The sequence below is a fragment of the Argentina silus genome (genome assembly GCF_951799395.1).
Source record: "Argentina silus genome assembly, chromosome: 2".
NCBI classification, from domain to species: domain Eukaryota; kingdom Metazoa; phylum Chordata; class Actinopteri; order Argentiniformes; family Argentinidae; genus Argentina; species Argentina silus.
The window spans coordinates 16,251,067-16,388,578 of record NC_139656.1 but is presented as its reverse complement, the minus strand read 5'-3'; the positions used below and the strand labels follow the sequence as shown (position 1 = coordinate 16,388,578).

Below are 137,512 nucleotides of genomic sequence, written 5' to 3'. Positions count from 1 at the left end.
TATGTATTTAAAATACAAAATCTGGTATTCTAAAGTCCTGACTAAACACAACCAGTGCATTATTTTACCATCTAATTCAATTATTAGACTGTTACACTAACGTCAACAAATGGACCCGGGCCCGGAGCTTATAGTGTTAAGCTGATTTTAGGAGAGCCACAGCAAGGAGTGAGTAGAGCTTTGCAAACAGGTCTTCTCTGCTTTAAACTTTTCATAAATTATTGATTTTTTTTCCTTTCACTTTGAAAGTGTCCAGTAGTTTGTGTAGAATTACATTTACATTTTTGACATTTAGCAGATGCTCTTATCCAAAGTGAACAAGTACAATTGTCTTAATTAAGTGAATCATCTATACATCAGTCATCATGGTTGGACCAGGTGCCATTGGCAGTCACAATGCTATTATTTTATTACTATTAACAATAGAGGAACTGTACAGAGGGGTAGTGGGGGTGAAGAGGTCTTTAGGAGGGACAGTCAAGATGTAGCCTGAAGAGATGGGTCTTCAGTCTACACTGGAAGATAGGTAGTGACTCTACAGTCCTGACAGCAGTGGGTGGCTCGTTCCACCACCGGGGCGCCAAGACAGTGAAAAGCTGTGACAGAGCCAGAGATGCTCAGCCAGAGATGGTGGCAATGTGAACTCCAGTTTCATACAAATGATGTAACCGATTGAGAAAAACTGTAGTCGGTAGATTAATCAACTAGTAGGAAAACTAATTTTCCAAAACTATTTTTTTAATCGACTGACAGTCCTACTAAAGATCATTTTCATTTAACGTGTTACTATTCATCCAGCACCTATCCAAAGGTGCATATGCATATGACAAATTGACATTATAAATAATGAAGAAAATGATATTCCTTTCTTGGACCAATTTTGGTGGAATATTTTAAAGAAAATTAGCTCCCATGATTTCACCTGGCATTTTACTCTACATCTTAAAGTAGCTATCAGTGATTTCTGCATGCAGGGTCAACAACAAAATGTGGAAAATGCATTTCAACATGCACTACTGTAAATCTCTATGACTCTTGTGCTCTAAGAATTACATTCACATCCACTAGCGGCAGCCTGTCCTACGGACAGTAAATCATTGGATCTATTCATTTGTTTCAAGTCAGTCCAAGGCCGGCCGGATGCAAAGTTGTCAATAGGCCTATGTACAGTATAGTAAGCACATTTTCATCCTTGAATGCTTTTTGGTTCAGATGATCAAAACACTAGCCTCTGCCCTCTCTTATCCTTCTGAATATTTTCTGTGGATGTATCTTTCCCTCAGTGAGAGTGGCCTGCGTTATAACATGGGTAGTACCTTGGGTACATGTGGTTCTGTAAAAGTGAGTGACTCATGAGAGCTCTATCTCTGTTCAAGTATCTCACATGTTCATGAAAAAAACACTTACCACTACTCTTGTGCCATTGTACTGTAGGTGAAAACACAGCTGGTTTGGCAATGTTCAGGCTGGACAATTCTCTTATTGTCTTTAAAAGTAATTGAAAAAGTAAAATCCATCATGAAGACCATGTTTACTTACACTGCATTACATATCTGATTTGCACGGTTAAAGGGATAGTTGTTCAGAATTAGGTGGCTCTGTGGGTATAACTACTCTTGTGATCAAAGTGATCTCTGTCAATCAGATGATCTGATCTGAGTGATCTCTGCCACTGGTGGTCAGAATAATCTCTGACTATCAGATCTGGTGATCTTGTGAACCTGTTCATTGGTTAAGATTATGTGAAATAACAGAAGGCAATAAGCAATATGATCAATGACTGTACTATACGTTTGGATACATTTGCTAGCAGGTGCCCAGTTAGTATAGTAGTTATTGCAGTAATGAAGGCAATGTTTTTCAATGTTGATAATCATTAGCTATAGTACACAAGGTATTACTTCTACATTTTGATGAGATAAGAATATTTTCCGAAGGCACTGTATATAGTCCCCAGGCTTCTGTCTATAATGCAAGTGATCCTGGTCAGAATATGTCAATTTCTTTATTACAGAACACTGATATTGACCACTAAGCATTGTGATGGATACATAATCTGATTTAAGGAGTACATACTGTAATATTGGAAAAACACTTTTCAAACATTATGTTCAAAGCACTAATACATGTGTGCATGATAGAATACAATATACAGAATCAATGGAAGAGGGAGGTATTTGTTGGTCTCTTGCTTATCATTGAAGCAGCGTTGTCGTCATACTCTAATGAAATGTGGCTTGTATATGTAATTGTACTTCAAAAGGAGAAACTTCAAAACTGGCACACAGGTCAGATGTGGAAAACGGAGGGGTAGGTGTGTTTTTTTTTTTGTGGGTAGCACTAGTTGGGAGAATAACCAACAGCTATGCACCGCTCACTTTGAATGACACTCCTGTTTAGTGAATGAAGGCCAACTTTGGGAAATTGAGTCAACAAGTGAGTAAGTGGTGAATTGCATGTCGTGAGATTGCCAAACATTATTCTTGCCTGGATTGTACAGGAATGCATAATCACAACTATGCCAAAAAGATAACCAGCAAAGAGAACAGACACACTACTGGAAAACAACTTTTATTTATTCTTGCATGGACCATAAGACAACTGGAACAGTAAGAAGCCAAAACTTTAGTCTCAAGTGTCTGCCCCACACCAAGCTCTTCACTGCCAATGAGCCAGTAGGACTTGATAACTAAATTATTAGAGAACAGGATATTAGTGTTTGTCACACACTAATAAGAGAGGGACTGAACCGATTGGTTCATGTTTTGGACATAACTGGAGCGTCTCTCACACGCGCACATACACACATGCACACACTCACACACACACTCCTCTGTCCTCAGGCATAGTACTGCAGGTTGGCCTTCTTCTTGGCCTGCACCTCCAAGATGCCCTCCATGTAGTCCTCATGATTCAGTTCAGTTGCTCCTCGGCGCAGTGCGATCATACCCTGGAACAGATTAAGAAAAGAAAGAGAGAAGTCAGTGAAATCCTCCTATTTGTTAGTCTTTCCTGAGTACTTGATCACATTTACATACTTTGACTATGCTCTGCATAGTCATTATGAATATAATTATCCTCTATACCACCATCAACAGAATATCAGAACATTAAAACTCTCTTTTTGTGGCTTTGTTTGCTCTTTCACCAATTGTTTTTTATGTATTCTGAATGCAGGGTATTACTCACCGCCTCCACACACACTGCTTTGCACTGGGCACCGTTGAAGTCATCAGTGCACCTGGCCAGCTCTTCATAGTTGACATCAGGACTATGGGAAAAAGCAGTGGAGAAGATACCCATTAGATTCAGACCAAATCATGTCGAAAACATTTCTCAGAACACAAAGCTGTTGTACAACTCATAAGAGCTTTCAAGCAAGGGAGGTCCCTCATTTATGCCAATGGCCATGTGAATCATATAAAATTAATATAAATTAATTTATCCATATTGTATAATAGCGGTGAGTAGGGAGGAATGGTCCCTCCATACCTGACGTTCATCTTGCGGGAGTGGATCTGCATGATGCGGGCCCGGGCCTCCTCGTTGGGCATGGGGAACTCAATCTTACGATCTAATCGGCCCGAGCGCAGCAGAGCCGGGTCCAGGATATCAACCCTGTTGGTGGCTGCAATAACCTGGCAGGATGAGATCAGAGAATACGAGTACGCCAACGGGTCTCCTCACATACACCCAGGACAAGTATTGATGAATTCCAAGTGTGTGTGTGTGTGTGTGTGTGTGGGGGGGGGGGGGGGATTTGAGAAAAAAAGGAGGGAGCCATTCATACCTTCACTTGCATATTGGGCTGGAAGCCATCCAACTGGTTGAGAAGCTCAAGCATGGTTCTCTGGACCTCCCTGTCACCAGCTTTCTCACTGTCAAACCTGGGGAAATCAAAAGGATCACATTGTTAACATACACAAACGCAGTAGACAACTACCAACTGCTACTAGTAAGGCTGGTTTTATTAGATGGCTAACAATATCAGTTGCACAGTCCAAATGGACAGACAGCTCACCGTTTGGTACCGATGGCATCCAGTTCATCTATGAAGATGATGGATGGGGCCTTCTCCTTGGCCAGGGCAAAGGCGTCTCGCACCAGCTTGGCACCGTCACCAATGAACATCTGGACCAGCTGCGGACCGGCCAGCTTCAGGAATGTGGCCTGTGGTGGGACAGAGCGACACAGAATAAACCAAAGTCCACTTCTCTTAATCAGGGTTTTTTTTTCCATGCATGGACCCGATTGACAGCTCTGATCACGGAAAAGTGGTGCATATACAATTGTCAGTGGCCTTTATCAAATAGCGCAAGAGAAAGAGAGCAATGTGATGCTAGACGGAGGAGGTGAAGTTTTTTTATTTTTTTTGGCTATTTGTCCCGTTTCCCACAATGATAGATAAGAATTTCCGCATTAAAACATTTCAAAAACCTTCACAACAAAATATTTTCATGTTCATCATCCCATATTCAACAATTTACTCCAACATTATAGGTAAGTGCATAAATGACCTCTTCACGCATCGGAGCGCACGCTCTAGCAAACTGTGGACCGTGCGTAAACTCTTTCAAAGCGTAATCAAAATATTAGTTCAATTCGCCTCTTTCATGAAGGCCTTCTTCAAAGGTAGCAAAAAGTTATGCCTAAATGAAAATGATAAGCCGACCAGCAGGCTTCCTCTTCGGAACTCATGTATTATGAGAGGGAGAAAGTCTGTCCCCCAAAATGTAGACTACAGTCAATCTGTAGGTCTATACCTACTTAAATTAGTCTATATCACTCTGGTCAGGGCTACAAGCGGACCTGTCGGGACTTCAGGTGCCTCACTGGTTTGTTAGGGTTTGGGTCTGACTGTCCGTTCGGGTCTCTTTTCTTATCCCAGACAATTTCGCCTGCAACTATTTTATTTATCTGCTTTTCATTATCTTTATCGGCCAAAAGCCGGCTATTACCGCCTAATGGAAACTCTGGCTTACCTTAGTCTGGGCAGCACAGGCCCTAGCCAGCAGAGTTTTCCCTGTGCCTGGGGGACCATACATCAAAACCCCCTTCGGAGGCTGAATACCCAGGTTCTCAAACTTCTCCTTGTGGTTCATGGGCAGAACGATTGCTTCCACCAGCTGCAAGGCAAGATAACAGTATCAATTTGTTACACAGCCATTACATTCACATGTATGTATATATACACAAGGTCAGATAGTTTGGATAGAAATTATAATATTAGACCTCCTGGATCTGTTTGTCTAATCCACCAATGTCACTGTATTGCTCAGTGGGGCGCTCGTCAACCTCCATGGCCTTCACTCTGGAGTCATACTCTGTAGGCAGGGTCTCCAGGATAAGGTATGAGTCCTTGTTTACACCCTAGCCGTCATAACAGGAAGAGAGAGAACATGTTACGCTCTAAACACAGAATCATTAAGATAATCCCCAGCTTTGTTTAGCAGAGGGAGTTGCTACTCATGGGGACCTCTGTACACAATTAAACACTTACCACAAGATCGCCTGGCTTCAGTTTCTCTGCATCCACCAAGCCAATCACGGGGAGGAAGTATGTCTGAATAGGCACAAAGACAAAGGGATATCAGCTTTGAAATCCAATTTATACAACAATAAATCCTGAAACCAACACCGTTTTAAATAGCCGAGAGGAATATTGGAACAATAACATACAACATCCAACTGAAGGTAAGAGTAGAGGACATATTGCTGTACTACCTGTCTAGTGGATGTTTTGATGACAGCACATTTGCCCTTCCTCTGAGAGTCTAGGTCAATGTTTGCTCCATCCTCCTCCTGATCATTGGGATCCACATCCAGTAACTGCAATGAGAGATGATAAAACATATACCCTGGTGTCTAGCGCCATGTCCATTTACTCCATAAAGACTTCATCACACAAGTGAGCTTTGTAAGAATGATAAGAGACGGGTGTAGAAAACATATTGCAATATTCAGCTATTACAATAGTTCAGGTTCTCTCATACTTGTTTTACCATCAACATGTATGGTAATATATGGGAAGAAAAATAACAAATTTCTTCATACACCATCATACCTCAATGACATTCGAGACCAGGTAAGGCAATGTCTTGTTCACTTTGATCTTCTCTGTGTTCTCTTTGATCTTGTCCTTCATGGCCTGCAGCTCATGGGTCACCCTCAATACCTCACTCTTCATGATCTACAACAATTCAAATGAATGTATTAACACAATGCAATACATCTGAAGCCCTTTTTACAACTTTCATTTAATCTATTACAATTCTCAGCAAGCTTGACAAAACAAAGACTTGAGGACACAACCTGCAGTACAGGGCTGGGGTATGAATCATTTTGTCCTAGTAATAGCATTAGATTAATCAAAGCTTTCAAAGTCGAGTGATAAATAATGTGAGCTTTGAGACACTTTCTAACAGTACAGCAGTGGACATGACCTGGTGCCCGTAGCTACTCTACCTTGATTTCACTGTCCAGAAGACGTGTTCGCTGAACGATCTCTTCAGTAGACATCTTCAGGACCTCTTCCCCGATCCCATCCTGTTGTCAAAAAGAAGTATACATGTTATGTTGAAGGCTAAATACTGGTGAACACTCGAAGTCTGTCCAAATACTGAAATCTAACCGGCACAAATTAGCAATATTTCCCTGGCACGGCTCTGTATCGAACTATTTATTTAGTAGTTTTAGCTAGCAATGAATACTTAACTGAGTCAAAACAAACAAAACATAGCAAGCTAACGGGGCGAGCTAAAAAGCTACTATAGAGTTGCCTCGCAAGCTACTGTAGCTAACAAATTTCCTGTGTCACTGTCCCATCTCTTTCATTGATGAGGCTAACTTAGCTAGGCTAGCTAGCGCTAGGTTCGCCAACAAGACTTCGGTGACTGTTTCGTTGGTTCGCTACTTGTCAATTAATTCAACTGAAAATAACAAAAATGTATTCACATTTCCAATAAACAAACAGCTGAATACGTTTAAATTCTGCAAATTGAAAAAAACAAACCTCCACCTCATCCCAAACGGATCTGTCATTCAACGACGCCATCTTTTCTCTTTTCTTCCTCTACTATCCGAATCTCACTGTTGGTGTTTATAATTGAGGTGCGCTACATACCGCCACCCATCGGAGCGGAATGTGATCACAACAAAGATTGTTCACTTCCCACTGCCGCAAAACGTTATATTTTGTACCAGAAGGGGCGCTTATGAGAGTATGAGAGAATACACGGGGCCCAATGGAGCTTTCCCTAAAAAAATGGATATACTACGGGTTGATGAAACAAGCATTGTGATTGACCGAGAGGCGCTGATTTAATAAATATAATGTCACGGTTAAATCACCTATTATGATATTCCTACACCCGAGTAAATTTGTGAATCACGTTCCCTTGACAACATTTGTAGTTTTGGGAACTATATTTCTCATTGCAGGGCAGAAACCACCACAATCTATCACAAAATATTCACTTTCATTGGGCTACTGAGAAACTTGTGTCCTTGTATACCACAATGCACTCTGATATTAGCCGTTAGCAATGTTACCCCAAAATGCTAACCCTAACCCTAACCCAAAATGTAATAGGGTTGCACCCTATTTGTCCCCCCATGTATTCTCTCCTTACTGTCCTTATGTGATGTGCGCTAAAGATGAAAGATCATCCTCCTATCTCTGTGTGCACCCTGTGCTGCCACTGCAAGAGAAACTGCAAGTTAGTATTCACCACCAGGCATAATGTTCCTGGAATAAAAAGCCATTCAAACTCGAGCCTCATTCTCAGGATATTATAGCAGAGCATGCAACCAAAGGAATGTTAAAGCATACTTACATTATATACTTGGATGACAGTTGATGCCTTTATTTGACTTTTATGTGAATAATGTCTGACTTATAGTATCTGTGTGTGTGTGTGTGTGTGTGTGTGTGTGTGTGTGTGTATGTGTGTGTGTATGTGTGTGTGTGTGTGTGTGTGTGTGTGTGTGTGTGTGTGTGTGTGTTGCAGGATAATTTGAAAATATGTTGTTTACAGAGACAGTGCCATGTGCCTTCATGGGAAACTATGAGATGTATCAGTTCCATGGCTAAAGGATTTCATGAGGAAACATTTTTCCTGCCTTCTACCTCTGTGAATCACATAGCCTCCTGTTATTGATTGGGGTTTGCAATAGCACCACTGTCCTTGATCACAAGATATTCATTTCATAACATAGTATTTGCCCAGACACAGATACTCAATTTAAAATTCATAGTAATTATATTTTAATTAATGTATTACATCTCAGGAAGTTGTTTTTACAATTAAAAAACATGGCTTTGAGCAATAAACACATCAAACAGTAAAGGTCGGCAGCACATATTACAGTATATACATTTTCTCTGTGAGGAATGTACTTTAAGATTTTCTGCCTCAAAGCAATGACAACATTTATCAACCAAAGCACATTCCCAACTGTATGTTTATTTCAGTTTCAATATCTCTTGAGAGGTTAGAGGGAAACAGTGGGGGTTACTCATTTCCCAGCATTTCTTTCTGTTTACTGGTATCCTCCTCACTGTGAATTCAGAATCATCCCTCCCTCCCTCCCTCCCCTCAGACTCTGCCATGCCTCATTTCATCCTGCTCCTCAATTCCATCTAGATTTGAAGTAATGGCAGAGCTCCGGCTTGCCTGCCCCCTATTATCCTCTTTGTCTGCTGCCGCATGACACCCACACCTACCTCTGCACCACACCCACTGTAGCAACGCCCTGCAGTGCTTACGGAAGGCTTCATCACAACTGGCATACAGCAGGGGGTTGAGGCAACTATTGACATACCCTAGACATGTGGCATAAGGGTGAGCAGCCATCAGCGTCCGGTCAAATGGGCAAGAGTAGGGCAGCAACTCTAGCTCCATGAGCATGGACAGTGTCTTGTTGGTGTGGAAGGGAAGCCAGCAGAGGAAGAAGGCTAGAACTAAGGTGACGATGACTCGCAGGAGGCGACGTTGGCGCCGGCGGTCAGGCCTAGGTCCCTGGCCAAAATGACGGCTTAGGAGGCGGCCTAGGGAGCAATAGCAGCCCAATAGGATGGCCAGAGGCAGCAGAAAGCCAACCACAGTAGATTTAAGTCCCAGAGCCGCCATCCACAGTAGCTCGGCCCGCTCTCTGTCATCTTGGTCCAGCTCTGCTGAGATCAGGCCAGTGTAGTCCATCTCACAGGAAGAAATGAACATGGGCACGTGATCATGAACTAAATCTACCTTTTCTCCAACTTCCTGCCAGTCTTCTTCATGCTCCGCCCCCACCTCCACCTCCCTAACAGTCCTCAGTAGCAGAGCAGGCAGAGCAAGGACACCTGCCACCACCCAAACACTACCCACTACCCATGCCGCTCTGCATGCCCCGCTCCCCTGTCCCCTTCTGGATCTCTGTCTGCCTGCAATGACCCAGTAGCGCTCCATACTGAGAACAGTCAGAGAGAACACACTGGCATACATGTTGAGGGCCACTAAATAGCTGCTGATCTGGCAAAGAGGCATGCCAAAGGGCCAGTGGTAGTCCAGTGCTGTGTAGGCTGCCCATAAGGGCAGGGTTACCACAAAAGCCAGGTCAGCTGCTGCTAAACTGGCTATGAGGGAGTCAGTGAGGGAGCGAGATGAGCCAGGTGCCTTGGCCTGGGTGTGCCTTCCAGAATGTTGTAGAGTGCGCTTGGTGCAGGTCCCCACTCCAGGCTTCCCACTATCAGGGCGATCCAAATATGCCCACAGGACAAGCCCATTCCCCAGGGAGCCCAGAACAAAGGCTAGGAGGTAGACAGAGGGTATGATCACCCATGTTGGGCTCCATTCGCTGTAGTCACACTGGTATAGAGGGGGCGGAGAAGGGGATGAGGGCAGCAGCTCAGAGTAAGACATTATTGGTGGTGGAGAAGGGATGAATGAGAGAGTGTGATTTGGATCACAATCAATATTCTAGGATGTGTTGGACAATGTCCTGAGGATGTTTGTCTCTGACACTGATCATCTAGCTGTTTAGTTCATCAATCAGTGGGCAAGCATTCTCTTTCAGATCAACCACTGTTTCTTGTTGCAGTGGGAGGGAAATGTCCCTATCTCTCTTCTGTTTCCTCTTGCTTTCTCTTTTGCCTTATGACAACTTCAGTCATGAGTCTTGAAAATTGGATCTGAAAAAAATAAAGATTTAGATAAAGCAGAGATCCACTCACATAAGCCATTGTGAACAAGAGTAAGGGTGAAGTGGGTATCACATATACTACCAAGAGACAATTCAGCACTTGAGTGAACATCCTCAATGACTTTAATTGTGCTGAACTGGAGACGGTTGATTCACCATCCAAGAATATCATGTAGCATGTGCTTATCAAGAGGACTTACTGTATATATAGCAAATCTATAGGAAGAGATAACAAAATACTCTTAGCATTTCTAAAAGAACACCAATCCATGATTTAAATTACTGTTCAAATTAGCATGATAAACACACCATCTTGTGACATTTTCTAAACTTACCTTAATACCTCATGATAGGGTTTTCCTCCTATGCACTTCTTCAAAACTAGGTAAGAAACATCAGTGATATATGTGTGTTCCCAGTGAACTCTTCCTCTCTTGGGTCCTTATTCTCCAGCTCTGGAGGTGTGTCTCACTAGTAGTGGTCTATGTATTCTCCTCCTGCAGATATAACAGTTCCCCCTATCCCTCAGCCCCTCCCTCTCCCTTGTTTTCTCCTCCAAGATTAGACCACCCCTGTAGAATCTTTGTGAGACCAGCAAATATCACCCCCATTCTCCCTGTTCCATGCTGTACACACTGAGACTCTCCTTTGCATACTTCCTGAACAATGGCAATTACACTGACTGCAAACTGAATTACAATGTGTGGCACTGGCACTGACTCAAGGAGAGTCAGCAAATAGATGCGGCTCATTGGGGCAAATACTTGGAAGAAATGTGTGGTTCTCAGCCTGGGATATCTTTATGATACTCATGGGAGTACTACTACCATAGAAAATCTGTGATATATGTGATATGACCTAGAACAACAGTCTCTGGTAAATCCTAGAACATCAGTCTCTGGTAAAGAAAACAAACTACTAACTCTGCTACTGAGTATACACAAAACAGAATTGATTGTTTTGCATGTCATGCTGCCAAGTTATCACATTAAGATAAGAACACCAGAAAAAAATAAACTAAAAACTAAAACTGGAACCACAAGGACAGCAGAGGAACACCTGGAGATAAGGCACAGATGGGGCAAAAATAGTGATGTGGAAATATCCAGCTGGCATAAAACAACACAAGGCATAACATTTAATAGATCCATGCAGTTATACTGAAACAAAACATGAACTAAAATCTAAAAATACATTTGTCCATACACATTAAATAAATGTTACTGCCTCATATATCATCCTTAACTGTCTCCAGTTATTCCCATAGGTTCACGTCCTCCAGAGTTACTAAGAGTTTTTTCACATTATAATATGTCTCTACGAGCTTGGTTGGGGGTTTCAATTTCACTTGTCTGTTTTGAGGACAGGGCACACATGTCTGTTCCAAAAGCATTCCACATTCTTTTCAATCAGCAGTAAACAATGCAAACCTGGAGGCAACCACATACACATGGGCCCATATGTGTTCTAGAGAGTGAAAAGACAACGCAAATAGAGGGTGAATGCCATTGAGTTAAGACCGTGGTATGTGTTTGCATAACCAATGGGGCAATGGTTTACAAGACATCACTGTGGCACTGTGTAAATGTTTAGTCACCACTTTCTCTCTTAAAATGTATGAAAGGGTTACAGGTGGCCAGATCTTGTCCCTAATATGGCTTCTCAGCACAATGCGGAAAGACTAAGATCAGACAATAACATCATATTTGTCCTCATGTACACAACCTCACATTTTAAAATATTCACTTGGCTCTGGCCAAAGTCTTCACAGCACGTTGTCCTGCTCTGTCTTATGGGTAACTTCATCTAAGGCAATTATGAATGCTATTTTTGTGAGCCAAGTAAAAGCCTACGCTGCTGGACTTAGTTTCAGCTGTCAAACCCACGTTTAACCATTTCCATTCAAGCTATGCTGTGTTGCCTTGTAACTGCCTGAAAACAATGCACCCAAACCTTACTAAGGTTCTGTCAACATGCATCCTGTTTACAACTTTGTTTCCTTCACTCAAAGCTTTCTCCCTCACTTCCTTTTGTACTCCCTGCAATTTGGCTACCCAAGCTGTCTAAACAGACACTTATGAAGGGCACAGGGTCCAACTGTAGTGTACAGGAGAATATTACAGCTAGAGCTCCTCTACTGTGCTTTACAACATGGTAAACCATGTATGTTTATGCTCAAGGTCAAGGTCCTTGGCGTTGGCTCAGACAGTGAGCCAGTGTTAACAGGGAAAGTCAGCTGCTCCAGCTCTTAGAAATGATCAGTACGAGTGTAAAAGGAAATGGGAAACAGCTAAATGGATTACATGCACTCATTTCAGTCTGTTATTTTCCCAGACTACCCTGATCCAAATACTGTAGATGCATCTTGGTAATTCAAATCAATTGTGAGATAATGTAATCCCCTAATTACTTTGAAGATGTTTTGTATCATTTTCTCATTGTTCTATGGAAGGACTGTTTAAACTTTAAAAAATGAAGAGTGGGATTTTAAAATATCATGCATTGAGGGCCTTCAAAACAATTGCTTTGCAAGAATATTGGAATGTATTTTTAGATGTATCCCAGTATTTCTAGTAGTTCAAATCAAACTCCTGAGACAACATACAACTGACCACTAGGCGGCTTGGGTCGTGCTGAGCAGAGATACTATACTGTACATAGTTAGTTTACATATTGGTCAGGTTACGGCTGTAGTACTGAAAAGTGAGATGTACAACTGCAGTAAGATGTTGGTTTACATTGCCAGTCCATATTATAAATTTCCCAGCATCACAATATGAGTGGAAGAAAATAAAGCAGTAATCCAACAAGACAACTGTGATGGTTTAAAGATGATTTATTGGACAGACTGAAAAAAGAAAAGAAAAGAAGACTGCCAACACACAAACACCCACAGCATGAACTATGTAATTCAAAATGGTACATTTTATTTCCTTTCCTGCCAGGTTGGTATAATGATCCGTATCATTGGCAAAGCAATGTTATTTCACAGTAAAAAGAGCAACAAACATAGGGCATCCTGCATTCAGAAGAGATCTCTGTAGATCTGTCTAATGTATCTAAAAAAAACCCAGATATTTTGTTCAAAATTCCATATCATTGAATTATCTAAACAGTTTTAATTCTACAGTATTTCTGTGATAATAAAAGACTATGTCTGTTCACTCAAAAATGGGCACACATTACCAATACCTTACCCCAAATCATATCTTGGGCTCGCAAATACAGCAGCAATGGTCAACAGACAGCATCAACAAGAAAATATAGCAATATTACTAGAACATTCTTAGCAATCCTTTATTTTTTTGGCTCTTAAGTGTCAAAATAAATTTTACAAGCAACAAAATAGGATTGTTTGAATTACACACCCTTTTCCTTTCCACCAGGAATTTGAGACAATATTGTTACCATAATACACTGACCGATCTTTCAAAATAGCCCTTGTGCTGAAGCACATAGCACTGGTAATACACAAATAAATATTCACAATTATAAAGCTTAGAAAAAGCTTAAAAAACGTTTAGTGCAAAGAGCCATGCTCAGTATTATATAGCAAAATACAGTAGTGCAGAAATAGTCTGGATAGTACAGTGGCAGAATATCAGCATGAGCCATTGGCCCAAAACGTCCTGCTTGCCACTCCACCCTTTGCTTCAGCAGAGTCTTTTAGACTTAAAGGAAAATCGATTGTATGGTGTGGGGAGGTTAGTGCATGCACCACCAGATGACTGCCAACGAAAGCAGTAGACCCAGCAGGGGCTTTCCAGCTGTACTGGAGATGGCACCATTGCATAGGTTATTGGTGCAGCAATTGAAGCTAAAGCTACTAGCGACATGTGGGAACATTTGGGCCAGCCTTTTGAAGTCGCAGTCAGAGTACTTGATGCACTGACGATATGTGTCTCCCCCTGCATCGATGAAAAAAGAGAAGAGTCATCACTATGTTAGCAAGAGTCAGTGTCACTGAATAAGAGCTGTATACAGTGCCTATAGAAAGTCTACACTCAAGTGGCACTTGAGTGTAATTTCAAAATGTTCACCTTTTGCTGTCTCAGAGCCATTGAATCAGGATTTCTTTCGCACTGATCTGCCCAGATGGACTGAATTCAACTTATTAAGTGACTTATTAAATAACGTTTTGCATTTGAGCTCATTTTAGGAGAGCCACAACAAGGAGTGTGTAGACTTTGGCAAACAGGTCTTAATTTGTCCAGTTGACTGTGCAGATCAGTGAGATAAAAAAATCCAGTTTTAATGTATTAAGATTCCAGGCTCTTGGAGAACAAAAGGTGAACATTTTGAAAGGGTGTGTAGACTTTCTTTAGGCACTGTTGTTGAAACCATTGTTTGTCAGAGATAAGGCGAAATGCTATAATTTACTTTAGGTTAGATATTCTACTTGAACTTTACCTCTTTCATTCAGTGTCAGGCAGGCATCCTCATAACTGCAGTCCTGTGTTTTTGAGCAGCTCCCGGTGTAATCCTTGCACTTAAAGCAACGGATAGCTGAGCCTGTGAATACAAGGAGAAACTCTGATTAAATAAATGATGAACATGAGCGGTCAATAGCAAAGAGACTAGTTTTGTTCTCTCTCTCCCCCTCAGAAAAAAACCCAACAGTTTATGTTTCTCCCTAAGCACAGAACAAGAATATGTCACTTACCCAGTCCAAATATTGCACAACAGAACACCAAGCATATCCCGAGTGAGGTTTTCATTTTGATTGCTCCCTGTCACGTCTGAAATTAGTAAAAAGGGTTGGGTCACAGTCACACACTGATTCAAGATGATCTTGCTAGCTACTCACCTATTAGTCCAGTATAAAAACTTGAAAAAAAAACGTTTGAAAGTAAGCATGAAAATTTTCGTGCTGAACAAAACCTGATAGTGCCAATTTTGCCTGGCCTTTTTGGATCCTTTAGAAAAACTTGACATACACTTTAAATGTTGATAGCTTAAAAATTAAAAGAAGTTGCATCCATACAATTTAAGTAAGGTCGGATTCAACAACGCCTAATATAGTGCCATTTTAGCCGAGCCTCATGGGAGCTAGTAGGGCCACATACAGGTCAAACCCCATACACTTTGAATGGCCATTGACTTGGACAATGGAATATTTAAAGTACTACTGCTCTTAAACCATATGAGCTAAAAACACCAAATAACATTTAATATGTTCAGGATAGCTTAACTTAATTTGTTTGAAAGCAGCTTTTTTCTGTTATTTGTACGTTTTACGCTACACACATTTGAAGTTGTATGATTTAACATGGGTTTCAAAGGGCCATTGGTTTTCTACGGTAAACTTAAAAATGCTATTGCTCTTTGGGTTTTTAAGCTAGAAACTCCAAACCAACTTTAATATATTGAAGCCGGTCTTACTTAATGTGCATGGATACAGATTCTTGACAACATTTATCATTTTAAAGTTCTAAGCATTTAAAGTTTGTCATTTACCTCTAGGAAGCGCTTACAGGCTCCAAAAAGGCCAGGGTAATTTGGCAGTTCAGTGCGAAAAATCAATGACAGACGGCAATGCTCACTTTCAAAAGTTAACAATATGTATTTTTAGGAGCTTATCTACTGGACTTCTCCTATTGTCCCTGAACCAGAATGAGAACCTAGCAACCACTCCTCAGGGCTAAGACCTACCAGCTAGCGAATGTTGCTAGTGGTTAGCGAGTTCTGAGGCAATGACAAAATTGCACTATTATCAGTTTCGCGACAACTCGCATGCTGTCTCGCGGGTCTCTCGGCAGGTCTCTTGTCGCTAGTGGATGTGTCTACAATAGATGCAGCATGTATGGTTAATATATAATTAATGTATCCATTGTTATTAATATCAATTCTAACTATGGCTATGGTGAAATAAAACAATTCTGAGGTAGCTCACGTAATTGCAACGCCACACCTAGCTAGTGGCTAACTGTTTCTGGCAGAGTTCTCCCTCTGCTCTGCCCGGCGCTGGAAAGCAGAATAGACAATATTTCAATTCCGTTTTGTTGTGTCGAATCGCGGTATCGCTAAGTCGCTGCTTCTTATTGAAAATGACTGATTTTCGGTTGCTTTGTCGCTTGTCGCTAACTCTGGTATGAACGGCCCTTGACTGATTTGCGGCCGCAATTCTGTCAAACTAGCTTGCTAGATAGCGACTTCCAGGGAAATAAGGTATCAGATATTCACTCACCAGCCGGAAAAACAAGAAGTAGGACTGAGATATGAGCCAGCACTTGACTAGAAATGTCAGCCACGACAGGACACTCCCCGTTGAAACGCTCACACGCCCTTTCCTCGGTTCCTCGGTTGGGTTATGACTAGATGGTATACGGCTACCGTAATCCCGTAGTCAACTCACGTTTAGCTACGAGAGTTCAATTTTGCATTCCTGACAGGCTGACAACTGTCTCAGTATCACGTATAGCCCAAGTAGCGTGAACCGATGAAGCATTTTAATGTAAATGTTTATCGTTTATGAAAGTAAACATAGACGGGATTACAACGGTAGATATATACCATCTGGCCATAACCCTTTTCCTCATCTTCTGAAATGCGGCAAACCTACTCGAAACGCACCCTGGGTCAGAAAACCAAACCACACTGGCCTGAACTGAGTCAGACCAATAATAGCTCACACTAGCATGATTCTATGATTCAGGTTCCTTACAATGTTCAAATGAGACCATAACGATTTTGCATAGCAGCTCTTGATAGACGTAAAGGCATATTTGAAATTCAAATAAACTCTTTTTTGCCTACTCAGTTATCATTTCTGTTACAACTGAAGAAAACACCAATTTAATAACATGTTATAAAGATTGAACTAAACTATAGTTCCACTGAGACAGTTTCAAGAAAGACAAACCTATTGCATTAAACAGTAGTATAGGGCATAGATGGGTGAGATGAGGGTTTGTTTTTTTCGATAACATCAGACAGCACAGTTGAACAAAGGGACATTGGTCGGGCCACAACAGAGGCGCCACTTGAGGATGATCTGGCAACATCAACATAAATATCCCACCAAACAAAAGACTGTTGTGGGCCTCTGTTCTTTAATAGTGGGCCATTTGTGTTTTAAGAACAAATGCTATTTCAATCAAAATACACACTTGACGGATTTCATTGTGAATTGTCCATTTAACTTGCCACAATCTAAGTGACAAAGAAAAAGTTGAACTCGGAGGAGCATATATTGAGAAAATCTACATCATAGTGTTACAGTAGCCCCAGACAGTGTCTGACCCACATTAAGACAAAATAAAATAGCTTTCAATGGAGATCCTCTGTTGAACATGGGTTTTAGTACAGTCTAGCACTAGTCTAGTTACAATCTGGGCCAGAGAAACTGACCCATATTGTACACAATGTTTTTTTTCACCAGTTGTGTCAAAAGATTGCATGGATCTAGATGTGTTAAAAGAAATACAATAAACCTGTGTGTCAGTGGCAACAGGTAATGGCTCATCATCAAAAGAAAACAATTAAAATATATCAATTAATCTCAAGTGAAACATGGAAAATAATCAGTGTGCTTAAACATTCAGCATTTAGTGTTTATTTACCCCAAACATAGAAAAACAAAACACACATTTATGAAGTAAAAATAGTGATACTGAGCAAAATGTCTAAATGCAAATCAAATGAGGTTTGAAATTGTCATAGAGAATAGCCAGACACTCTATTGCACAGCTTAGTTAAGTACAAGGGGAGGAAACAGGATTAAAATAATCAGGTAATACCCACATAAAACATTACTTGCCACTATGCAAGTAGAACTGAAGGCAAGCGCCTTCATTCCATCTTTAGAGACATCACTCAAAATAATTTTCAAACAATAAGTGACATACTGCAGCTATGACAGCACACTTGTTGTCCTGGCAAATTGGCAGAGAAAAAGAAAAAATCCTCCGACAACATCATTTGTTCAGCTAAGCCAGGGCGTTTTCATGTCCAGTTGTCCATACATGCTGAGATGAGTGACACAAGTGTGCTCAAAGCTGAGATAATGTTCCTCTTACAACCTGAAATTGCACCAGTAAGCATTATAAACCAGACAAAACCCAAGTTATTCTGTATATCCCATTGTTCACACATTCAAAGTTCTATGAGAAACTACACACTGATTGGTTGCCTTACTAAAACAGTTGTTGGTTTGTTTATGCAGATAAGAGTAATCTTAGTCATGATCACATTGAAAATAATAAGTAGAAGACATGACAACATGACAGAGGAAAGCCCACACTAACTTGCTCATAAATATACATCATTTTGATATATACAGAAAACATCCAAGTGGATGTTAAGCAGGGGTCATGTACAGTTGTACAGGAAGGTCTACATGGTGGAAGGTTAAATATTTCCTACATAGTTATAATTCTATGTTTTTTTACAAAGATATTTCTACACTAGTAGTAGACTAGGGGGGGGGGGACACAATTTGGGCAAGACTCCACTACTGAGGGGACAAATTATATCACCTAAAGAACTGAGGTACAGACAACCAATACCGGCTGGTGGAGTTCAACAGCTCAGCTGTGGAACATAGTGTAGGCTTCCCTCTGTCATTCTTTTTAACATATCAAAAAATTTTTGATTCAACATTTTGTTTTTGTAGGTTTCCATCTTGTTCCTTGGGGGTCTTGATTGTATTGTGAGTGACAGTTCTTGGTTACAACCAGGGGCGGCGGGCAACCATGAGCATTGCCACCACACTCTGCCCTGAGGGAGGGGGCCCAGGCAACATGCCCAAAAAAGGGCCCAGCCAAGCATGGGTGTTAATGTGATCTCAGTGTCTATCTTGCGCCAGAGAAATCCTAGCACCGCTTCTGCTTATAACTGTGACTAACCACTGGCAGTGACCATCTCTGAGTATGTTCATAACTGGCATGAATGTTTAACACTGCTTCAACCACAGATGGCAATGGAAAAATGCCCTTTGCTTGATGGATTTAAGCAATGTACCTACAGTGGGCTTTTTAAAACTTACGAGACGGGATAGCACTGCAAACCTTGCATATTTCCCCATGCCAAGGAACAAAGGGATGTACTGCTCTGGGATTAGGTATTCATGGAGGACCAATCTGCAGTGGGTGAGTCAGGGCTGTTAGAGAATGAACAATGTAACTATAGAAAAAGAGCTGACAGCCCTGCTCTCAATGGTCAATGTCCAGTTCCAGATTTCTCCCTTGTTGAAAAAACCCCAGAGAAAACAAACAATGGAGCAATGTCTGGGCTCTATACGGGAGGGCGTTTTGCAGGGGTTGTGGTGTCTCAGAGCTGGGGTAGAGAAGTTCACATAAGGGCATGCCTATCATCACCCAATGGTAAATACAGCTTTACAAATCATAAAAACAAACTTTACTCTTTTTGTAAATGTTAAAGTCCTTTCCTCCACTCCCTTTTCTTAATTGAGTCCTGTGGTGAGAAAAGTGCATCAGATGTGGCGTGGGCAGCGCCCGCCCGGGGCGCCTATGTTGATGCCTCTGTGCTCGCCCTCATCATAGTCGTCTGTGTCTGACGAGTTGTCGTTGTTGAAGGTGGCACTGACATCATTCGCCGATCCCTGCTGATGAGAGAGGGAAAACACAAGTTTAACCACAGGCTGCATTTACTATAGGTAAATTCACACATCTTGTTTTAAACACTTAACTACCATTGTGTTCACAATAATTGAGGGCCTGATTCACACAGTGTTTGCACTGTGGTGCAAATTGCACCTGTTTTTTTCCAAAGGAAACTAAACACAGAAATCTGATAAACAATGATTAAGAGAGGAAGTAAGTTATCTAGAATCATCTTTGCACTGCCTGAGAAAGACATTTGTTGGCCCAGAATATTTAAATTCCATAGTATACTATTTGCTTATCTGAATGTTGAACCCAATTATTGATTTGTATCAATTTATTGATCAGAATCCATTTGTTACTCATCTAACTTCATCATATACATCTCACTTACCGACCGTACCATTGACTCTCGGAACGGGGGGCAAACCATGTGGAAGCGGGGAATGCAAACGTCAAAGACCTCTTCTTTATTATTGAGACGGTGGAAGGTGTAGTGGCCCTCCATGTACTCAGAGGTAGTGGAGAAGGTGGTGCAGCTGGCGTACTCATGTACCTTCCCTGGGGTCATCACTGGGAACTCTCCTGCACACAATGGACACACACACGATAGACACAGACACAGACACACACACAGACACACAGACAATTGGTAAGCAGCATCTCTCAAATTGGTTATTGATTCAGCAGTTAACTGCTGTGAATCATGCAGGCTGAAAGATTTTGGTTTTGTGGAATGCTACTAAATGGAAAGAATGGAACATGATTAACATGTAGATGATATTTATACAGCCTCCCATCTAACCCAGTCACTTACCGACCACACCTGGCCCTCGCACCTCCTCCACGTTCCCATTGGCGTTGGTGATCTTCCAGTAGCGACTGTCCAGCTGGCAGGCGTTCTCAGGGAGGGCATCCTTTGCCATCTCAATCCTGAGGGTAGCAGTTTACGTGAACAGTTAGGAGGGTTACAAAGGTGTCCCAGGAGATGCATGCCAACCCCAGTTAAAACCTGTCATTGTATTGGCTTACATATCTTTTATATTTTTCATTGAAGTATTCTTGACATAACCAAACACATGCAAGTTGATATACTGATTTAGCTCTATATGCATTATACATTCATTTAGTGAGAAATCCTGAATGTTATTCCTTTTAAGATGATTGACCATGTAACCTTTACTTTACATAGCACCTTTGTCTTGTTAAGTGAGAGTCGCTTAAAACAGGAAGTGTAAGACGTGAGAGCTAGACCACAAGGTTCACATTAGAGCCATGGAGGCAAAGAGAGGGAGTGGTTAACACAAGCCTAGGTAATGATTAGATTGGCATTGATTTATCTGGCAAAAGGCATGAACCTTGCCAGATGTGTGTTAATCTGTACTTTATGAAGTACAATTTAATCCATTCTGTGATCTTTGTGAAGTTAATCAATTTAAATTTTAAATCAAGTTGATTAAACACAGCAGGGTGGGCTAGCGGTACCTGATTCGGTAGGTGAAGAAGAAGTGTGGTGGATGCACTGAGCTGAGTTCCGGTAAGAATGAGGTAGACACAGAAACAGTGATATCTCCCGTGGTGGCAACACACTGCTTATCGTGGACGTACCTGCCAACGATGAGAAAGGCCTACTTCTGAATGTTTGCTAGCAGCAGATATACCATCATGGTACAGAAACAGAAACATCATGGGTCAGGAACTAAGAGCAGAGTTTGCGATTTGTGATTTAAGTACTCCAGAGGGGAGGAGAGATATGGAGATTACCTGAAGATCTGATCCCGGATAATGGGGTACTCTCCTGTTACCACATTGTGGACATATGAGGTAAACCACTCTGTAAAGCTGGACCCTAAAGTGAAATAAGGAGCAAAATAATGACAAAGCATAAGTGCTTGAGACAACATTAGAAGTTCAAATTAACTTTCTGTAATGTGCTCTGTTGAAGAAATCAACTGCCTGTAATTGTTCATACAGTATACAATGTGCAGGGGTCCATTGTACTGGCATGCTACTTACTATATCACATTGTCTCATCAATCTACAGTGCCCTGCCTAAGTAATGGGACAGTGAGGTTAACGCAGAGATTCTCAGCTTTTATTTGAGGGTATTGGTTTCGCCATTTAGAAATGACAACACTTTGTATACATAGTCCCCCTATTTAAGGGCACCAAAAGTAATGGGGCAATTGGCTTGACAGGTGTTTCTGAAAGACATTTCTAAAATGTGTTTTTGCTTTGTCATTATGGGGTATTATGTGTGGAATGATGGCAAACAAATCTAATTTAATCCATTTTATATTGAGTGTATAACACAACATAATGTGGAAAAAGTGAAAGGGCCTAAATACTTTCCGAAGTCACTGTAAGAGAGCTGTCAATACCAGTTTTTTTGACAGCGGTGCCAGTGAGTGCCAAGGCTTCCTAGCGGCCAGCTAGTGAACAAGCACGTTTGAATTTCCACAGTTGGGCTTTCTAGTCCCATCCCGTTTGAGCACCAGTTTGTTTATATTCTTCAGTATGTAAGGTGGCGAACTATGGAGACACTAGGAACACATCAAATTCTCCAGTTTCCCAACAGGTTCAGGTTCTATGACAATTGTACTTGTAAAAAGTGCTACTCAAATCCATTTGATTGTGCAGTTACAGCGAGCTGACGAGCTGCCACCCACCAAGTTAGTAGTATTGATTCGAGGATAAAAAATCTGGAAAAAATTCAGAAACATGGCCAAAACCATAGGCTTGCAAAATCAAGTTTGGAACATCATTAAAAAGAAAAAAAAAACACTGGTGAGCTCAGCAATTGCAAATGGGCTGGTAGGTCAAGGAAGACTACAATGGATGACCGAAGAATGCTCACCATAATTAAGAGAAATCCCAAAACAACTGCCCCATAGATCAGGAACAGTCTCCAGGAAGTAGGTGTGAATGTGTCAGAGACTACCACTTGCAGAATATGTCACCAGCCAAACTACAGAGGCTTCACTGCAAGGTGCAAACCACTAGTTATCCTCAAAAAGGGATGGTCAGGTTACAGTTGGCTAAAAAGTACCTAAAGAAGCCTGCAGAGGTCTAGAAATAAGTATTGTGGACAGATCAGATTAATATAATCATGTGCCAAAGTGACTGCAAGAGGAAAGTTTGCAGAAAAAAGGATCTACCCAAGATTTACATCATACCACCTCATCTGTGAAACATGGTGGAGGGGGTGTTATTGTTTTGGCATGTATACTGTAGCTGCCACTAGAACTGTCTAACTTGTCTTAATTGATGAATTAATTGTAACTGCTGATGGCAGCAAGCAAATTCCTCAAAATTCATTGGATGACACTTCATCATACAGTAAGACAATGATGCAAAACAAGCCTAGCAACTAGGGAGTTTTTCAGGGCCAAAAAGTGGAAAGTTCTTGACTGGCCAAGTCGATCTAAAGATTTAAATCCAATTGAACATTCATTTAACTTCCTGATGGTAAGATTTTCGGCAAAAAGACCTCAAAACAAACAACAACTGAAGATGGCTGCAAGATAGGCCTGGCGCAAAATGTGTACCCTCAAATAAAAGCTGTGAATCTATACGTTAACCTTATAGTAATTGTTTGATTTTAAATCCAAGAAGAAGAAAAAATGCTTCACTGTCCCATTACTTATGCAGGGCACTGTCTAACCCTCTATATTGAAAGGAAGCCTGTTTACTGCTTTATAAGAGCAAAATGACAGAGTGCAGCTTTTGCTAAGATAAATAAGAGTCATGTGATGTGTCATACTTCCTAAACCAGAAATTTCTGAGAATTCGATGGTCCTTATCAATGTTGGCAAACATTCAAACTAAAGTGTTCAGTTGCTTGATATGAGATGCTGAAGTGAAACTACATTGGTATAAAACAAAATACAAAATTAGCTCAACCCACCTGTGATGAACATGTCAATTGCAGATGGATCTTGTGCCATTTGATCCTACAATAGAAAAACACACTTCATTGGTTACTTTCCATTGCTCAAAATGATTTTGAAGGATGAGAAGCTTGTATCTGTATTACAGAAAAGTGGGATGAAGAGAGTCCCCAGTTCCTTGCCTATTGGGACTGTCCTGTGTAAGGCAGTCAGCATTGAAAAGTTGACACCAAGCTACTACTGTAGCTTCTCTCTCTGCAAACATGTACAGTAGAGTGCTGTGTGATCTGTATGCTGTGAGTCGCCTAAAAAAACAACAACGTGTGTGTTGATGCGGCAGTGCCCACCCCCCTCCACCCTCCAGCTCTGTTTCTTATAATATAGCTGGATAAGGGATACCCCTAGTGGTACAGAGTTGTTCCTGCACCCCCAGGGCGAATTAAAAAATACTGTATATTGTTTAATTTCAAACTAAGTAGTAGGCTGCAATATCCAAGTAATGCTATCCACTCTCTAAATGTTCAATCCTAATCAAACTGTGTGTGACACATCTGACAGGCTACCCCCAGCAGAATGATGTTTGTGTTCCTTTGTCTAGCACTGTGTCTTGATTGTGCAATGATTTCCGTTTAACTTACTTTAGATTAATGCACTTGTTTTAAGTCACTCTGGACAAGAGCATAGGCTAAATGACTAAAATGTAAATGATGGGGGGAGGAGGAGCCGGGGTGTCAGGTGAACACTGACCGGGCAGTGGTAGAAGATCTCGCTGCGGCTGCGGCCCTCTGTGCCTTCCAGGGCCATGTACTGGCTGAGCCCTGTGTGGAAGCAAAAGGTGAGGGGCAGGCACTGCCTCATGCCCTTGCGCTGCTGGAAGCCCCCTGCTGCCGTCTCAATGTCCAGCAAGTCCTCTGAGCGGTAGTGGTTGGACAGGGCCATGCTCCCCATTAACCTGATAGGAGGGAGAGAGACAGAGGTCCACAACATTCATTTGGGATTTTGGAAGCATGTCTTTGCACCAAACGTGACATAGGTTGCACAAACTGTGGTCAATTTGTACACATCTTCCTTCTCTTTTCTTCACATCTTCCTTCCTTTTCACATATTTATTTCTATTATAGCCAAAGGTCACATAGATAAATAAAGTTTCAACAAGTGCACTTTTTTCATGATATCAGGGTAGTACAATTGTATGATGTTGTACTACTACGATACCACTGTATGATGATACCAGTGTTAGCACAACATCAAAAATACATACATTTGCTTAGATTCAAAACAATAACAAGTATTTTCATACCCTGGAACCACCAACTTCTGCCCGTTGTGTATCCGGTAGGAGCAACGGTAGTCATTTGGAAGCTTGCAACCAATCTGAGCCTCAATGGCATCCAACTCGTCCTCCTTTGCTCCTTCTGTGCAGAGAAAACAATCAACATCAATTACAATCAAAAAAGCTTTTTGCCTTTTGTGTACACTACAAATTCTTTTTTTTATTATTATTATTATTATTATTATTATTATTTTTTTTTTTTTTTTAAATGTCTTTAGGACATTTCCGCTTTATTGGGATAGAGACGGTAGAGTTTGACAGGAAGGATGGGTGAGAGAGAGGAGAGATGACATGCAAGATATGTCGAGGGTCTGAATCATGGACCTTGTGATTATAGGGTATGCGTATTAGTGTGCTATGCCACTAAGCGCCCCATGACAGTTGCTTTTCAATTCATCCGGCTCATTATGAGGCCTAATGGTGACAGAGCCATTCATTCCACCAAATCACAAAAAGCAACGTCTTCCTGCTTTGGGCTAAGAGGAGTTTTACCTTTGAGAGAGGCAATCATCCTGGGGCATCTCTGGTCAAGGTACCTCTTCAGGTCATCCCAGGCTCTCTTCAGGGTGCCATAGTGATCAATGTAGCGGCCCAAGTCTGCATAGAACTCCCGGAAGAGTTCCTTCCAGGTCTGAACCTTCTGTGTTTTGTCTGACCTGCTCAAAAACAAATAATAGTTTGCAAAGTGAGACAAACACATGAATAAATGATGGCAAGATATCATGGAAGAATGGTTCATACCATTTTACCTTTGCTGACACAATTTTTTTTGTTATTTAATCTTAAAGGAATAGATTTAATCTTAAATGAACATGCCAAAATCAACGTTTTTCTGATATTTTCAGAACCCAAAGGTAGTCTAATGTCAATATGAATACAAGTCCCTTCCAGCTATATGCCTCCACCCAAATGTTTGGAATAGATAAGTACTGTATGATTTCCTGAACTTATTCAGTGCTTAACCTTTCCATTAATTTAGGGTTGAGGCGTTAGCATGGGACATGGACTCACATTGATATTAGACTACCTTTGAAGTCTGTAAGCATCAGATACATTTAGTATTTATGTAATGATGACCCTTTAACTTATTAAAGGCAGTACATTTGACTACTTCATATGTTGAGGAGGACAATAGATTTAGCTATATAATACTATATTTATACCTTTATGTTAAAACTTACTCAGTTAACAGCCAGTGTTTCAGGCAAAGACCTTTCCATAAAGGGTTGTGGCTGGAAAGCTCGTTGAGTCGTCGACTCACAAAACTGCAGCTGAGGAGATTTTTGAAAAGCTGTCAATTCTAAAGGTTCTAATAAACGGACTTCAATACTGAGAGGAACTGAGCAGAGCAGTTATACAAATATCTCTGGAGAAAGAAACACATTTGACGAGGAGAATATATGTAAGGTGTATAATAGTCAATAGACAACTGAAGACATGAGTGACTTTTTCCTACCTACCAGTGGCACTAGTTAAATAACATCACAAAGTAACAACTAGCGCCATTGTTTGTTAAACAGATATAGATAGCTATAGTATATACTAGGCCTACTGTAGTCGAATCTATATTATTAAATCATCTTTCAATACTAGGGAGGATCATTTTAGGCTGACAACAGCTTTCTGTTTCTTGCAACAACAACAAACAAAAAAAGGCCAGAAAGTAAGTGTCGTCAATTCACTGTGAGCTAACTGATAACAACAGCTAACTAGTTAGCTGACGTAATATTGAGTCAGTTAGCTGTTTAAGTAACGCCTAGGTCAAAGTTATTTAATGATACAATTCCATGCAAATACAATTCGTTCAAGACCCACGAGATAACGATTAGAAAAGACATCAACATTTCATGCGCAAGCTAGCTACTAGTAAACAACAAAAGTGGAGTGAGAAAGCTATGAAGCTAACGTTAGCTAGCCAGCTAGTTACCTTATGTTAACAACATAAACACAAAAAAAAATTAGGATCGTTATTTATCTCTGTGTAGCAAATGACAACTTTATACATACCTGATCAAATCTCTGAAGTCAAGAAATGATAAAATCAATAGTAAAGGATCGGAGGGTAAATTGTTCAAGCTAAGCTCCATGGACGCTGCCATTTTGGAACCTGGAGTTTTGCTTCAAGTCCCGCCCCATCTCCTGTGACAAGTGGGCGTTTCCACATGCTTTCTTGTTATCAAATAGTTCGCACATGGGAAATGAGAGAGGGTGAAGATGATATGGATTAGAATGAGGTCAGTTTGTATTCGTCGTCGATTTCTGTAAACAGTTACATCAGATTAACAGAGCAAAGCGTGAATTAAAACAAGATTTACCCGCCACCTGGCAAATGCGGGTAGATTTTGGCATTGGCTAGTAAATCAGTAAATTTAAAAATCAGCTACTTTGTCAGGTAGCCAACAAAAGTTCGCGAATACTATGCTTTATTTTAAAAACGAAACTGGTGCGATGCGCAATTATTGTCACCGTTGATTTAACATTTGTTTCAACACTCCTGCTGCTACTGCCTCCTCCCACTGCTGCGCATCATACTCGCTTCTCCTGACTCCTGACCGCGAGATAGAAAACATGCAGAGGAAAATGTTTAGCGGTATTTTTGATACTGGGATGGGCGCAAAACTTCAAGGCTACATGAAGTTCTTTCTGTGCAGGGAGTAATTTGTGTCAGCAATCATGCTAATTAGTTGTTTTTGTTATATTTGCCTTAATGTTGGTTTGAAAAAACTTTGAGTGGCTGGTAAATGTTCTCATCCACCAGACACCTTGGCTGGTAGATCAAAACGTTAATGTTATGCCCTGCCTGTTAGTGCAGTACAGTTTAGCAGCCAGACAAACTGTGCAAATTTAGCCATTGACCTCTGCACAAGATGTGGCAGTGGCACAGGATGTGTGGAGCAGCTTTGACTCTTGTTCAAGTCCCGATCCGCCTGTTCCCCCCCATTTAAAGTCTATTGTAGTCTCACCTATCCATACCTCCAAATCATGTTGTTCTCACGTCTCTTTTGGAGCTCTAGAGAACATTAAATTAGCCTTCTGGCTCAGATTGAACTGGACAGAGCGATGGGAGAATGTGCTTGCAATTTCATTGGATGTTACATTCCAAAAACCCTCCGAATTAGGAAAGCCTGGTCTCAAGAAGGTTAAATCTATTGTAATATTGTAATTGTTTACTTTCTTTTACATCCTCAAGATGGCATCAAAGATTGTTTTTTTCACACCATATGACTGGCAAGTTGCAACCCCAAATCATGAGGTGTCTCGATAGCACCCCTTGTCATATCAAATTGAAGAACATTTTGCTCTTGCACATTCAATTGACATGATTATTGCCTTTATTAATAGACACTGTCCCTCACACCTTGCCAAATGATTATGATTATCATGTGGTGGATAGCAGATATTGCTGTAGCCTATAAGGATCGACCGGTGGACCTACACTCACCAGCCACTTTATTAGGTACACCTTGCTAGTACTGGGTTGGACCCCCTTTTGTAGCCCATCTGCTTCAAGGTTCGACATGTTGTGCGTTCAGAGATGGTCTTCTGCATACCTTGGTTGTAACAAGTGGTTATTTGAGTTACTGTTGCCTTTCTATCATCTCGAACCAGTCTGGCCATTTTCCTTTGACCTCTGGCATCAACAAGGCATTTTCGCCCAGAGAACTGCCGCTCACTGGATATTTTCTCTTTTTCAGACCATTCTCTGTAAACCCTAGAGATGGTTGTGCGTGAAAATCCCAGTAGATCAGCAGTTTCTGAAATACTCAGACCAGCCTGTCTGGCACCAATAACCATGCCACGTTCAAAGTCATTTAAATCACCTTTCTTCTCCATTCTGATGCTTGATCGTCTGCAGGTCGTCAACTTCAGCAGGTCGTCTTGACCATGTCTACATGCCTAAATGCATTGAGTTGCTGCCATGTGATTGGCTGATTAGATATTTGCGTTACCGAGCAGTTGAACAGGTGTACCTAATAAAGTGGCCGGTGAGTGTATATTAGGCTATAGGGAAGCTGGGAGCAGTCAGTGAGAAAAAGGACACATTATCTATGGTTGATGAAGTAGTCATGTCCAATCACAGGGTAGTCATACCAAATTACAAGTTCAAAAAGACGAGCAGAAATATCAAGATGTGATTCATATAGACATGATGTTCAGGAGGACTCAAGTGTGAAGTCATGACTGATTGTGATGATTACATTCACTGAGTGCATCCATGATTGTTTGCCTCAAGAGGACAGGCCAGCTACTTTCCATACATGATTTCATAGAAAGGCAGCGACATTCTAGCACAGAGAATAATAGGCTACATTGCAGCACCAGAATAAGTTAATATCATTCTCATTTTGTATCCCATGCATAAAGCTAGTGGGGTCAAAGAGTATTCATAACAGATTCAATACCCACTGCATTGTAGCATTTTGTTTTTTCACTTTTGGTATGTTTGGGTGTCTACATGGGTCTGTGATGGATTGGAACTGTTCTTATTATTATTCCAGTTTATAGGTTATTCCAGTTTATAAGTTATGTAGTTTATGGGTTAGCTGCTGTGCAGCCTAGTCTGTTGCACAGTATGAACTTATGAGAAAAGTTCTGCTTCACCCCAAGTTGTTCACAGATTTGGGGTGTGCAGTGTGGGTGATGTTTCCATGGAAACTCTCTGCATATATCATGCAAAAGTTAGAGGGCCAAATATAGAATTTGTGACTAAGGATTTTCCCTATCATGAAAAATGAGTTTTCTTATGTTAATGCAGCAAACTGTAATGTTGACTTTCTAGCCTATAATTTTGTTAAAAGGTTGGTTTAGAGACCCGGATTTTCACTTCTGACGTCATCCAAATGTCATAAGACATGGATGTCTCTAGGGGTGCAACTGGAAAGGGGTCATGGCGAAGAGAGGAGATGGATCAGAGGGATGGAGGGAGGGATAGAGAAAGACAGGGAGCGACTGAAAGATGAGGAGAAAAAGAGAGACAGAAAAGAAAGTCGAAGGAGGCATCAATGAAACATACTCAGTCTGTCTCAGCCAGTCAGCCAGCCTGTGTACTTCCACTCCTTTCTCTCCCTCCCTCTTCCCCCCTCCCTCTCTCCCCCCCTCCTCCTCTCACTGAATTTATGCGATCAGACAAGGCAGGCTGCTTCTCTTGTAGACACAACCATTCTCCCTCTGTCTCTGGATGAGGTATCTGCATACAGAGAGTGCCTAGAACCAGCTGTTAGAACCAGCTGCTGGATGTCACTCGCTCTCCTGTGGACTATCCAGCCAGCATCTCAAATATTTGTTTGCTATGCAGCCTGAAGAGTAACTTGGTCATTATTTTTTCCTTTTTTATTCTTCACGTTATTTTGGCTGTGTAGCCCTCGTCGCCCCAGAATGATTTTTACCACAGCTGCCGTCCTGGGTGCCACCCTGGGCACAGCGTCAGGCATCCTCACCCTCTGTGGGCTCTCTCTGATTTGCAGGTCCTGTAAGAAAGACAAGCTGGAGGGAGGAAAGGACACAGACCCAGAAAAGACCAAACCCAGTGTGCTGCACTCCCCACAGCAGGTACGTAAGCTGCCCTGCTACCTGCAGTAGTGGGGGCATGATTCTCAGATATTAGATAACTCATGCTTCGATGAGAATCATCAGCTCTGTGATTAAGTGACAGAAAGACAGGACTATTGCAAGTGTGACTGCAGAGAATGCCTATGGATATTGAGAGGTAGCAATGTGTAAAAGCTGTTGATCTAAAGCCCAGGGCTGTTTGGTTTTTAGAAACAACAGGCTCCAGCAGGTGCACAGTGAACATACATTATTAATTATTTTATATGGAATCATATAAATTATTTGTATTGATTTTGCACACTTTTATCTGAGTGGCATGCAATCCTGGTAATGCAATTACACTTGGATAATAAGCATGTTTAGTCTGCATTACTTTATCCTCCAAAATAATTATGTTAATGACATCAATTAGATTCGGTCCAGACATGGTCTTTTTCTCTAAGATGTGTATGTGAAAGATGTGTATTCAACAGAGGAGAAATTACTTTGTTCATTTTGTGGGCTTTTCAGGCAGCAGATAGCGGATATTAATTGGCTGTCTTTATGCATTAAATAATTATTTGAGTAGAATAATTTAGAAAATCATAAGTGGTTCAGTGATGCAGTGATACCATATGCCTCACCTCATTTCAGGAGAAGATATGAATGTAGTAATATAGATATTCATCTAGATCTCAGGAAATTCAGGGGTTAAGGGACACCATATTGTAAATAATGACATAATTACAATATACATTTCACATGTCATACTCTGTGATAAGATAGAGACATCCAATTTAGCTGGTTTGCAGGGAGTCATTTATTGCACTTGTCCTCAAGTATTGTGGGCACTTGTGGTCAGCAAGTTAAGTGTCCAGATTCTGCTGTTCCTCTAACAATCTCCACCTCAGTGAGTCTCTTGAGGAACTACATAGCGTTAAATTGAAATACAGTATAACATGAATTCAATGCCATCAGTTACTCTTATGGGTTGTGTCATATCCCTGTACAAGGGATTTGAAGACTGCCCATTCTTTGGACTGCTATCAATGCTTGTGTTTGCTACAGATCATTAATTTAGCAAAAAATATACAGTGTATGGTGTGTTTGTGTGATCACCTCGATACCTGTTCACTCACACACACACACACACACACAGACACACACACAGACACACACACACACACACACACACACACACACACACACACACACACACAAACACACAGACAGACAGACACACACACACACACACACACACACACACACACACACACAGAGGCTACAAAGGTCTATGACAAGATGATGGGGTATAAGTTGAATAATGCAGAGGACTCCCCTAGCAATTCACCCAACCTCTTCTTCTCAGCATGCACAAGACTGTACAAGTGACGCATACATGGTCCAGAGGAACACCACATCCCTGTCTGCTCGCTTATTGCAGTCCTAAATGTGTGCTACTGATGTGGAAAAAAACACTTGCCGGGTAGAGAGAAAAAACCATTATTTTTTTTGTTCTCGCCTCCTATCATGGGAATAAAGTGCAATCTATTCCACAAGCAAAAGTACAATTCTGTATCATAATCTAATAATAGCTTTATTCTGATTCTATATGATAATGATAAATACATCATACAACATGTATGCAGCAGTTCTCCCCCAACCCTAACCCTCATTGGTACTAGTTTTAGAATGACAGAGATTTTGGAGTGAATGATGCAATCCCAGGACAATGGTGAGACACTGAGAATAGATGGAAATTCTCATCAGTGTATCCATAACTCAGCCCCTCCAACTGCCCCGTCTGAAAGGGCCACAATTTGCTGAGTGCCACACAGAGAGAGGTGCATTCACAGTAAATGTGTGTTCAGTGGATGCATGTGGATTGCCTGACTCAGTGCAGTGATCAGGCACTGTTGGTTGTTATAAGACCCTCTCTGGTTGGTTACATACAGCAGGCTTGCTTTCTGAGATGGGTAGGACTATCCGGGTAGGGCTAGCAGAGAGTTGTTGCCTATGCTAGCTTGCAACATTGAAGAAAATGTAAGAAAACTTGAAGGAATAACTGAATTCTGTTTATTTGGAGCAAGGTATTTGATTGCTTTAACGTGTCGCAAGGCGTAACTCATTTCAAATGGGTTTCCACCTCTTTGTAGCTACTTTCTGCAAAGGATTTCCCTAGGCTTTCCGAACTATGGTCTCAACAAGGTTACCCTATCCTATACACAACTAAGATTTCCCCTTCAACATAATTTCTTTCTCCTCTAGTTTAGTGTGGAAAAGTCGACAGAGCCCATCCAACCAAGGACGCTGCTAAAATTCCCCAAAATCTACAAGCCCAAACCATCAGTGACCTCACCTGAGGTCATCAACTACCCAGATGCCCCAGAGGCTGAGCCAGACGCTGGTAACCAAGCAACGGATAGCTCTGATGTCTTTGTGATTCCCAGGCAAGGTAAATTGCAACCAGGAGTGTTAGACTGACGTAGAATACTTTGTCTCTGTCAGCCTGTGCAGTTATCCTTGGTAGTCGAAAACTAATTATGTTGGTAATTAGTTGATCCACCACTACTGTATCGGAGTAAATCAATATATTACAGTTTTTCTCCACAATAGTTTTTTTTATCATTCAAGTCCCATTCATCACAGGAACAAGTATGCTATGCGATGGAGTAGTGATCTGAAATACAATTAGCACACAGCACTGCGCTATTGTAGACTCTAACACTAGTTAAAAGTCTGTTTCCTTAACTACTTCAGTTGATGCACACAGGTGCATGCTTACTGTGAACACTTCCCAATAACAAACCCAGACCTTACCCAGCCTCCTTTACCCAGACTCGAAGGATGAAACCCAGTGTGGCAGGGAGCTCAATAATGGGATGACCACAAGCAGCTCCATCCTCCACCCCAAGCTGCACTTCTCTCTCACCTACCACACCCAGGAGAAGGAGCTCCACATTACCATCATAGAAGGTAAGGCTTTATCAACACTACCCTCTGCCCATCCCCCCCATTATGAGCTAATAATAATGTGAGATCTCTCTACCTCAGTACCTGTGAAAACCACCCACTTCACTTAATGTAAATGATCTAGAGGGTGTATGGTAACAGAGCTATTCCTAAGAGGTTAACAGGTTGTTGACTCCAACAAGAACAAGAAGGAAGAAAGATTTTATTATGTTTCAAGTTTCAAGTTTATTTTTTACATCTCATACACGAGTGCAGGGAGTAAAATTGTTGGGCTCAGTTCCTTGACAATGCAGCATACAAAATACAAATAATACAATAGACATGACACAATTGCAGTATAGTAAAGTGGCTCAGTGGAATGTCATTATTATTGCACTGTGCCGTTGGTGTAAGAGGTGTTGTTAAAGTGACTGTTTGCTAGTCGAGTCCATTTATCATGTCTGTGGTTGACCCTAACCTGCTGCATTAGCCTACACATGAAACATTTTTGCTGGATCTTACAGGACTAGTGCCTATACAATTAAAACATTTGAACGTTAAATTAAATGGTTATCAAAAAAGCCACTGCCACACGCAAACAATCTTGTTATACTTCAATACTCTGCCTTGCTTTAATTTATGTCCTCCATCGACAAATAATTGAAAGCAATCCCCTCCTTCCTTGGACATGCGATGGTGGTGGGTGATAAGTGTCTGAGTGGTGTGGTGGTGTTTGACGTGTGTGTGTTGGCACTCTGGATGGCTGGTTCCTGCACGTGGCCACTCGGTTGGCTGCATTGACAGCCAACTGAGTGGCCACGTGTGGGAACTAGCCATCCAGAGTGCCAACGCACATGCACACACGTCAAACACCACCACACCACTCAGACACTTAAAAGCGTTGTCTAATTAAAAGGTCACCAATGCATCTACAGTACTTGGCCCTGGGCAGGCAAATGGACGGGTGTTGGAGGAGTTGTGTGTGTGTGTGTGTGTGTGTGTGTGTGTGTGTGTGTGTGTGTGTGTTGTTTGTGTGTGTATGTGTGTGTGTGTAAGCTGTCATTGTATTCACACTTGCGTCACACACGCCTAGTTGAGATATGCTAATGCAGGTCACAGGTCCTCTGCAGGCAGGCAGGCTAGCCGTCTGTGGGAGCTGTGCCTGCTTTGGTTTGTTTATCACCTGCAGTGGGCTCAATTAAATCTCATTATTTCTCAGCCCTCAGCTTCACTCATGGCTATTTTTATCCAAGGCACACACACTCTGCTTTGTTATTGGAGAGAGAAAGAGAAGTCCAGAGAAGTCCTCTGTTTTACTCTTTTACTGTTTAGTCACCTGTGGTAAAGTATGCTACTCAATAGCACAAAGGGGTAAATGCTGTGTGGATTTGTTCACGTCTCTTTTGCATTGTTTGTCATAACCACATCTTCGATAGCACAAAGGACATTATCACGACTGGAGTAACTTAAACAAGGACTCAAACGCATGACTTGAATCAAAAATTTAGTCTTGACTTTCACAAGGGTACGGTTCACAGGTAGTCAGTCAGATGAAAGGAATATAATCCAATAAAGGGGTTATATCCAATAAGGAGTGGGCAAAAAGGCAAAGTCAAAATAACACCCGCAGATCAAAAACCAGGAATACTTGGAATACCAGGAACACTAGTAGAACACTGGGACATAAAGACACAAAGGTACAATGACGAACTGGCACAGACATAGGGGAATACACAGACTAAATACACAGGGAAGGAAGATGAGGAACAGGTGAAGTTAATCAGGGCAGGGTCGACAATCACACAGGTGGGAAACACACAAGGGCAGGTGGTGAAGTGTCTGAAACGAGAGACAAGGTGAGGAACACAAAACAAACAGGAAACAAAAAATGAATAACATGAAACAAAGACAAACATAAACTAAAAAACAGGACGAGACGTTACAGACATTAAGACAACAGAGAGTTCTAACACTTGTGTAGTGTATTCTACATATTTTGCATCTTGTGGTAATTGTTGCTTATTTCAGTAATGAGGGAACAGCTATTCAGATTCTTTATTATCAAAACTATATCCGAACCATGCGTTTAGCTTATGCCAAATTTAATGATAAGGATCACATTGAAATCTGAGTAAAAGCTAAGTAACTAGGAATAATTAATTGCATCTTGTCATGTTAGTGATCCATACATCCCTCATCTAGAGTAGGCCTACAGTAAATGTAATGAATGCACAGTGAATGTATCAAGTGTTAGGCCGATATCTGAATTTAATTTCAATTTGGGGCCACTGGCTAAATCACTCCCTCCCCTCCCTGTGTGTCTCTCTCTGTAGCAGAGCATGTGAGTGTGGGGCCAGGCTGTGAGGGTTACGTGGCCGGGGTTCTGAGCTCAGCAGCAGGACAGAGGGTGGCCCAGACCTCGGTACGGAGCCTGACCAGCCATGTGCTCTGGGAGGAAGGCCTGGTCTTCTCTCTGCCAGGTGGGTATGAGGTGGAGGGCGAGGTGGCACTGTCACTGCACAGCTGTGACCGCTTTTCCCAGAACACCAACCTTGGCGTCATGAGGTTCAAGCTGGCGGATGTGGGCATGATGTCCAACGCAGACTGCTGGGTGGACCTCCAACCACCGAAACAGGTACAGCACAGTACTGGTTCCTGCTACTGTAGATATTGGCTTGAAAACAAATGTTCAACTACGAGCTGGAGGCTAGATGGATATAATAGAATTATGTGTAATATATTTTTGTAATATTTGTGTGTAGTATGATTGTGTTTCCAATGTCATTAAGGATTGCTGTAATTGTCTGTAACAGTCAATCTCTTGGGAAACAGAGTGAAACAGAGAATAAAGATTTCTACCCTCCAAGACATAATACTAAATTCCAGATTGATTCGAGATGGATTTTCTGTGTCACTGTGTGATTCACTGTGTTTCCACTCATCTCACTAAGTGGAGAGTCTTATGGCGAACAGTCATGCATGTGGGGCTGGGGAGGACGGGTATCCATCTGGTGAAGTTTACCTGCGACACAGCTATTGCCTAAAAGGATAGGAGGTGGAATTGGAATGGAGGCAGGGATTTCAAAATGTTATTTATATATTTTTTTCTTTCAAAACAGGGAATTAAATGCACACTGCTCACCTTCATACTGAGGGTGTCAAAATAATTTTCTGCTAAATCCATGTTTTCATTTCATTCAATGCGTGCTGAGCATGGGTGGAATGGGTGGGGCATAGCGAGTGGCTCAACTGGAGCTACAGCGAAAATCTGTAGTGGAGAACTTCCAGTGCCCAGTGTTTTTTTCCTGAATCTGGTGAACATTTCCTTCAAGATGCTGTGATTATGTAATAAGTAGTCATTGTAAAGAATATGGATATCCCCTGTCTGTCTTACCTGGGCCAGGTGTCTATCATATTCTTACCAGTTTGGGGAGCATACTGAGACAAAGGTACTTTGCGTGCATTATATAATTAATTCAAGATCAACATTTAGCCTGTTTGCCTGTATGGTACCCTTCTTCAAGCACAATAAGCCTGCTTAAGTGCTCAAGATGTAGAGGGATGATAACCATCCTCTTTTATATTGCATTTAACCTTGAGATGCTCTAGTTAAAGGCCAGCTCAACTCAAACTGCTCTTATTGGCATCTATCTGACGCCTCCGTCAGTAGGATCTGAGTTGTATTCAGGAGTTGAATTAAGAAATGATTTTGTTGGTGGACTTTTTTTCATACAAATCAATTTCATGCATCTATGTTGCTGTGTTTTTCTTTGGATATGAACATGGAGTTTCTTAACTGTAGCAGAACACAGTTGGAGAAGTCAGATGATTCTAGAAACGTATATATCTATGATGATGATGATGATGTATCATGCATTTTAGAGTCCAATTTCTCCTCGTTTCCAGTTTTTTCTCTTGTCAGGTGAGCTCATTCTGCCCACCCAGGCTTCACTTCAATTAAAACTCAGGCTACAGGGGACACCTGAGCTCAGATAGGGAGTTAATGAAACCTGCACTGCCTAGCTCTCCAGTCTCTCCAGTCTTGTCTGGCTGCTGCAGCGTGAGCCTGCAAGGCAAGAGATCACAATCTATGTCATCCTAAAGCCCAGAGGATCTTTTTCCAGGGATGCACAGGAGAGTGTGAAGTCATGCCAGGAATTACAAGCAGGGATGGGGGTCAGAGAGGGAGTGCGATAGGAGGATGAAATTAGATAAAGGATGCCAGATATAAAAAGGGAGTAGAGTAAAAAGGAGAGAGAGAGAGGGCAGGAGGGAGATGGGCGGGTGTGGCTGGGAGAGGGCTAGAAGGGGGGCTGTGGAGGGGAAATTTGTGTGATGTAGGGTGTGACGCAAATGATGCATCACTGCAGAAGAATGGCCATAAATAATTTATCATTCCGCTCAGTGAGAGGATTCTCAACTCTTCATTTAATGATCACAACTGCATAGAGAACACAGGGGCAGATGGGGCTGATAGAGGCCAGAGATGACACACACACACACACACACACACACACACACTATATATATATATACACAAACACACACAAGAAAGTATTTTAGAGAGAGGCTGTTGTAGATGTCCTAACTGTAAGCCAAAATGACTGCTTTTGCTGAACATTGAGATGACAATGATTATCACATCAGAAAAAAAGAAAAAATTATTCCAATAGAAACCATTGAAGGAGAGGAATGAATTAGGTCCAAGGCTACTAAAGCTAGTGACATACAGTATGATGACTCAGTCAGTACTATTTAATAAAACACCCATTTGGCATTGATTACTTGCCACTGCTCTGATCTATTGCTCAGTACAAATCAACGAGTGAGTCAGGCTGCGAATTAAAGTGTTTACTTGCTATCGATATAAGACCCTAAAAGTATACTTAAGCTGTAGAAATTGCATACTGGTCTTAAGCGATTTTACAATGATGCATGGCATTTTTAGATGCTTTTGGGGTACCAGAAAATCAATTAGGAGCCCATCCTGGCTCTGTGTATTGGTTTATGCATAATCCTACTCTCTGTGTCCATTAGCGACAGTAGGTAACCCTATATGTAGGCAAGGTTGGACATTATGGAAACCATTTCCTGTCATGACTCTTGAGCAAGACTATCCATCTCCAAAATGTACCTAAAGAGCAACTACTGTCACTCCTCAACCCTCCACGGTAAATTATGCAGTGAAATACAATATTTACTTAATTTGGAGTCTTAAAAAATACTTATGTCCCTGTCACAGTTTGTAGTATATTACAGTATGTGTATTGGCCTAGTGATTTTCTCATCCTCATTCATGCATACAGCCCATGCTCAAAATTGGTGCAGAATAGCTCAAGGCTTTCAATATCAGAGATTTGCGCATATAATTAGAGCACAAAAACATCTTTTGACATCACAGTCATCATGATCATTTGTGTCAAATGAATCCTAATCTTGCAGAGGAGAGGTGACTCACAGACACTCAGCCAGTCCATCGAATTACCGGTGAATATGGCCTTTGTATCAGTTGATGATGATGTCAAAGTAATAGGCACACAAATTTGGATTTGTAATATAGCTTTTGTACTCTTTGTTACAAGTTATAGAAAAACTACTTTGTATATAATAATTTATGATTGGGGTATAGTAGATGTGTAGGAGAGAAATTTCAGCAGTGCAGTTTGTCATTATAAGAGTTGCAGTGGGAACGTGATTTTAGAGGGAACATGATTTTATCCTCCAAGAGTTGAGATAAGTATGACATGGATACTGTATCTGGAAACTAGGACCAAACAAGCCAATTATTACAATTCAATCCTCATTTTCAAGGTATAATTTTTTTGTTGTGCGTTTCTGACATTTTGTGTAGACACCCTCAAAGTCATCTTTTTTGTGTGCCTTTTTACACTAATAGTCAATTGTTGTGTACTTCTACCCAGCAGGATTTCCAGTCAGCAGGAGAGGTCCTCCTGTCCATCAGTTACCTGCCTGCAGCCAACCGTCTGGGAGTGGTGGTGATGAAGGCTAGAGGGCTGCAGTCTGACAAGCTCAAGGACTCTATAGGTAACCTACTGTACAATGTACACCTACCTCATCCACTATGGCTCTTAGGGGGACTCCACTGCTCCTCAATACATTATACATGCATAAAACCATCCTCCGGTTAGATAATTCAATCATTATGGAAGGACACATTGAATATGCCTATAGTAATATGCAGTTTTTGTTCAGGTTGGCCACCATTCTGAGATGTGTGTTCTGTTTGATTCAAGTTTCCAATCCAGTAGGTTGGACAACTACAGCAACATAAAGAAAGAACAGGACAACGGAGCCACAGGAAATAGCTTATACAATAGGAATTCCGCGAGCTACACCCACTCCTCTAAATATAATTATTGGCATCATAAGTAAATTTATCATGTAATCACTGTTCCCACCTCTCCTTAGACCTGTCTGTGAAACTGGCCCTGAAGCACCAGTCCACCAAGTTAAAGAAGAAGCAGACACGGCGGGTCAAACACAAGATGAATCCTGTGTGGAATGAGATGATGATGTTGGAGGTGCCCAGGGAGCTGCTGGCCAAATCCAGTCTGGACTTGGAGGTGTTGAACCAGGCAGGACCTGGTGAGTTGGAGTCCCTGGGCCGTTGCCAGCTGGGCTTACAGGCCTCCAACACTGGGCTCCAACACTGGCAGCAGATGCTAGACAACCCCCGTAAGCAGATTGCCATGTGGCACCCACTGTATGCCTAAAACAAGCAAACACCTGTCCTCTTTGCCCATCTACGTAAATACCAAAATACCACACATAGAAATCAAACCAATGAGGGCTGGTGTAATTCCTTATCAGGGGCGGCATGGCATCAAATCCTAGACAGTTGAGGTGCCAATTCAAATGCTTTCCTGGATCATCATTTACGACAGCCCTAGTCCATTTTTCAACTAATATTGAAAGGTTACTCTCCTATTATCCACAGAAATACCAATACTCACATAAAGCTTCAGTCAAAAACTATATTAGATCATGTAAAGTATTCTAGAGTGGCTGTGCATTTCAAAACAAGGTACAGTTATTGGACATTTAGAGACTGACTGGACAGAACTGATATACCACTGGATATACAGTATATCACAGGATTTTACAAGATGCACATTTTAAACTAGGTACACATTTGATTTTTAAATTGCGTCGCTGCAGTGTAATACTGCACCTACAGTACCTATATTTAGCGACATCTTCAAAAGAGATGTGACCTATTCTCATACAGTACAGTAGCTGTTTGAACAGTTAAATGAAGCAATGTCTGCCTTTGTGTTGTATAATTCAAAAGCCCTATGAACAATGAAAAGCACCAGTTTTAGTTTTCCTTTGACATCCTGTAACTGTCATGGAATTACAGTGGATGGTATGTTTAGGGATAATTTCCCAGACACAGATAAAGCCTACTCTTTAGACTAACAAGCATTATGCATGGGGAAAATGTGATTTAATCTAGGATTTGTCTTAATCTGTGTCCAGGAAATTTATTTTAATACACAATATGTGTATAAATATGGCAGCTAATGTTATACGCATCATGTAGTGTTGCAGTGAAGTAACATACGGTATTTGTTTGATTCATTCTCATCAATATGTGCAGATTGTATTTATCAATAAAATATGAGGAAATGAGACTGGTGGTCTCATTTGTAAATGCTATAATAGGAATATACCTACTTGTCACACTTGCACCTTGTGCACCTGTTTTAATATAGTTCATTTTGCTTCCAGTTATTGTGCGCAAAGAGAATTTTCCTCCAGTATAATTACTTTTACAAAGCTTTTGTCAAGTGAACTAAACTGCACCAATATACTGTATGCTGTCAAACATGATATAATGACACACGTTAGTCAAAATGTGTGGAAATAACAAAGGAACCGGCATGCTCTTCAACAAATCTGATTCTAGTTGCACTTCTACTGATGATGTACTGAGGTACATTCCATTCCATGCATTACAATGAGCCCGTCCTGCTACCTCCACTAGCCTCCCCTTTGCAGATCACTATGTGTCTGCCTAACATTAGACATTCTGCAGACATTGATCTAATCACAGAGATCATAATAAAATATGATTATTATAATTCTGTGGATATAATATGAAGCTCATTAACAAACCTAACAAACCTTGGGTATGTATGGCTTCCCATAAAAAAAGAAAAAAAAAAGCAAAGCTCTCAGCATCAATATCACTAATCCAATCCAAATGACACAAAAGCAGATTTACAGACAATTACAGCTAACACATATGTTACGGTCATACCATCCACTGGCCTAACTCTTGACATACAGTATCATTATAGTGAATAATGTGGAAAGCAATACTTTTGTCAATTACTTATTACTTAGTTAATCATCCAAGTAATAAGTAATTACAACAAATAAGTAATTCACAAGCATGGAATTGTATTCACTATGATATTGTATGTTGCATCTTTGTCAATCATACAATCAAACATATCGCTTCACATTCATCTTCAACTAGCCTAAATCTGCTCTGCTGTAATAAAATGCTGTTGTTTCTGTGTTTTAATAAATGTTTTTAGATAAAAAATAAATTCAAGAAAATGTCTTCTTTTAACATCAGCACTCTTATCTGCTTTTCTGAAATGTTTTGTAACCAGACCTTCAATTCAAGACTATTTCCATTTTGGACCAGATACAGTATACAGTATGCCTAAGTTACACTAGCCTATTTAAAGGATGTCTGAAATACAACTGGTTGAAAATGTACAGTACACACACTTTACAGCCCTAAACAATAGTTTGTAGATAATTATGCTCTAATGTTGTAATCGGTTACCTAAGAGAATTGCAGTGGATGTGGTTGGATATGAGGTAGTAGGATATACAAGCAAGAATGCATCATCCATGGTTGTTCAGGGCAGTTGTCTTCCGGTCCTGCCTATCTATTACAATCTCCCTGCAGCTGCAGGCATGGCCTCAATTAATAATGAATGTTGCCTCCAATCTGGTTATATATAACAGAACCAATATTATACAATAGTACAGTTCATCACACTGCAGAGAGAAAACATTGCGCATCTATTCAATGGAAAGGATAGTATGTTATCTAAGGTGGTATCTGTGAATCTGTGATTAATGTTGAGGAGAGCAGGATCACTGAGGACAGCCTAAAACAGGTGAAATAACCAACAATTAACATTGTAGAAAATGCTATTTGTGTGTATGCCACAATGTGAAAGGCTTGTATAAAACTGCATTTACTACTTGTAAGTAATGATGTGCTCATCATATGCGTCATAATGCGTGCCTAGCTTTTGTATGAGCTCATTGAGAGAACACAAAAAGAGATCCCTGACACCCTTTCAAAATCCTCAAGTCACACAGCAAACCTGCAGTAAAGTGGTCTATAAGTAAGGTGGAATGGAGACTGACAATCCAAAGCCACTTTGCATCCATAAGAGACAGCATGATGTGTCGATAGCTGCAGCTCGTGTTTCTCTCTTACTGTCTTTGTCACTCAGCCTGAGGAGCTGACGTCAACAACACCTGTTACAAAACCCTACGCTCCTTACTCATCCACATGACCACTAAAGGAATGTATGTATCACGTTGTCACTTTCTTATTGCTCTTCTATGATTGAAACAGAAACATGAAATGAAATGTGTGTACCGTCTTGCCAAATGAAACAATAAACTGAAAAGAGTGCATTTAGTCATTTTCAAAACAGTGGAGAAGCTGTTCCAAACAGCATAGCTCTGTTGTAGATTATCTCCAGCCTTTTAACAACAGAGAAGATGACATTTAAACACAATTTTTGCTGTATAAACAGACCAAAATTCAAAGATATCATCAATCTCAAACCAGGAGGTTTATTTTGACAAATAGGCCACAGAGTCACATATTCTAGCTCAATACAGATTGGGACAGACTTCAACGCACCACCATCCAAAATAACTGAGCGATTCAAACAATGGCATGACAACATGAAATACTTGAGTGGTCTGCCTCTTTTCCCATAACATTTCTGTACATTTCTCTGGCCATAATAAAAAAAGACACTTACTTCATACAAACAGGGCAGGTAACAGTTAACCCTAATAACAACATCAAGAAGACATGAATATTACTTTTCTGACTTGATGGAATTGATCAGTTCTCTCATCAGCGTCATAGTCTCTGTGTGCTGTTGTTGCAGAAGGCTTCTTAGCTGCTCAAAGCGCTCCTCTGCCCTCCTCTCCCTCTCCTCCTGCAATCTTTCGTCCTCTTCTCTGTACCCCTGCAAGATATCTAATACGTCTGTCATCCTCCTCCTCTTCTGCACGCTGGGTCCAACATGGAGGTGGTTTGTTGCATGAGGAGGAGAGGACAAGGACGTAGAGGTGGTAGAGATAGAAGGGGGGTTGACACTGACAGTATCGTTGGGGCTGGCCGGCACTTCCACAATGTTCAACAGAGACTGACTAACACCATCACCCTCAGTGTCTGCCTCTAATTCTGGCTCTTCCATGCCTCCCATGCTTCCCTCAGGCCCGGGGGAGTCTCCCCCAGACAGCTGGAGGCAGAGCTGTTGGCCTATGATGTCCTGGAGGCGTTTGAAGCAAGGCGGAGGCTTCTTCTTTGCTGTGTCGGCTTTCTCTGGATGGAGGACGTAGTCCTTGTATGCTCTGGATAGGTTCCTCCACTTCTGGAAGCAGCGCTGGCCAGCCTGCTCAGGAACGTCGCTAATGGGAAAGCCTTGCTCCCTCAGCCGGCTGGCGATAATCTCAAAGATCCTCTTGGTGCGGGTCTTGTTCTCCCTTATCAGGCTCTGGATCTCTGGGGAGCCATACAGCTCCACCAGCGCTTCTGTCGCCTCAAGGTCTTGTCTGGTTACCTTCCTCTCAGACCACACAGTTGGGACCCTCCCGTTCTCTGCAGCTAGAGAAAGAGAAAAAGAGTGTTCATCAGTTTACTTGGCAGATAATGGCTACCAGAGGATGAGGGCACTGAACACCTTAAAGGGATGTTCCACTCTAATTACATCATATGTCTAGTACTACTATTCAAACTAGTACACCACCCCAAACCGTTTTTATATTCATTGTTCATATATCGAGATTATCTAAATTTCTGTCAGAATATTTCAAAAAAGTCCATAACAACAATCAAACTCAACTCTGAAATACTTTGCCAACGGTAATGTAAAAGGTGTACATTTTAGTTTCAAAATTAAATGTTCTGTTCTGTCTTAATAGTACTCAATACATCAGATTTATTTCCTGACAAAGGCGCAAGTAGACCTCCCACACCTCGAGTCAACACTAATTGGTCCATTGGGTTGCCTCTAGCTCCGATGCGACACTCAGTGTCATCGTAATGGCTTGCCGGAACTTGCGACTTATTTCAACCATGAATGCCCTTACATGTTTCAGCATAACTTATTCCACGTTTGAAAGTATCAACGTACTCTCCATCATCTGAGATTTTCATCGGCCCCACAAAATAAACAACATCTGTAACAAATTAACTTTATACCCGAAGCCACGGTGAAAACTCCAAACATGGCACTCCACATTTCAGCATAGTGTGCAGTTAAACCAAAGGGTGATTGGCTAAACGGCATCATTGTAAATGAAGAAGTGGAAATGAAATTGCGATGCGGAGTGTCATGTTCATCTCAGATGATAGAGTACGTTGATACTTAAAAAACTGTGATAAGTGATGCCGAAACAGGTAAGTTACTATACCAAATCCAAGTGCAAAACAACTATAAGATTTAAGTAGAGTGGAGCATCGCTTTAAGGCACAACAGCTCAACTTAAGCTGAAGAAACTTACCTCTGTCATCCCCGAGCCATGACCTACTCCTCCTCCTCTTCTGCAGATGCTTCTCATCCCTCTCGTCCTTCTCTTCCTTCGCCTGGAGCATCTTGGGATGAGGAGGCCTCTCTCTCCCAGATTTCCTAGCTTGGTTGGTGCCTTCAGGCTCAGTGGTGCCCGCATGGACACAATCCTCAGCCTCTGGGGTCGAGGTGGAGGGGATACTGTGGTTGACCGGGTGGCTGGATGGGACTACGATAGCATAGAGGGGCAGGGTAGGAGGAAGTGCTATGGCTTTAGGCTTCAGCTTGGCCATACCCCTAGCTGGGCAGTCAGCAGCAGCAGCAGCCAGCTTCGAGCTCAGCCTCTGGCCCATGAGTGTGTGGAACTGGTCAAAGAACTCTGGCTGTTTCCTGCGTCCAGCCTCAGGCTTTTTGGACGCCAGAATGTAGTCTTTGTAGGTGCGCTCCATGTTGCGCCACTTTTGGAAGCAGCGTTTGCCAGCCTGCCAGGAGTTCTCACTGATCAAGAAGCCCTGGGCCGCCATGCGGTTGGCGATGATCTCGAAGATCTGCTTGGTTCTGGTGGTGCGGTTGTTCAACAGACCCTGGGTCTCGGGAGAGCCATAGTGCTCGATGAGGGCCTGGGTGGCCTCGCGGTCCCGTGCTGTAACATTCCAGGGACTTGACCACACTGGAGAGTTTTTCTCCACTGTCAGAGGTATAGGAAAGGTAATATATTGGTAAGCACATTGTATTCATACAGTTTAAGAAGCTTGTAATTTATAATCGCATGCCAGGCATGTAGTTATCACTCTTATACAGAGAAAATATGGGGGTTTTACCACTTTGCTGAGTAACTCTTTATGTAGTATTCATTTTTTAAAGGTGACAGATGGTTGTTAATACAATCAATATTGCATTCAGTTGTTTCAGCTTCCACATTTTACAACATTTGAGGTCCCCCTGGTGGTTATGATTAAAATGTGTTGCAAAGTGACAATGATCTTGTTTATATTAATCACTTTCTTAAAACAACTGTTTGAAAGGACTTCCGCGTACAAAATTACACCCACTGTCTTGCATTTTGCAAATCAATCAAAGGAGTGGAGGTAGTTATGAGGGTAGGGGCAAGAGGATCAGGGGAAGGAGTCAGTGTGACCTGTGGTCAAGTTGTCGATGGTGTCCTGGGACATGCTGTGTAATCGGTCCATGTAGTCATCACTGTACCAGACTCGCAGCCTCTCTCCCACTGACAGTTCACGACACACCCGGAAGTAGATGTGTTCTCCGTGCTGGAAGGCTGTCAGATTCCGTTCACTGTCCTCTGCAGAGTTTCGCACATACCTGAGAACAAAACGTGGTGAAAGTTGGTTTAGAGATCGTATTAAAACAATACTAAAAACACAGGTTTGATGCATTTTGCTTATGGAAAACTCATCTTAGAGATACTGACATCTCTTCATACTGACATCTTTTATACTCATTATCAAAAATGATTAAACAACTATGTGTTATGAATTGACCTAAAAAGGTTACATAAAAAATACCTCATCCAGTTGGCTTTGGTTTCATCACTGCCATCAATGGATTTGTACGAGTTGTTTTCATCCACCAGCTAGGGGAAAAATACATATATTAAAATACCTAGAAGCTAGCTAGCACCTTAAAGTTTCACATGGGCATGACATTAGTCAGACAATTTAATTAGGTATAGGCCTATCCTATGTTGCAGTGAGCTACAAGAAAGTAAGGAGTGGTTTCTACTCACCATCCAGGAGAAGAATCCAGAGGACTTGTCCTGTGACACCACCTCACCTTGGTAAGGACCAAACAGTGCCCCCTTGGTAATGTCTTTGTCCACACAGTACACGTCTACCTCGCTACCCTCCTGGATGACCTCAATGCCACTTGGGGCTGTGAGTGCTGCCCGGTTTGGGATGCCCACGGGCACAGGGGTGTCAGGCACAAAGACAGGAGGGCCATGTGTGGGGCATTCATCCACAAAATACTCCTTGCATTCTTCACAAACTGTGGAGGCACACAGAGATGGGTTATACTGTATGTTTAAGGCAACTAGATCTGAAGGCAAAATGTAACCAGTGAATAGTACAATATCAAGTCACATTAATCTCTCATTCTTTAGAAGCAGATAAGATTATACTCACACCAGAAGTCTATTTTTTGGTGTCCATCAATGGTAAAAAGCATGTGGTCGACTTTCAATCTCTGGTCGGGACCTTCTTCCTGTAAAGACTCAATGTCTTGGATGTCACTGTGATAGGAAGATAGTGCATATACAAATAAATATCTCTAAATAAATGTTTTTTTTAGAAAGTAAAGACAACTAGCACATGAGTTACAAGTTGATGAAAGAAAGAAGACCATAGCAGGGTCACTGCTTTCACGAGACCATGAAATCAGTGATACACAGATGTCAAGGCCAAATGAAATTTGGTGGAGTTGCTCTCTTCATCAACACAATGCATATTGTACATAGATCCAAAGAAGGTTTTTACTGTGTGCAGCAGAATTCTGCTTCTGTGGAATAATGATCTTGGTTGGAAATTGACTCTGCCATGGCGCATAGGTCCACACAAGTCCCACCTCAGCATACCATGTCAGGACTGTTGGGGAGGAGGAGGGAGTAAAACATCATAGTTTTACTGGTCCAGACAGCATGATCTATCCCTATTGTATGTATCTCAGATTAAAGCTGCAACGTAAGCAAACACGATATAAGAGCTGTCTCACTGACCATGTACTAGCTAGTCTTACAAATATAATTGGTTATAAGTGTAAAATCAGTATCAAGAGATGACAGACAATCATGTGTTACATTAAGCGAGTCAGCAACCACACACATTAGTTCCACTTGCCTCGAATGAGCTGTTGCAAATAAGCAGTGTACAAGAAACAGCAATGTAAAGGTCTTTGCTTTTGTCATATCATCACACATATTATTATACTATATTTTAAAAAGCCATGCAGCTAAATTAGTTAGCAGTGTTGACCAGATGTTTCCTGTCGGATTGTTTTGACAGAGACTATTTGGACTTCCGGTTGGTGTCCTTGTTGGCTGGAGAACGATGATTTTTCCCGGAGTTTTCAATGGAAAGAATTAATGCTACACAATTGGCCAAGACTCTAAGGATCTTGAGTTAGTATTCCTAAATTATTGTCACTACTCAATCATTCTGCTTTAATGTGACTGATACACTGACTAACCTTAGAACCATGTTAACATTGTCTGCTGGCTAGCAGGTATACCTGCTAGCTAGCTGTAAAAATATGTTGTACAGGGTAAGTTAGCCCTATTATATCAGTTGTAAGCTAATACGAATTAACATATACCAGTATAACACTAATAAGCTATCTAGCTATGTTATAAAGACTAGCTAACTACATCGATTTGTCTTCTCTTGCCATGTTAGGAAATTTGATTTATGAAATTGTCTTGTTTCTGAGTTTGCTGGCTAGCTAGCTAGCTATTTGTGCCTCTCCATATTTATGCTGCAGCAGAACAGCAGCATGTTCCATTAATTTAATTTATTGACAAGCTTACCCGACACAGAACAGACAGGCCGTTGTCGACGTATACTATTTCCAGTTAATCCTGCCAAACTTTGTTATCTGGCATTAGTAACGTTAGCCAGCTAAGTTACACATTTTATTTGAGCAAGCATGAGTTGGCTAGGGTTGACATTAGCGCGGAAATCTGCCCGTCTCAGGGGCGCCGCGCATGCTCACGCATGGGGTTGTCACGATCACTGTCAGTTAGTGGGGCTTGTGCTTTTCCTCACATTTATGATTAATTCTATAACATTTTTGTTATCTACTAGAGAACATTGCTAGCTAGTGATACATGGATGCCACAAAGTTACAAATAGTCGACTACCTAAAAGACTTTGATGTATGTATCCATATCATATTGAGAGATTTACAGCAAGTCAGTTTACTTTTTTTCTTCTTTTTTTTATGTTGTGTGGGCAGACTTATTTGAAATGATATCTAATGTAATGCGTTTTGTGTCTCTAAATTAAGTGAGTACAGAGAGTGGGATGGACCCCCAAGGCATGAGGAGTTCATCCCTAAACCAGGACTTCCTACACAGTGTACTGAAAGCTGTTCCTCGTGGACTGACAGTGGGCCCCTCTCTAGCAAATGATGGCCAGTTGGGGCTCTGGTGTGTGGGGCAGGCTTTGCGGAAAGGGGTGCTACTGGGCTTGGAGGGCCAATGCAAAGCCCAATTAAACCATGGTGAAGATGTGTTTACAGAGAAGGTATGTTTTAGGCTTACATCGCATCCTATTTACTTGTGTTGAGGGGAAAAACAGATCCCTCCCACTAAAATCAGTCTGGGTGTCCTAATCAGCCATCGAAAGGCTGTGTGCATCAAACATGTTTACGGACACTATTGTCTTGTTTCAGACACTTGTGCTGGCCAGTTACACCCATTGTGGTTTGTTTTGATGTTGTCTTGCTGTGCGATCTGACGGATCATATCAGGACAGCCGCCACAGCTCGTAGTATGTTATCTTATGCGAGTATGTTATGATGTGGTGTAACCTGTGACAGCTCACACCAAATTTACAAATTATCTTAGTCTTGATTAACCTCGTTGAGACCAGGCTTTCTAAGTTCGGGAAAGCCTGGGGAAATGCTTTGCAGAAAGTAGCTACTAAGGGTTAGAAACCGAGTGACGCCTCGTAACACTTCAAACAATCAAACACCTTGCTTGGGTGGAGTTCCAAAAAAACAGAATAACATTTTTCCTTCAGCAAAATAGTCCTACCCGATTGGAAAAGACGAGGCACATCATAACAAGCAATCATTCTACAGTGGCATTTGGGGGGAGGGTTCTTGGAATGCAACATCCAATGAGATTGTGAGCGCATTCTCCCATCGCTCCATCCAGTTCAATCCAAGCTAATTTAAAATTCTCCAGACCTCCAAAGGAGGCATGAGAACAACGTGATTTGGAGGTATGGCTATGTGAGACTAGATCTTGTTTAACAGCCAAAACTGTACGTTTATCATCCAGACTTTGTCTGTCGCTTATAGGGTGAATTGCAATGTAAAACAGAGCTGTACGTAATATGCTGTCAGCTGAATGCCTACAGTAATTGATGCACTTTATTGATTAAAGCTGTAGATGTATTACATTTGATCTAATGGTTATTTTCTTCATTCTCATAGAGCTTGTTGGAAGAAGCATATCAACCCATAGCCATGGGGCCTCTATGGGACATTATGTATTGGATTAGGTAGGTCTAACCTTATCTATATCAAACCCTCTAGCAGCAGTCAGGTAGAGGGGCTAATAACCTTGGAGTGGAGTTAGCTTATGCAGAATAATCATTAAACCAATAGGCTATAGTAGGTCACTTAACACCTTCTCTCTTTGTTTCATCTAGATTTGCCTGCAATGCAAAGAGGAGGGAGGAACAGAATGTTACTGTCCATGAGCTGGATGGAAGTCTCTGCCTAAGGGCCTGCAAGGACATCCCCCCAGGGACAGAGATCCTACTTTGGCTTAAAGACTCTGAGGTCCCTGGTGAACCTCTGGAACATGATGTAGACCAAAGAGGGTCAGTGCCCACAACAGGCAAACCTCGCAAGCAAGGCACACCTCGCAAATCAACAGAGGATGTATCCCTAGGTGTACACTCCATGGAGCAGGAGCTACATCTTACAGGTAGCCTGACACACTCATTCAGTAATGTTCTCAATGCACACATGGAATTGGTTGACTGATGTTTGGGGAAGCCAATGTGTGACTGAAAATGAATCCACCAAATTAGGTCTACTGTACCTAACACTTACCAAAGTAGATGCACTGTTCTTTGTACATATTTACTAATGTTTATGCTCATTACTATTGTTAATCTCATGATGATTTCTATGTATTTCTGAAACTATTAGAGTGAATGCAATTTTCTTATCTTACAGAGTCTGAAGAGAGTCATTCAAAGCACACTGTTGATGCAGAAAAGTCAACTTCCTCACTGGAGACAATGGAGCCTAACGTGGAGGCAGAGGAAAGCCAGATTCAAATCAAAAGGAGCAAACCTCATATCTTCAAAATGAAAAAGAGACCCCAGAGAGATTCTCATTCTAGTGGTTTTAAAAGACTACAGCAGAACGGAGATGATGTTGTATGCAAAATAAACAAAACAGAAAGTGTAATTCCAGAAAAAACCAATGTGCTTCCTTTGAGTAACAATACAGTTGTGAGTCATCCAGAAGAGCCTCAAAAGAGTAGGGAAGATAATGTGGTCAGAAAGCCTCAGGAGGAACAAAGGCAACCAGCTCTTCGGGCCAGTTCACGACTCGCTGCTAAACCCAGAAAGGTGCATTCACTCGTCAACCGCATTCACAAGCGTCTTGAAGAGTGCAAAAATAGGTCTTTGAATCAGCAAGTGTCACAAGAGGTTCCATCCAGAGTTTGTGATGAGAATGGACAAGCTCACCAAGAAACTGGTGTAACAAATGGAGAGAATGCCAGTTCAGATGAAATATCCAAGGATAGTGACATAGAGGACAACAAAGCTGGAGATGTCATTCCTAAGTCAGCTCCAGATCTCCTTGACTTTAACGCCAGGGAAAGGAGATATAAATGTAACCAGTGTGACAAGAGCTTCTTTCAGCTGTGCCACTTGAAGAAGCACGCATTCACTCACTCTGACCTGAAGCCTTATTTATGCACTGAGTGTGGAAAGAACTACAGCTCCCAAGAGAACTTCAAGGCCCATGTCCTGATGCATCGGGGGGAGAGGCCATTCAAATGCCAGCAATGTGACAAGAGCTATGGCCTGAAACGGGACCTCAAGGAGCATGAGGTTCTTCATACAGGGGAGAGGCCCTTTGTCTGTGATATATGTGGGAAGGCATTTGCCCGTCGACCCTCGCTACGTATTCACAGGGAGGCCCACCGCAACAAGGAGGAAAATTACCAACCTCCCAAGATCAAGTGCCCCATCTGTGAAAAAGAACTGGCCAACACAGGCTCCCTTAGGAACCACATGCGTCTACACACAGGGGAACGGCCTTACCCCTGCCCCCACTGTGGCAAGACATTCCGACAACGGGGTAACCTTTTGGGTCACCTACGCATCCACACAGGGGAAAAGCCCTACAAGTGCAACTATTGTGATCAGTACTTTTCCCAGGTGCCTGAGCTCCGAAGACACCTCATATCACACACAGGGGAGGTCTACCTTTGCCCCATATGTGGCAAAGCCTTGCGGGACCCCCACACCTTGCGGGCCCACGAACGTTTACACACAGGGGAGAGACCTCACAAGTGTGAGGTGTGTGGGAAAGCCTACACCATGGCCACCAAGCTCCGTCGGCACATGAAGTCCCACCTTGAGGATAAGCCCTATAAGTGTCAGACGTGTGGTGCTGGCTACACACTAATGCAGAGCCTGGTTCGCCACCAGCTCTCCCACATAAAGAGAGAGGAGAGGACGTCTGGGGAGATTGCTGATGCTCTGGCAGCTCTGGACTCTAGCCATCCTGCCCCTACTAGAGGCAGACCTAGAAAGACCTCTCGCAAGCCAGTGGTCAAGACATGGGTTGAAGCCCCCGAGGAGGAGATGGAGAGTCAGACAGTAGTGTACGTTCAAGCCATTGAGGACTTAGCCATGTCTAACTCAGGGGGAGTTATTGTCAGCACCTCAGACTCATACCATGACAGTGCAGTTTCTTCTCTGGAGCGTGTTGTAATAGAAGAAGGGGTGGAACAGGAAGTCGGCCAGATCCATCTTAATGAGGAGGTTATAGAGATCATTGTCTCAGACTCAAATGACAAGTGCATTGTGGTGAGAGACCACAAAGCACATAGCAATCTGGTGTTTCTACAGGGAGAGGATGGACTGAGCTCTGTGGCAGAGACCATTGAGATAGAAACAGGGGTTTAAAAAAATGTCATACCATTTTACTCTTTGTCTGCCTATAGAGTTCTTATTTCATGAGGATGATCTGCTGTATTTTGAATTCTTGTATTGAAATATTAAAGAGCTTGAATAAAACATACAAACATCTAGCTTGTCAGATGTACTGCACTGTACCTGAAGGAAATCAGAACTTGCATTCATTTCATTCACATTGATCTCATAATATGAAAATAAATTGTTCACATCATAGAAAAAAAAATCATGATATTCCATGTAGATACACTGGTAATGTTTGGCGGGTCATATTATGATAGCTGTGACAGAGTTGAGGATTTCAGCAAATATTGACTTTTGTGGTGGACCTTGTCACTATTTGCACCAGATGTTCTTTTCAAGCACAGTACTGAAACTTAACGGCGTGTCAGCAAATGCCAGTGGTTAAACAGAGAAATAAAATCGTTAGGGATGAAAGCTTATAGTTGGCTCCAAGAGAATTTTGCATCAAGAGAATTTTGACCTCTAGAGAACGAAGATGATTACTATCTAAAGTAGATTACATTATTTGAACTCTCACAACCCACTGCTTTAGTTATGGAGCTTCAATGAAATAGTCATTATTGTCAGACTCCTACCGAAAATAAGCACCTATCGTTTTACAAACATTTTATGTTTTTGAAAATTATTTTTTACTCTTAAGCCATGCGTCATTCAATATTTGTCAGCAAATATTTGGATGGTTGGGACAGGAGTCTTTAAGAGTGAATCAATAAACATTCTGGTTTGATGCAACTTTAGTGTGTGGTTCGAGTTCACGTCAGTACGTTTCATAATGGCTTTTGATAGCACTGTTCAAATGAGCAGATGAGAAGTATTTTAAAAGTTAATTGAGCAGTATTGTATCGTTTTATTATTATTTTTAGTATTGGTAATTTTTTTAATGTATTTGAAATGTTCACTTGTTATCTGAACCACTGAACTTTTTTAGATACTGTACACTACCCTGTCACTGTCTTATTTTGAAGAAATAAGTTGTCCCTGAAAAGAAACAATGAAGAAAGCTACGCATGTGACTGCAGTATATGTGATAGCTGAATCTATAACAGAGGTTGAACACAATATTGAACGTGACTCCAATCCAATGGGCGGTGCAGCCTCTGAATTGAGTCATTATTTGAACTCCAGTGGTTCAATATTAACCAAGTGGTTCCATGTAACTAAAAGTGGGGGGATATTCAATGTGCACTGGCTATTGAAGAGGTGATAACGTTTTGTGGTGTCCTAGGTTTTGCTAGGAGCTCTGCATTACCCTCAGAAGCAATGGGTAGAATACCTGCAACTCTCATTTTCACCATTCTATTGTCATCTACTCTTCAGGTCACCCTTTGTGATGACGGTAAGATTTATGTCTGATTTATGAATTGTTACTTCTGTGCTTTACCAGCCCTGGTTTGTAGCATTACAGCTACTTGTCTTGTTGACACTTGTCTTGAACAAAGGAGTAACTGGTGGCTGATTTTATGTCAAAGCAAGCCAACAAAAGTCAATTCAATGTCATTATAGTCACACAGAAAATAACAGTCTGTAGATATTTTTTTACAGTATTTCTTGACAGCAAGAAGGCCTCTCAGGTTTTTATCCGTGCCAAACGGGCAAATTCCCTCTTTGAGGAGATGAAACCTGGGAACTTGGAGCGAGAATGCATTGAGGAGATCTGTGACAATGAGGAAGCCCGTGAGGTTTTTGAAGTGTCTGACAAGACGGTGAGAAAGTAAAGTAAACACATTTGTGTTTCGGACAAAACATGTGTTTACCTTAGCAGTATTAGACATTTAACTGCTTGATAAACTGTATTATTGCTCTTCGTGCCTCTACAGAATAATGTATATGATAATGTGATGATTGGTGGATAATGTTATCAAATAACTTTCTGTCTAATTTAGGAAACGTTTTGGGGCAAATATTTGGGTAAGTATTTGTTATTCCATCAAACCTGTGTTCTTCTATTCTAAACCCTCTTGAATTACATGCAGTCTTCAGACACAACACCCAATGTAAATAGATGGTATTGAACCACGAACAAAGTGCAACTTAGATGTGGCCAGAGATGGGCAGTATGTCTGTTACATGTATTTGAAATACGTATTGAGTGTTTTCTAATTTGCATTTGACTGGCCTGAACAAAAATTCTGAAATACTTTTCAGTAGAGATCTGAGTTTGCTGATAGAACTGGCAAACTGATGAGGATAATGATGATGCAGCTTACTAAATTCTGTTAATTCCAAGACAAAATTGTCTTGCACAAAACTTACTTGTGCCTACTGTACCACATTTGTTGAACATTTCTGGTAATCTTTCGCTGTGATATTGGTATTACATTTAATTGGTATTACAGTGATATATATATATATTTTTTTTTTTTTTTAAAGTCCCTCTACATGCTAGGCTGCCAGTCTTGGAAATGTATTGTCTGTATTTTGCAATTTCTATAAAAGTATTTTGTAGTTTATTTTAATACATTGGTTTTTAGGGTATTTTGTAAAATAATACATTTTGATGCATCTTTGCTCATCTCTGGATGTCACTCATACTAGCCCCTGTGTTGGTGATCTCATACATATTGCATATTTTCATATGTTGTGCACTTGCACAATTCAATTTGAGTCTCATGTTTTCTAGTTCTTAACATATTACTTGTCGTGTTCACAGACTGTAATGGCACTTCTTTGCTGAGGATCCAGGATAATATAAATACATTGAAGAAATGCATTAAAGGTAAATATTATTGTTCTGCAGTTCATTTTATGTGTTTGAAAATGTAGAGCAAAATGTTTTAGACTAAAATAAACCTTTCAGGTTTTGTTTGAAAATACATTTGCATTCTTCTCTGTTGAAAGTATTTATCTGTAAAAACCATTGATTCAGGAAAAATATTTAGTTATTTTCAAAGCAAGAAGTATGGTGTTCTTAATTGGATTATGTGGGCCTGCATTTTACAGGAGAATGCTCAGCCGGCAATGGTGTGAACTACAATGGTATAATCTCCAGCACTTCCTCAAGAAAGCCATGCCAGTACTGGACAAGTAGCTTCCCCCACAGAATAACGTATGTGTTTACCCCATGATTGGAATGAGGTTATTGTTGCACATCCCAAGAGATTGTCCCATTTACTCGCGTGTTGCTGAGTGGTGGTATTTCTTCTCAGGGAATTCAATGTTTCCCTGGATGAAACCTTGAAGGAGAACTTCTGCAGAAACCCAGACAACAGTCCAGGAGGTCCTTGGTGCTTCACTAGAGATCCCACTGTCAGGAGAGAGGCATGCTACGTCCCAAAGTGTGGTATGATATCCCTGCTGAGTTGCTCACTGTACATAACGCAGTTATGGTATGGCAAACACAAGCATTTATGAAGCATTTAGTTACCCATTTCACATTACCCATTTGACTGTTTAGAGCTCATCTTGGCTAGGTCCTACAAAAATTAAGTGACAGGAAATTCCCAAGCCTGTGATCAGGGTAAACATAGTAACGTTTAGTTGCATGTTGATGCTGAGCTACAGTACCTTTGTCACAGTGTGTTTAGTGAGAGTTCCTATAGATTTTGATGTTTTCCTTACCGTTTTCCAGGTGATCCTGATGTTTTGCTTACACAGGGGCCAGGTGATTCAACACTACTCACTGTGAGGCCTGTATACACCAAGAAGGACTGCCTGGCCAACAATGGCATAGACTATACAGGTGATCTATCAGTTACCATGCAAGGCTCCAAGTGTCTGCCGTGGGCATCCCCAAAGGCACTGGCAATTAGCAAAGGAAAGGATTTTGTCCCAGAGGTCAAACTAATAGAGAACCACTGCAGAAATCCTGACGGAGATATGGAGGGACCCTGGTGCTTTGTGGACAATGGTGGAAATACCACTGTGGGCTACTGTGACCTTGAGATGTGTGGTGAGCTGTGTTTGATTATTGTTTCTGGTAGAACTGTTTCACTGAAATGATTAAGACACTTTGAAACTAATTTAATGTGGTTTCTGGTTGGGCACTTGCACATTTGTTTATCCAGGATTCAGCTGACATAAAGCTTTGTTTTGTATTTTTAAAACTGGCCACTGACCCCAGTCAGGTACAATCAGTCACACTGAGTTACTTTGAATTGCTGTAACTTCATAAGAATCATATGCATACACTTTCAGCTAGGGATATTTGTCTTCATTGGACAGATTATATAAGGCTGGTCTGCTCTTATCTTTCAGATGATCCCATAGATAACTATGAGGTTGAAACTGGAGAAAGGGAAAGATCTGTGCTCTCTGGACCCCGGAAAGTCTTTTTCAACCCCCGCAGCTTTGGCAAAGGAGAGATAGGTTAGTATAATATCGGTTTGGCAAGATAATGTAGATTTGTATGACTACTAGGGTTCACAGAGGGGGAGACTATTTTCACTGTAGGATTGCAGCATTATTTAAACTCTTCAAAACCATAAATGATTACTGGTGTCATTGATAACATTGTAAGAATAGTTGAAAATAGACAACATTTTATTGTAATAGATTAACACTTTGAACTTCACCATAGACATTTTATTAAATATTTTTTGTGTTTTACTTCTGCACTTTTCCTTGTAGGCTACTGTTGTTTTTGTTTTGTGTGTATTGTCATTGTTTGTCTGTTTTAGCGTGTGCTGCCTTCTTGACCAGGTCTCATTTCAGAAAGAGGTATTTTGACCTCAATGGGACCTCCTGGATAAATAAAGGTCAAATAAATAAACACTATTGGACAGCCATAAACATGCTGCTTGTATTTTCTCTATTTTGCCATATTTTCAGTGTGTGGAGAGCGACCCCTGTTTGAGAAGATCTCTAAGACAGACAGTAAAGAGAAGGAGCTGCTTGAGTCCTATATGGGAGGCCGCATTGTTAAAGGCATCGATGCTGAAAAAGCCAGTGCACCATGGTAAAAAAAAAAAAAAAGATAATCAAAATATAATGTATTGATTTTACTATTTGATCTCTCTTTATGAGAATGGGAAGTAGAAGTATACGTATTCTGTGTGTTTCTATCCTCAATGGGAGTTTGTCTTTGCAGAAATGAAGAAGGCAGATAGACAGATACAGTACATACAGTTGGTGTTGTTTGGTGTAGAAATCACTGATGGCAGCTGTTGATCACTGTAGGCAGGTGATGTTGTTTAAGAAAAGCCCCCAGGAGCTGCTGTGTGGGGCCAGTCTGATCAGTGATGAGTGGATCCTCACTGCAGCCCACTGCATCCTCTACCCGCCATGGGGAAAGAACTTCACCATCAATGACATCCTGGTCCGCCTTGGAAAACATAACAGACTTAAGTGAGTTCTGAAATCCTGTTTTTCCCTCTGATCTTTAGGAATAGGTTACATATTATAGATGACAGCTCTACAACCATTGAATTTCAACTGAGGAAAAGGCAGGTTTGAATTGTTTAATGTGTACAGTATTTCATACAATTCCCAGGTTCGAAAGGGGCACAGAGAAGATTGTGGCCATTGATGAGATTATTGTCCACCCTAAGTACAACTGGAAGGAGAACTTGAACCGTGACATTGCTCTGTTGCACATGAGGAGACCTATTGACTTCACAGATGAGATCCACCCAATCTGTCTGCCAACTAAGAAGGTTGCTAAAACGTAAGATCTCAATCACGAGTCACGACACAGCCCATTGGCCACCTGGATTTTTCTTGATATATAGCCACTGAGAACGTTTATTGAAATCAAACCTATAAAACATTTCATACTGTGTATCATGTGTCCCTCTAGACTGATGTTTGCTGGCTATAAAGGCCGGGTGACAGGCTGGGGTAACCTCAAGGAGACCTGGAGCTCAGTCCAGAACAATCTCCCCACCGTCCTCCAGCAGGTCCATTTACCCATTGTTGACCAGGACACCTGCAGAGCATCCACCGCTGTCCGCATCACAGACAACATGTTCTGTGCTGGTGAGGAGCTGTAGCTTATAAATCTCTTACTAGTAGCCGCTATTAAACAGCACCTGTTACCTGTAACCCCTTAACCAAACAATCTCATGGACAGTTTGAAAAGTGCTTCATGTACAGTCCATTTTACTGAAGATATCTCAAATATGCTATATGTGTAGACTGACTCTTCTGATCTGCACTGGTATAACCATTCCTTCCTTGTAATTTTCATGTACATTCAGGCTTCACCCCAGATGCTGTGAAAAGTGGTGATGCCTGCGAAGGGGACAGTGGTGGTCCCTTTGTCATGAAGGTAATTACAACTAGAGAAACATGAGACAAGTTTTAGGAAACAAAATCATGTAATTTTTTTTGGGTCACTCCGGGACGGCTACTGAGTTGAAAAACAGAAGTTGTTTTTGTTTGAATTTAATCTATTTGTATAAAGGGCAAAACAGCTAGCACCAAATAGTGTGCATTGATACAGCAGGAAGCCTGACCGAGTGAGTGAGGAAATTATGGTCTTGTGAGGTTGCTTTCAAAGTGATCCAAGAGTAGCCTACACTAATGAAATGACATGCCCGCCCACAGAATCCAGATGACAATCGTTGGTACCAGATTGGTATTGTGTCCTGGGGAGAGGGCTGTGACCGGGATGGGAAATATGGATTCTACACTCATCTTTTCCGCATGAAAAGGTGGATGAGGAAAGTTATTGACAAAGCAGGCGATGATGATTGATGTCTTTCTCAAGTGTTTTTCTTTCCTTTACATGCAAAGTTGAAATGATGTCAAACTGGAAATAACCTTCTGTTCCTGATCTTGATCAATGCTTGTTAATGGTAAAAAGTAAATTTTGCTGCATATTCACTGCATCATGATGACTGAGCCAAAGAGGATGCTGATATGGCTAAACAGGGTTGGGGAGTAAGGGATAACATGTAATCCCTCACTGTAATCTGATTAAAAAAATGTTTTTACTGTAATCTCTAACAATTACTGTAAAAAGAGTTACTTTTAGGGTTTCAAACACGAAACACTTTCAACACACCATATTAGGACATTTGGCCTGTGGGGTTTTACACTTCCAAATACATTGTTTTATGTGACTACACAGTAATTAGTGGCCTATATAGTGTAAACATTTATGAAAACCATGGATCTTGAAAATAAACATTTTAAATTTTCAGGTTTATTTCATTTTTATGCTACTTTTATGGGAAATGTAAGAAGAACGTAAGTGAAATTGCATTACTGCTTTTGAGTAATCAAACAGATAACACATCTGTAAAGGACTACTTTTTTAACCCTGAGCATACACTGCACACTGCATCATCAATGTGAATTCACACACTATAGAAAGGCCAAAGCAGAGATACCCAGAATCTGCTTCTTCACAGTAGCTCCATTCAGCATCCAGTATCCATCTTAATTTTTTAGTTCCCTCTCTATCCGAATTGAAAGGTTTTATGCTCTCATCATAAAGACAATTGGATTTATATCCCTCCACTGGACGAACAACATTCCTATGGGATTTCCTATAGAGTGAAATGTACAAAACATACTTCTTAACACTAAAATCATACGAGGTTTCATGTTGCATATCATTTTAATCAGTAGATACTAGAGAACATTAATATAGCCTATTCTACTTGTAAACTATTGAAACTAGGGATGAAATAACAGCAAAAAACTGTGATTACTTTTCTGTCACATTTCTGCCAACCATTTTAGGGGCAGACATAATTGGCACACTTTTGTCATGTTTGTGTTCTCTACACTCCTGCAAACATTTTTATGTGGCACGATTTCTTCAAAATGTGGCCTGTAGCCGCTCCACTAGCCTATTCCTTTGGGAAAGGTAGAATTTCCACCAAGCACCTCCCCACCTTTGCCTCGCTACCGAGCGGTAGCCAAGGAGAGCCAAGGAGCTTCAAGACTTCATCCGCTGACCAAACCCGGATGTTTGTGCTTTCAGAATAGCAGCACCACTGCAGCTGTCAACAACAGCCAGAAGAACGAACTAACCCGTCAAATCCTTTATTTGGATCGGTTTCACAGATCATACGGTAAATCGTCAACCTATTCCATGTTATCTGTGTTTAAATTCAATTATGTTCTTTGTGTGGTAGTTTAGGACCAAATGAAGATACATTTGATTAATTAGGTTGTAGCAGTAGTGGCTAGTTTGCTAATAGGCGGATTTACGATCAAACTTTGATAGCATGTTTGTGCTAGATTACAACCGCTGCAAGTAATGTACATGTTGGCAATGTACTGAGTAAGTATGTTGATTCAATGAAAATCGCGGTAGGTAAAGCTATCTAGCTAAGCGAGTCCGAATTTAGTTAGGTAGCTAGCTAGTTAACGTTAGCTAGCCAACTAAGTATCTTCTCTCCGAGCTATCAATTTTAAGCTTGATATCTTAGCTAGCATGTACTGGCTACTAATTACTGTTGAGTGCATGCATTCTAGACAACGTTTCCTGGTTAATGAAAATACAAATAAGAAGGCCTATTTGTCTGACAATCCTTGGAAAACGCCTGGTTTGTCTTGTTAGCAATTGTTCTGTAACCTTACAGTTATTCATGTGTGTTTCAAACGGAATGATAATCTATGGTAAAAATGATCTATGGTTTCAAATGAGGAATCTCTCCCCCAAGCTTCCTTCTCCGCCCATGATTGCTGAATTAGCGCTCTAGTCTGGATAGGCTTGACCACACTGCACAGTATTTCCTTAGGCTAAATGAAATGCTGACCTAATTAAGCATTTGTGTTAAAATTAGAGTGACTGTGCCTGAATCCAGTTTTCATCACGTGGACTGCTCATGCAGTAATGTGTTTCTCCAGTTGTGATATTTACAGAAACAAAATGTCAGAACAGATAACATCTCAGAGACGGAGAGAAATGTATTTGAGCCTTGCAGCAAAATGAAGAGAAGAATGGGTTTAGCACAGCTTCACGCCCCCAGGAGTGTTGAGAGAGAGAGTGTACGGTATTATTGGATCATTCCATGCGCGTGGGTATGTGTTTCAAAGATGTTTCCTTCAAAGGATATTTGGATATGGGTATTTTTTATTTTTCACATGGAATGACCTTGCAGTTGTATTCTAGTTTATGCCACCTAGGCCTATGTGGTGAGTATCCACCAACCACCCTACAATTGAGACAAGAGCTCTGCATTATTGTTGCACAGAATTGTACTCTCTTATTTCATTTAACCCTGTTGCAGATGATGTTTGAACAGTGTTTAGTCCATAGTACATATAGCTTGGGACCAGATAATGGTTGTTCTCTCGATTTTTCATGCTTGCATTGTATTATCCATCGGAGTAGCACTTCACACTTGAAGACTTGTTATGACTCATCAGTAGCTTGATGATTGCATGGATTATGCACAGGGTGAGTTGTTTCACAGCAGTGAGATCAAACCACAAAGCAGAGATAAGATTAGGGAATAAGAAAGCACAAGGTATAGTCCAGAGCAAAGGCAGATCTAGTGTTATTATTGTCAACATATGCCTACATCTATCCAGAGTCAGACAATTTACTGGTAGCTGCTTTTTGAAGATTTAGCAGATACTGAAAAAAGATTTTGAAGTGAAACTGTTGATAGATAATGGGCTGCTCCTTTTAATGCATTCAGCACAATCGGAATGTTCTGACTGTTGATTGAAGCCCTTTCTGTATGACAGGAGCCTGGCTGATCACCTGACAAGACTTATATCCGTGTGGTCTCCCACCGCAGCAGCACCATGTCCTCAGACCTTCTGGTTGACCTCCAGGATGACCTTGGGGGAGACGACCCCCCCAGCAATGCCCTAGACCAGCTCAAACTGTCTCCGTTGGAGGACAAGCAGTGGCCCCCAGATGTGTCACCAATAAGCAAGTCTGGTAAGAACCAGTTAAAAGAGGGAGTAGGATCTTCTCTCTCTCTCTCTCTCTCTCTCTCTCTCTCTCTCTCTCTCTCCCTCTCCCTCTCTCTCTCCCTGTTGTCAGATGCAGTAATGTCAATCATTGCAGTATGATATATTACCGCATATATGGCCTATGTTACAATCAGTCTGTTGTAGGTAAAACTAATCACAAAAAAAAATCCAATGTGGATTAGAATAGGATCAATTGAATAATCTAGTGTTCTTGGAGAAGACCTCTGAGGAAAAATGATCTCTCTTCACAGCCTAATACAGTCAGCTTTTATTAGGGTACTCGTGTGTCATATTATTACAACTCGGTTGCTCATAGGCCCTCTGATTCAATGTGCATAAATTAGCTATGCATTCTATATTTATAAGTCAGTGTAGCCACAGCCACAGAGAAGCTTCTGGTTGATTTCTGTTTCATAGCAGATCAAGCCCCTGGCTGATTGGAGTCAGAGGGGGATGGGTGGGAGGGTTGAGGGTGCTGTTGACATCATTTGTGCATAATAGGGTACTAGATGCATTTTACAGTAGCTCGCTTTTTAGAATTTATGATGAGAATTATCATAGGAAATAGACAAGAAGAGAGCTTTAGAGAAGGGAGCTGGGGTTTAAATCAAGACCAAATGAAGCCTACGCTTATGTCTCACCCTGCCTCAGGGCTCAGGCTACTTCTATGTTGGTGACTAACTCTGTGGTAAGGACATTGCTTTACTCAGCCTGTCCCTGCCTGCAGATAGTGGCTGACAGAGCACTACACACTGCAGGTGTCTTTCTCTGAAGTGTGGAGCAGCTCGTAGAATACAATGTCCCATCCATAGCCCTTGATATGCCAATATGCAGTATGCCCCAAAGGAGAGTGAACACAGTCTGCATTATTAATCAAGACCATTTATCATTTTAAGTTTTAACTTTCCATTTTATTTGATAAGGTTGGTGTTATCTTATTTGGTTGATTAGCTTTAATCAGTTTTCATAATATGCAATGGTTTTGCTGTTGCATAATATCAGCTACTATTTCCCTGTAATGACATGAGATATCATGAAGAATATGATTAGAAATACTAGGCTACTCCATCTATCTTCTAGTGTATGAGTGTATACATAAAACATGCTTGAATGTGTTGTCATTCTTGTTCCCACAGAGACAGACATTGCCAGGCGGTTGGGGGAGGGTTCACACCTGACCTGGGACCACCCGTATTATGATATTGCCAGGCATCAGATCGTAGAGGTGGCAGGTAAGGCCCCTGTTCCTGACAAGCAACACACAAATCTGCCTCACACTGTTCATTACAAGGCAAATACATTGTTTTGTGTGAAGCAGGGTTATGGGCAACTGTTTCGTAGTGCAATGTTTATGGAATTGAATACTGTATGAAAGGCTGCATCAAACCAAAAGTTGTGTAGCAACTATGTCGCATCTGTGTGTGCTTATGCAGTCTTGAGTCCAATTGACACTGACTATGTTTACATGCAGCCTAATATTCCATTAATAGTCCAAATAAACTGAATAAAACATAACATTTACATTTAAGTCATTTAGCAGACACTTTTATCCAAAGCTATTTACACTAAGTGCATTTGTCTAAAGTAAGTGAATCAACTATAGATCAGTCATTGAAAGTAAAACCTTCGATAACAACAGGTGCCATCGGCTTCTCAGTGCCAGAGAAAGGAAGAAAACTGATTTGTCCTTTTCTTTTTTTTGGGGGGGGGGGGGTTCAAAAGAAAAACACTGTCATGTAAATACTTCTGAATTAAATGTATTCCTGAATCGAAGGGCTGGGTTATACCTTTGATAATCTGTTTGATAGGACAATATTAGCTAATGTTAGCCATGTAAACGCTCATTCGGCTTACTTGCCCAATCAGAATAACCAAGTTTCTAATGTGCATGTATCGGTACTGGGCGGAGCTTCCAAATTCTCATTTGGCAATTACACTTTCCATAATCATGCACAATTTCGTAACCGACGACTGTGTAGTGGGAAAGTTCTGCTTCCATTCCTCAAGCACAATTCTTCCCACCAGTCTTTACTTGATCTGATCAAGAGTGGGACGATTATGTCGTTGTGTCTGTCTAATTGGCAGAACAAGTTGTCAAGATAACACGATCAGTGCCAATAATGTGAAAAACATTTTGGCCATTTGTGCCATGGGACGCACGGAAAAAAAGTCTACTGCGCAAGTCAGAAACTTTATTCAGTAAACACTTACCTCCAAAAGGCCACTTGAATTTGTGATCATATATACAGTTCTTTCTGAATGTTCATTCAGAATGAATTCCTTCTGAATGGCCAAATATTGTGCATGAAAACATAGTCAGTCTCTCTCTCTCTCTCTCTCTCTCTCTCTCAGGTGACGATAACTTTGGCAGGAAGGTGATAGTCTTCAACGCATGTCGGATGCCCCCTCACCACCAGCTGGACCACTACAAGCTACTGATGTTGGTGGTTAATACATCTTCTTGTGCTAAGTTTCTCTCACTGCTGATATAGCCCTCATAGTATAGTATTGTTACAGTAAGCGATGAAGAGGGACTTGGGTAAGTGATGAGATGAGATGAACTCCTCCTCCTCCTCCTTCATATGCTAACAGGTATCTGAAGCACACCCTGGACCAGTATGTGGAGAGCGACTATACCCTCATCTACTTCCATCATGGCCTCACCGGTGAGAACAAGCCGTCCCTCAGCTGGCTCAGAGACGCATACAGAGAGTTTGACCGCAAGTGAGTCTCTACAACCCTACAACCAGGACAGATATCAGTCTACTTATTAGTTATTTTTTGAGGGAATGAATAACGTTGTGTTGTATTTAATTTAATTGGTGGTCTCTGTCTAGATATGGCCCTTGATAGTGTACTTTTACATATGAATGATAAGATTCCCTCCAATTCAGTTCTGAATTCAATTGGAAAACAGAAAAAAACAGAAGCGTAGAGGAAGTCGATTTTCCTTTAAACCCTGTTAAACATCATAGAATTCTTTTTTCACTTATGGTGTAATCCAATGACAAATGAACCTAATTCAATGCTGTTGCTGGTTTTACTTTCCTCACTTTATGCTCTGTTGCCTTTTAGGTATAAAAAGAACATCAAGGCGCTGTACATCGTCCACCCCACCATGTTCATCAAAACTCTTCTTATCCTCTTCAAGCCACTTATCAGGTTAGCTGATCTCAATGTGATGTTGGATGAGCCTGCAAAATGCACACTGATATACAGTGCCCTCCATAAGTATTGGAATGAGGAAGCATTTTGTCTTCATTTAGCTCTATACTCCAACCAAAGTAGAGATTCTCAGCTTTAATTCAATGTCTTCTTTTTTCAGATTGGTTTCACCATTTAGAAATTACAACCCTTTTTATACACAGTCCCCCTATTTCAGGGCACCAGAAATATTGGAAAATTGGTTTGACAGGTGTTTCTGGTTAGTCAGATGTGTTCTGTCACATTATTTGTGCAGGCATAAGAGAGCTGTCAAAGGCTAATATTGAATCTAGGCTTTGCATTTGCCTTTAGAGTCTGCTATTGGTGTCTGTCAACATGAGGACCAAAGAGATGCCAATGAAAGTCAAGGAAGCTATTATGAGGCTGAAATAGCAGAAAAAAGATAATTCATAGCCAAAATGTTAGGCTTCCCAAAATTAACAGTTTGTAACATCATTAAAAAAGAAAGCAATCACTGGTGAGCTCAGCAATCCCAAACGGGCTGGTAGGTCAAGGAAGACTTCTATGGAAGAGGATGACCAAAAAATGCTCATCATACTTAAGACCAAACAACTGCCAACGACCCACAGATCAGGAACACTCTCCAGGAGGTAGGCGTCAATGTGTCAGAGGGTGCAAAGGTGCAAACCACTACTTATCCTCAAAAAGAATCGTCAAGTTACAGTTTGCTAAAAAAAAGTACCTAAAAAGTCTGCAAATGTCTGGAAAATCCTCTTGTCTTGTGGGACAGATAATATAAATATTAGCATGTACCAGAGAGATTGCAAGTTTGAAGAAAAAAGGGATCTGCCCAAGATTTACAGCATACCACCTCATCTGTGAAAGATGGTGGAGGGGGTGCTACGGTTTGGGCGTTTGCATAGTTGCCACAAGAACTGGCTAACTTGTCTTAATTGATGATGATGTTGCTGCTCATCTTGTCTGCTTGAGTACAAGCAAATGCCTCCAAATTCATTGCATGGCGCTTCATCTTACAATAAGACAATGACCCCAAACATACTGAAATAGCAACTAGGGAGTTTTTCAGGGCCAAAAAGCGGAAAGTTCTGACTTGCCAAATCAATCTTCAGAGTTAAATCCAATTGAACATGCATTTCATTCCCAAGATTTTAGACAAAAAGACCTCAAATGGGGGTCAATAGGTCGCAGACTTCAGGCAGTTATTGCCCAAGTCTGCGGATTGTCGATCAAGTACTAAACATGAGTACTTTATTTGGACGTATGTTTTTTCTTTCCAATATTTTTTCAGCCCTGAAATACGGGAAGTATGTTTAGAAAGTACAGCATTTATTAATGGTGAAACATTTTTTTTTAAAGATTAAATTAAAGCCTGGAATCCATACTTTGACCCCATATAAATTGTTTGATTTCAGATCCAGACGATTGGAGTATATAGCTAAAAGAAGACAAAATGCTTCCTCTTTCCAATATGTATGGAGCGCACTGTATATTTGAGCACAGCTGAGCTGACAAGTTTTTTGCCTTCTCTTCCATTGATGAACTGGAAAATAAATGGCATGTCAAATTGATATCCTCTTCTTGGTTTTCTATGTTATCCTATCCTATGATGAATGCTTTCTTTCCCAGCTTCAAGTTTGGACGAAAGATCAACTACATCAACTACCTGAGTGAATTGGAGGACATAGTGAAGTGTGATCAGCTGGTGATACCCACCTGTGTGCAAGAGTAAGAACATTTCTCACACTTCAAGTGTGACTGTCTAAACACTTGAAGAATGTTGCAGTGGTATGGTAGATTTTTCATGATGTCGTATCTAACCGTTCTAGATTATATTGTGATATAATCTCCAAAGAGTGGTTTGCTCAGTGTTCTCTGTCCCCTTTATCCTCAGCTATGACGACAAGATCAGAGCGTCACTGAAGCCATCCGTTCAGGCCTCGATGTCCCCCCCTCGCAGTCCACCTCTGCCTCATCAACAGTTTGGAATTCCCTTGGCAATGTAGGTTGCTGGGTGGAGTCTAGGGTTTATTGTTTTATCATTAGGGCTATTCCTATATAGGTTTCTTTGTCAATCCGATTGATTGATTGTATTGTTAATAATCTTATTTATTAGTTTTATTTATTGATGTATTTATTAGGTCTATTACGCCATACCTTGTAAGGCATTATTCTCCTGTATATACTGTATAGACTGAGACAGAGGAGTTCTGACCAGGAGCCAGTCCCAGTTGTGATGCGAGATACAGTCACCTTCCTCTTAGAACAGGGTAAGCAGCAGCAGCACTGTTGCATAATAACAATGAGGTATTCATGAAAATAAGGATTGTTCTCCTTCATTCTTCTTCTTTGATCCTGTTTTACATAAGGCTCTGAGCACAACTGCCCACTCTCTGTCCTGCTTTAGGTCTTGAAATCGAAGGTATATTCAGGCGGTCAGCCAATGTGACCCTTGTCAAGGACATTCAACACAAATATAACTCAGGTGAATGATTTGCACCCATTGTTTCTTCATTTCCAAATATAACAGTTGATAATGTTTCCATGATTTATTTACTACTACCATTGTGGATTGGTGTGATCAGAAAATGTAGATAAATGATTGTGTGTGTGTAGGCGAGGAGGTGAGCTTTTCCCAGATGGAGGACATTCACCTGGCAGCTGTAATCCTCAAGACATTCCTGAGAGAACTGCCAGAGCCCCTCCTCACATACCAGCTCTACAATGACATTGTCAACTTCCACAGTAAGTCTGAGACACACATCACTACCGGCTATTCACTGAAATGCCACAATGAAGTCAAAGATATGCTTAATTGTATTTTTGGGAAATCTGTTTTTGTCTTTTTTCTGTATTACCCACAGAAGGTTTAGTTTTTTATTGTTTTAATTTTTTCTTTCATGGCCTTGTAAAAACACATAATTATTAGTATTGTAACGACCCTGTGTAAGGCCCGTTAGCAGCTCCGCCAAGGGAGTTAACTCTCTTGGTGTTGTGGCTAGCGCGGCCGGTTTGTAAGCGGAAGGTTGCGAGTTCGATACCCGCTTAAGGCAAGCTACTCTACCCCGCCGTTCGTTACATTGGTGTCAGGAGTGGGATGGCGCCCGTGAGGCCATCGGAGAGGCGTGTCCACGTGAGAGACTTGTATAGTGAAGCGTGAGGGCACGCTCTCCCGAACGGAGGGGATAGTGTAACGACCCTGTGTAAGGCCCGTTAGCAGCTCCGCCAAGGGAGTTAACTCTCTTGGTGTTGTGGCTAGCGCGGCCGGTTTGTAAGCGGAAGGTTGCGAGTTCGATACCCGCTTAAGGCAAGCTACTCTACCCCGCCGTTCGTTACAGTATGTATGTGTTGTTTATGCTCACTGCAACACTATGTGTGGTCCTCAGATGTTGACAGCAGCTCCCAGGTGCAAGCGATCCGGAACATGCTGGCAACCCTGCCAGAGGAGAACTACGCTTCCCTGAAGTTCCTCATTGAGTTCCTGGGGCAGGTACGGCAGCTGGCATGTTTTAGTACATCATGTATATATCGGGAAGCTAGCCAAACATGCTAATCTATAGTTGTAGAATGCCTGATTTCTATGATTTTGTACAAAATATGCAATCATCTTAGAACTTAGCAGTCATGACATCCAACACCAACTTGTACTTATCGTAAATTCACCAGTGATTTGTTGGTGTCGTTATTGATAACACCACAAACAAGCATGCTTGTCCTTGCAGGTGTCAGCACAGAGCGAGATAAACAAGATGAACAATGCCAACCTGGCTGTGGTATTCGGACCCAACCTGCTATGGGGACAAGACGCTGCCATGACACTCAGCGCCATCGGCCCCATCAATAACTTCACCAGAACCCTGCTGGACCAACACTACATGGTCTTCTCCCCCTAAAAGACACCTCCCTCCCTACAGCTGTCTAAAACAATAGCCCCATTCGGTGTTCAAACCCCATCCTCCTGTCTCTGACCCCGTCTCTGTGTTGGTCTAGTACAGTGTACTTGTAACTGTATCTCTCCCAGTGCTCCCAGTAGTCTTCTTGCCAAATGCATGAGTGTATTGTGACTGTGGACACAGAAAGAAAGAGAGAGATAGGGGAGACAAACCATAGAGGATGCCCAAAAGTCAGGTATGAAGAAGGCTTTAATGTCTCCTCCTGATATCACTCAGGAAAAAAAGTCAACAATAGAGAGTGTACACTATTTGGTACTTAAAAAAAATAATTTGGACAATCTTTAATATACCAGTCCACCTCTGCTGTTGATTTAAATCATATCAAAGTTTCACACAGATTAATTTTGATGGTACCGAACATTTATGTTTGTAAATGTTTGTGGGGTGCAAGATTTTATACTCATTCATAAATTGCTTGCTGGATGTTCAATTTGAATTGAATTCCAAATCATATCTGCATTGGCACAATTCATTTAGGAATTTCAAAAATGAGCGTGGGAGTTGGTGAACCAGTGTATTCTAGTTGACACTTAGAGAGGTCTAAATTCTACCAGGAATTTATATTTTGGCACACAATGTTTTAAAATGATGGTTATGTTTAAAGCTACAGAGACCTATAGCACTAAAATAAAATCGTAAGAGTATGTGTATTATGGTTGTTTATATGTTTGTAACATATCGCCTTACATTTTAAATGTTTACTCAACTTACAGTACATTATCTACCCTTTCAAACTTTCAGTGAGCTTTTGCTTCTATTTTCTGATCTATTAAATCCACATGCTCCTCATTTTAGATCATAGTACAGGTCAGTTATAAAAATCTATTCATGTAACTTCTACATTTCATATTATTATGTCTGATAACCTTTTTCAATACAGGACAGTGATTTCATGATCATATTTATAACTACACTAATAACAGTTCCAATTCAGTTAGTCATTGAAAATCACTGTCCGGCTAGAAAGACCTCATTCAATGGCTAAAGTGACTAGTCTTTTATGAAGCCTTAAAGCCAATAGGGGGCTCCTAAGAACTCCTAATCATGGATTGATTGACATGCTGTGCACTTCCAGACGCAGGGGGCTGTTGGGCCATATTGTATTTCTGTTCCTTCTTTTGTGTAGCTTAACTGTTTAGAGTGTGTTGTTGTTCCTAAGCCTTATTTTGTCCATTTTGTTTGGTGTCTGTCACTTTTGTTTAGTTCCAAGTTCAACTCAACCAAAGAATTAGGGTTGCATTGGAGAACACTTCAAGATATTTCCATCCAATATTTTGTATTATTGATCCAATGATTTATTTGTATTGATGATATTTCCATCCAATGATTTTGGATGGATCCAATCATTTATTGTTATTTGATAACATTTTCATCCAGTTCTTTTTTTTAATTATTATTATTGCAATGGCCAAATGGGGGTTACTCCTGAGCTCTGTAATCCAGAATAACATTGACTTTGTAAAGAACATATCCTGAACAATAGTGCTAAAGTTGAGACTGAATAAGCAAGAGTTATGTTGTACTTGAAAGTGTTTGCCTATTATTCAACTAACTATTGTTTACTGTGTATTGAAACTTCCTAGTCATGTCAATATATTAGTATTGACATGCTGATCAGTGGCTTAGTAGAACCTTTGCGACCCCCCTTGTGTCTGTGTGCCTTATTGAAATGAACAGGCAAATTAATGACCAACTCCTCCACTTGTCATCTGTGTGAAAGGTACAGATGTTTGTCTACCTTTTCTCTGTACTGTATCTGTTTATCTGTATTGTCGTTAATGGTATTTCCTGGTTGCTACAGTGAAAATTAGATTGATCTTTTCGAGGTTATTTTTCCTCTGTTCAAACTGTTTTACTGCGGTCTATTATTTTCAAGATCTTACTTTTTATATATGTTGTGAATACAAAGTATTATAAACAATAAAAGGGTGTGGTAAACATTGGTTTTGATTTATTTTCTCTTCATGTCTATACTGAGCTATATTTTGTATTACCCTAAACCATTAAGTTTGGGGTTACTCATTTGCCGGTAAACGCAATTGATTGATAAGGAAGAAAACTGATGCTTTACATTAAGTCTATATGGTGGCTTAAAGAGTCTCTATGCGTTGTACTAGCATAAAGCTACTGAGACTATAAAGAAATAAACAAGATTCAAGATTCTTTATTTGTCACGTGCATACAAGTATGCAGTGAAACGCAACAACAATCAAGAGCTATGCAAAGGCATAATACCAATGTTCGCGCTGGCGCTAGGATGTGTCTGAAATATGTGCTATTTTCAAGGCCAGATTTTTCAGCGCAACTGATGGCACTTGACCTGCTCATTGTCATGAACACGGTTCTATTACCGCTACTCCACCCACCTGAGCGCAGCGCTGTGGTAATTTGACCTGTTATCTCCAACACAAATTGCCAATACGCCTGCGTTTGGACCTGCGTTTTGCGCCGGCTGAAAATTTTGCCCCAGGAGTACCTGTTTCGAGCAATGTGAAAAGGCTATTCCTTTGGCTTTTTATGTGTGACCGTAAAAAAAAAAAAAGGCAATATGAAATAAAGCAATTTTATTACACAACATGACCATGCTATATTAACAAAGCATTGGAAAAAATCAGGAGGACAACCTGATTGAGACATTGAAAGTGCAAATAATGTTAATCCCCTTTACATACAGTGAAGAAATAAACTGTTGTTTCATATGATAATGTCATATGGTGATACAGAGGAAGTGAGCTATGACTAATTACATAATTTGTAGTGATACACAGTGATTTTGTCCCCAAGTTGGTAATCTACGGCAAGAACAAGCAGAAGAGAGTACATTTCCCCCATTTATAAAGAAAAACATTTAACTACAGGGACTTTTTCTCTTTCAATGCAGTTTCAACAATGTTTACAAGGGTCTTCATGAGCATTGAGTGAAAATGTGATTTCTGTTTGTCTTTTCCAATACTTAGCCAGTTTTGGCTTCCTCTTCACAAACATAGTCATTTGACTCCATAGGTGCCATGCAGGACAGCAGTAATACCACACCTCCTGACATTATTTATACAACCTCTAATCAACTGTAGATGTCTTTCTTATAACTTGTTTAGTTACAGAACAGCAAGGTGAGAAGGAATATAGTATTTACATCATGGGAGAAGGTCTGCTCTGCATTAGAGCTAAATTATGCAGCTATTCACACATATCTGAAGAAAGAACTGCTTCACTTTGTTGTTGTTTTTGTATCTAAAAGACTTCTCTTCTGACACAGGTGGTGGGCTCTTAACCCGTGAGGTTCAGAGAGAAACATTCTGATCACAAATCAGGACAGATAAAAATAAAAAACAGGCATACACTGACCGAATGCAAACAAGCTTCAAAGAGAAAACAGGACCCTGCAGATGGATTTAATAAGATTATTCATCTGTAAATAGACATTGGATCTACTATCCCTACTGCAATGTATCCACAAATGCATCAAACTCATCAATGTTTTTCTCGTAAACAGCCAGTTTTTCTGGAAGAGAGTCCTGTAGAGAAAATAAACAACATGTTAGACTGATTGAGATAATGATTTGTTAGACTGTAAATGTGCCATAACGTAGGCTACACTGAATTAACAGACAAGGGAATTACTCAAATGCAACAGTAACTCCCAATTCTCACAGCATTTGACAGCCACATCTCAACAGGACTACTGACTTTGGCTTGGACTGCAACATGTGTGAAAATGTGTGTAGCTCACCAGGTCCTCAGCCATGGACTGAGAACTGACATCTATGGTGAGGCTGGCGAGCTGAGGGGGGTTCTGAAACTCTCTGTAGAAAGTGCCTAAGTCCATGGGTAGGAGGTCATCCTTTGAGAACGCAGGCTTCTGGAGAAGATAAAGCATAGAACAAGAATCAGCGCAGTTGAGGTTATACATTGACATTACTCAATGCTCTGCATTCAAAAACAGTAACTAAAAGACATTCCTGCTGGTAAGAGACACACGCTTGTTGTTATTCAGTACAAAGTACTGTGATATTATTCACTAAAAAGTTGGGTCTCAACTGTTCATTTCATTTCATTTTGACAGCTTCTTGCTGTTCTCCTAACCAATTTGGGCTCAGAGGTCAGGGTTGAATGAACAATATTTAATTACCCCAAGTGTAATTTTTTTAATTTTAATCAGAAGTTATCCAAAATGTTAACATCTCTCCCTCTTGCTTTAAAAGCCTGTTCCTTTGATATATTTTGATTTCATGAGGTCTTGCTGTGCTTTGTTGCATTCTGCCTTTGGTGGACCCTTTAATTTCTCCTGGTCATTAGCAGTAATTAAAAATACTTTATAGCACTGCAAACAAGTCAGACAGAATAACAGTCTAAATGACTAGTGCTACAGTAAGTGCAATGAAATGTAATGCAAAGAACACCCGTTGCAATTGCTCTTGAAAGTCAGGTGTCAATAGGCCATGCAGAGAGACAACAGACCATGCAACAGCAGCACCTGATACAGCATAGGAATTCAGAGGAGTCATCCTCAACTAAAATGCATGTTGTCTGCCCCATCGGTCTAAACCACTCACTGTTCACAGAGCCAAAAGATATCATCAACTAAAAGGCCACAGGTCTGTTTGTCTGTGACAGGGAGGTTACTTACAAAGTCCACCATGACGAAGTCGTCCTGTGGCTGTCCTCCACTCTCTCCAGAGCCTTGGGAGTGCAAACTGCCTTGCAGGGGAGAGGACGTAGCTGGGGACTCTGGGGGTTGCACCTGGGAGAGAGGAGAAAGCAGCAATCTATATCTGCAGCAAGATCACATCTACACTGAAATGATAATCATGTCTGCAGTCATAGTCATAATAACTCAAACACTCTCAACTGACCATTTGTCTCACTGCGCTAGAATTAGACTTTGTGATCATTTACCATAGGGTCGTTCTCCTCGAGGTCATAGGCTCTGGGAGCGAATGCTGCAAATGGTAGATCTAGGCTGGCTGTAGTTACCTGCCAAGCACACACACACAGATGTAGTATTACCACACCTAGACACCTCATTGTTAATTTGTCCTTAACTTCTAGGGTTTGATTTTCAATAGCAATTAATATAAAACATGACATAATATAATACATAATGGTTAGTACAGAAGGATTTCAAAGTGCTACCCCTACCTGCGTGCCTGGCTTGTTGACAAAGGCACCCACTTTCCTGGTGAAGGTGGTCTCCAGTACATCAGAGGGAGATGCACTCTTCACCTCAATGCTCCTTGACAAGGTCTCTGCATCCTCACCACTGTGATAGACATACAGAATGGAATCTCATAACACAATCTGAGGTGAGGATCCCCAGTTATGCAGTTCGATTTTTAACACAAGGTCATGGGGAGACAATCCATGTGAATTCCCTTCATGAAACACTAAAACAATTTGCCCCTTCCTTATGATGAATATGACTTATACATAAAGCCTAAGCCTTAAGGCTTAATGAGAGTAGAACAACTTATCTCATCATAACCAAAGCTATGGACCTATTACTCCATTGTTTATGTTTTAGTTGTCACACTAGAAACTTCTAATGTTTTTAGTGTGAAGTGTGGTACTAAGACTGACCAGCTAGAGGGAGTGGCAGGGACGTGGTCCACAGGAGGGCAGGAAGACTGGCGTCCATGCTCTGCCTGGGCACCATGACAAGGCTGCACTGGCACCTGGGGGACACCACCATCTTTACCAGGCATCACCATCTGCAGAGGAAGGAGGAGAGCATTGTGATTGTTGTGTTAATCAGTGAAGGTGTGCCAACTATGAACATTTTTTTTGTGTTTCTTGAATCCCTAAACTCAACATCTAGGATTTAAAGAGAGAACTGTCCCCAGTAAATATCATCAAAACTATAAAACAAACAAAAAAAAACAAAAAAAATTCATCTTGACTGAGGAAGATATCAACACCTCATATGATTACTTAGAAAAGAGTCAACTCAAAACCATTGAAATAAATTAAAAAAAAAATATATATATTTTTTTTTTTAAACAGCCCATGGCAGAGCTACTGGCTGGACAGCATTGAAGGGCTCAACTAACTGGACAGCTGGGCTGTTACCTGGTGCGGATTGGCAGCATTTAAGGCTGAGGGGTGGCACAGGTCAGCAGCTCCAACAAGCTGAGGAGGATGATAGGAGAGACGAGAGCTGTAGAGCTGAGAGAGAGAGAAAGAGAGAGAGAGAGAAGCTAAAATATGGATCAATCCAAGAGAGAGAAATGGGGTGACAGGGGGCAGGCAACAAGAGCAGGAAAGTACAACCGGTAAAGGCAAAGATTGAAAATGCAGATCTTACTTACCCGAGGCAATGAAAGTGATAATGTCTGGCAGTGAGAACTACTTAAGAACCATTATCAGCAAACCAATGAGACCGTGGGGTTAAGGATCTTAGGTGTAGGCCTCAGGTTCCTAGGGGCACGTTAGGAAAACAAAGCTGTCCCAGTTTAAATAAAGTCCCACGTAATGATGACTTTATTTGTAGGCTTGCTTCTGAGCCCAGCAGTACCCTTCTATTACTTTGTTAAAAGGTAATAGAAGACAGACCAAACCGTGCTGGAGCACCTCAGGCAGTGTGAGTGAGTGAGATACCGGCCCACACGCACACACACAGACATAACAACTCACTTGATGTGAGAAGGCCAGGCCCACCATGGGGACCTTCAGACAGTCCATCACTGCAGGTTTAGGTGTCTTTAATTGTGCCTTACTTACAGTGAACACACACTACACAGACAGCACAGAAAGAAAGAGAGAGAGAGAGAGAGAGAGAGAAAAGGGGGCAAGAAATGAAAGCACTTATACAGAAAAATGGAAAGAAGGACACATATGGGTATGAGCGAGGTGGATAGCATACACTTCTGGTATGAGAATACAAAGCCACCAGATACACAAATACACTTAACTACTGGCTGTAATGATCATCAAAATGGGTCCTCCTGTTTTAGAATATGCATATATTGTTAACCTACAATTTGATATGATTGCTTCAAGGTAGAGAGGATGACAGGCCTAAGCATGCACAGCCATTAAATAATAGAGATCAGCTGTACCTAAACAAATGGTTGAGGAAAACACCTGACCCATTTTGGAAGTGAATTATGACAGGAGAGGAATTCCTTACATGGGTGTACATGTTTATCTAAATGAAAGTCATCATGCTCAGTTTTACAGATCGACTCACAATGGACACTGGTTTTGGAGCTACATGTTGCAGAGACAAACTTTTCCCAGTAGTGATTTACCTGTGAGGGTGGAGAAGTGGAGAAGGAGGTGGTGCACACTTCCTGAGAATCCTCTACTCCACCGTACCCTTCATCATCTCCTGGCGCTCTGGTGGTGTGGGGTGGACAAATGAACATGACCAGACTGATTAGTGCACTCCATGATCAAGCCTCAAATTTACCAATTCTAAATCTAACAACATAGACTGAGGAAATATATGCACCAGTCAGCATTAGTGAGTATGTTTCTCTTTTTGGTTAGTACCCACCTGTAGTTACATGGATGCATGTGTCCCATGTTGCCAAATGGGCGCTCAACAAAGTGGTCAATAATTATGCCCATGATTGGAGCCGTCCTCTCAAACTGCCTGTGGGATGAAGAGTGAAGAATAAGGAATAAGAAAAGTGTATGAGGAAGTGGTGGAGGATAAGAGGTATACATGGGAGAGATCATTTTGAAACATAGCAAGCTTGGATTTATTTTATTTTTTTCCAAGGGTAGAATGAATCTTAAATCTGCACCACATGGAGAAAACAGCGTATAATGGGTGCTAATGCAGTGATGTTGACTAGTAGGGCTTGTCTCTGTACCTGGTAGACATGAAGGCCAGGTTCGTCCTGTAAGCACAGGATAAGGTGATAGTGCCAATGGGAGTTCCCACAATTCCTACACGCACTGTCTGGAACCCTGAAGAACAACAATCAGCAACAACAAATGCCAATCTTTACTGCTTCAATGCAAAGCTCTATATCTCACTTCTGAGGGGCCCAGTGAACAAAGCTACAATCCAACAAATTGTATAGGACTGAATTATACACCATCATACAGCATAAACATACTGTAGTCTGAAATAATTTCCAATAACATGAGAATCACTGTTACCTTCTCCCAATCCTGTGAGTTGAACTTCCCCAAAATATATCCTGCAAAAGCATGTATGTGTTATTCAAAGTGTTTTCTGAGCAATAAACCATGACTATCAAAAGGAGATAGCTAGCGATGGCAATAAATGTCAGGGATAACTCTAGTTTGAACACAAAGTAAAATACAAATCAAACAAACCTGTACAGTATGACATAGTCATGTCCTTGCTTTCGTGAGAGCTTGTAGGCTGGGGTTACCCTTGTGATGGCCAGCAGTGACTTGAGCAGTAAGGACAGGCGGTTATAGACTGTATATGACACCTTGATATCCTTGTCACACCTGGAGAAACAAGACATTCATTAGTCCTAACACTATGGTCCATTGAAGTAAAAAAATAAAATAAAAAAACATACAGAAAACCCCCCCCTAATAACAACTATACTGAAACCAAAAGCAAAAAAGACAGACATACTTCTCATTCATTTCAAGACACCATGTCTCCAATTCCATTGAGTCTCCCTGCAAAATATAACAATAGCAGAATGTCAAACTACAAATATTGTCCAACCCACTGATTGCAGGTACAGTCTGACTATGGCAACATGACTTCCTACCTCTGATGTTTTGAGGGAGATCTCAACACACATTGACCGTCCAATGCCTGGAAGCTGCCCGGCCAGAGCTTTCTTTGCCTCATGTGTAACCTCTGGGATATCTTTGATTGCCAAATTAAACTGATGAAAAATATTGAGATTTGCATCAATGATCCTTTCAGGACAACATGGCACACAGATAAATAAATATATATCCTAAGAGAGGTAGGTAAAATGTGTGAGTTGTCCAATCACAGAGAATATACATAACATCAAAATGTGACTTACCCAATCAGACCCTGTGGGTGAAGATGAGGAGCGTGTGCATATTTTTTCCCCAAGCCGTGCTTGGACTATCACTTGCACTGTCTGTTGACAGAATAAAATTGAATTTGACACTTGAATTTGGTTCTTGACAACAGCTCAATTCACTTCAAAAAGTGTCTCCAGAAGTAGACACAATTGCATAGAATCAAAGTCAAATACCTTCAAAGCAAAAAACTTGATGAATTTGTCCAAGTCTTTTTTATCCTGGGGACTCAGATCACTGTCCATGATGACATGCCCCTGCAATATAAAAATGACATTCATGTGATCAACCATCACAAAAGTTGACCTGTTTAACAGACAGACCAAGGCAAGGCGGACTTTTGTAGCCATTTAATTATCTGAGAATAGACCTTGATGGTAAGCCAGCCATTTAACCTAAATTACGAGATAATTCCGAATAAGCCATGGTTTATAGATTGACAGTTGGTACAAAACAAAGTTATGACTAGTTATAGCTTGCCTATCCAATACACCTGGGTGATAAAAACACGTACACGCAGCAGGGTTGCTTGTTTAATTAAATAGCATAGCAAGCTACGCGTAGCTACGTACTTACAGCTCATCACAAATTCTAATTTCACAATTTGTTTCTTCAATGTTGCGTTGATGGCGAACCAAACAAATATAGTTAGATCAATGCCCGATATCAAAACACAATTCGATGCGGTATTATTATATTAGCGTGTTGAATCACGCCATTAACATTACGATATTAGCTAGGTCACTAGCCTCGGCAAGCTGGCCCATTTTTTGTTTATTTTCTTTGGGTCAGTCAGTGACGTGTTTAGAAAGCGCTATATTTCGGGAAGCACTTTCAGTATACAGTATACAGTGAGTTGAACAATTAAATATAATTGATAATAATTATGTATTCGTCACAGTAAAAAAACATACATATTTAATGCAAGTACTTGAACAAGCAAGGCGGTTTCAAATGTTAATGTTTCATTTGCTAGAAATACTACGAATAAGGCGAAAGTACGTCTCGGAAATTTGAGTTACCAGTAATCAGGAAGGAGGAAAGTGTGGGACAAAAGCATTAGCTCTGTGCAACTAGATAAAGGTTGGATTTTATATTGCTCAATTCATTTGGCGTGTTTGGTTTTCACACAATGTATTACTGGTACTTTAGAATGATCTAAACTGTATTTCATAACATAAGCTAACTAATATCAAACGTAACTACCATAGACATACATTGAATTGGTAACTAACTACCAATCATAGCTGCCTTTCTTGTTCATTGGCCTGTGGCTGTGGAATGGCAGGTAGAATTTTCATTAGTTTTTTAGCTACAGTAGTTACTTTCCTTGGTAAAGGTTTACTACTTGCTGGAGCTAGATCTGGTCCTCTGTTAACTAGATCTGGTCCTCTGTCTTTCAGATGTAAACAATATTTCTCCTCTGCATCTTTTCCAGTCTAAACAAGTGGATAAAACAAGCAGAATGAACAGAATGTCAAATCAAAACTTGATATTGATAATCTTTCTTATCAGCAAACATGTTATCGATTCTCCATCTTTATTAATAAATTAAAATTAATAAATTGATTTCCAAAATTGTGGTTTTTGCCCTCAATAGATCCTGCCTGCATGAGAAGAAATGGCTATACCTATAGCCATCCTGGATTGTGATCTACTACTCCATGGACGTGGACATAAAACTCTTGACAGATTCGACATAGAGACAGTGTCAGATGAGTTTCTTTTAACAACATTTGGTTTCCCACGGGAATTTATCTACTACTTGGTGGAACTGCTGCGAGACACCTTGTCAAGACGTACTCAAAGGTCTCGGGCAATCAGCCCAGAAGTTCAGATCCTTGCTGCTTTAGGATTTTACACCTCAGGATCCTTCCAGACCATAATGGGAGATGCCATCGGCATTAGCCAGGCATCCATGAGTCGCTGTGTCACGAATGTCACCAAAGCGCTGGTTGAGAAAGCACATGAGTTCATAGGACTTACCAGAGATGAGGCTACAAAACAGCAGTCTAAGGAAGAGTTTTTCAGGGTGGCGGGAATACCTAACGTCATGGGTGTGGTAGACTGTGCCCATATCTCTATCAAGGCACCCAATGCAGAGGATTCTTCTTATGTTAACAAGAAAGGCTTCCACTCAATTAACTGCCAACTTGTATGCGATGCCAGGGGTCTTTTGCTCAGTGCTGAGACTAACTGGCCTGGCAGCTTGCAGGATAGCGTCATATTTAAACAGTCCCCAGTGTGCAAGATATTTGAAGAACAAAAAAGTCATGAGGGCTGGTTATTAGGTAATATAAACTGGTGAATTTTAAACTGATTTCCCGTTTATCATGTCCACATTAGCAATAATTTTCAGCATTTTGTTGTGTGTTCATCAACAAGCATCCCTCTAACCTAACCATGTTTTGCTCTGCAGGAGACTGCCGCTATCCTTTGAAGAAATGGCTGATGACACCTGTCCAGTTCCCAGAAACCCCCGCAGACTTCCGCTACAACCTTGCACACACTGCCACACATGAGATAGTGGACCGCACATTCAGGGCCATTCAAACTCGTTTCCGTTGCCTGGATGGGTCCAAAGGCTACCTGCAGTACTCACCTGAGAAGTGTGCTCACATCATTCTGGCTTGCTGTGTCTTGCACAATGTGTCATTGCAGTCAGGCTTGGATGCCTGGACATTTGAGAGGACAGAGGCACCAGACCAGTCAGAGGAAGTGGATGAGAAGACAGAAGACGTGGACTCTGAGGCAGTTCAGATCCGCCAGGAGCTCATTCTCAGCCATTTCGGCTAAGTCTGTCTGCTCATAATCAAGAGACAATGAATCATATTCACAGTTGCTTTTACTTGATCAGTGGAGAGATAGAGACAAAATATGGATCAAGAGAAAATGGGCATCATTCAAGCAGGCATGCCAATATTGTGTTTGTGAATAGTTGTGTACAATGTGTGTGCAACAAATTGTCTATATTCCACTGTACATTAAACATTGAAATGGACTGCAGAAAGTTGTTTCTCTTTTTGAGTAAGATTCAAATTAATATATCAAAGAATGTTTGTGTTAAAAAATTATAATATATGTATACAGTTTTATTTAAACACTCACTGCTTTTAATTAAGTGCCTCTCCATCATACTAACACAACTTCATTCTGAATGGCTATGCTCTCAAGTGAGAACTACAAGTTTTAGGGAGTGTTACGACTCAGTTGTAACTAGGGTAAATGGGAAGTGCGTAACAGATTGAACCAACTGAAAGCAGGAATCTTGAGCGCATTGGTGTGAAAAATAAAGGAGACCAGACAAGGGTGGACTGCATTCAACAGTGGTATATTGTAAATAATAACAGGGGGGGGGGGGGGGGGGGGGGGTACAGGCAGTGTACACACAATACAACAGACACACACAACACTAGCAGCCCACAGGCCAAGGGGACACGGATGTTGCCAAAGGAAAGAAAGCACAAACATCTAGGAGAGTTAGGAGAGGCTACTAACTGTCCCTAACTAAGGATCCATAACTCAAAATACTGCCTAATTAACTAAACTACTCTAACTAAGGACATCAAAATATACATGGTTGGCAACCACCCCTTATCTAGTGTGTCTAGACAATAGTTCCACCTACATGTGAGAGTACATAGGCCTCTGTCCTACCTGCCCCAGGGCCTGGACCATACACACAACTACTTACACACACAATCCAAGTAGGGGAAAACAAGTGTCAATGGCAAACGTGCGTGCGTGCGTGCGTGCGTGCGTGCGTGCGTGCGTGCGTGCGTGCGTGCGTGCGTGCCAAAAAAAAAAGAGAAAAAAAAGGCATGAGGACATGAAGAGAGCAACTGGCAAGAAACACACAGCTTAAATACTAAAATGAAGGGAGTTGATTGGGGCCGGACTGGGATGGCAGGTGATTAGGATGATTGGCAGCAGGTGCAGCAATGGGAGTGGTGATGTCGCCCTTTAAGGGAAGAGGGAAAACAGAACAGACACAGACAAACCTACGTGGAACGTAACAGGGAGCAATCTGATACAATAAACCCCAAAGTGTTTACTGATTTAAATTAGCAAATTCTGCTGCACATAATCTTACACCTGCATAGGTGTGCACAATATATGGAAAACTCCTGGCCTATATGGGCTAGGTGTAACAGTCCCACTATTTAGTTATGTGTGGATTTGCATTCAATTTTCCAGTCTTTCATAGCTGAACAAATATAGCTGACAAGTTGGAACTGGTTGAAATTGGGTTAGCTATGGATCACATCTCTCTCTCGCTCAGATTTCCTTTCTGTCTTCACTATCGCTATCAAAACCCCATGAAAAACAAGTGGAGTTTCATATTGAGATAGTAGACCGTCTTTGTTTATCAGCATTTACGTGATTCAAACGCCTTCACAGCACCACCATTTAGCTCCCCTTGGGTGGATTGGTATCCAATTTTGCACGTACAGTTAGGTCCATATATATTTGGACTCTGACACAATTTTTGTTATTTTAGCTGTTTACCAAAACATATTCAAGTTACAGTTATATAATGAATATGAGCTTAAAGTGCACTCCCAGCTTTAATTTGAGGATATTCACATCCAAATTGGAGGAAGGGTTTAGGAATTACAGCTCTTTAATATGTAGCCCCCTCTTTTCAAAAGTAATTGGACAATTGGCTCAAAAGCAGTTTCATGGACAGGTGTGGGCTATTCCTGTTATTTCTTTATCAATTAAGCAGGTAAAAGGTCTGAGTTGATTCCAAGTGTGGCATTTGCATTTGGAAACTGTTGCTGTGAACGCACAACATGTGGTCAAAGGAGCTTTCAATGCAAGTGAAACATGCCATCCTTACACTGCAAAAACAAAAAAATCCATCAGAGAAATAGCGGCAACATTATGAGTGGCCAAATCAACAGTTTGATACATTCTGAGAGAAAAAGAACGCACTGGTGAGGTTGGCAACACAAAAAGGCCTGAATGTCCACAGTGGTGGATGATCGCAGGATCCTTAACATGGTAAAGAAAAACCCCTTCACATCTAGCCAAGTGAAGAACACTCCCCAGGACGTAGGCATGTCATTATCCAAGTTTACCATAAAGAGAAGACTTCACGAGAGCAAATACAGAGGGTTCACCACAAGGTGCAAACCATTCATAAGCCTCAAGAATAGAAAGGCCAGATTAGGACTTTGCCAAAAAACATCTAGAAAAGCCAGCTGGAACAGCATTCTTTGGACAGATGAAGCTAAGATCAACCTGTACCAGCATGATGGGGGGGAGGTACGGAGAAGGCTTGGAACGACTCATGGTCCGAAGCATACCACATCATCTATAAAACATGGTGGAGGCAGTGTGATGGCATGGGCATGCATGGCTTCCAATGGCACAGGGTCAGTAGTGTTTATTGATGATGTGACAGAAGACAGAAGCAGCCAGATGAATTCGGAAGTGTTTAGGGATATACTGTCTGCTCAGATTCAGCCAAATTCAGCAAAGTTGATTGGACGGCGCTTCACAGTACTGATGGACAATGACCCAAAACATAATGCGAAAGCAACCCAGGAGTTTTTTAAGGCAAAGAAGTGGAATATTCTGCAATGGCTGAGTCAATCACCTGATCTCAACCTGATCGAGAATGCATTTCACTTGCTGAAGACAAAACTAAAGGCAGAAAGACACACGAACAAACAGCTGCAGTAAAAGGCCTGGCAAAGCATCACAAAGGAGGAGACCCAGCATTTGATGATGTCCATGGGTTCTAGACTTCACGCAGTCATTGCCTGCAAAGGATTCTTGACAAAGTATTACAAATTTAAATTTTATTTATGATTGTTAATTTGTCCAATTACATTTGAGACCCTGAAAATAGGGGACTGTGTTTAAAAATGGTTGCAATTCCTAAACGTTTCATACAATATTTTTGTTCAACCACTTGAATTAAAGCTGAAAGTCTGCACTTCAATCGCACTCGATTGTTTCATTTCAAATCCATTGTGGTGGCGTACAGAGCCAAAATTATGAAAATTGTGTCATTGTCCAAATATTTCCAGACCTAACTGTATGTTCCTTACAGAGGTCTAGACTTGTGTTCTAAGTTTCATAATGATAGTGCCAACTGTCTTTGATTTATAGCCATTTATATGATAGACCACGCCCACAAGCCCAACAGTGTAGCCAATCATGACCATGTTTAAGATATTTACTAGGTACCCCAGGGCATGTGTACCAAATGTCCGGACATTTGATAAACCATATCAAGAGATATCACAAGATGGCATTCACGGCGCCCCCTTTTGATTGCATGTGACTTTAGGGATATGACTCTGAGAGCCTAATGGACATGTGTACCAAGTTTCATTATGATATGATTAATTGTCTTTGACTTATAAGGATTTATGTGAGGTCATGCCCCTGGACAATTCATTTGTTAATAGCGGCCATGTTGTTCATTCAAATAGTAAACAAAATGGACCCTGTAAGCACCTCAGTCCACTGATGCCACATACCAAGTTTGGCAGATAGGTCAATAACTGTAAAACCCTTAATGTTTTAGGTCTTTTTCACAAAATTCAAAATGATGGAAAATCCATCATGATGGACCTGATGGTCAAAGAGGCTTTTTTGTTCATCATGGTGAGAGGGATCTATATACCAAAATACACTCACTGAGAACTTTATTAGGAACACCTGTACACCTTCTCATGGTGGAGGTGGTGTAATAGTGTGGGGAATGTTTTCTTGGCACACTTTGGGCCCGTTAATACCAATCAATCATCGCTTGAATGCCACAGCCTATTTGAATATTGTTGCTGACCATGTGCATCCCTTCATGGCCACAATTTACCCATCTTCTAATGGCTACTTCCAGCATGACAATGCACCATGTCACAAAGCAAAAGTTGTCTCAAACTGGTTTCATGAACATGACAATGAGTTCAGTGTTCTTCAGTGGCCTTCCCAGTCACTGGATCTGAATCCAATAGAACACCTTTGGAATATGGTAGAATGGGAGATTCACAGCTTAAAAGTGCACCTGAAAAATCTGCAGGACTTGCGTGATGCATCATGTCATCATGGACCAGAATCTCAAAGGAATGTTTCCAACATCTTGTGGAATCAATGCCACAAAGAATTGAGGCTGTTTTGAGAGCAAAGGGAGGCCCTACCCAGTATTAGTATAGTGTTCCTAATAAAGTGCTCACTGAGTGTATATCTATTTGGTGACTCTAGGTCAGGGTGTGGAAGATATGGGGCCGGTAAGCCTAGTCCTGGACTAATTCACACTTCCAATGGCAAATTGCCACTGAGGATGCTTTTTAGTCTAGGACTAGGCGTAAGCCTTGTCTGTTAAACCGGCCCAATGTCTTTCAAAGTTGAATAAACAAGTTTAACTTGGGCACTTTTATTTTAAAGAAATCCTCATTAACATACACCCAAGGTAGTGGACGGAGTTCCACGATTGCCCTTCACGGAACACAGGTCTTTCTATCACGCTGCCAAGTTTGAAGTCTCTAGCATGAAGCATCTCATGGTTTCTTAACAATCATAATAATAAAAACCCTTACAATAACAATAGGGTTCTACTTCTACGGGCGTAGACCCTAAAAAGGTTTGGTCGAAAATGCTTTCGGCATCCACAAGGTTGAGAGTTAAAGGCGCAAAAATAGGCAAGCTGTCTCCATCGCATAGCACGCCTGGCTGTCAACAGCAATAGATCAAATGTATTTAATGAGACTGGAGGGGGCGCGCCTTCAAAAGGAAGAAATTATTTCACTTTGAAAGGGAAACTAAATGCGACGGATGGACAGTGGGCTGAAAACCCGAGAAAAGGGGTAGAGGAGAACAAACACATTTTTGTCTCCTAGCATTTTGGTGAATAATTGGGAGACCAGACAGTTGCGCAGAATAGGCGGACAGAGAATATATCACTAATTTGCAAGATTCCATGCAGTCTTCTGCAGTTTTTTTCTCCTTCAATGAAAATGCGCTAAGTAAGAGTAAGTACGTTTTTAGAACTCTGCTTTGCTTATTCATCGATTTGAAATGATCTTTGTTATCAAATCTATTAATTGGCTATGGGAGACAACGATTCATTAATATTTGTTAACTTAGTTGATGTTTGTTTTATGTCACAAGTCGTGTTTATCCAAATAAACCACCCTATTGCATTTGACTCTGTATCCTATTTCAGGGGTACATTAGAACAGACTTGCATTTTGAAGACGCACCTTTCATTTGACAAGTCATAGGGGCTCAGCAGTACAAGTGAGCATTGGATATAAAGGTTTTGACTGTAGCCTCATGTTTGTCTTCATATTCATACATTCCGATTTTTTTTAATTTTTTTTAATTTTTCAACGGTTCTTGGTAAACTTTTTTTTCCTGCGCTATCGTTGAGACCATGACTGATTCTGGACCGACAAGAAAAATGACAAGGGCCAAATTGGTGATACTTGGACGAGACAACTGTGGAAAGACAGGTAATTAGAGAGTTACCTGTCTTTCCAATTAGAGAGCTGGGCTTTAATTGAATGGGATATTATCTCAGTCAGGACTGAAGTGATAATTCATTCCCAAAGATAAGACAATACTAGTCATAGGAGAGCATATTTTAATCTATAATGGAGTAATAATTGTGTAGTGAAACTATGCTCTTCACCAAAGGCATAGCCACCAGTGAATGTGATTTGTTATTGGTGTTGTGGAGGAACTCTGTGCAGAGGGAAATATTTCAAATATGATTGTGTGAGGCACAAGCACTCATTGAGACTTGCTCTGCTTTGTTTTAACTTCAGCCCTGTGCGTTAGATTCATCACCAAGCGGTTCATAGGAGAGTATGACCATAAAAAGGGTAAAGAGATACTGCATCACTTTTTACTGTCCTTGATGTAAGGTGCCACTAGGCTAGTCTGACAAAGTTGTATGTGATATTCTCACACAGAAGTCACTTACAGGTGCCAGAAAACTGTGGACAAGGATGCCATCGATTTAGAGATATTGGACACAGCCAACAAGGTACTTATCCAATGACATGATGAAGACATCATATAAATACAGAATATTCAGTCTGTATTTTGCAGTTTGTTGAGATGTATTTCTTTCTGCACATCCCTGTGTCAGCCTTTATAAACCAAAGACAGGAAGATGACTCCAACCCACCAGGGCTCAGACAACAACCAGATCCCCATACCATTCCTTTCAAGTCTGTTTTTCTGAATCATGGTGTCTTAAAGTGTCTTGGTCCTTCTATCAACAACATTGACATTGATCAAATGTAATGATGCTGAGAACCAAAGAATACTGAGGCAACAATGAGGGAACACTTAAGGCCATCCTAGTGGATTAAGCACCCCATCCATGACCGTCACTAGAGCTATATAGATATGAAATAATGTAAAAGCAACCAGCTTTTCACTAAAACAGTCATCACTAAATTATGCCCTGAATCAAGTAAAAACTCAACTTATGTCACCATCTCTCTCTCCCTCTCTCTTTCTCTCTGCAGGAGTGTGTGGGTCCTGCAGCCTCTTCTCTCGAGAGTTCCATCAAATGGGGTGACGGTTTCCTTATCATGTATTCCATCACAGACCGTAGCAGCTTTGAGTCAGTCTCACGCTTGAAGAGGCTGATTGATCATGTCAAGCAGACCCTAGGTGAGACCGCTATCCCAACCTGTGTAAACACCAGTCCAGGACAGGGCATGCAGATAGTATCTTAGCACATCTGCACCAGAGTCATGTATATGTATATCTAGGCTATGGCTCGGATGTACATCAGATAAACTTGCTCACAACCCAAAAAAGGCTTTATATGGACCACCCGTCTTTAGATGCGGTATTCAGCTGTTGTCTAAGCGTTGTCTGATTTACTGTATCTGAGTGAATCAATTAACTCATTCATGGCCAGAGTGAGGGACTGGTTTGATCGAGGCTGTGATAAGTTACTTTTTGCTGCTTAAAGCTTTTGCTGTAACAAAAGGCTTAAGACTCTGCTGCTCACCAGAACAGTGAATCCACCATGCAAGGTTTATAAAAACAGATCCTAAGCTTCAGTGGGTCTGCTTATCGTAACTCTGCAAGGCGTTATGGGGCGGTTGCCTTTTCTCAGTTGTCACGTTTACGACTGTGCACAGCCTCACAAATTCCTTGCAAGATAGACCATCTTAAACGAGATCATGTGTGTTTGAATGTTTTTAGGTTTCTGAACTCTGATTTATCCTCTTTTTTTCAGGCATACCTACTGTAATAGTTGCAAACAAATGTGACATGGAGAATGGAAGGGTGGTGCGGACAGAGGAGGGACAGGCCTTGGCCAGTGATCTGAGGTCATTACACTGTTCCATTAATTCACCTGTCTGCTTCCATCAACAACCTTTTGCATTGGGTTCACTTCTCTTATTCCTTACATTTTGTGAAAAGTATGATCTTATGAATAACCAATGCTGAAAAGCAGTGCACTTTGTCAATTAACCACATCCCTAAATTGATCTGTTGTCAATTCAAAAAGCATGTCCATGGATTGAAGTATGCGAGGGTTATGGAGAACTAGACACCTAACCCCATGTCTGTCTTGCGTCTTTCCAGGTGCAGTTTCTATGAGTTGTCTGTGGCAGAGGGGTCTGTGACTGTGGAGAAAGCGTTTGAGCAGCTGGTACGAGAGGTGCGTCTGGAGTACCAGCGCCACCTGCTGGCCATGGATAAACGCTCCCGCATGTTGCAGATGAGACACGCTCTGAAGAGCAAGCTGACCCGCAGCAAGACCATGCAGTGGTGACCAGGCCCGCTCTGATGATTACTGCTAATAAAACAACAACCTTTTACTTGTAGTATCTATACTCAAGTCAGCCCTGTTCCTCCTCTCTACATCTGTTTAAGGCAAAAGTAAAGGACTCATTCTGAAAAATTGGTTGGAGACTTTCACAACATGTTTTTTTAACCCAAGCACACAGTGATTGAAGAGGAGCAGCTCTTGACTGTGGTCATGATGGACAGCTTTTTTGTGTTTGTGTGTGTATTGTATGCCTACACATTTGGTTCACACACATCACAAAGGGTTTCACACAGCTTTTGTATGACACAACAAATCTCAAATTGTGCTGTGCTTTACTGTACTGTAAATCTCTTCTTCCGGGGTCCTCTCTGCACTAGTTCTTCCCTTAGTCGCTGCACTTGATTAAGATGAAGACAGTTGGCCTTACTAAACTGGGATTTTTGAGAATAAAAGAGAACATTGATGTCAACATTTTAGCTATTTTCCATCTTTGTGATATTTTAAATTGATTTGCTTCCTGGCTCTCTAATTGCTGTGCCACTAAGAATTGATAAAGTTATCAGACTTTGATGTAGTTTCTTTTACATTAACTGACATGTATTGTTTGTTATTAGTAATAAATGCCTATGTTCATGGTAGGGAATAAAACATGAACCATGTGGGGGCATTCTCACTTGCTGTAGAAAAGTTGAGATTTACCAAAGGACATACAATGTATCATTATAATGTAATACCATAATGTAATACCATCTGTTATTAAATTGTGGGTAATTATTAAAAAATTATACATTCCGCAGTGTAAATTTAAATGTCATCATGTTTGTTAGCGTTCTGGAACCTGTTGTGTGTTTGTAAGAGACATTTCTCACACCAATAACCCTGTATGACTGATAATCAGGCATTATACAATGTTCACGTAGTAGCCTTCAAATTAATCTTGGACTGCTTGATTCGATTTTTATTGAGTGATTGAAGTATTGATTGTGTTATGAATGTTATGAATTGTGTTATGAGGCCGGCCAGCAATCGGAAGGTTGCTGGTTCGATCCCCGCTCCAGGAGGGATCTGGATGTGAGTCGGTGACTGGAGGGTTACTGGCATCATATCCAGGTCCCTACCAGTGCCGTTGTGCCCTTGAGCAAGGCACTTAACCCCGAATTGCTCCAGGGGCGCCGAAAAAATGATGGCCCAGAGCCCAGCGCTCTGTTCTCCCTGGGGGGGTGTGCACGTGTGTTGTCTCGGAGGGGGGGTGTGCAGTGCGTGTGTTGTCTCGGGGGGGGGGGGGGGGGGGTGCAAAAAGATTCATTCCAACAATTGATGAGAATTGATTGCATTCTTTCTTTCTTTCTTTATACTGCTGCTATCTGACAATTAATCATTCATTACACATCCATACCTACTCATTATTTTACAAGAGGTGAATTCCACTGAGAGAAAAGAGAAAGAGAAGTCACAGGGCTGGACTTTGTAATTTTATTTAATAAAATGGTAAAATAAATAAATACAAATTGATCGAATGCTCCGAAAATCTCCACTTCGTCTGACACTCTGCAATGGAATTTGCCAAACACTGCATACAAATAGCTACATAAAAGAACTTAAGTACAGTAAAGAGATAAAGAAAATCAGTGGGTCACAGGCAAGAGGCAACAAAAAGGATCGGTAACAAAACTGTAGTAAAAAATAAACAAATACTCCTTTAAAAATCATTGTGAAAAAATACAATTGACAAATCTTACAAGTTTGTGTAATAAACCATTTACACTCTATTGAGCACGTCAGACGTACCTTTGACTCTTGCTTGATTTGCTACAATGCATCTGAACAAAGAAGACGAAGAACTGACTATACTGTACTTCAAGAGAAAGCCTTCAAATTGAATGTTAGAGAGGATGAGGTAAGAGGGAGAGAGGTTACAAGACAGGGGTGTCATCTCAATAATCATGGCAATGAAATGCAACTACTATACTTGAAGGCCATAGTTGTGACATGATATAGCATGAGATTAAATGTTTACAAAACTAATCAAGATATGCTGCAAATTAAACATAATGCATTGGTGTGGGTGAAGAAGCTGCTAACTATTCCCTTGCAATGCAAAAATGGATTAATGGAAATCTAAGCTGAATATACACTCACTGGCCACTTTATTAGGTACACCTGTTCAACTGCTCGGTAACGCAAATATCTAATCAGCCAATCACATGGCAGCAACTCAATGCATTTAGGCATGTAGACATGGTCAAGACGACCTGCTGAAGTTCAAACCGAGCATCAGAATTGGGAAGAAAGGTGATTTAAGTGACTTTGAACGTGGCAAGGTTGTTGGTGCCAGATGGGCTGGTCTGAGTATTTCAGAAACTACTGATCTACTGGGATTTTCACGCACAACCATCTCTAGGGTTTACAGAGAATGGTCTGAAAAAGAGAAAATATCCAGTGAGCGGCAGTTCTCTGGGCGAAAATGTCTTGTTGATGCCAGAGGTCAGAGTAGAATGGCCAGACTGGTTCGAGATGATAGAAAGGCAACAGTAACTCAAATAACCACTCGTTACAACCAAGGTATGCAGAAGACCATCTCTGAACACACAACACGTCGAACCTTGAAGCAGATGGACTACAAAAGGGGGTCCAACCCAGTACTAGCAAGGTGTACCTAATAAAGTGGCCGGTGAGTGTACATTTACAACTCAATTAGCCCTGAATTACAGAACACAACAGTATGTCTCTTCCTGTCCATTTTGACAGAAGGCTCCAGCCTCATCAAAGAAAAGGCTTGGGAGCTCCATCAATAAACATCAGATACCTGCTCTGATTCAATAATAGGATGCACTACTAACTTAACTGAAAAAATGAAAGATAAAAAATTGTATATCCTAATTTAGCAGCACATATGCAAATAAAAGGCTTTAAAATTGAGATATTCTTTGGGGTATTTTGGTTGTTCCCATTTTTTCCACAACATGACATTACACTTTCTTTCACATCACAAATGCACGACACAATACTTGAGTTGGCCATGCCATGTCACCCCTTATTTTTGATCCATAATTCACAAAATAAAAACATTTACGTCCATAACATTGAGTACTTCGCCTTTGTAAATTGACGGGAATACTTAATTTAATTGCTTGTCACCATACGTCGGCCAAATTCAATAAACCATTGAGAAACTATACAGTAACTGAACAGTTGAAATCAGGTTGATACAAGCTAACTATTTGCATATGTAGGCATAGATTGTGTTGAGGTGTTCACAGCTGCAGTCTGGTTGTAGGGCATGCCATGCTGAGCACAAAAAGGGGATGTTTTGGCTGATATTATCCTGCTTATTTGTATTGCATTATTGAGGCACTGAGGGCCAAGTCACAAACCTTTTGTAACATTTTTTTTCTCCAGAATTATTGTAATAACACTCACAAAGTAAAACAAAAAGACATAGGAAGTTAATAAATATAAAATATCTTTTCTCTTTATCATTTTATAATATTCTGGGGAAATGGTTCAAATTTAAAATCTTGGGAAATCTGGCCCTGAATTGCCTATACACGTGGGAAAATCATAACATCTACGATTTTTTTTAATAAGAGCCTGTATATACTGTATACCATATATGACTAAATGTAAGTTTACTGTACGTCATCATGGTTGCCATCATCCTATGCATGCCCTGTGAAGGGGCCAATGGTAAAGGATAACACTATTGAGGTGTCCAACCAAAGGTGCAGTTCAACAATTACAAAATGAAATGTTCTTGAGGGCTTTGTGTATAGTACATCCAAATCACAATCCCTATTTGTCTATACACTGGCAAAAGTCAAAACAAGCACTTACCCCTCAGAAAAACAATAGGTCCCTATTAAACCATTAATTTCACTTTCCGTGCAAAGAAAGAAATATTTCCTGAAATGGTACACCACAAATAGACAATATTTCCATAATTCACATAATTTCTTTTGGACAATCAAAACTGACCAACAACACAACAGACAAAATGTATTCATGAGGAGGAATTTCTTAAGGCAACTGCTATACAACGAGTAACGCAGGCCAAGGGGTGGCCTCAACACAAGACTGGACTGGACCATCACATATTCTCTCACCAGTAGTTTCCTCTTAGATTTAAACCTCTTTACATCTTCTAATATTTTATTGTGCTTCCTGGTTCATTGCATTATTACTATAATTCTAATATTCATTCATTCTAAACTTTGCCATAGTGGGGTGGAGTTCAAAGAAGGGCCTTGTAAAATAAGCCTTCAAACTGTTTGTGTTATATTTACTTTAACAGTTAAGCATCAGGGACATACTTCACTCCAGAATCATATAGAACAAACTAGTATGCTCTAAAAAGGCACCCCGTGAGCACCTGCCGTATGATTTCATTAGTGGACCCTGTTATGATATGGTCTTTAGCAATCTTCATGCATGTGTGAAAGAGGAGATGTGAAAGGAATGACTATAGTGATCAAAACGATCAAAACCCGAACTTCCTTCATGTCAGTGGATGATTGATTGCATCTCTAAACGTGAGGACATGAATCTGTGATGACATTTTATGAACAAAAACTACACTTACAAACTGTTAAAAAAGGCGTAAAATGACAAGTTACAACTATGTTGCTGTATAAAACATAATCACAAAACATGGTGATATATTTTGTAGACATGTTAATGACAATATGAAGGTATGTGGTTCTGTGTCAGGTTTCTTTTCTGTTTTTGCCAGCAAGCTTGTGCTTTTCATGTAAGGTTCTTAATAGTAAACCCAAACATCATTTGCAGAAATCTTCACGCAATTGCCACATACTCTCACAACGTATACTGTAATCCTTTGTTTATATAGAGGCCATGCAGAATTTGTGCCTATTCGAGGGGACTCCTAATTCAATCTTTCTTCAAAACATTGTTCAATAAAATAAGACTGTTTCCCTGCTGTTTTTGGATACAATAGCATTTGGCAGTTCAAAATTCAACAAATAAATCAAACACAGGAACATAACCTCAAAAAAGGAAAGCTATTTACATGGTGTTTTTCCTTTTATTAGAGTCATATGACACAGAAAAGCACTTCTGAAGTACTGTAGCATATCTCGATGTATGAAAACAAGGAAGACCTGAATATAAATGGATTTCCCCCGGTTTGTTTCTCTTTGTAACAGATCCCAGAGGCGTGACAAAATGGAACAAATAACCCTCTCTACAACATTTGAAGTGATAGTTTATGCTTTATCCGTAGTTCCCCTTGCATGCCTAAAGCTGCATTCATATGGACTGTATATTCACTCAAATTAATTCCAGCTTTGTTTGTCTCAGAATTAATCAATACAAAAATTGGTAGATCATATAATGCCTATTATATTCTACAGCCTGAATAATGCCTATTCTATCCTACAGCCGGTTAAACTAGGTTAAACTTCAAGATGGAGAATGCAACTCAAGGTAATGTTTAGGTTACATTGAGAAAGTCAGTGAAGCATACATGTCCATGTGAATGTGGCTTAAGACCACTCATCTCAAGATACAGCTAATGCTGTTATGTCTGTCTCTCTGTCTGTCTGTGTGGATCCACGGCACTGAGGCGACAGTGGATACTGCTTGAATGTGAAGCTGGCCCAAGATCCTCCCCCTGTCATGTGGTGTAACTTGATGCAGTGATGTCATGTCAACAACAGGGTATTTGGTGGTTATGATAGGTTCAGGTGGGAGTAATGAGAAGTGGAGGTGGGCGGGAGCTCTTGTAAGACAAAAAGTGTGATTTGGGACAAATGGAATCCCTCAGGCAATACTTCAGTGGTTTACACACTGTCAACAAAATACTGCAGCACAACAGACCTTGTCCCCTAGTACAGTTTCCCAATTCCAAGCTGTTTCTGTGGTGTTTTGGTTGAAGGTTATTTCCATTGTTGCTGGAGTGAGCGTTGTACTGTAGGTGGTGGGTCTTCAGGGCAGGCAGATGTTGGGAGGGTTGTCTTTGGACATCTCTGTTCCATCTCCCACTGAAGCTGCAGACTCAGACTCCTAGGAGACCAACCATCCCCACAAAGAGGCGCTATGGCGACTGTTGCAGGCACACGTTGGTGTGATGTTTATTACTATTATTATTGTTATACTTATTATTAGTAAGAATGTCAATATCAGCATACTTTACTCATATTCTTTGACCACGATTGGCATACCACTGGTACAGAATTCATCCTCCTTTCGTCCCCTTCCATTTCTCAGCCTGATACTCATAATGTCCTTTAGAGACAATTCAATAATACACAAGTACAATAACAACCACCAAAATATAGAGATGTCAGTGTGTGTAAATTGATTGGCAACTTTGGGCAACCTCATGGAGTGCTTTTTCTCTGTTCCTCTCTCTCTCAATATGTTGGGGGTTCCATAATGTGAACCCAGGTTTGGTGGGTGTTATTTTGCACCCTCCACCACATCCACAGGAGCAAGGGCCAGAGTCTGAGGGGAAGAGGAGGCTTTGCTGAGGCTGCTGCTGTTGAGGCTTTCTACCTCCTTCTCCTTCTCCTTCTCCTTCTCCTTTTCCTTCTCTTCCTCCTGCTCATGCTCCTGCTCCTGATCCTCTGCTACCCCTTCAGTGTTGTTGTTCAGGTCATCGACACTGTTGTTGTTTGTGTTTTTGTTGGGATCCTCTGGACTCGTGTTCTCTGTGTTGTCAACACTGGCACAGTCTGTTCCACCGTTGGTCATGCCCGTGGTCTGAATGGGCGTTGATGCTGCAGGAGAAGGGCTGAGGTCCATGCCCTGTATGAGACACACTAGACCTTTGATCTTCTCCAGGGAGCCTTGCATGTCCCTCTGACGAGCCAGGATAGTGTTCTTGGTCTCCATACATCTCTTTAGGAGGGAAATAGGGACAAACACCCATTAGTCATTAATAAATTATTAATGCTACAAACACAGATACTTAAGACTCCTACTTCTAGAAACAACATGTATACCCTCTCTTTACAGTAGCACTAGACAGTGGCCTTTGTCTAGTGTAGCCTCCTCTATTTATTTAACCTTTATTGTAACAGGGAGTCCCATTGAGACCAAGGTATCATTTATGAGGAAGCCCTGCATACATAATTCACAACAATTACAAAAATACAACATTATAAAACACAATCAGGACATACAATTATATTTTTCAATAAAGAGGTCCTCGATCAAAATGTTCAATTGACCAAGGGGCACCAGAACAACAAACTGTAATGTACTTTGTAGATTGTTCCAGCAGTGAGGTGTACCAAAATTACCCAATTCGGTGGAGACCCAAGGAACCTCAAGAGTTAACCAACCATGAGAACGAATTTGGTAACTTATGTTCTTATACTTAGGTAATTAAGTGAGGTAAGCCGGGAGTTTATGCAGTGGGGCTTTGTACACAAAAAAAGAGTAATGGTTAGATCTACGGGACTTTAACGAGGTCCATCCGACCTTTTGGTAAAGGATGCAATGATGGGTATTAAAACTGTGATAAAGGGCGCTATAATAAACAGCATCCAAGGGTTTAAGAGTGGTGGCTGCTGCATTTTGGTAGATGATATCACCATAATCTAGCACTGGCATGAAGGTTGATTGTATAATCCGCTTTCTGCTGTTCAGGGAAAGGCAAGATCTATTCCAACAAAAGAAGCCCACCTTAAATGTTAGCTTTTTAACAAGCTAACTTTTACAACAGTGTCATCAGCATATATATGCAAGTTATAAATATTTACAGATATTCCACTATTGTTAATGTAAATAGTAAAAAGAACCGACCCAAGAATCAATCCTTGGGGGACACCCTTACAGTGCCTATAGAAAGTCATCATACCCCTTTGAAATAGTTACTATATTTGTTGTACAGCCTGAAATCAAAACCCATTAAAAAAAAACTTTTTCCAGCTTTATGTACAAATTTAGCCATACAACATCAAACTAATGAAAAAAAAGGCGACAGTTCTGAAAATGTATAAAAAATGAAAAACAAGAATAACAGGGTTGGAAAAGTCATCAGTCCCCTGATTTAATACTTTGTAGAGCCACCTTTTGCTGCAATTACACCCATCAATCTGTTTGGATATGTCTCTACTAGCTTTGCACACCTAGATTGGAGAATATTTGCCCATTCTTCCTTGCAGAATTGTTCAAGTTCAGTCAAATTCCGTGGTGAGCGGCGATGGACTGCTCTCTTCAAGTCCATCGGATTTAAGTCAGACTTGGCCACTCAAGGACATTCACCTTTCTATCCTTAAGCCACTGCGTTGTTCTTTTGGCGGTATGTTTAGGATCGTTGTCGTGTTGGAAGGTGAATGACCTGCCCATCTTCAGCTGTCTAGCAGAGGGACGCAGGTTGTCCTCAAGAATTTGGGTGTACTTGGCAGCATCCATTTTCCCTTCAATCCTGACCAATTGCCCAGTCCCCGCTGAAGAGATACATCCCCACAACATAATGTTGCCACCACCATGCTTCACAGTAGGTATGGTGTGTTTTGGGGTGTGCTGTGTTTGGTTTTCGCCAAACATAACACTTGGAGTTCAGTCCAAAAAGTTCAATCTTAGTCTCGTCTGACCATACAACCTTTTTCCACATGGCAACAGAATCTTCCAGGTGTGTTTTTGCATAGCACAAACGAGACTGACTGTGGCACTTTTTCAGAAAAGGCTTCTTTCTTGCTACCCTGCCATACAGGCCAGCTTTGTGTAAAGCTTGTGAGATTGTTGTCACATGCACAGACAGACCAATCCCAGTCATAAAGACTTGTAAGTCCTTCAAAGTTGCCTTTGGCCTCTTGGTAGCTTCTCTGATCAATGTCCTCCTGGCTCGATCATCCAGTTTGGACGGACGGCCTGATCTAGGCAAGGTGTTGGTGGTGCCATACGCCTTCCACTTCTTAATGATGCTCTGAACAGTACTCAGAGGGATAGCTAAAGCCTTCGAAATCTTTTTGTAGCCTTCACCTAACTTGTGCCTTCCTACAACTTTATCCCGGAGGTCTTTTGAAAGTACTTTTCCAACCATGGTGAATTCTTTGCAGAACCATGCACTTCTAGTAGTGGAATCCTCAAGAAACAGCTGGTTTTATTCTGAAGTAATCAAAACCACTACAATTGATGTCAGGTGGGGGGCAATTAGCCTGGTGTTTGATCTGGAAGTTGTTTGGTTGCACCTGAGCAAGTCTATAATGGTATACTCTAAGGGGCTGATCACTTAACCAAACCAGGTATTTCACTAATTAATTTTTAATAATTGTCCAGAATTTTATTTTATTTTATTTTAACTTTGATGATGGGGGTTATAATGTGTACATACAGCTCAAAAAAGTTAGATTTGATTTATTTTAATTTCCAGGGTGTAATGTGACAAAAGGTAAAGATTTCACAGGGTATGATGACTTTCGATAGGCACTGTATGTCCAGAAAACCTGATTTAACACCATCAGTTAAAACACACTGCGTTCTGTCCGTTAAATAACTTTCAAACCAGCTACATGAGACCTGATCCAGGCCTATTTCAGACAACCTCTGAATGAATGTAGGTAATGGGTGCACGTATTGAATGCCTGGGAGAGATCTATAAATAAAGCAGCACAACCTTTTTTTTCTGATCTAGGCAATTTAACACCTCATCTACCATCCTAATAAACCATCCACTTCCTATGCTGTTTAGATGCACTTGACTTGGGCACTCATGATGCTCACCGTTATGGAGTTGCTGAGCTGTTTGACTCTTTGTTCTAGCTGCTCTCTCTCCTGCTTGAGGTCAGAGCTCCACTTGGCCAGTTTCTGCTTCTCCTCCTCTTTAGCTGTCAGGGAGAAATTAGAGATAGCACATGGTTAGCAATTAGCTTACACACAGCATTGAGGACGCTCTTTTTACTGAGGGGTTCTTTACCTGCTTTATATGCTATGTAGGAATGAACAATGGCCAGGGTTCCAGGCCACTGGATTGCATCTTCTTTCTTCAAGATCTAAAGAGGAAAAGACAGAAAATATTCGTCCACGTCTACCACTATATTGTTGGTTTCACCATAAGTTCCTAGAATGAAACGTAACAAATATTACCCCTGCTTCTTATAAATAAGCTGTCTATCATGATAATGCTAAAACCACACAACCATCTACTATTACAATATGTCTCAGTAGTTGGAATGCAGTGGAGACATGAACAGAAATGCACTTATAGAGTTCAAATGTACAGTATATTTTGAATTGTCCGATTTCTCCCCCATATCCAATTTTAGATGTTTTAAATTGTGGCTTTAGAATGCTGAAGTCATGAATTTAGGACAGAGAGAAAAGGTAATGAAGCAAAGGATTATTAGTTATCATATATTGGATATGTTGTGAGTAATATCAACCCGTCTTTTTCCACACCTCCTCTATTAAGGTTTGGAGTCTAACATGCAAGACTATCAACTCCAACTACTCCAAACTACCAAAAATACAAGGCCACAAACAGACCCTCTGCAGCACTTCCAGTCACATAACTTTCAGAGACCAGACGGACAAGAAGGACAAAAAAAGAAGAACCAAGATGACAGTGCAAGATGCATTGTGTACAAATAATGGAGTGAAAAGCATGAGCCTTTCTCAGTGTAAATGACTCATGTGTGTTTGAAAACCTTTGGTGAATCTTACAAAGCTTGGAACAGTCAAATACTCAGAAAAAGCTGAGAGAATATCATGTCAGAATATCTCCCTCTTACAAACTGGCTTTGATAATCAGGGGCTGGCAAGCAACTGTAATGCTCTATCTAGCATCTTGCATTCAGACTAAAACTGGCCTTGGAACAGCTTTGGGGGGTGGTTTGGAGCGTTTACACTGCGCGACTGAGACTACAGGGACAGATGCTGCTGTTACCTGGTCTTGACATTTGGGGCAGATCCACATGCCCTTGGGAATGGTTTTCAAGGGTGGAGCGAGGCAGTCCAGATGGTACACGCGTGCACATGTGTCACACATGAGCAACTGACCACTGCGTCTGCACACAGTGCAGAAGTCCTCATGGATGTCTCCCTGTCAGGAAGAATGGCACCAATCAGTATCCTGGCCACTATTACGCCTAACCTATCATAGCTGTCTGTTGGACTAGAGGGGAGGGACTTATGCTTTATTGGACGAGGGCTTGTTCAACCTTACTGTCTTATCTTCCTACTATCCTATAGGTTCTCTCTTTATTAGACTTGTTCTCAGTGTATTTGTAGGCATTCATTGGGCGTTCACACTACCCTAATTATTTCTCTGGAAGACTGCAAATTATGTTTCTGGTTTAGGTAGAACACAGCTATCAGTATGAGCACGGCAATGTTTTTCCACTAGCTCCCTAGCCATCCCAGAACACCATTGTCTGTTAACAGCACGGAGGCCAGAGGCTCTGATTCACACATACTCAGAGAAAGAGAGGGTAGGGACTGTTCACTTTGTAAGGTTATGGACACCAGTACACACATACATTGCCACAGGATAATGAATGAATGATGTAATGGTATGGGGTTATGAGAGTTAATGGATGTGGAACTTTTCATTTTTGTAGGGGGATATGGGCTGTGAGAGGCTGAGAGCAGATATCCTGAATCCACAGGGCTTCAGGTAGATACCAGTGTTGGGCAGATGAGAGGGGGGATTTTAGGATTCTTCTAGTCCTGGTAGGTGCAGTGGTCTCTCCAGCAGCTACTTACATCCCCGGAGCTGGGGCTAGGCAGAGGGAGGGTGTGGTGGTGGTGGTGGGGGTGGTGAACAAGGAAGTGAGAGCCCCCCCTCTCGGGCCGGTCATGGGCCGGGGCCGGGGAGGCGGAGGAATGACTGCTGGAGGTGGTGGGGGATGTTGGGGTGTGAAGAAGACCCAGCTCTGGAACACTGCTGTATTTGGGAGGGCGACCTGGGTGACAGATGAGACACGACAAAACAAAAAGAAAAAGAAAAAAAGGAAAAGGGGAGAACAAAATGAAAACAAACAAAACATTCCTCTGACATACCTGTGACAAGGGGTCCTCATTGGCTAGCGCAGAGAGAGGAGGAGGAGTACAGATAGTAGCGTTAGTACACAGCGTGGGGATACAGCATGCAGTAGGGTCAAGAGCAAGGGAGAGCTGAGCAAAGCTGACAGTAAATTAGCTGAGGTCAAAGCAAGAAATAAAGCTGCTTTTTATCATCTGCAGAGCAAAAACTGCTAAACGTATTCCACATCAAGTTAGAATGAACATAAAAGGCTTTCAGAGTATTCTACAGTCAATTTGTATGTATGTGTGTAAGTAAAGCTACAGCCTGAACATGGAAAACAAATGCTAGGTTCATGAGGACAATTACTTCTCAATTTTCCACTCACATAACCTCTGTGTAGCCTACCGACTGAGTCCGTTGCATAACAGGGCTGTTAAGCCTGTTACAAACTAATTAATAGTGAGGCCTGACTTGGCATGCCCTACAGCACTCAGACAGAGATATGGCTCCCATCCACGGTGCGTTTTGCTTGGCAGAGTCCTGGGGTGAACACATACAGTACAGACAGACCAGAGCTAGGAAGCCATCCTGACCAATCAGGTCAGAGCAGGGGTGGGGTTAGGAGGCAGCTTACTGAGAGGGTCAAGATGTATCAAAGCAAGAGGAGGAAAAAAGCGAGAGAGCTACTACATAGCATTAGCATGTTAGCGCTACCAAGGAGCAAGTCTAACATGGGATGGTATCACAGAGTAATACAATGCTGCAGAGTATCCACAGTTATGAGATGATAGGAGAGCACTGCCTGTCTGGCATGTGTTTGTGTGTGTGTGTGTCCTAAAGACTTAGTGGTGTTTAAAAGATTACAAGGTTTGACATTCCACATAACACTTCCAGTTGTGTGTGATGATGTGTGTTGACAGGAGACTCATACTGACCTCTCTTCCTGGTGCCTTGGTGTTGTAGAGGAGTGTTTAGGTATGTTACTGCAGTCTTCTTACGCTGCAAACATAGACGGGACACTTTGGTAACATTCTCTCACAGCAGAGCCCCTCTATATACAGACAGACAGACAGACAGACAGACAGACAGACATACACTCACCAGCCACTTTATTAGGTACACCTATTCAACTGCTCGTTAACGCGAATATCTAATGGTGTGGGGAATATTTTCTTGGCACACTTTGGGCCCCTTAGTACCAATTGAACATTGTTTAAACACCACAGCCTATCTGAGTATTGTTGCTGACCATGTCCATCCCTTTATGACCACAGTGTACCCATCTTCTGATGGCTACTTCCAGCAGGATAACATGGCATGTCACAAAGCTCACATCATCTCAAACTGGTTTCTTGAACATGACAATAAGTTCACTGTACTCCAATGGCCTCCACAGTCACCAGATCTCAATCCAATAGAGCACCTTTGGGATGCGGTGGAACGGGAGATTCGCATCATGGATGTGCAGCTGACAAATCTGCAGCAATGATGCTATCATGTCAATAATATGGACCAAAATCTCTGAGGAATGTTTCCAGCACCTTGTTGAATCTATGCCACAAAGAATTAAGGCAGTTCTGAAGGCAAAAGGGGGTCCAACTCGGTACTAGCAAGGTGTACCTAATAAAGTGGCCGGTGAGTGTACATACATACATACATACATACATACATACATACAAACAAATGTAAGACCTCTCCAGACTTTTAGTTTATGAAGCTGTACTCTGGAAACTGTGGTTTGCCTGCACATACATACCAGAACATCATTGTAATGTCATAATCCTAGTGTCCTATAGGGCCTATATACTGTACCTCAGGCTCAAACACTGCTCCACTGTACACTGGGTTGGCCGTTGTTCTCCGCTTACGCTCCTGTCTCCGACTCTGGATCTCTGTTCAGACATGGCATGGACCAGGTTAGTACTGTGAATAAACACTCCTGTTGCGCGCGCACACACACACACACACACACACACACACACACACACACACAGACAGACAGACAGACAGACAGACAGACAGACAGACAGACAGACAGACAGACAGACAGACAGACAGAAAAACATGCAGGACAGGGTGGATATGCTGTGTTCCCACCTTCCAGATGGTCATATGTCACCAGTCCCAAGGACACCATGAAAGCAAGTTTCTGTGGGAGACAACAGGAAATGAAATCAGTTTATTAAAACTGACAGCAAACAAGACTGGCATTCAATGCCAATCATAATGTCCTATGTCCAGACAGATATATTCCTCCCCCATGCCCACCCACTACAGAGACGTATTAAATGAATTTCTCTCTGGAACACTGTATAGACCCACCTGGGGGTTCTCCTCCCGCTTAGTCCTAAGCATGGACAGGGGTGGAGGGGTGCTCCTCACAGTAGGGGAGGCAGAGAGGGGCACGCTAGCTGATGTCTTTGGCTCAGTCCCGCCCTTGGCTTTAACAGTCTGGAGGAGTAAAACAGAGATAACACAGTGTGTTTTACTGTAGACAGTCCACTACTCTGTGGCTGCTGCACCCGTTAAGTGGTCTCTCTTTCAAGGAGAAAAACAAATAATTTCATGCACAGCAACTCGGGACAGAGGGTAGTAGTGAGAATGCGAGAATCCCTTTCATGAATGTTATTATAGGGAGGTTGTCCAATTTTCACTTCTATCTATGAACCCAGCCTTTGGAAAATACTTATGGCAGCTGCTCAAGTAACTGCTCGGGCACCTCAACAAAGGGGGGCGTCCATGCAGACCGAATTGAGTGGAGTGAAAAGCCTGGGATGAAAACAAAATAGCAAGGCTAACTGCTGTGTGCTTTGTGGCTTGACAGAAATGACAAACAGTCATTCTGCTACCCAAGGCACTACTGACAATATTCTTTATCTGAGAGTAGAATATAATTTTATTGGGTCGTTGGAACTGCCAGTAAGGCAAGCAAACCAAGAAAAGTTGAAATGTATATACACTCACCGGCCACTTTATTAGGTACACCTGTTCAACTGCTCAGTAACGCAAATATCTCATCAGCCAATGACATGGCAGCAACTCAATGCACTTAGGCATGTAGACATGGTCAAGACGACCTGCTGAAGTTCAAACCGAGCATCAGAATGAGGAAGAAAGGTGATTTAAGTGACTTTGAACGTGGCATGGCTGTTGGTGCCAGATGGGCTGGTCTGAGTATTTCAGAAACTGCTGATCTACTGGGATTTTCACGCACAGCCATCTCTAGGGTTTACAGAGAATGGTCCGAAAAAGAGAAAATATCCAGTGAGTGGCAGTTCTCTGGGTGAAAATGCCTTGTTGATACCAGAGGTCAGAGGAGAATGGCCAGACTGGTTCGAGATGATAGAAAGGCAACAGTAACTCAAATAACCACTCGTTACAACCAAGGTATGCAGAAGACCATCTCTCTATATATATATATATAAACCCTGTTAAGTTTGTAGGACTGATTAAACATACATAATGAGCAATTTCCTATGCTCAGTATAGTGTGATACTCAGTATTTGTCAACAAGTGCAGAAAATAACTGCTTAGTCATAGACAACAACCAAAGCAAAACAAATCATGAGGCTATGCTTCTCAGATAACCCACCCTCTTACTGTCACCCCCAACCCCTCCCCCACATACCCCCACCCATCCATTCTCCAGTCCTCACCTTGGTGTCAGGCCTGAGACTGCTTATCTCGAGTGTCTGGTGTGTATGCTGCATGGCCACGGGGGTGGTGGCGCTGGCTGGCGAGGTGATGACGATGCCCGTCAGCTGGGCAGTAGCAGTGGGCAGGGTCTTAGTGATGCTGGCGCAGGGTTGGCCGTTGACGATGCGTACCTGGTGGATGGGCCCAACGGTGGAAGGCAGTGACGTGGTTGCCAGCTTAGTGGTCAACATGACAGGTCTCTGGAGGAGCTGGGGGGCTGCCAGCATTGGCGGAGGGGGCGCAGGGGCGATGGGCACCGTGGGGCTGGGCATGGCTGGTTTGGGTCGGACCTGGTCAACGACAGAAGAGGGAGATAGTGAGTATATGCCAGGGACAACATCTTTCTATGACCATAGGTGGGTAAACCTTGCATTCATTAAACCAGAGCCTGTAATGCCATTGTGGTATCCTGAAACCTATTCATGCTCAGGTTCAACTGCAAGTGGGGGCAGATAGTTGTTCAACTCCATGGCAACCATTTTGAGGTTACAAATTAGAAGTAAACTAATTTAAATTAGGACAACAAGGTTTATAACATAGTTTCTATGGTGAGCCTGTAAGTATAGTTTTCTAAATCCAGTCTTGGAGTCATGCCATCTAGCTTCCCGTACCTTTACATAGCTTTCAGATTAACTCTCTGTACAGAAACGCACACAACAGAGAGAGCATGTTACATTCACAGCAAAGGTTAGCAAGAGGTGGGTTGGCAGGTAGATCAATAAAACAGCCAAAGCAAAAGGTAAGAAACAACACTGCTGCAGAACACAAACATATAGTGCAGCCAAGGCAGGGGCAACGGGACATGGTACTGCTGCCACTGCAATAGTCTTGAGCCAAGTCTCAGTCCTGAACAAAAGTACATGACTGCAAAAACACACACCACAAAAGGACACCAAACAAACACAATATACTGTAGATGATGTACCAGGATATCAGCCAACCCAATCACTATTCATAATTGACCCATTGAAAGGGGCACTGCTAAAAACAACAACTTTGGAACAGTTTTTGGCATAATATCAAATTTAATCTTACTTGAGTTAATTTGTCATTGAAAATGTCAGACAAGCTTAGAAGATTATCTATCGGATACAAAAACATTGCACCATATTGCATTAAATTGTAATTTTGGCCCCAATAATATCCAATGATGAACAAGGCCAATGAGCAAATTCATTAAATTCATGCAAACTCATTACTGATTGCCCCCTGTCGGCAGGAGTGGCCATAAGTCATAAGCCTGACTGTGATACTTGGGAGAGGATATGGGGGTGAGCAGGGAGAGGGCAGATCAATGGGGCACAAACCTGTGGTAGAAAGGCAGGTCGAGGCGTCAGTCTGGGTGGAGGGACAAACTGTGGAACTTTGATAGGCTGGGCAGTGGCCTGCACCTGTGACGAAACCAGCCAATTTACACACTGCAGAGACTATTGTGCACAGTGCACTGCACACACACAGCAAGAGACTACAGTCTCAAACAGATCAGAGAATGCTCACACACACACACACACACACACACACACACACACACACACAGATATTCACACACACACACACACACACACACACACACACACACACACACACACACACACACAGCAGAGAATAACTACAGGAAATCTGCATTCACAGACATCCCCAGTAGCAGCACACAAGAGGCCATCATCCTTATCTAAAAAAGACAGCCGTCTGTGCTCTGTGAATAATTAATCAGAATCCTATCATGATTTCAAAGACCTTTGAATTCAAATGTTTACAGATGAAAACATACTATCAGCACTATCAATACTCCAAGGACATCTAGGATAACCAAGTGGACTAATTGTTCATAAGCAGACAGTGAGACACTGATTACCATGTACTTACTACAACAGTGTTCTTGGAGACTATCCGGACCGCCTCCATTCCCTGATTAGTCAACTTGCTGGATGTCTGAAGGTTGATTGGTGTGCTTTGCAAGTCTGGGTGAAGGACGCTGGTCTTGTGAGAGTTGCCAACGGTCGTGACCATGGCGACGGAGGGCCGAGGCGTAACAGCGGAAGTCGACATGGTAGCGGTGGCAGCTTTCAGCACCAGAGGTAGAGTCTTAGTGGCGATCACTGGCGTGATTGTCATCGTGTTCTGTCAACAACAGATCATTAAAGTTGAGTCCAGTTTAGGGTCGCAATCAACAACAGAGGCTGAGAATTAAAGGGATAGTTCAAAATCAAAGTTTGTCAGTTGTTTTCATACTTCATAAAAAGTGGTTTAATATAGAAATGTATCCACATCCCATTAGATTTGTGGTATTTTCCTTAATCCCAAAATGAATGGAAAATATGTGTCTAATTTACTGTTTTTATTTGGTGCACATCTTTTCCATTCAAGGGTTTAGGCATACAGGTGGATCTCCACAACAAATAGCATGGTACCTAGGATCATCAAGACATTAGGCCCATTTTGAGGTCTGAGCATTTATGAAAAACTTTGATTAAGGAGTCTTTAATAAAAGAGTGGTGTGTATGCGTACCTGTGGCGTGCTCAGGTTCTCAAGTGAGGGTAGAGAGGGAGGAGTATGGAGGGTGGGCAGGGCAGAGGCCTTCCCATCTGGAGGTACAGGGTGCTGGGGCTGTGGCTGGGACTGAGGCTGGATGTCAGGCTCCTGTTTGACCAGCAGGTCTTTCCTCAGCTGCTCTACCACCTTCTTCTGTAGAACACAAGGGGAGACACAGGGGGGGGGGGTTTAAGCATTGAGATAACTGGAAAGGAAGAGAACACCCACAGAAAATGCTCTGATGGTTCACTGACCCAGATATTGAACGGACCACCAAATGTATCTTTTGAGCATGGAGGTTATTCTGAATCTGGGATGAATGAGAGATTTCCATGAAAATTAAATTGCCCATAAACATTCCTTTTCAGAACAAAGACATCAGAAACTAGAAACAAAGGAAAGAGAGAGCCAACTGTGGCAGTGTTTGTCTAAATATAACTATAGAAATAATTTCCTCTAAATGCTGAAAAGTGAAAGTGGTGAACGCTGCAGGTAATGAAAAAGTGAGTGGGGAAGAGATGTACGATTGCTTCAGGTTGAATTCACAGAGAAATACACTACTGTACTGCACATCGATGACAAACAAATTTCCACATTGCCAAGAGCAAATGTTATGTTGGAATCTGTGCAGGTTACAATATCCAGTTGAATCATAACAAAATCGATGTGGCATGCATTCAAATACCAATTAAATCACATTGCCTTATGCAAGTATTGTCTAGTGGATCTTTTGTATACAAGGATTATTTGCACAGGCACTCACATCCTGTGAGATTCAACTGCAAGAGTGTCCCTTACTGGAGAATATGAAGAATAGCTCTTGTTTTGTTGTGACAAAAAGGCACAATGCAAATCCTTGTTCATGAAATTGGGGTCGCCTTTGCTCTACTTCATTGAACGTGAGGTGATGAGCAGCAAATGTGCTCATGGACATGTTATTTTATGATATATTTGCTTGACTGTGGTGTGTGGGACTAGGTTGTGTCTGACCTAAGATATGATGTGATGTGTTTGACTATGACGTGTTTGCTTGACTCTGGATGCAATTTAAGTGTTTGTTTGATTATGCCTGTGGTGAATTGTTCTTTATTTGATTTTATTTGTTTCTATTTTTTTTATTTTTATTATTCTATATTTTCTGATAATTATTTATTGTATTTGGGAGGGGGAAGGAAAAGGAAAAGAAGAACCTTGAATACCACTAGTATAACTTATACGAATAGGACAACAAAAGGCAACTGTAAATGAGTGGTATGTACTGATCAAGGGCCCTACTATCTATATTATGTATTATGAATTATTATTTGCTCAATACTGGTGATGCAGCATTTACACACACACACACACACACACACACACACACACACACACACACACACACACACACACACACACACACACACACACACACACACACACACACACACACACACACACACACACACACACACACACACACACACACACACACACACACACACACACACACACACACACACACACTGCCCTGGCTTCAGACCAGCTTGGCCTAACCCTGCCACTGCCTCTTTAGCTTGCCATCCAGTAGAGGCCACGCATGATGAAGGAAGCACAATGAGACCCAGTTCATTCTCCCCTCACATTCACTTTGTTGACGTACGTTTGCAGTGAAAGCGCTCCTCCTCTCTGCTGCCTGCGCCTGATAAGCCTGAACAGAGTCTGGCAGCTTCAGTTCACCTATGCCCATTCACTCAGACTCACAGCAGTGGAAACTGAGCCAAAATGTCAGCCCAGAGACATCATGGTGGGGCTGCCGCTGAACCAAACCTCTCAGGAGGTTCCATCTGAACTAAAGGTGAATGGCCACAGCAGAATCACCCAACTGTAGCCCTACATGTCATGGAGAATACAACCCATTTTAGGCCAATGGGCTACAATAAGTGATGTCACTCACTAGTTTAATCATAATTTTCATATGTTGTGCATTGGAATACTAATACCACCTTTAGGATAACACCATTGACTCATAACAATCTTCAATTTTTTCTTCTAATCCTTAATTTCTAATTAAATCATGCAGTAATACTTCATGGTACAGCCTCTTTGGTGATGGATTGGACATGAACGCATGCACACACGCACACACGCACACACACACGAAAAACTGTGCATTCATACACAGCTACAGTCAAGAACACTGTGACAATATATCATGCATCAGATTGTCAGAAGTGTTCAAAATGACTGAAGTGTGTTTGTGTGTGTTTGTGAAGTGCAGATGTATGGCCTGCACCCGGTGACTTCGTACATCGACCTTCTACCCTATACTCTGACCACTGTACTCCTAGAGTTAAATCTTTTATTAGGCTAGGCTCCTGCCAGCTCTACAAGGTGATTCTGTCCACATGCTGTCCACCTTATCCTTCTCTGCATCTGGACTGACTGTCTGACCGCTTCAGGCACTGCAGATCCTCACTACTGTAGTCCTGCATTGGAAAACTCCATTCCAACATAAGAGAAATATGTATAAGGATCTAATAAGCACTTAAGGGACAACATTGAATGTCATAATCTGCTCTGTTCCCTCCTGTTATCTTCCGAGGACTGATGCGACAAATTCTGTTTAGTTTGTTTTTTTGCTTTTGTTTTTTAATCAGGCTTTTAAAGTCTGCTTCTTATGAGGATTCTAATGGCGTGATTGTGCAGGGGACTTTTAATAATTCCATCTTTTAAAAAATCAGTGTAATGCTTTAGCTTTGATTTGGTGAGGTCATTCATGCATAATGCATGAGCTGCCCTTTGATGCCCTATAAAGAAGAATTGGGCACATTAAGGCATTCTCTGCTGTTACTGCGATCAGATGCATTGAGTTGATGGACAAATAACCCCCCATGCCACAAACACGCATGCATGCACGCACGCAAGCATACATATGTGTGCATGAACAAGTGTGGACCACACACACACACACACACACACACACACACACACACACACACACACACACACACACACACACACACACACACACACACACACACACACACACACACACACACACACACACACACACACACACACACACACACACACACACACACACACACACACACACACACACACACCGGCTGTGCTGTGTAAACAGGACAGCTGCCATGATGAGACAGGTTTCACCAGAGACTAGCCTTATGATTGCGACAGTTGTCTTTCTCAGAGAACACAGCTATCAGCCTCTAAGGTCTTCGGACATCTTGAGGTAATGCAAGACATCTTGGATCATCTTCAAATCACCCTTAGAACATATTCAAGCTAGTTATACTGTCGATTTCTATGTCCATTAGTCATTCCATTTCAGTCGCACTTCTTTTCAGTCGCACTTCTAACATTCAGGGGGATAGTCTAATAAAGGATATGCTGATATGCTCTTCACAGACCATATTTGCAGTCATAGCATATAGGAGTTAATCCGGTGAGAGAGAGAGAGAGAGAGTACAGTATAACATAGTAAAGAGCCTGCATAGGCAGAGATGACCTCCAGAGGGCACAATATGGTCAGGTGTTACTGTTTAGACTACAGCTAGGACCTCAGCTTTGAGAGAATACACTGTTATTCAATAGCAAGTATGAAAATACACAATTCTATACACAATTCTAACTGCCTTCACCTCACATTGATTCATAACAAATAGACCCTGAGAAGAAAAAATTACAGAACTTAAAATACTGTACCTAACATTTGTATACAAAGCCGGAGAAAACATACAACTAATATTGTCTTAAACAAGTGAATTGGGAGTTCTTTCTAAAACGCCTTTCTACATTTATAAAATGCCTTTATTGAAACACCACAGCACCAATTCAATGCTAGTCAACTATGTCGCCTTCAACCACAACTATGAGTCAACTGTAGTCTTGTAGCTGTAGCTGTGAGGCCTTATGGAAACCCCAGCCCTGTCTTCTAAAATGCTGACTTGGCTGCTGTGCATAGGAGGAGGCAGGCAGGCGGCTAGGGCTGGGGAAACTTAAAGGCCCAGTACTCAAGATTCGCTCATTCAGCACTCACAGCAGGACGCTGTATAACCAGCCTCACCATTGGGAAAGTCTGGAGTTCACAAAATATACCTCTTGGAGAGTTGACCGCCCGCCTGCCTGAAGCAAATTAACCTGAAGCAAAGTCTCTGCCTTCACAGCAACAGTTGTTTCCTAGACTAGTTATCCTCTGAACCATTCTTGAATGTTTGAAAAAGTCCTTGCTTCATTGACACTGTCGTGAGGCACTGCACTTCGCATTAGACTACTCACTCATCGCCACTTCTCTGTGAGTGACAGGTGAGGGTAAATGGCACTTCATCACACAGCATGCGAGAGCCATCCTCCTGTTGATGGGGACAGCACGCCACAAAAATGGGAGGGAGAGCCGAGTAGAGACACAGAGAGATGAGATTGCCTTTCAAATAGCACAACCTCCTCTAGCTTGGCCAACTCGGGGGATGGGGACAGCAGATGGAGGGAGGGGTACCCACTACCCTGAGCAGTCTCACTTCAGTACATAATGTCACTCTATACAATAACAAGCTTATACTAAATAGTTAGACATGCTATCTCATTGTTTACTGTATGTTCCCCTACTATAATAGTAGGGGAGGATAACACAACAAATAACTGTTTCACACAGTATAGTCACGGCTTTTCACTGTCCTGGTGCCCCGCTGGTGGAATGAGCTTCCCACTACTGTCAGGACTGCAGAGTCACTTCCGATCTTCCGCCATAGATTGAAAGCTGAAAAAGATCAGGCTACATCTTAACAGTCCCTCCTAAGACTGCTTCACCCTCACTACCCCCCCTATACTAACCCTAACCCCAACCCTAGAGACCTCTTCATCCCCGCTACCCCCCCTGTACAAGTTCTCTCCTGCTAATAAAATATAAATAAATAAATAAAATAAATAAAAATAAAAAAATAAAAAATAGCCTACTGGCAATACGACTGCCTATGGCCCCTGGTGTGAGCATTAATTACTTTGTCTTATGATGACTGTTGGATAGATGATTCACTTACCTAAACAAATGTATTGTTGTATTGCTGCTAAATGCCATGAATGTAAATGTAAAAACAATACAATCCACTACTGAGGGGTACATGAAGCAAGTAACTATCCAGATGAGAGAGAGAGAGAGAGAGAGAGAGAGAGAGAGAGGGCTGTCGTGTCTGAAGACCTGCTGATTTTGGCTTTTCCTCTCATTTCACAATATCTTTCGAATCTTTTTTTTATTATATTTTTTTTGTATTCTTCTACGACAGGATGAGATCACAGCTCCACATCTGGAGCCTGGTGGGCATAAGGAGGCCTGCTGGGGTTGGGGTTGGGCCCGCCCCCTCTCAGCCTCTCAGGTGTGAGGATTTCTCCCCTTGACACACTCTCCCCTCCCCTTTTCTACTGATAGTATTTAAACAGCATGTTGAGCCCTTGATTGAAATTCCTCTCACACTGCCTCTTGCCTCACAGTCCTCCCTCCCTCCCTCTCTCTCTCTCTGGAACTAAAACCCATCACAGACACACATTAACACATTACAGCTATAGTCTCTCCATCTGGGCAGATGGACAGATCCATACAACACAAAGCATCCCTAGTGCAGCCAACACACACACACACACACACACACACACACACACACACACACACACACACACACACACACACACACACACAATATAGATTACGTTGGTCGTTTTCTCTACAAGCAGCAGAGACTCCTGTTGCCTTCCTCACACCACTATGTTAGAGGGCTATTTCTGCAGGCTTCTTTTCTTTCACAACAAAGCCCACTGAAGAAGTAATCAACACCAGAGGACACAATACGTCAGCTCCAATTATTCACTGCTCAAAAGATCCTCACACACACACACACACACACACACACACACACACACACACACTTCAAAATATAGTGTCACAATTCAAAAATAAGTGTCAGGTAAAGTGCTGTTGTTTAATTCTTGGTCGCTATTCCACAACTATCACATGAAGGCAAGGTAATAATTTTGCATACAGTATCTCTGATTTGAAGTTCCACTTAAAACAGGTATAAATTTAACAAAGTGACAGCCAGTTGGGAAAAAACTGTCTGCGAAAAACATAAAGCATGACAGGAAAGGGAGATAAGTGATCGTAGCACTCACCTAATAGAATAGAAAATAATAAAATACGTTTTGTCCTTTTGCTACAATGGAAACGTGCTCTGCTTACTGCTTTGCTCACAGCTCCACCACACAACCCCATGTGTCCTCCATCACCCTTTCCCTTTGCCTTTCATGATCACCCCTATTACACTTTCATTGATACTCCATTTCCCTAACTGTCTAGCCCTCTGCTGCCAAGACAACGCTCCTCAGAGAAGCAGAGAGTTGCAGAGGCATTATACGGACAGTACTGAGTGTGATTTAGAAACACAGGGAACCTCAGGTGCACTACGTCTTGTTGGGCCCTGCTGCATCTCATTCACTCATAAGGGCTGAATGATGAGAGGGCAAACACAACCAAAGACAGTCCAGTCACATGCTGCATGCCCTGTCTCTCTGGGTCATAAGAGGTGATGGATGTGGCTTGAATATCTGAATGTGGCACATGGTGTGAGTAGAAAACAAAAGGCTGCAGAAACACAGTGCTCCTTATCTGGAACTATACACCATTTCCATGTACGGTACTTTCTATCTTTTGAGAAGAAAAACATCACGTGTGTATATCTAGGGATAATCTATTCTGTTGCATGATTACTTCATAAAATGTGGTAAACATGACTGCAACCTTTTGAGAGAATAAAATGGTTGTCATCACTTCAGTTTCAACTTCCTCAAACCTTTCAGTGCTTCCCTTCAACAAGGTTTAGGTGAAAGCTAATGGTAGCATTAACACTAAACCCAATCCATTCCAGGCCCCTTGACTGCATGGATTTGCGTTTGATTACAGGGGAACTTTATAGGAGTTGGTATCCTAGTATATTCAGTGTGCTGTTACACTAATGATAACCGTTAATATCCATTAGCTGGGAAGCTTTCAACACAAGGTAGCTTTTTTATATTCGATAGGAGCTATTTGGAGAGGAAGATGGGTTGAATAAGAGGGTGGTTAGTAATTTATCATAATGCTTCAAAAAGCTTTACCTGAGTATAAACTAAAAAGAACAAGAAAAACATCAGGAGGGCAGTTCCCATGATAAATTGATCAATTAATTAGTCTGATAGCATTAGTAGTCCGGAGTAGTACTGCTTATTCTTTTATGACCATATCCAGACCAATATCTATTGAATTCATGTATCTAACTCAACTTCAAACAATCCTCTTTCAGCCAGGTTTCATCCAACATCTGTCAAAAAACACTATGCACGCACGCACGCACGCACGCACACAGAGCCCCTGGCACAGTGAGTGAACATCACTTCGCTGCCAGAATTAAGTATTTACTCAGCAACTACATGTACCATGAGGAAGCTCTCTATGCTACTCACTTACTCAGTCAGTCAGTCACCGAGGGCTGGAAAAGTGGGTTAAGCAGGTATAAAAGCACTTCTCCATCCAGACAGTGCTGCTCTCTGTAGATACGCTCTAGAGTGGTGGGAGGAAGTGCAGGCCACTGAATATGAATCCTACTTTTCAAGTGCAAAGTGCTGAACAACACAAACTGTGCCCTGAGTAGGAAAAGGATTAGCATTTCCATGAACGGCTTTTTAATCTGGTTTATACATTATTTCTAAAATCAATTCAGAGTCCACCAGGAGAGCTCTGTTTTATCTACATTGAAATAGATTAAGCAACTTATTTGATGATGATTATGTACGACTAGTGTTGTGAGTAGTAATTCCTTATGATTATTTCTATTTTGAAGATTTTACATATAGGGCCAGCATTGAGTAAGGAATTACAGTGAACTGAATGACCATAACAGCTCAGCAGTTGGTTAACATCTTTAATAATCACCACATTTATAATAGAACAATAGTGATATATTAAAAACACATAGTGCTGGGAAACAGCCCACTCATCCACCAGCTCATTGTCTGTATTAACCTTGAGCGCAAACTCAAGGTTGACTTAATATTGTTACTACAGTAATTATAGCATTACTACATAGGTCTAAGAGCAACTTGATGTCAAATGTAACAGGCAGTACAGATAAGTACTATACTTATTCCTGTTCTATCAGGTGGTGCCATTATCTTTAAGAAGAAGCCATAGAGGGGACACATCAAGAGGAGCACAGCATACAAAGAGATATGAGGCTTATGTCTGATCTTCAGTGTATTTATCAGACCTCAAGCTGATTATCAGGGATCAGCAGAGGTCTGTAGAAGTGTGCATGTCTTTATCAAACTCCTCCCAGTAGGCCTTCCAGGCAGGGTGGTCGGATAGCTCCTGTCTCACATTGACAGCCAGCCTGCCAAGCGGCTGCTGCCTTACCTTGCCTGATGCCTCACCCCCCCTCTGCCTGCCTGAGGCTGCCCCTTCCGCTGCATAGCCTCCACACCACAGAACAGGGAGAGTAGGAAGCCAGGAGGCATCTGTGTGGAAGAGAGTAGATGACATTCTAACACACTAAGGCGTTACGGTCCGATTAATGCACACTCTGGCACACTCCGCCTTCAACACAGTGACATCCTGTAGCTAGCAACATGCTGCAGCCTTTCTCATTAGTAGGATTTTTTAAATTATTTTCAGTGAAAAGATAACTTTACAAATACACTGGAGAAGGTGTTTTTGAGGTGGAAATGAGGCTGAATAAAAGCAGTATTGTATTAACTCAAGGGGTGTAGCACTGAAATGTGTATACTACACTGTGAACTTTGTACAATACTTTTAAACTGAGTTGGCAGCCTGTAAGTGGGAACTGAGAAAAAACACTGAGGTGGTGACTACTACTGTGTGTGTGACTACCCCCTCTCTGTCTGAGCTGGTTGTCTATGTAAGTGTCATCACTCCCTGTGAGGTGACCAGCAGATCACTGACACACACCTGTAACACACACACACACACACACACACACACACACACACACACACACCTGTAACACACACACACACACACACACACACACACACACACACACACGAGCGCCCCAGAACAAAAAGTTCTGGCCAGCTGCTCATGCTGCACACAAAGACCCTGATTATGTGCCAGAAACTACCATATGTCTAACCTGTTGCTAAGGAACAGAGATCAGCAGACCCTGTATAGACTGGTATGCAGGTAAGACAGAGAAGACATAGTACTAGTGATTGATCATGCAGAAAAATAGGTGTAGGTTCCAAAGTGGTTCCAAAGCTGAGCTAAGAAACTGATTGAAATATTACTCAATATGTATTACCTTGCAATGTATGTATGACCTTGCCACCCTAGACCAAAGACCCACTCTTGCCATTTCACGATACAGTACTGTCACTGTATGCACACACACACACACACACACACACACACACAGTTGTGACATGCACGAAGGAGCAGTGGTGATAACCCATCGCAGCAGGGTTTGTCCTTAGAGGCTAAGAATACAACTCTGTGTGCCAGACCACCCCTGCCAGGCCAACCATGAACCAGCCATGAACCAACCCTGAACCAACCATGATTGAGACCTGAACCAACCCTGAACCAACCATGATTGAGACCTGAACTAACCCTGAACCAACCATGAAAGAAACCTGAACCAAAACTGAATGAGACCTGAATCAGTCAACATCATACTGATCTTCCTAATGTTCAGCAGCAACTGAATAAGCTGTGAAAATGCCTACAGTATAAGACACAATGTCCCCTGGTCCTTCAGTATAGTAGGGCCTTCCCTGTGTTGACGCGCGCGCACACACACACACACACACACACACACACACACACACATACACACACACACATACATACACACACACACACACACACACACACACACACACACACACACACACACACACACACACACACACACCTGCATTTAGGACTGGGCTTCCATAGCTGAGCCATTTCTCTGGAGCCACAGGGCTCCTCTCCTCACGAAATGGCCTCCACTACTCAGCCCATTGAAAGGCCAGACTGGAGCTAAATCGATTCAATTGTGCCTCGTCTCAGTGCCATGGGTCATTATATTCTGTCGCAAAGGAGCTCAAGGTGCTTTATTATTATCTGTGGGCTCAAGGTGAGGAGGCAGGCAGGTAGTCCAAGACAAAAGAACTTCCTCATTTAATGGAGAGCCAGAAGCCTTTTCTTTTGCATTCAAAGGGCAGGTTGGATACCACACATCTTCAACAGGGCCCCCTCTCGATTCAAAGCCTGATAACAAAATACTGCTATTTCGCTGCTCGAAACCTGCTTGAAAATATAGCATTAAATCCTGTGTCGGCGCACAAAAGACAGGTAAAACTCACAGACACACAGTCATTCACAGAAGATATGAGCATATTCTGCCCCTCATGGCTCCCAAGTTTATTAAGCCAGTAGTGACCAGAGCTTTAACCCAGCTCTAGTCCTTTATCTTCCAGCCGTCCTCGGCGGCCCTCCACTCTAAAGCCAATCAAATGTTAAATGTTGAGAATGAGATGACCCTCTATATAGAGCTATAGTTACTGAGAGCTCTCATATACACAAGCTACTGAGAGCCTCTACACACAACAAAGAAAACCTTACTTCCCTCTGCCAGAGACTCAGGATGTGGAAATTGCAGACAGGGGACTGTTGGGAAAAAATAAATAAATACAAAATATGTTGTATTATTTTTGGGTTATCAACAGAGCAGAAGACGAATCCTTCTGAAATCAATGACTGGATGACTGGCAGAATGTTTTATTCAGGTCCATAGCCCCTGTAGGGAGACATCGACTTGAGCATTTTCATTAACCGAGAGAGACAGCTTTCTACATCTTTTCAGTTTACACTTTGAAAACTGCTGATGTGCTGCACTATTTAACCCTTATTCAGGGCATTTTGTGTTGACAAAACTGTTATCTTCCAAAGTTTCTCCACTCAAGCCTCAGGTCATTGGCTACTCCAGAGGGCTAAGCACAGGTCAATTTCTGTTCCAAAATTTAGGAACAGAAAGGACGAAATATGTGCTCTGCCAATGCATTGCTTATAATGCTATTGTTAGTTAATCGGTTTAATTTTCTAACAATAGCATTATGAGCAATACTTCGGCAGACCACATACTGTTGTCTAACACTGTATTTGGAGGTCTACTTATAAACTGCGTGTAAACACTATTGTTAGTTGTGAATGAACAAATGACATATTATGATTTACTAACATATTGCTAATGGTTGACAAATAATTTGAGGATGGTTAATAAGTAATTTATAAGCTACATTTCAAATACAGTGTTATATGCAATTTGTCTTGAATGGCAGGTATGGGCAGGCACAGTGTCTTGCTCAATATCTTGGTCATGCTCATGGAACTGCCAGCAGCTTTTTACAAAGAGAACCTCAACTTCAGCCAGTTACTGTATTATTTATATATTATTATTCATATATTTTATTTATTTCCTGGTGTTAGACTGCAGTGGTGGCCGCATAGCTTAAAATACATGTAAAGCTTATTTCTGTGGAATCCACATACTGAGCATTTGTCATTCACATAATAACTAAGTGATTTTCCCACTTTACAGTATAGTTCAGTATGGATTAATAAAACCAAACATAATGTATAACAGCATCGTATATGTCATGCTCACCTGACCTGACTACTCTCAGAGCAGGCTCCACACTTAGAATATAAATTACTTTCAGGCAAAAATTTGCAAAAATACTTTTAAAAATTCATAGATGAAGGACTTGGGTTGAGCAACCTGCCACCCTCGTCAAATGACCCTGGTATTATAAAGAGTCAGCAGGTGTCAGCCTAGAGCAAGACCCAGCTTAGAGGTCAGAGCTGCAATTATGCCAAAAAAATAAGACACACACACACACACACACACACACACACACACACACACACACACACACACAGTTAGGATACAAAAATCTAATTTCTTTCACTTTTTGTGCTCTGTGAAGATGACACAGAAAATGTAAGAGTCTGCTTAAAGTTAAATAAAGAGGACAATGACTCGATGTTAGCTAAATAACGCAGACAGTATCTCTATATAAGTTGAATAAAGGAGACACTGCACCATTAACAAAGCCTAAGGGCATATTAAGAATAGACTGTCTGCTGTGCATAGCCACAAGCAGTGTCTGGATGGGACCATGTGGATGCAGGTTTGTTAAAAACCGCAAATCCTCTCCAAGTCAAGTCTCAATAGGTTCCTTAACACGTACGTATATCCAATACCCCTGCATCCACAACTGGAGACCACCTACAGTACCAGTTCTGAACATCCTTTACATGAACTTGAGCTCAAAACTAATACAGCTACATGAAAAGCACCAATTAAGGTACGACAAAAGCTCCAATCCCTACCATAGCAATTATTTTCTCCTTGGAAAGTAAATACAGGGCTTTGCACAAACAGCATTACAACTTGACGTTTTTAAAAAAACAAAAACCTTCAATTGGGCCAACAAAAGAGCCTGGTGTGCGACCGATCGATAAATGACAGGTTGACACTTTCACACAGACACAGACATCCCCTCCTTCACCTGTACAGACAATGAGACACCAGGGAGATGGAAAACAGAGTTCAATAGGGACCTCGGTCACCCCCCAACAACTCTATCTAACCACAATAACAGGGGTAGCTTAAGTGTCTGCAGGGCAGTAACTGAGAGGAACAACAACAATTTCTCCAAAAGCATTTGTACTAACACAAGAAAGGAAAGAAAAGACAACAGCTCTGATAGGAAGTTAGCTGTGCTTAACTGGGGAAGACCCTTGTGTGTGCCCATGTGACGATGCATGCAATCCCAAAGTCCTACCTCTCCCCTCTCCTGTTCCAGTGCCTTACCTGTTTTTCACTAAGTGTTGTGATCTTGGCTTGAAGTTCATGCAGTTGCTTCTTCAAATCAGCATTCTGTAAAAAAAAAAATAAAGTCACAGGTGGGTTGAGGTTTCTTTGTGTGTTTTAAAAGAATGTGACAAGCTTGGAAGTGCTGTGTTTGTGTGTGTGTGTGTGTGTGTGTGTGTGTGTGTGTGCGTGTGTGTGTGTGTGATTTAAAGATCTACGACAACAGCTTTAACTAGCGTGAAGTCAGAGCTAAAGTGACTGTGCACACCGTATTCTATGTGGCGAATGAAGTGATCTAGAAAGACTCCTCTACTCCAGTCACATCATTGGTCTGAGCTGACAGACACAGGAAGGGGAAATGAGATCAGAGCTCTGGTGTAGGGTGACAACTGAGAGGAGGGATTGGATGCTGCTGGAGTGTATTCAGTGAGGTGAAACTTTCACAATTTTGTAGATAGACATGTAATTTATAGAGCTGCACTGACTCTCATACCTGTTCGATACACCACATTTCTATCGGGATGTTCTGTAACCTCTAACTTCCTGTGCAGGCCCCAACTCTGACTGGTGGGTGGACTTTACAGTGAGGAAGGAGCTCTCAAGTGGTGTAAGGGCAGTTTAAACAAAATGAACACATTAAGGTCTGTGAATCCCTGTGACATGGACATCATATCCAACTGTCCTTTCATTTAGCCTAGTTTTCCTCTTAGGCCATTTGAAATAATCTTTTTCAACTAAGGTAATTTGTACATATTTTGTATATGTTATACTGAAATGTGAAAACCAAGGAAACCTCTAAAAGTAAGATTGAACAGTTCTGTGATATTGTTAGCCAGATATGGTCATCTATACATTGCAAACAGATTGATAAATCCACATATAGGTAATTGTTTTATCTGGTCTAGACTAATCATGTGTGTTTAAATGCACACTTCTGGGAGGGGGGAGGTAGCGACAGTTTTTTGATAGTCGAGGCTTACCTGTGGATCCTGCTTCATCTGGGCCACAAGTTTCTGTAACAGAGAAAACATAGAAAGACATGATATAAACAACCAGATGACAATTACAGTGACTCACACACATATAGACAACAAGTCTCAATAAGTAATGTTCCCAATTAACATTCCACTGAGTATACAACAGTATTGACCACATCTCCTTTTCTGTCATCATTGCAGGGCACAACGGTTGTTGTCAGATGTACAAATTGTAGACACAGTGGCCCCCAGAGGTACCTTCCAATACTGCAACTTCAGAGCACCACACCTCAGTACAACATAGCCAGGCGTACAAGGTGCTCCATACTCAATAGGATGTGACAATGAATATCATATGACAGTATTTGCTAAATGTTTGACGATATTGGACAGTATTTTTTTCCTTATAATGGAAGTTCTAAAAATGTTTAATGCGTATGCATGACTCAATGCATAACTCACTTCAAAACATTACCACCAAAGATACAGGGGATAACCTAAACCTTTCAACAAGAACTTGTGGCTCTTAAACTCTCATTATTAATCACAAATTTGATTAGCCTATCATGCACAATGCACTGCATAGGATTACCTGTCTGTCATCATAGCCATGAAGTCTATTAACCTTTTAGAGTAGAGGGTGGCATGGGAAGGGAAATGATCTTTTCCTGTCCTGGATACTGAAGACTATTTTCCTTTCCAGTCTCAATCCCGCTATAACCTAAAAACCAGACTCCTGTCTCGATGGAAATGTGTCACTTGATGTGATTATAGTGCGTCAATCTCACGTAAATTCTCCGCTATTTCGGCTCGCGCGTATTGTCCGCTATTTTTCATACCGGTATAACAAAAAAGGGTATACTGCCCAGCCCTAGTTAACACATTATCTGGTAACGTTTTTGAGAGCCCAGTACGCAGTAGACATAAGGAGGAGGAAACATGGGGCAGCATGAGGACAATAATTTGATATATTTTGCTACAGTAGGTTAAGTACATCTTAATGAGAGGGGGCATTTGTCAAGAGAACAAAATGTAATCATGTTCTGTAACACACCAACATTCTTAACCAATGTCAGGTAATCATATACACAAGTTATGTGAGAGGGTTGAATAGTGGAGGAGCAGCAGAGAAATGTATAGTTCTAGTACCTGATGAACCTGTATTTCCACTTTCAGGGCCTCTTGGAGGGTCTGTAATTCCATCATTGATCCCTTCTGTCGGAAGCTCAGTCCTGGACAGCTCTCAGCCTGTTCAGACAGGGAAAGGATACTTAATCCTTCATTCAATACAAAGTCAACAAATAACTGCTTTAGTAACTGAAATCAGGTTGTGCCATGACAGAGAAATAGCATTGTATAAGGATACAAAACATTGTAAACATATTGTTGGGGAGCAGTTTATTCTACCTTACAAAAATGAAAAGTATTAATGTAGAAATTGCATGGTAAAATGGTAATTAGACAATGATAATATAAATTGCTTGTTTGTTTATTTTGGATTCATTAAAAAGCATCAGTAAGCTGCATTTGGTAGGCGTTGAGTATTGATTATTGTATTTTGTAGAGTTCATGTTCTTGTACATACCTTCAGGCCTAGGTCAAATTAAATGAATCAATAATACTCTGTAGTATTGCAAAAAATTACAGATGAAGTACACGACAACCTGAGCTTCCTAGCAAATATTGCTTTTCCCCAACTATTCATACAGTGCCTTCAGAAAGTATTCAGACCCCTTCACTTTTTCCACATTTTGTTGTGTTATAGACTCAATTTAAAATAGATTAAATTAAAAGAATTTGCCATCAATCCACACACAATATGCCAGAATGACAAAGCGAAAACACGTTTTTAGAAATTTCAGTAAATGTATTAAAATTTAAATACAGAAATACCTTATGTACATAAGTATTCAGACCCTTTGCTATGACAGTCTTAAAATGAGCTAAAATGCAAAAATGTCATCAACAAATCACTCAATAAGTTGAATTGAGTCCATCTTAATGCAAGGATAATAGTTCATGTAATTTTGGAATTAATATCTTTGTTTTTGTAGGGCTTCTGATTTGCATAGGAATCAATTACTATGTGTCATAGCAAAGGGTCTGAATACTTATGTACATGAGGTATTTCTGTATTTCAATTTCAATAAATTTACTGAAATTTCTAAAAACCTGTTTTCGCTTTGTCATTCTGGGGTATTGTGTGTGGATTGATGGAAAATTATTTTAATTTAATCCATTTTAAATTGAGCCTATAACACAACAAAATGTGGGAAAAGTGAAGGGGTCTGAATACTTTCCGAAGGCACCGTATATCTGCCTGTATTCCATAATTCTAGTGATATATCGTATGCTGACTGGGGTGATGACTTGTTCCACTGGCTCCTCCCCCAAAGGACCAGATCAGCCCACTACTAGGGATAGGTAAGATTATTCGATTAATCGATTAGTCAATCACTGGCATGCAAACTGATTTTAAAATAGGTAATCAATTAATCGAAGAAGAAAAAAACACTTTCAGTGGCACAACTGAAGCAAGCCACTTGCCTGTGAGATTGTGGGTGGGACATTGTCTCATTTTATCCAACAGAAGCAGAACCTGCCCTTTCACTCACTGTCACTATCAAATCACTCCTGGTGGACTGGTTAAGCATGAGCACTGCAGTCATAATAAAAAATAAAAAAACACAAAAATTTAAAAATTATGCAGCACGGTGTGTGGTCAATTAATCGATTAATCTGTTCTGGCAACCATCAATTAATCTATTACCTATCTGACCCATCCCTACCCACTACATGTTCATGGATATCATACATGTAATACTGTAGGCTTTCTTCCAAAACCATTCCACAACCACAGATCAATCACAACTTTATTTATTCCACGAGGTCACCTTCTTTGTCAGAGACGACAGGGGAGAGACAGGGGAAAGCTAATGTACCAGAGGACAGAGCAGTTGCCCCTTTCTTAAGTCAGACAGACGTTATAAATACACCTTTCAAAAATGTCTCCTATCATGAATACTAAGCACAACTTATCAAGGCAGACGAGGAAAAAAGTAGTTCCACTAAAAGACACTCTGAAATCTTATCACATTGATTTAGAACCACAACTCTTGTTATTTATGATGATTCTGGCATGGTCCTTCACTCACTCTGACTCCTGCAAGGTAAGATAAAGTATAGCACTACAGCATGATTTATGATCATACTACTGTATTCAGACAGTAGGTCATCATGCCAAGACATTTATGGAAGATGTCACAAACAAAAAACATACTCCAAAACACATGCGGTAACACATGCACACACGCACACTCACACACAAGTCACGTGTGCACACACACACACACACACACAAGTCACGTGTGCGTGCGCACAGACATACACACACCACAACTTAAATACACCACAACATGTTCTTGGCTTTACCTTCACACAGTCTTCAGTTTTGAACACCATCCAATTTGCGTTGAGTGGGTTGCAGCTGTGGCACAAGAAAGAGGCAGTCAGATAAGCCACTCCAGTGAAATGATCTAGCAGGGAGAAGTCCAGCAGCATGTCAGAGCGTGGGCCTTCTCCTCACTCCCAGCAGGGGTAAAGAACACTAGCTGTCTCTCTTTCTGTCTCTGTCTCTGTCTCTCTCTCATTGCAGAGCCCAACTATTCTGATTGTGAATCAAGTTTTTTTTACTGAGTAAAAACACCCCTCTTAATTTTCTCCACTGACTCTGTGTAAGCAATTAATGGAGAGTGAGAAGTGGGAAGCGAGCGAGTCAAATCGCAGCAGTGTGTTACAGCCTCCCAGCCGTCGGATTGATTTCCGGCCAGATCCGCGTGCCAACAGAACAATAATAACATTGGGGCCATTACATGGGCTCACCACCTGGCTGAGTGGACTCCTCCCTCTCCCTTTCTCACGCCTTCTGTCTCTTTTTCCTTCTCTCCTCCTCTCCCTCCATCTCTCTCTAACCCCTGGAGATGCAGAAAACTCATAGGCTGGGGTGGAGGTAAAGTGGTCCAGACAGGACTGCATAGCATGAACTTTGTACTAAGAGTAGATAATCTATCATTATGAAATGATAGCACAAATGACAACAAAACTAGACAGAAAATAACACCATATGAAGCATAACACAACTAAGTGTCAACACTTACTGTCAACCTGAGTTAGACCTAGTCTCTTAGGCTGTAATGTATGATCAGGTGTGAGATGATGGGCTCATAATTGTGCTCTGAGGTTGCCAGTGCCACATGTCAAACTACCCAGCTTGCCATTTGGCACAATAAGTCAAGCTGCTTCACGCACAGTCTAAAACTCTGTGTAGACTAACCTGAAACAGCATTCCTTCCTTACAGGGGGGTGAATGCTGATCTAATAGAGAGGAATATGGAGGAAATGTATTGCCCCAAGAGCCACCATGCATCTTTCAACTCCATCATGATGTTGGTTTTTATATGGCTTTATAAGGCTTTTCAGCTCAATGTGATATGTAAGACTGTTCAGAAAGGGTTTTAGGGTATTTTCATGATAGTTACTATCTGAACACTTGAAATCACCCCAACCTGCCATGGAACTTTTGAAATGTATGAAGTCATATGTAAACTATCAAGGCATGTTGTGACAGGTGTTTAGTCATGCATATTACAGTGTTATGAAGGTGTTGCAGTTGCACCAAATCTCTTACAAACTTAAGAAAATGATATCAATCCAATGTAATGAAATGCTAAACTACAAATGGATGGACCACCTGTAGTTACAATTACACATGATTAGACAAATGTCACATGGACATCTCAGTCAGCCATTAAAACATGCATAGTGGTCAGAAAGTAATAGGGCCTTGATGACACATTCAAGTTGAGCAGAATCTAAGTAGGCTACTACCATGACATACCCACTGTCTTACCCTATAATAACCTCAAATATAAGGCTGTAAACCTACTCCAATGTTCATACTTCAGTTGTCTTTTTCGTCTTTACAAACAAACAATGTATGGCTTCAAAACATGAGAACACTATCATGTTTGCCAACTATCATGTTGATCTCATGTCAGTCCTGAAATCCATAGCTCCTTCTATGACTTTTAGAAAGGTCTCCCGATGCAGCATCATCTCTACATTTATCAAACCAAGTGCAGGGTTAGGCTGTTGAAATTATAAAGTGGGCCTTTAAACCATTCTCACCGAATGTATTCGGGGGAAATAACTGTTGGAGCTAGGGCCTGAAAAGTAGACTCATTTTCTATTGTTCGATAGACTAATTATTATTCTTAGAGATTATTCTTAGACTGTTAAGAGATATGTGGGCCAACGGGAGAGGGAAAACTAGCGAAGTCCACTTGATGCGGGCAAAGCCAAATTGACTGAAGATCATTAGTTGTGCCAACCGCAAGTTGGCAGTCGAATGAAAATCCTCTTATTTCTCTAGTGGTAACTTTATCACCTCTTGTGGTGATACAGCATAGACTTAGTGATACACATGTGATGCATTTTCTCCTTCTCATATGGAATACTAGCATTTAGGCTACTATCCAACGCTACTCAGTCTGCGTTCCTTTACGAAAAAGAAAATAGCGGGCGAGCAACAAAGCCCTCATGCAACTAAAAGGCAACCAAATCGGAAACATTTTTACTTGACTGAGAGTCCTGTTATTCGTTGGCTGTCAAGCAGTCCATTACACAACATAGTCACATTATATTGTGCTTAGAATTTCTTTGCAAACATGCTTTTATTGTATAACAGAAGCGTAAATCTAGGCGCAAGTTAGAATCAGCCCCTTTACGCACTACGTTCACTGCCCTCCAATAGCAAGGCACTTATAAAATATCACCCAACTCCTAGAATAAGGATATATGAACAAAACGATTATTCAGCGACTGCTTCCCTTCGCCTATAATACACATACACTTGATATAAAACAACACCAACAATCAACGGGAGTGCAGCAGAAATGGAAATGAAAGTTCTTATAATAATAGAAAGATCCCGAGATGCTCTTACCCTCCTCTTTTACTCACTTGAGCAGCAGCCAACCCTGCTCTCCTCACACAAATTATTTAAATAAATATTTACAAACACCCTAGTACTTCTTCACCGAAAAACGTCCAGAGCGTGTGTTTATCCACTTAATATCCAAATACACTCCATAGCGAATGAGGTGATTTTCTCGATTATTTTTTTAACTATTTAATTTGACTATAAAGAGAGAAACTGAGATACAGAACAAGAACTCTTCGTCAATCTCATTCACCCCCCTAACCTGAGCACAGTGTACATCAATGCGCGCAGGAAGAGTGAGCGAGAACGGGGCAGGGAAAACTGTAGGGCAATAACCTCAAAACAAGTCCTAAATAGCTCTGATTGATTAAGTACTATCTTTAGAATATCGATTCGACCCAGTATATTGTGTTGATATGTTCATATCGAGACGAAAATGCATTTAGCAGAAGAACTACTTTATGTGACGGTGCGGCGAATTTATTTCACTTTGCCTAAGGAACGGGGGTGCTGTGCCTCCATTGCCTAGGGAAAAAACCCGGATGTTGACTTGATGAAACGCTTCGTATGTAAAGTAACTCGGATCACTTTCTCGCATTGTCGGAAAACAATACTCGAACTCTTTGCAATGAAATGGATTCGCTTATTAACAAAAGCAGACCATGAGCAGACAATTCAGATTGTTACGATTAACCAACTGTAAATAGGCCCTATATAGAGTATAAGGCATTTACAGAAGTACAATGCATGATCAACGCATGTAATAGGTTATAATCTGTGCAATAAAGAGAAAAAGTGCTCAAATCCACTTTTGTTGCGGTTTTAAACTGTTACATTTTATCACTTCACTTTTGGTACTTGGGGCACTAAGCCTGATATTTGGCACAGAGGCTTACACTGTTGTGGGGTGATGACCATCAAACAGAATACACACAAAGCAGCTAGGCCAATAGATGGTTACTTTTATATTTGCATATATAATGTTTTAGATAGCTAGACATCAATAGGCCTAAAACACACCTCACTTGCAATGCAGTGCCATTAATCAGTACACAATTGGACAGAAAACAGTTTTTACCACATACATAGGCCTACAGTTTGAGATTAGATTACTATTTATGTGAAGACATGGGATTTGGGTCACTGTATTCATATCATGACCTCTCAAGGATGTTCATTTTAGAGTGCTAGAGTGATACTTTGAATTACAACAATAGGCTATCTTTTATTTTCCAGTTTTATTTATGTTTTGCTGTCGACACAATGACAGTTATTGTTGGTCATAAGCCTACTTGAGTACTGTAAATGAGATGAGATTGAATTTAACATTCTTGTAGAGATATCCTGTAATTGACCCCCTTATGCGGACAATACTACCTGACTTGGATCCAAAACTATCTGTTTTTAACATTGTCGTACTCTGTTCTCCACACAGCCTTATGATATTAGACGCTCTTTTCTTATTTATAAAATGTGATGCAATGTGATAGGGCACTAACCTGTCCATAAGGAGTGCCTGCTGCAAGGTCAACATGTGCACCCACAGCATCCCTTCATTCCATAGACCTCCCATCTGGCACATAGCACTCTCACAGCACAACACACCATGGTCGTAGTGTAAACTCAGTGCACTCCCAGTGGTTGGGGATGCCACTCCTGCAGTACTTATCAACAAAGTCTCTATGCTGTCAATGATGTGACCAGGAGCCCTGACACCACATGTGTTGCTACATGTCTACATCCAGTATCCACCACTGTAACAGCCAGTGTGTGGTGATTGGTCCAGACAGCGATAGCTCTAGTGTGCCTGAGGACAGTATCTTCTCTATGATAACCTATAGTGAGGATCATTGGAGACAGTGCTGTGTTATGCACTGAAGCAAGAGCAGGCAGCCCAGTCAGGATAAAATCCTATGTTATCCTGTGTCACAGAACTACAAATAACAACACTAAAGTTGATTATATCCACATGACAAGTAAGAGTGGCTAAAAATAGAACATGGTGCAATAGTAGCGCACAACATGATATGAATATAATATCCAGTGTTATGTCATATTATATTTAATGTAGTTTAGTTATTGGCGTATTGTCATGTAAATACTGTACAGTTGAACAACAGCTCTCACATGACAAACATGCATTGAGAAGACTCTTTCACAAAACAATTGCGAGTTGGGACACCAACAAGGTCAGAGCAGTAACATCAGGTGAGTCACAGTATACAGTATTATAGTATTGCTACAGCCCAGAGCTGAAAGTCACTCTCCACCACAGTTTCAAATACGCGTGTCTGTGCTCAAAACCAAGGGTACTGTACAGTGACACCATTTGAAATGCAGGTTTGAGCTCAGAATATGTGTAAGAAAAAGTATAGGTGTATTTGACTTGCATTTCATATTCAATCAAATTAAACTGCAATAGCCTCTTACTTTTAGTTGTATGCTCTAACTAATACAAAACGACTTTTCAAAACTTTTCAAATGAAGGGGTTTAGATATAGAGCATGTAATTCCATATTATGATGGAGAAAAGAAGTTTGAGGCCAATCAACAGATCAGGGATCTATCAAGTCGCCCTCTTCCACTCCCTCTCCATCCCGTCTCCTCTCCCCCACAGTTTCCCATCTCCAGAAGAGAGAGTTGTTAAATCTCAGTCACGGCCAAATGCACTCTAGAGAGAAATGACAGGTCTTTCACAGCTATCTAATCTCACTGTAGCTCAGCTAGGCCCATGTCTTCCTTCTCTTCCTTCTCTCTACTATGTTATTATTACCCAGTTCCTGCCACTATGTGTGTGTTGTTGCTCCAGTTGAGGGGTGGTTCTATGTTCATACTGTAGATAAATGTTATGATAGGGATCTCTCCCATCCATATGACACAGAGATCAGTGGATATGCAGCACGGTGCTCTTTTCACACATTGCCTTGAGTGTTGAGCTGGGAGCACATAACCTGATAATTCAACCACCATTATCAGGTCATTGCATTTTGGTCAATATGTCTCATCGGAAAAAATTAATTTAAGAGGAAACACATTCTTAGTTACCTATATTATTTTCATGATTCCAACTACAGAAATCATTTCCAACTTCAATTGAAGCACACTGATACCACCTGACCTACATAAGATAAACAGTATAAACAGTATTGTACAATAGCATGTAACAGGCATACTGTACAATGTGAAATGATGGCCATAACTAAACAATTTGAGACATTATATGTGAAAGAAAATGATTTGATTACATACATGTTATTCAATGAGTACCCATTGTAAGGATTTTAAACAGTCAATAAGATTTCAGCCCCTTCTGTTTTTTCACGTTTCTATGAAAAAAATATCAAACACTTGAAATGTAGCACTAGACCTACTTATTATGACACTCACAACAATGAGCATAGAGGGACAGTAATTGCGAAAGCAGGCGGGGAAGGAGAAGTCTGTGTGTTTTTCTGTAGATATCACTTCAAAGCCACATGATAAATGTGAAATGTAAAATTGTTTATTTTCTCTATAAATGATTGAATGACCAAATAAGATTTCTCTGTTTATTTGCAAATTAACCAGAGAGTAATAGATATGCATGCCAACAAGAATGGAATCTATTAAACCAGTTAAATTAATTTCTAACTTTTAGCAATGTTACCCTGTGGGCCTGGATATGTTTTGAGTGAGTCAATCTTATCCTTCAGAATATAATCTACATAAATCAATCAGAAATAACTCGAGTTCTGTCATGTTTTGTGTTATATATTTAGCGCTAAGGTTAGTCTCTTTTCACCATTTAGGGTCTGGCATTGGAATTGGAAATTCTCTGCTCATTGTAGACATTTGTATTGCAAAGAGGCCAGTAGGTGGCAGTCGTGGGAAGGCCTTTCCTGGGAAGTAAAGGTCCTGGTAAACTGAATGTCTTCTGAGCTGCAGAGGCCGGCCTTCCGTTTCTGGCTTATTTGTAATTTTTTGTCAATGCTTTTGTAGCCCTGGTTGTTACATTTGTCTGTATAGTATGCGTAGCAGTAGAAATGCATGTACGCACAGAAAAAGAAAATACATGGTCAGTCTCTCTTCTCTCTTCTGAAGTATGTCCTAGAATATTTGATAAACATTACAAATGACAGCATTAATCACTCCTCCTGCTGGTTTCCATCTGTTTTCACTTTGATCATATGCCATGTAGGCTTATACTGTAGATTATATTCAGGCCAAGTTCTTATTTTCCATTCAAAATATCCTTTTAGTTGTAGTTTAGTTGTGGTCTCCCACATGGAGATACACAATTAGCAACATGTATTGAGTTTGAAATATTGGCACAACAAATTGCACTAAATGTATATTGGCACTACATTTTGCCCAAATTAACTGAATCTTTTTAAAATAGCCTTGAAATGTTTTCTTCATTTTTCTGTAGACTGTGACTTAGCAAGACACAAGGCTGAAGTACTAAACATGGACTGTGGATGGAGCCCTACTCCTTGATGCATTAATCCTCGATAAGGAACGTCTTTGATAAATCTCTTGGCATCACCTCTTATTCATACTCTGTACCAGACTGAGTTGTGAGGTGAATGAAAAGTCATGTTAATTTCCTATATACTGCTCTTGGGGAATCATAGGCCAGAACTTTGAAGGCAATCTGATACCTTTGAAATCTCTTCTGCAATGCATTGTTATTTCATAGTAATAGAGTCTACTTTAAACACAGTCAATGTTGCAATTATTACAATGCAATTATGTTAAAGAAATGACTATGTTACACTATGTAGATAGGACTTACAATTCATGCCATTCCAACTGAAAATCAACAGGTCTGAGAAATGTGAAGCATTGCATGAATGCGATAATGTTTGCACATAGTTAATTCTATAACACATGGTTATGTTTCAATATGTTTCAATATGTCAAAAGTCATTACTCATCATAAGTGCTCCATAGAGTGATTAATCTTCTTCAACATCAGGCCTTTATGAAATGAGTCAATCTTTCCTATGTCTATAATCTCTTATTGGTCTTTTGAAGAGGATTTAAACTGAGAAAGTGTAACTGTGGATAGAAGGAAATATCACTGAACTCAAGTGCAATAAAGTGAATTACATCTGGCAGGGCTGATCTGACCAGACAATGAGGGTATAAGCTTTGATTCCCGGACCCAAGGTCCCCTGCCTACATTTAATCAGTAGCTCACACCAGGAGACAGCTTACATTTGTTCCTTACAAGAACCCACTGCCTCAAATACTCTTTCAACACCCAAACACCCTCATCTCAGCACTCACAATCAGACGAAATACCATCTACAATATTTGCTTGTTAACCTAGAGTGTGACTCACATTGTGGTAAATGGAGGGAGATGCCCATCACACATGCTGTACTCCATGGTATGGTCCTGTGAGATTGTTGGTAATAAATCCAAAATACTAAAAGTAGAATCAAAAGTACATATCTAAATCATGAATAGAATTTGCAAAGTTATGCCAGGATCATAATTTTCTCCTATCAGTAAGTGGCATATTTCAAGTGATGTGCGGCGCTCTACATTCAGCACATTTTCATCATGCAATTTAAGGCTTATTTTTCATCTTTTATGTTTAGAACAAAAAGTAGGCTTGTTAAAATGAGACCTCAATAAATACGCTTTTACAAGCTTGCTTTTTAAAGTTCACATGGGAAGGCTTGGTGTGCGGTGGGTTTGTGGGCAGTTCTGCAGTAACTCCTTCGTGTCAGAAGCTCAGCATGTCAAACTCAGAAACCTACAAAATGAGTGTCATCTACAAAATAATACTGTAAAAATACTCCTTATATCAAAATCTCCAGACGCATGTCCTGTTAACTGTGGGTCTGATGCAACAGTGTGTAAGGAGTATCTGCCTAGCCAACTTCCCTCTCTCTCCCTTCTTTCTTCCCTTTCTCCTTTTCACCCACAGGCTTTCTTCCTCCATACAGCTTTTCCTAACCAAACTTCCCTCCCCCTACATTCTCACACTGTTACTTTCTCTCACTGAATTTAACTCTGCCCCCCCCTTTCTCTCTCTCTATTGCCTTTGGCCATCTCAGTACCTCACACTCTCATTCTCCCTTTTCATTTTTGCACCCATCGCTCTCTCTCTCTCTCTCTCTCTCTCTCTCTCTCTCTCTCTCTCTCTCTCTCTCTCTCTCTCTCTCTCACTAGCCTTCTCCCCAGATGTGGTCCAGACGGGCTCCTCTGCTGTGGAGGTTCTAGAGTTCACTAAGCAATACTAGATAGATAGGCGCAGGCTGGGGCTCAGGCTGGAGCTGGAGCTTGAGTATCTGTGTCTGGCTGGTGTAGTTGTGGTGTGAAGCAAGGGGAAGGGGAGAGGGAGGAGGAGGGAGGGACTGTTACTTAACAGGGATTACAGCAGCTGGAACCTCCACATCAATCCCATAGGCCTACTGTTTCCAATCTCGTCTCCAATTAAGGTATATAATGTATTATATATTTGTAGTTCATTGTCAATACAGTATATATAGTTGGATATTCGTACATTTTTTCTTAAGCTCTTTGTATCATACACTGTAACACAGCGGGAACCATACAATCCTAAATGCATGACATACATGTTCTGCTTTGTTGTGGTCATCAGTCACCCCCATCTGAGCATTACAGTGAATAAACCCCCACCTCATCATCCACTAGATCAAACCACTGCCTCATCAGGGGGGAGGAGGTTGGGACCAACCACGAGGTGCCCCACCCCAGCCAACCTCAGTCTCTGTGATGGATATAATTATTGATACACTGGGGAGAGGTTGGGGTGGAATCTACAGCCTCGCCCTTAACCTCCGCAGCCTCCCCAGACAGGCAGACAGAGTGACCCTGAGGCTTGCTATAAATACCCCACTTATTACTGGGTGGCGATGGGGCTACAGCCAGAAGGCTCTCATTTAGGCTTCTCCCAGACCGAAATAAAAAGAAACACTTCGGGTTGAGTAGAACCTCTGAACTTAGGTCTTGAAATAACTACAGTTGGGGATGAATCACAAAACCAAAATCCTCTCCTCAGACAATGGGACAAAGGATTCACCTGGACGGCTTCCAGAGCCAGTGGTTTGGTGGTTTTCTTTGTCTTCCGTGTTAAATTTCCAAGATACACACACCATGTCACATTTTCTCTGCTCTGTTCTCAGTGCCATTGCTTCTGAGAGCACCCTGATAGAATGCAATGGGGGAGCTATGGGTGCATTATTCCCAACCCAGCATCACCATCCAACAGTGTAGCATCTCCTGCAACTCTCTATTCAGTCTGTATATCAATAGAAACCTTTCCATTATGGCCAAGATGAAGGTTCATCCTCTCAATTATTCTAGCTTTTTATTTAGTGCAACATGATGCAATACATAGTAGTGCACACCACACATAGAAATATATTTTTCAAACCCAGTCTCTAATGGAAGCACAGCGGACATGCTCTTTGTTATTGAAAAACAGGTCTGTTAATATGCACTTCACTTACCGCAGCATGTCTAACTCAGTATTGGATACACAGTCTGGAGAGGGGAATCAAACAAAACCTCATACCTTTGCTTTGTTGTGTTGGTAACAAATAAGAGATAACAACAACACAATGGATATTTCATGCCCTCTTTGTAAAGTCTACTTTGCTCTTCTCTTTCTATTTTTTATTGTATTGATAATGGTTGTGCTTACTGCTAACAAAGGTTTGAAGTTTCAGTGAGGTCTTGGGAGATACAGTATATCCAGTGCTGCATTGACTGAGGTTCTTATGATAGAAATTGTGTACATGTTCTGCATGTGGGTCAAACTTAGTTTCCATTGGTATATCTCTCTTATGGTTATACAGAATATATAACATAGGTAGGCTATGTTGAATGTCTATTTTTGTATTATGCATCTTCTCTGACGTATGAAGATAACATTGATTGGACTTCACGTAGTCAAAGATAAGGGACGTCGTTATCCAATATGTGAAAATATTATGAAGTCCCAGTGAGGTGAGTTATGCTGTGTTGACTCAACCTAATGGTTCAGACCGAGGAGGCAGAAGCAACATTTTCCGATCTGATCACCATACGAATGCGTCTCTATCGCATCACGCAGGAAATAGGAAAGGGAAAGGTCACTGCTTCACAAGTTGTGCGATCAGACAGGTGACTCATCGTTCTCTACCCCTGTGAATTTAGAAACAGCATTATGTTCTGCTCTCTGTGTTTGAATGAAGATGATGCAAGATGTGACTGTACCGGTGGGTAAAGGTGCACAACCTCACATCACCTCCAAAATGATGATGTTTAGAAACATCATTCATTCGTGATGGATTTGTTTTCAGTGCATTAATATTGATTTGTATCTCTGTTGCACAAATTGAAAAATACAAAGCCAAAAATGAATCAGAGAAAACAACAACAAATAACAAGCATTTTCAATGTAGATCTTGCAGGTCACCTGACAGGCTTATGCCTGATGGTCCACACTGACTAACAGTAGTGACAAACCCCTACTGGGGTGGTTTGAAAAGGTTATCCTCTTGCCTCTGGCTGTCTCACCAGGCTCCCTCAAGCAACACTGCTAAGGATGAGTCAGACCCAGCTACAAACAAGGCCAAGCCATTACCACTTTCACAGAGACAAGAACAGCAAATGTTGAGGTCAGACTCAAGCCAGGCCTCAAAGCACAGATAAAATTGTTTAATACAGACCCTTGAGATAACCTAAAATGAGTAGAGTATTAGTATTATGATGCGGGCTGGACTTGGATAGACTACAGGTCTCTGGGTCTGATTAGACACAGCATGTTTGCCCAGGCATGGAGCCCAGCAGGAAACAGCCATACAAAGAATCTGGAGTAAGATTGCAGCACTACGGAGCTATAGCCTCCTCAACAAGGTGGTGTCCAAGTGTTGTGAACTCTTCTATGACTATTCTTCACCCGACATGGCAAAACACTCTCAGCAACTATACAATAGAGGGGGCAGGGGGAGAAGCAGGGGAGAAGATATCGTCGTCCTTCTGTCATATGTGCTCTTTACATAACCTGACCCCAGTGTTGAGGGTTTGTTGGCCATGGTATTGAGAGCAGTGCTTTTTGATGTCTACTCCAGCTGGCCCGTGCACCACCGTCCAAGGCAAGCTTTGATTACCCCAGGATACACCCAGAGACACTCACTCACACATCGCCTTGGCCCACCTGGTAGTCCCGATGCTCACTTTCTCCTTAAGAGAGCCGCCATGACACTCTGGATGCAGACCAGCTTTCTTCTCTACAAGCCCCTTGTTTCAAACAAAACTACAGTAGTCTATATTTCCTGGACACAGTAATTGTTGTTTCCAAACAAATTGTGTTCAGTTTGGTGAGACAAAGAGGTCAAGAAGTTCAGGAGTCATCTTCCTCCTATTCACATTTTGTTTACTCTAACAGTAGTTTACAGTTATTTTCAAGATAGAATGTTTTTCAGTTAATTTCATCAGTTTGATGACATCCATATGAGGAAATTAGATATTGTAATTGCCATTGTTGAAATTGTGAGACTCTTATTATTGAGGTGAAATAAGAACTGTACACAATATTTTTTCAGAATATTGGATTAGGT

General features: G+C 41.3%; 12 protein-coding genes across 24 annotated transcripts; 5 read left to right on the top strand and 7 right to left on the bottom strand.

Moving 5' to 3' along the window:
• Window positions 1-2,555: 2,555 nt before the first annotated feature.
• Window positions 2,556-7,062, bottom strand: psmc3 (proteasome 26S subunit, ATPase 3). Of its 2 annotated transcripts, none has more exons than XM_083686936.1 (12): window positions 7,019-7,062; window positions 6,466-6,546; window positions 6,065-6,190; window positions 5,725-5,829; window positions 5,501-5,563; window positions 5,233-5,370; window positions 4,983-5,126; window positions 4,022-4,170; window positions 3,791-3,887; window positions 3,493-3,638; window positions 3,190-3,271; window positions 2,556-2,950 (listed from the first exon to the last, which is right to left on the bottom strand). In XM_083686936.1, the coding sequence occupies exons 1-12, from the start codon at window positions 7,052-7,054 to the stop codon at window positions 2,840-2,842; spliced, it is 1,278 nt and encodes a 425-aa protein (XP_083543062.1). In that variant the 5' UTR covers window positions 7,055-7,062; the 3' UTR covers window positions 2,556-2,839. The 2 variants fall into 2 exon arrangements, with proteins under 2 accessions (XP_083543062.1, XP_083543061.1); XM_083686935.1 differs by having other exon boundaries at window positions 7,013-7,061.
• Window positions 7,063-8,597: 1,535 nt separating this feature from the next.
• aplnr2 (apelin receptor 2) lies at window positions 8,598-9,902 on the bottom strand (the record flags this gene model as incomplete). Its single annotated transcript, XM_083665178.1, has 1 exon — window positions 8,598-9,902. The coding sequence occupies one exon, from the start codon at window positions 9,900-9,902 to the stop codon at window positions 8,598-8,600; it is 1,305 nt and encodes a 434-aa protein (XP_083521304.1).
• A 3,098-nt stretch (window positions 9,903-13,000) lies between these two features.
• On the bottom strand, window positions 13,001-16,480 carry cd59a (CD59 molecule (CD59 blood group) a). 4 transcript variants are annotated; one of them, XM_083686616.1, is made up of 4 exons: window positions 16,370-16,480; window positions 14,846-14,921; window positions 14,593-14,694; window positions 13,001-14,090 (listed from the first exon to the last, which is right to left on the bottom strand). In XM_083686616.1, the coding sequence occupies exons 2-4, from the start codon at window positions 14,898-14,900 to the stop codon at window positions 13,888-13,890; spliced, it is 360 nt and encodes a 119-aa protein (XP_083542742.1). In that variant the 5' UTR covers window positions 14,901-14,921; window positions 16,370-16,480; the 3' UTR covers window positions 13,001-13,887. The 4 variants fall into 4 exon arrangements, with proteins under 4 accessions (XP_083542742.1, XP_083542744.1, XP_083542743.1 ...); XM_083686618.1 differs by lacking the exon at window positions 16,370-16,480 and adding an exon at window positions 16,076-16,247; XM_083686617.1 differs by lacking the exon at window positions 16,370-16,480 and adding an exon at window positions 15,640-15,751.
• Window positions 16,481-17,705: 1,225 nt separating this feature from the next.
• fbxo3 (F-box protein 3) lies at window positions 17,706-27,070 on the bottom strand. 4 transcript variants are annotated; one of them, XM_083687961.1, is made up of 11 exons: window positions 26,976-27,070; window positions 26,150-26,239; window positions 25,461-25,624; window positions 24,936-25,050; window positions 24,383-24,587; window positions 23,653-23,698; window positions 21,510-21,594; window positions 21,231-21,353; window positions 20,563-20,678; window positions 20,140-20,330; window positions 17,706-19,747 (listed from the first exon to the last, which is right to left on the bottom strand). In XM_083687961.1, the coding sequence occupies exons 1-11, from the start codon at window positions 27,065-27,067 to the stop codon at window positions 19,616-19,618; spliced, it is 1,359 nt and encodes a 452-aa protein (XP_083544087.1). In that variant the 5' UTR covers window positions 27,068-27,070; the 3' UTR covers window positions 17,706-19,615. The 4 variants fall into 4 exon arrangements, with proteins under 4 accessions (XP_083544087.1, XP_083544084.1, XP_083544085.1 ...); XM_083687958.1 differs by having other exon boundaries at window positions 17,706-19,744; window positions 26,976-27,069; XM_083687959.1 differs by having other exon boundaries at window positions 20,149-20,330; window positions 26,976-27,069.
• A 3,274-nt stretch (window positions 27,071-30,344) lies between these two features.
• Window positions 30,345-40,225, top strand: syt13 (synaptotagmin XIII; the record flags this gene model as incomplete). The annotated part of the gene is made up of 6 exons (XM_083691716.1): window positions 30,345-30,518; window positions 32,766-32,952; window positions 33,336-33,473; window positions 35,783-36,084; window positions 39,374-39,494; window positions 39,879-40,225. The coding sequence occupies 6 exons, from the start codon at window positions 30,345-30,347 to the stop codon at window positions 40,181-40,183; spliced, it is 1,227 nt and encodes a 408-aa protein (XP_083547842.1). The 3' UTR covers window positions 40,184-40,225.
• Window positions 40,226-43,295: 3,070 nt separating this feature from the next.
• On the bottom strand, window positions 43,296-48,947 carry LOC310825016 (uncharacterized protein). 2 transcript variants are annotated; one of them, XM_083697423.1, is made up of 8 exons: window positions 48,801-48,947; window positions 47,755-47,862; window positions 47,404-47,510; window positions 47,007-47,266; window positions 46,786-46,853; window positions 46,398-46,582; window positions 45,255-45,947; window positions 43,296-44,355 (listed from the first exon to the last, which is right to left on the bottom strand). In XM_083697423.1, exons 2-8 carry the CDS (start codon window positions 47,814-47,816, stop codon window positions 43,562-43,564), a joined length of 2,169 nt encoding a protein of 722 aa, XP_083553549.1. In that variant the 5' UTR covers window positions 47,817-47,862; window positions 48,801-48,947; the 3' UTR covers window positions 43,296-43,561. The 2 variants fall into 2 exon arrangements, with proteins under 2 accessions (XP_083553549.1, XP_083553550.1); XM_083697424.1 differs by lacking the exon at window positions 48,801-48,947 and having other exon boundaries at window positions 47,755-48,174.
• Window positions 48,294-59,826, top strand: f2 (coagulation factor II (thrombin); the record flags this gene model as incomplete). The annotated part of the gene is made up of 20 exons (XM_083665177.1): window positions 48,294-48,395; window positions 49,280-49,518; window positions 50,435-50,502; window positions 50,653-50,933; window positions 51,188-53,154; window positions 53,932-53,953; window positions 54,419-54,529; window positions 54,736-54,896; window positions 55,077-55,101; window positions 55,844-55,909; window positions 56,134-56,239; window positions 56,340-56,473; window positions 56,762-57,082; window positions 57,388-57,498; window positions 57,961-58,087; window positions 58,309-58,476; window positions 58,622-58,795; window positions 58,928-59,106; window positions 59,328-59,398; window positions 59,677-59,826. The coding sequence occupies exons 1-20, from the start codon at window positions 48,347-48,349 to the stop codon at window positions 59,824-59,826; spliced, it is 4,530 nt and encodes a 1,509-aa protein (XP_083521303.1). The 5' UTR covers window positions 48,294-48,346.
• A 1,236-nt stretch (window positions 59,827-61,062) lies between these two features.
• arhgap1 (Rho GTPase activating protein 1) lies at window positions 61,063-71,660 on the top strand. Its single transcript, XM_083696145.1, has 13 exons — window positions 61,063-61,154; window positions 62,782-62,980; window positions 64,152-64,247; window positions 65,368-65,455; window positions 65,608-65,739; window positions 66,091-66,177; window positions 67,828-67,926; window positions 68,093-68,200; window positions 68,392-68,468; window positions 68,606-68,683; window positions 68,815-68,943; window positions 69,585-69,688; window positions 69,921-71,660. The coding sequence occupies exons 2-13, from the start codon at window positions 62,842-62,844 to the stop codon at window positions 70,089-70,091; spliced, it is 1,308 nt and encodes a 435-aa protein (XP_083552271.1). The 5' UTR covers window positions 61,063-61,154; window positions 62,782-62,841; the 3' UTR covers window positions 70,092-71,660.
• A 1,040-nt stretch (window positions 71,661-72,700) lies between these two features.
• Window positions 72,701-79,923, bottom strand: atg13 (ATG13 autophagy related 13 homolog). Of its 2 annotated transcripts, XM_083665458.1 has the most exons (18): window positions 79,722-79,923; window positions 79,322-79,402; window positions 79,124-79,204; window positions 78,857-78,976; window positions 78,715-78,761; window positions 78,441-78,581; window positions 78,261-78,301; window positions 77,969-78,065; window positions 77,647-77,745; window positions 77,399-77,486; window positions 76,782-76,880; window positions 76,218-76,313; window positions 75,729-75,859; window positions 75,291-75,411; window positions 75,048-75,125; window positions 74,779-74,892; window positions 73,882-74,010; window positions 72,701-73,666 (listed from the first exon to the last, which is right to left on the bottom strand). In XM_083665458.1, the coding sequence occupies exons 2-18, from the start codon at window positions 79,388-79,390 to the stop codon at window positions 73,589-73,591; spliced, it is 1,629 nt and encodes a 542-aa protein (XP_083521584.1). In that variant the 5' UTR covers window positions 79,391-79,402; window positions 79,722-79,923; the 3' UTR covers window positions 72,701-73,588. The 2 variants fall into 2 exon arrangements, with proteins under 2 accessions (XP_083521584.1, XP_083521585.1); XM_083665459.1 differs by lacking the exon at window positions 76,782-76,880.
• A 258-nt stretch (window positions 79,924-80,181) lies between these two features.
• Window positions 80,182-82,141, top strand: harbi1 (harbinger transposase derived 1). The gene is made up of 3 exons (XM_083664853.1): window positions 80,182-80,228; window positions 80,746-81,436; window positions 81,565-82,141. Exons 2-3 carry the CDS (start codon window positions 80,767-80,769, stop codon window positions 81,939-81,941), a joined length of 1,047 nt encoding a protein of 348 aa, XP_083520979.1. The 5' UTR covers window positions 80,182-80,228; window positions 80,746-80,766; the 3' UTR covers window positions 81,942-82,141.
• A 4,877-nt stretch (window positions 82,142-87,018) lies between these two features.
• Window positions 87,019-90,610, top strand: LOC310816151 (ras-related and estrogen-regulated growth inhibitor). The gene is made up of 7 exons (XM_083686173.1): window positions 87,019-87,133; window positions 87,328-87,616; window positions 87,932-87,988; window positions 88,079-88,152; window positions 88,643-88,790; window positions 89,368-89,461; window positions 89,721-90,610. The coding sequence occupies exons 2-7, from the start codon at window positions 87,538-87,540 to the stop codon at window positions 89,908-89,910; spliced, it is 642 nt and encodes a 213-aa protein (XP_083542299.1). The 5' UTR covers window positions 87,019-87,133; window positions 87,328-87,537; the 3' UTR covers window positions 89,911-90,610.
• Window positions 90,611-91,274: 664 nt separating this feature from the next.
• Window positions 91,275-128,125, bottom strand: phf21aa (PHD finger protein 21Aa). Of its 4 annotated transcripts, none has more exons than XM_083697350.1 (18): window positions 127,953-128,125; window positions 125,381-125,435; window positions 123,098-123,196; window positions 121,952-121,984; window positions 120,972-121,037; window positions 108,046-108,222; window positions 107,403-107,657; window positions 106,844-106,927; window positions 105,497-105,826; window positions 104,162-104,290; window positions 103,937-103,988; window positions 103,652-103,731; window positions 102,775-102,838; window positions 101,578-101,777; window positions 100,760-100,915; window positions 99,791-99,866; window positions 99,598-99,701; window positions 91,275-96,765 (listed from the first exon to the last, which is right to left on the bottom strand). In XM_083697350.1, exons 2-18 carry the CDS (start codon window positions 125,408-125,410, stop codon window positions 96,325-96,327), a joined length of 2,376 nt encoding a protein of 791 aa, XP_083553476.1. In that variant the 5' UTR covers window positions 125,411-125,435; window positions 127,953-128,125; the 3' UTR covers window positions 91,275-96,324. The 4 variants fall into 4 exon arrangements, with proteins under 4 accessions (XP_083553476.1, XP_083553478.1, XP_083553479.1 ...); XM_083697352.1 differs by having other exon boundaries at window positions 127,970-128,125; XM_083697353.1 differs by lacking the exon at window positions 100,760-100,915.
• Window positions 128,126-137,512: the final 9,387 nt, after the last annotated feature.

Bases quoted from the DNA above. Each gene is read 5' to 3' on its own strand.
- psmc3 (XM_083686935.1), bottom strand. From the start codon at position 7,054: ATGGCGTCGTTGAATGACAGATCCGTTTGGGATGAGGTGGAG. The intron at 6,191-6,465 runs GTAGAGTAGCTA...GAATTGTTGTAG, and splicing joins TTCTGGACAGTGAAATCAAG to ATCATGAAGAGTGAGGTATT. The intron at 5,564-5,724 runs GTAGTACAGCAA...GTGCCTATTCAG, and splicing joins TCAAAACATCCACTAGACAG to ACATACTTCCTCCCCGTGAT.
- cd59a (XM_083686616.1), bottom strand. From the start codon at position 14,900: ATGAAAACCTCACTCGGGATATGCTTGGTGTTCTGTTGTGCAATATTT. The intron at 14,695-14,845 runs GTAAGTGACATA...TTGTATTCACAG, and splicing joins TTGTGCAATATTTGGACTGG to GCTCAGCTATCCGTTGCTTT. The intron at 14,091-14,592 runs GTAAAGTTCAAG...TCATCGATGCAG, and splicing joins CCTGACACTGAATGAAAGAG to GGGGAGACACATATCGTCAG.
- fbxo3 (XM_083687961.1), bottom strand. From the start codon at position 27,067: ATGGCAGCGTCCATGGAGCTTAGCTTGAACAATTTACCCTCCGATCCT. The intron at 25,051-25,460 runs GTAAAACTCCTC...TTCTCTGCACAG, and splicing joins GATGATTGCCTCTCTCAAAG to AAGGAGCAAAGGAGGACGAG. The intron at 21,595-23,652 runs GTGGGTTGAGCT...ATTTCACTTTAG, and splicing joins AATTGACATGTTCATCACAG to GGTCCAGCTTTACAGAGTGG.
- LOC310825016 (XM_083697423.1), bottom strand. From the start codon at position 47,816: ATGGCAGAGTCAATTTCCAACCAAGATCATTATTCCACAGAAGCAGAA. The intron at 46,854-47,006 runs GTGAGTAGAAAC...TTTTTCCCCTAG, and splicing joins CTGGATTCTTCTCCTGGATG to CTGGTGGATGAAAACAACTC. The intron at 46,583-46,785 runs GTATTTTTTATG...TTTTGTTCTCAG, and splicing joins ACCAAAGCCAACTGGATGAG to GTATGTGCGAAACTCTGCAG.
- arhgap1 (XM_083696145.1), top strand. From the start codon at position 62,842: ATGTCCTCAGACCTTCTGGTTGACCTCCAGGATGACCTTGGGGGAGAC. The intron at 67,927-68,092 runs GTAAGAACATTT...CTTTATCCTCAG, and splicing joins ATACCCACCTGTGTGCAAGA to CTATGACGACAAGATCAGAG. The intron at 68,944-69,584 runs GTAAGTCTGAGA...TGTGGTCCTCAG, and splicing joins TGACATTGTCAACTTCCACA to ATGTTGACAGCAGCTCCCAG.
- atg13 (XM_083665458.1), bottom strand. From the start codon at position 79,390: ATGGACAGTGATCTGAGTCCCCAGGATAAAAAAGACTTGGACAAATTC. The intron at 78,582-78,714 runs GTATGTCTGTCT...TTGTTTCTCCAG, and splicing joins TGTCTTGAAATGAATGAGAA to GTGTGACAAGGATATCAAGG. The intron at 76,881-77,398 runs GTAAATCACTAC...CTGTCTGTGTAG, and splicing joins CCACTTCTCCACCCTCACAG to TGTGTGTTCACTGTAAGTAA.
- harbi1 (XM_083664853.1), top strand. From the start codon at position 80,767: ATGGCTATACCTATAGCCATCCTGGATTGTGATCTACTACTCCATGGA. The intron at 81,437-81,564 runs GTAATATAAACT...TTTGCTCTGCAG, and splicing joins TCATGAGGGCTGGTTATTAG to GAGACTGCCGCTATCCTTTG.
- LOC310816151 (XM_083686173.1), top strand. From the start codon at position 87,538: ATGACTGATTCTGGACCGACAAGAAAAATGACAAGGGCCAAATTGGTG. The intron at 87,989-88,078 runs GTAAAGAGATAC...ATTCTCACACAG, and splicing joins AGAGTATGACCATAAAAAGG to AAGTCACTTACAGGTGCCAG. The intron at 88,791-89,367 runs GTGAGACCGCTA...TCTTTTTTTCAG, and splicing joins TCATGTCAAGCAGACCCTAG to GCATACCTACTGTAATAGTT.
- phf21aa (XM_083697350.1), bottom strand. From the start codon at position 125,410: ATGGTGTTCAAAACTGAAGACTGTGTGAAG. The intron at 104,291-105,496 runs GTGAGGACTGGA...TTACTCCTCCAG, and splicing joins GTCTCAGGCCTGACACCAAG to ACTGTTAAAGCCAAGGGCGG. The intron at 99,867-100,759 runs GTAACAGCAGCA...TTTCCTCTTTAG, and splicing joins GCCCCAAATGTCAAGACCAG to ATCTTGAAGAAAGAAGATGC.